Source organism: Silurus aristotelis (assembly GCF_946808225.1).
Source record: "Silurus aristotelis genome assembly, chromosome: 2".
Lineage (NCBI taxonomy): Eukaryota > Metazoa > Chordata > Actinopteri > Siluriformes > Siluridae > Silurus > Silurus aristotelis.
Window position 1 is genome coordinate 29,541,187 of NC_139575.1, and position 144,179 is coordinate 29,685,365.

The 144,179-nt window shown below is 38.4% G+C and overlaps 2 protein-coding genes, 2 long non-coding RNA genes and 2 pseudogenes across 9 annotated transcripts; 3 read left to right on the forward strand and 3 right to left on the reverse strand.

The window, feature by feature from the left end:
- The first annotated feature begins 6,556 nt into the window (after positions 1 to 6,556).
- Positions 6,557 to 7,741, forward strand: LOC310737400 (putative nuclease HARBI1; annotated as a pseudogene). The gene is made up of 2 exons: positions 6,557 to 6,576; positions 6,783 to 7,741. The product of its transcript is annotated as a putative nuclease HARBI1 (transcript).
- Positions 7,742 to 16,789: 9,048 nt separating this feature from the next.
- On the reverse strand, positions 16,790 to 17,813 carry LOC310737407 (putative nuclease HARBI1; annotated as a pseudogene). Its single transcript has one exon. The product of its transcript is annotated as a putative nuclease HARBI1 (transcript).
- Positions 17,814 to 19,076: 1,263 nt separating this feature from the next.
- On the forward strand, positions 19,077 to 25,692 carry LOC310722402. The gene is made up of 3 exons (XR_014532363.1): positions 19,077 to 20,129; positions 24,441 to 24,594; positions 25,653 to 25,692. It is a non-coding gene; the product is annotated as an uncharacterized lncRNA (long non-coding RNA).
- A 1,443-nt stretch (positions 25,693 to 27,135) lies between these two features.
- Positions 27,136 to 30,905, forward strand: dtd1 (D-aminoacyl-tRNA deacylase 1). Of its 3 annotated transcripts, none has more exons than XM_083562054.1 (6): positions 27,136 to 27,251; positions 27,396 to 27,512; positions 27,694 to 27,784; positions 27,907 to 28,142; positions 29,696 to 29,793; positions 29,951 to 30,905. In XM_083562054.1, exons 2-6 carry the CDS (start codon positions 27,470 to 27,472, stop codon positions 30,116 to 30,118), a joined length of 636 nt encoding a protein of 211 aa, XP_083418180.1. In that variant the 5' UTR covers positions 27,136 to 27,251; positions 27,396 to 27,469; the 3' UTR covers positions 30,119 to 30,905. The 3 variants fall into 3 exon arrangements, with proteins under 3 accessions (XP_083418180.1, XP_083418179.1, XP_083418178.1); XM_083562053.1 differs by having other exon boundaries at positions 27,138 to 27,251; positions 27,454 to 27,512; XM_083562052.1 differs by having other exon boundaries at positions 27,146 to 27,251; positions 27,399 to 27,512.
- Positions 30,906 to 66,602: 35,697 nt separating this feature from the next.
- LOC310718755 lies at positions 66,603 to 69,928 on the reverse strand. Of its 2 annotated transcripts, XR_014531262.1 has the most exons (4): positions 69,785 to 69,928; positions 68,818 to 68,842; positions 67,573 to 67,639; positions 66,603 to 66,755 (listed from the first exon to the last, which is right to left on the reverse strand). It is a non-coding gene; the product is annotated as an uncharacterized lncRNA (long non-coding RNA). The 2 variants fall into 2 exon arrangements; XR_014531261.1 differs by lacking the exon at positions 67,573 to 67,639.
- Positions 69,929 to 92,967: 23,039 nt separating this feature from the next.
- Positions 92,968 to 109,525, reverse strand: prelid3b (PRELI domain containing 3). Its single transcript, XM_083534610.1, has 6 exons — positions 109,394 to 109,525; positions 101,497 to 101,665; positions 100,977 to 101,066; positions 100,670 to 100,740; positions 94,140 to 94,242; positions 92,968 to 93,633 (listed from the first exon to the last, which is right to left on the reverse strand). Exons 1-6 carry the CDS (start codon positions 109,423 to 109,425, stop codon positions 93,517 to 93,519), a joined length of 582 nt encoding a protein of 193 aa, XP_083390736.1. The 5' UTR covers positions 109,426 to 109,525; the 3' UTR covers positions 92,968 to 93,516.
- Positions 109,526 to 144,179: the final 34,654 nt, after the last annotated feature.

The window sequence follows — 144,179 nt, forward strand, 5'->3', positions numbered from 1 at the left end:
AGCAATGGAGTCTTGCGTGGTAAGCGTGCATGGATGCCATGGCGGTTCAGTGCATTGCTTATAGTTTTCTTTGAAACAACAGTACCTGCTGATGCAAGGTCTTCCTGAAGTTCTGCCCGAGTGGTTCTTGGCTCATGGCGAACTCTCCTGATTATTGTTTGGACTCCTCGGACAGGGATCTTACGTGGAGCAACTGATCGTGGCCGGTTTATGGTGAACTGATGCTCTTTCCATTTCCGGATAATGGCCCCCACAGTGCTCACAGGAACATTCAGCATTCTGGAAATGCTACTATATCCATTCCCATCAAAATGCTTTACAACGATAAGATTACGAAGATCTTGAGCGAGTTCTTTGCTTTTACTCATCATGAAGTCTTTCCTGTGTGCCTCCTGGGTAATGAGAGCCTTTATAGGCCATCAATTAGGACTAAAGCAGATGATATCAATTAGTACTGATAGGGGGCATGGTTTCTCTCTCAATACTGACAGATTTCGGGTGATCTCCTGGCTTTCTATGCCACCTTGTTATCTTCATGGGCCAGTTGTTCAAAAAGTTTAATCTGGTTCAAAATGATCCGGATTTGGAAATCCCATTTTTTCCTATCCAGGATCAGGTAATCCGTCTTACTTTTATACCGGTTTTTCAAAGCAACATTGGACTGGATCACCCTGATCCAGATCCACAGTTTTCAAGATTACCAAATCCGGATTACCTGTGCTTTAAATGGGACAACATATCACAACGTGGGCTACCAGCTATGTAAAGAACAGGTAGAAGAGCCAACATATGGGGTCACTGTAAGAGTTTTATATTTTGAGACAAAACACAAAAATAACAAACATCCACTTTCATTCATAATTTATTTTATGGCCCCTCATCTGAGTCACAAAAAATAAAAAACAAATATACACTAACAAATACATTGTGGATATTTTGAAAACATCTTAAAAAAATAAAATGACTAAATGTCCAATAGTCAACAAAATAAAGAAGGTTCAGGGTTCTGTTTCATCTGAGGAGGAGAGACTAGCATTTCCAAGCTCTGCTTTTAGGAGGCGGATCTGAAGTTTTGCTTTGGTTTGCTGCAGTTTGGTCAGCTTGATTTGTTCCTCTGCCAGGAGTATCAGTGCTTCTGCTCTTTCAGTCTCTCGTTTTAAAAGTAATTCATAGGCATCATCATTATTATTCGGCAAAGGACGCTTCAAGCCTCTTTTCTGAGCTCCTGTGACTGCCGGCTCCACCATTGAGGATCCAGGTTGTATTTCAATAATAGGGCTGAGATCCAGAATGAATTTTTCCTCTGCATTAGGAGGAACTGGCTCACTTTCCTCCACAATCGTAGGCTCACCATCCCCTACAACACCTTGTATCCCATGCAGAGCTTTAGAGTTCTCACCTCCAATAATGTCCAGAACCACATCTGTGTATTCACCTCTCTTAAAGGGTGTGTTGCCTGTTTGGGTGTTTTTTGCTTCAGCAAGGTCCTTTGTTGCTCTGGCCCTCAGATGCTTCCATCTAAATTTCACTTGCTCCAAGATCCTCTTCTGGCCAGACCCCATTGCATTCACATTTTGGGTGATTTCTACCCAAATGTCTTTCTTCCTTTTGTTAGTCACCATTCCACCCATAACAGAGCTTCCTACTATTGAGGCATAATGGCACTCTCCAGCAGTGCTTGGGTTTCTGCAACAGTGAAATTAGGTCCTTTTGAGTCTATGGTTCCACCTCATCTGTTGCAGTGAACATAGTATTTAGAGGCCTTGGGCATGATTGATTTAATTGAACACAAGCCACAGCACGTCAGCCAACTGGTGTATGGGTATTTGACAGCCATCTTATATTCAGCATTTCTCAGAGAGTGAGGCACTGACATGGCAGGTATTGTCCATCGCTACCACCGTTTTGGTGGAAGAGGATACTGTAAGAAAAAATGATGAGTACAACAAAGATCGTAATGAAGAAGTTTATAACAGCGTAGCAGTGACAAAATACATGAAGCACTTTGGGTTCAACGGAGTCAGAAAGAACCAACGGAGTCAGAAAGCAAACTCTGCCCAGATATTTTATATTGTTCTTCCCCTTTGAAGTATAGACCACAGTATCCTTTAAATGTAAATTAGACATAGGACATGCATGAGGAAACAACTGGCTGGGTGATCGAGGCGGAGGTCTCTGCTGTTGACACCTTTGCTGGTGCCGGCCCCCCAGCAGGACAGGATAGGGTATTGTTTAAATGATAATCATGGTCTCAGACACCTTTTGGTTAGAAATGGTCCTTGAAGGCTTGCTGTCTCTTCCAGACAGATTCAATCAAGACTATGATTAGGATTGATACAACTGAAATTCTATGTCAAACTACATAAATACTTTTGTGAAATTTAAGCCGTTTTGCAAATGAGCTTGGAATCTGGGTTGAGGCATTCTGTAATTCTTACAGTCCCCCCTTTGATGCTTTTGGCCCTAAAGGATTTTTAGCCCTGCCTTAGGTTGTCCTCCTTCGGCCCTCAGAGAATCTTACCCGTCATTGGAACACTTACCTCATGCACACCGGTTATCGCTTTATCCCATTCGGCATGCTTACAAGGCAGGTTTCTCCTAAAATTTTTGTTATATGTAAAATCTTATCCATCATTGGGTCATCAACTTAGGCACACCTGTTTCATCCAATTGAGCAAACGTATTAGACATATCTCTATAAAATATTTGGCTATATGTAAAATTTTATCTGGGTTTGGAATAGAGGCCTTCAGGAACCATCATAACCAATAGAGGCATCCTACATTGAATATTGAATCATACGCAATCTGACATCTTAACATAAAACAAATACAATAGAATATAATACACTGTCAAAAATAGGAAAATTACATACACAAACAGTAAAGTCTTTCATAAACGATGGGAATGTCCTATAGTGATCTTGGAATTGTCTGAAATCTGACATCTTAACATGGAACACATACAACATAATATTTGGCCAATAATAAGGAATACAAAATACATACATACAGTGATCTTAAAAGTTACATCCAAAATTAAACCAGAATAGGAAAAATACAATTCTGGGATATTTTTTATCAAACTAATTGCTCTTCTGGTTCGAATGATGTCTGTTAATATGGTCTCGTCTTCACCGAACCAGCAGGAAGTGCTGGTGGTAGCTCTGCGTATTCTTGCATCATTCTCATCACTGAAAAGGACAATGCCACCATCCGTTCAGCCATTTTTGTTTGGTGATTCTGAAAAACTCAGGGAAACAGAAAGAATTGCCCGCCTCCCCTTTTCACACATAAAAGTTTCAGTGTATCTGGAGTTTCCTCTGAAAACACTGGGCACATTAACAATAAATAAACATTGAATGGGATGAAAGCCCATTACCAAAGCATCACTTAAGTTTAAGGTGTAACACCTCTAAATGCTGTGGGGAGAAGCATTACATGTTAAAATTCAGCAGTTAACTCAACTCTTTACTGTGGTATTGATGGTGTTACTTATGGTAGAAATAACTCATACAATTCCACCTTGAGAGATTGGTTCAACATAGTTAACACACACATTGAATAATCTAATGACTAAACAATTGTTTTATTAGCTCAGCGGTTTCTATAGACATACAAGCCTAGACCTTTCCTCTTACCTTAGCTTGTCAGCAGTCACTTTAAAACATGGCTAATAGGACAAAACTTAGCTAGATCATTATCAAATTGTAGTTTAAATCTCCAACATAAGATTACTGATTATGGGTAACATTTACAGCTCTGAAAGGCCTAAATGCTACAATTCAACCCCAAATCCAGTCTTATGCAACAATTTTTAACTACTTTGGTGTAAATGCATTACAGTGCATTAACAACTACAGCATAACAATTAATCTAAATGAATACACAACAGTAGAAACTTTAGCTACATTAGCCTTAATGCACTTGAGCACATTAACAACTGTTCAACACCAGCTAAATTCACATTAGTCTACATCTATGTTTGTTACATGTGTAACTTATAGCATATGTTTCCATAAGAACAACTGCAAGGACTGTAATTTTAACAATATAAGCTTAATTTCAAAGTTGCTTTAAACTCAATATCTTTGTCGGGAATCTTTGTCGGGACCGAAAGGCATAAAATGCAGTAAGTCGTTAACCAAGGCAACATTAGCAAACAGAGTTTTTACTCTTAGGGGACAGCTAACCATTTTACTACAGACCCCATAGCCTTATTGAATACTGCTGTGAGTTCACATAAAGTTTCTTTTAGATGCACAGTTACCTGATCTGGGTTATCAGAATGCATATTTCTTCGTCGAAGGAAATAGGGTGGACGTCCCTTTCCTATAGACCAGCATTTGTGGACTACATGGCCAATCTTGTGGCAAAAGGAACACAATTTACTTTGCTTATGATGCAGCTTCAATTGCTCACATTCTTCCATGGTCTTAAAATCTGGCTTCTCAACATCTAGTGCTGATACAGGATGAGACGTCTTTGAACTAGAATTACTACTGTAAAACTGTATCAACTTAGTAATAATCTCATTGTATTCAAATAAATGTGTCACATGCATTGCTATAGCAGAGTGGGTGAGGGGATCACATTTCTTAATCAAGGCAGATTTAAAGCTGACATCATTCTGAGTAATATCAGGATTGCCACTGAAAGTTTTAAAGGCATCAAATAATCGCTCAGAAAATGTCACTGGGTGCTCCCCTTTTTGTATGTGAATGTCAGCTATTTTATCCCAGTTAACTGACATCAGCCCCAACACTTCAAGCAGTGCCTGTTTCCTCTCAAACTTATTTGCATGTCTGTCCTTTACTTTCTCAGTTAAGGCTCCAGACAAGGTGTCAGGCAAACAAAGAGTTTTAACAAAATGCATGTGTCACTATCCGTACATTTGTAAATGTGGGCATATCGTTCCAGGTTATTCAGAAAATCTAAGGGATCCTGTTTTACAGGATCAAATTTCCCAATATTCTTTAATCACGGTTTCTAGTTCATTGGGGCTAAACCCTCTGACCAGAGTCGAGACCATTGGCTCCTCCCCTCCTTCATTAGCTCTCAAACTCGTAGTGACGTGAATTGGTGCTACTGGGAATCTAACTGTATAGTCAGAGCTTTCACTATTGACGTCTACCAACCTTTTACTGGAATGTTCCTCAATTCTGCCATTCTTTATCACAAACTGACAGGCAGCATTAGATTCCTCCAAATCATTAAACAAGGATTCAACAGATGATGTGAGCATACTGTTAGTTTTCAGAAATGCGATCTCTTTCTGCATTCTGTCCTTTTTTCTCTTTCCATTTGCATTTGCAATTTTTCCTTGTTTGCTCCTAGGCATCTTAGGATAAGTTTCAAACTTAGAAACAGCCCATTCATAAGGCTTATCACCAACCTTCTCTATTCCATCAAACATCCCTTGTGAGCCGTGTTTAGCGATGTACTTAATAATCAGCTCTTCCATTTCCAAAATACTCCAAAGTTACAACTACACGTTATGTAGAACTGTTTGTCTACTTATTCACCATAACAATAGTTGTAGTGCACAATGAATAAACGGTTATAAATGCAACACTGTCACAATACAAAACAAAACCACACTGTGTGTTTAAAACAGTGTCACAGTCCGTTGGACAACTGTTATTACCGCGTTTTTACCAACTACACGTTATCTAGTTGCCTAAAAATAGCCGTGAGTCTATGTACCGATTAAACTTCTGAAATAATTCAAACTAACTGTTAAAAATATTACGCTGTCACAATACAACGTTATATCCTAAACCAGTGCACTTAGCCACAGTACTTCGGGCTTAAAACAAGAGTTTAAAACAGTTTTACAGTGCGTTGGACACACCACAGTACTTCGGGTTACTGTTATAAACTTTACAGAGCCGCTGTGCGTCGCACTCTTTACACTATTACCAGTTTCACGTACGTCAGAAACTGTAATAGTACTCTCACAGAAAGTTTCAATTACTTTAGAAACTTATAAACTTAAGCACTTTGCTTCAGTTACTTTAGAAACAATACAAGAAATGTACAGAATAGGCTTAAGAACTCCTCCTGCTTATACTGAATAAACTAAATACTTTTCTTGCCCTTAAAATCTTATTTTCTAGATTTTTTTAAACGAGGGGTTTCCCTGAAATAAAATAAAAGCATAGAAGTAAGAAACTGTTTTCTTACCTTTCCCCACTTTTTTTTTTTTTTTTTTTTTTAAATCCTTCGCTGGGTGGATCGCCAATGTAAGAAAAAATGATGAGGACAACGAAGATCGTAATGAAGAAGTTTATAACAGCGTAGCAGTGACAAAATACATGAAGCACTTTGGGTTCAACGGAGTCAGAAAGAACCCAGAGCAAACTCTGCCCAGATATTTTATATTGTTCTTCCCCTTTGAAGTATAGACCAGAGTATCCTTTAAAAGTAAATTAGACATAGGACATGCATGAGGAAACAACTGGCTGGGTGATCGAGGCGGAGGTCTCTGTTGTTGACACTTTTGCTGGTGCCGGCCCCCCAGCAGGACAGGATAGGGTATTGTTTAAATGATAATCATGGTCTCAGACACCTTTTGGTTAGAAATGGTCCTTGAAGGCTTGCTGTCTCGTCCAGACAGATTCAATCAAGACTATGATTAGGATTGATACAACTGAAATTCTATGTCAAACTACATAAATACTTTTGTGAAATTAAAGCCGTTTTGCGGATGAGCTTAATTTGATATAGCGTGGGGGGGAATCTGGGTTGAGGCATTCTGTAATTCTTACAATATCGTCAAAGGGTGTATGTTGAGCGTGCACAACCACTGGAGCAATACACCACTGAAGAACTGTATGCTCGCTTTCGCTTTGGGAATGCTGATATTAAGTACATTGCAGACCTTGTCAGGCTTCAACGGAGAACCCGAAGGAGTCACAGTCTGTCTGTGGAGGAACAGGTCCTCATTGGTCTGCGCTTCTATGCATCTGGCACTTTCTACCAAGTAGTTGGTGACAATATAGGAGTGGACAAATCAACTGTGAGTAATAAAGTGAAAGCTGTGTCAATTGCATTGGCCAGCCTGGTCAATCAGTTTGTTTCACTTCCAAAGGATGTCCAGATTGCCCAGGCCAAGCACAAGTTTTTTCTTTTGGGGAACATGCCCAATACTATTGGGGTTATTGACAGCATTTATGTGCATATCCAAGCACCTCATGAGAGGGATTGGGAGTACATCAACCGAAAGGGGAGGCGCAGCATCAACATCCAACTTGTGGGCGATGCTGACCTCATTATTACAAACTGTGTCGTGAAGTGGCCTGGGTCTGTTCATGATGCACGTATCCTGAGAGAGAGTGCTTTATACAGAGAGTTCCAAACCAACCGACCGGATACAATAATATTAGGAGACAGTGCCTATCCACTCCTACCATGGCTGATGACTTCTTTTCTTGCAGCAACCACACCGGCGCAGGCACGATTTAACACTGCTAATTGCAAAACAAGATGTGCAATTGAGTGTTTGAATGGAGTTCTGAAGACGCTATGCATGCCTTAAGTACTTGCGAGTGGAACCACAGGGAGCACAAAAAATAATACTAGCGTGTATCGTCCTGCACAACATTGCTACCAGGCACAATGTCCCTCTCTGTGATGATGTTTATGATGCACCTGAGCCTGTTGAAGAACCAGACCAACCTCTGGCATTCTGTCAGAATGAGGGACTAACTGGACATATAGTAAGGGGTTGCAATTGTTAGACATTATTTTTGACAGGCTCATCTCTGATGATTGTTTCTTTGAAATTAATATACAATGATGAATGACAGAAAAATGGAATATATTATTTTTGTTTGTTATTGAAATCTGCTTGAGGGATTATTTCATATTTCTTTATTTTTACTTTACTGTACTGAATAGCTTAGGGTCCCTGGTGGTCTAGTGGTTAGGATGCGGCACTCTCACTGCTGCGGCCCGGGTTTGCTTAACTGGTAGCCTATGTCTACTATATCTACTTTATCACTGTTACAACGGTTACACAAGTCAAGTGCAAAATATAAATAAAAGTATATACACTAAATTATACAAATGTATCATTTGACCAATTTAAAAGTTTTACTACATTTTCCTCCTGGAATCCACCTTAAGATCCTCCTGTCAAATACTTATTTTCCCCGCTCTGTGTGTGTGTGTGTGTGTGTGTGTGTGTGTGTGTGTGTGTGTGTGTGTGTGTATATATATATATATATATATATATATATATATATATATATATATATATATATATATATATATATATATATATATACAGTGAGGAAAATAAGTATTTGAACACCCTGCTATTTTGCAAGTTCTTCCACTTAGAAATCATGGAGGGGTCTGAAATTGTCATCGTAGGTGCATGTCTACTGTGAGAGACATAATCTAAAAAAAGAAAATCCAGAAATCACAATGTATGATTTTTAAACTATTTATTTGTATGATACAGTTGCAAATAAGTATTTGAACACCTGTCTATCAGCTAGAATTCTGACCCTCAAAGACCTGTTAGTCTGCCTTTAAAATGTCCACCTCCACTACATTTATTATCCTAAATTAGATGCACCTGTTTGAGGTCGTTAGCTGCATAAAGACACCTGTCCACCCCATACAATCAGTAAGAATCCAACTACTAACATGGCCAAGACCAAAGAGCTGTCCAAAGACACTAGAGACAAAATTGTACACCTCCACAAGGCTGGAAAGGGCTAAGGGGAAATTGCCAAGCAGCTTGGTGAAAAAGGTCCACTGTTGGAGCAATCATTAGAAAATGGAAGAAGCTAAACATGACTGTCAATCTCCCTCGGACTGGGGATTCATGCAAGATCTCACTTTGTGGGGTCTCAATGATCCTAAGGAAGGTGAGAAATCAGCCCAGAACTACACAGGAGGAGCTGGTCAATGACCTGAAAAGAGCTGGGACCACCGTTTCCAAGGTTACTGTTGGTAATACACTAAGACGTCATGGTTTGAAATCATGCATGGCACGGAAGGTTCCCCTGCTTAAACCAGCACATGTCCAGGCACGTTTTAAGTTTGCCAATGACCATTTGGATGATCCAGAGGAGTCATGGGAAAAAGTCATGTGGTCAGATGAGACCAAAATAGAACTTTTGGGTCATAATTCCACTAAACGTGTTTGGAGGAAGAAGAATGGGTCGAGGCTGGGTCTTCCAACATGACAATGACCCGAAGCACACAGCCAGGATAACCAAGGAGTAGCTCTGTAAGAAGCATATCAAGGTTCTGGCATGGCCTAGCCAGTCTCCAGACCTAAACCCAATAGAGAATCTTTGGAGGGAGCGCAAACTCCGTGTTTCTCAGCGACAGGCCAGAAACCTGACTGATCTAGACATCTGTGTGGAGGAGTGGGCCAAAATCCCTCCTGCAGTGTGTGCAAACCTGGTTAAAAACTACAGGAAACGTTTGACCTCTGTAATTGCAAACAAAGGCTACTGTACCAAATATTAACATTGACTTTCTCAGGTGTTCAAATACTTATTTGCAGCTGTATCATACAAATAAATAGTTAAAAAATCATACATTGTGATTATTGGATTTTTTTTTTTTTTTAGATTATGTCTCTCACAGTGGACATGCACCTACGATGACAATTTCAGACCCCTCCATGATTTCTAAGTGGGAGAATTTGCAAAATAGCAGGGTGTTCAATACTTATTTTCCTCACTATATATATATATATATATATATATATATATATATATATATATATATATATATATATATATATATATATATATATATATATATATATATATATATATATATATATATACATACACACACAGTGGGTACGGAAAGTATTCAGACCCCCTTAAATTTTTCACAATTTTTTTGTTATATTGCAGCCATTTGCTAAAATCATTTAAGTTCATTCTTCTTCCTCATGAATGTACACACAGCTCCCCATATTGACAGAAAAGCACAGAATTGTTGACATTGTTGCAGATTTAATTAAAAAAGAAAAACTGAAATATCACATGGTCCTAAGTATTCAGACCCTTTGCTGTGACACTCATATATTTAACTCAGGTGCTTTCCATTTCTTCTGATCATCCTTGAGATGGTTCTACACCGTCATTTGAGTCCAGCTGTGTTTGAATGATACTGATTGGACTTGATTAGGAAAGCCACACACCTGTCTATATAAGACCTTCCAGATCACAATGCATGTCAGAGCAAATGAGAATCATGAGGTCAAAGGAACTGCCTGAAGAGCTCAGAGACAGAATTGTGGCAAGGCACAGATCTGGCCAAGGTTACAAAAAGATTTCTGCTGCACTTAAGGTTCCTAAGAGCACAGTGGCCTCCATAATCCTCAAATGGAAGACGTTTGGGACGACCAGAACCCTTCCTAGAGCTGGCCGTCCCGCCAAACTGAGCTATCGGGGGAGAAGAGCCTTGGTGAGAGAGGTAAAGAAGAACCCAAAGATCACTGTGGCTGAGCTCCAGAGATGCAGTCAGGAGATGGGAGAAAGTTGTAGAAGGTCAACCATCACTGCAGCCCTCCACCAGTCGGGGCTTTATGGCAGAGTGGCCCGACGGAAGCCTCTCCTCAGTGTAAGACACATGAAAGCCCGCATGGTGTTTGCTAAAAAACACCTGAAGGACTCCAAGATGGTGAGAAATAAGATTCTCTGGTCTGATGAGACCAAAATAGAACTTTTTGGCCTTAATTCTAAGCGGTATGTGTGGCGAAAACCAGGCACTGCTCATCACCTGTCCAATACAGTCCCAACAGTGAAGCATGGTGGTAGCAGCATCATGCTGTGGGGGTGTTTTTCAGCTGAAGGGACAGGACGACTGGTTGCAATCGAGGAAAAGATGAATGCGGCCAAGTACAGGGATATCCTGGACAAAAACCTTCTCCAGAGTGCTCTGGACCTCAGACTGGGCCGAAGGTTTACCTTCCAACAAGACAATAACCCTAAGCACACAGCTAAAATAACGAAGGAGTGGCTTCACAACAACTCCGTGACTGTTCTTGAATGGCCCAGCCAGAGCCCTGACTTAAACCCAATTGAGCATCTCTGGAGAGACCTAAAAATGGCTGTCCACCAAGGTTTACCATCCAACCTGACAGAACTGGAGAGGACCTGCAAGGAGGAATGGCAAAGGATCCCCAAATCCAGGTGTGAAAGACTTGTTGCATCTTTCCCAAAAAGACTCCTGGCTGTATTAGATCAAAAGGGGGCTTCTACTAAATACTGAGCAAAGGGTCTGAATACTTAGGACCATGTGATATTTCAGTTTTTCTTTTTTAATAAATCTGCAACAATGTCAACAATTCTGTGTTTTTCTGTCAGTATGGGGTGCTGTGTGTACATTCATGAGGAAGAAGAATGAACCTAAATGATTTTAGCAAATGGCTGCAATATAACAAAGAGTGAAAAATTTAAGGGGGTCTGAATACTTTCCGTACCCACTGTATATATATATATATATATATATATATATATATATATATATATATATATATATATATATATATATATATATCAAATCAAATCAAATCAAATCAAATTTTATTCATCACATACACATACATACAGGGTACGACATGTAGTGAAATGTTTTGTACGATGGTCCGGCATGAGGGAATAGGATGGGGGAAAAAAAAGAAGGCAGATAAATAAGGTATAAGAAAAACTATTAAAATAAAATAAATAAATAAAATAAAATAAAATAGTATAAGGTATAAAGATATATAGATATATAGATATATAAAAGGATAATGTATGAGCAAATATACATATAAACAGTAAACAATGTGTAGTGAAAAATGTAAACAAAATAAAAATTTAAACAATATGTAAACAATAGGCAATTTGTGGTGGGTTGTCCATAAAGTGTCCGTGTGCGGTATGGTATGGTGTAAAGGTCCGTAAAGTGTCCATGTGCAATATGGTGCAATATGGTCCATGTGGTATGAATAAAATAAAAAGCGCACTGTGCTGTGCAAGTCCAGAGTTTAAAGTGTCGTGGTGCGAACGGTGAGATATGTTTAAAGTGACGTGGTGCGAAGGTGAATATGTGTACAGAGAAGTGTGATGATGATGATGGAGAGAGTGGGCCAGTTCTAGATCCTGGGTGTTTCCTGGTTTAAACACCGGATGGCCTGCGGGAAGAAGCTCCTCCTCATTCTCTCTGTGTTCGGTTTTAGGGAGCGGAAGCGTTTTAGGGAGCGGAAGCGTTTTCATGAACGCAACAGAGAAAAGAGTCCATTGTTGGGATGGCTGAGGTCCTTCATAATCTTCCTGGCTCTGGTCCTGCACCACGTGCTATAGATGTCCTGCAGGTTAGGGAGCTCAGTGTGGATGGTACGTTCAGCTGAACGCACCACCCTCTGGAGGGCTCGTCTGTCCTGCATGGTGCTGTTCCCAAACCAGGAAGTGATGCTGCCCGTCAGGACGCTCTCAATGGTGCAAGTGTAGAAAGTCTAAAGCACCTGAGAGGGTAGTTTAAAGTCCCTTAAGCGTCTCAGATGGTACAGACGCTGCCGGGCCTTCTTCACCAGGGTGTTGGTGTGACAGGACCAAGACAGATCCTGTGTGATGTTAACACCAAGGTACCGGAAACTGTCCACTCTCTCCACTGGGGTCCCGCTGATGTTTATAGGTTGGTATGACCGCTCCCGCTTTGTGCTGAAGTCCACGATCAACTCCTTAGTCTTGCTGACGTTCAGGAGAAGGTTGTTCTCCTGGCACCATCTCTCCAGGTTTTTAACCTCCTGTAGGTAGGCCGTCTCGTCGTTGTTGGAGATCAGACCCACCACAACAGTGTCGTCAGCAAACTTGATGATGGTGGTGGAGTTGGATGTGGCCACACAGTCATGTGTGTACATTGAGTAAAGCAGGGGGCTCAGAACACAACCCTGGGGGGCGCCAGTGCTGAGGGTGAGGGTGGATGAGGTGTGTTTTCCCACCCATACGGCTTGTGGTCTGTCTGTCAGGAAGTTAGAGATCCATTGACACAGCGGCTGGCTGAGTCCCAGGACCTCCAACTTAGAGGTGAGTGTGGAGGGAATTATGGTGTTAAACGCTGAACTGTAGTCCACGAACAACATCTTTGCATAATTCCCATTTCTTTGGTCCAGGTGGCTCATCATGGTGTGGAGAAGATGAGCAATGGCGTCCTCAGTAGAGCGGTTCTGACGGTACGCAAACTGTAGTGGGTCCAGTGTGTCTGGTAGTGATGCAGTGATGAAGTCTCTGACCAGTCTCTCGAAGCACTTCATCACTACTGAGGTCAAGGCTACAGGGCGGTAGTCGTTAAGGCATATATATATATATATATATATATATATATATATATATATATATATATATATATATATATATATATATATATATATATATAGTACAGACCAAAAGTTTGGACACACCTTCTCATTCAAAGAGTTTTCTTTATTTTCATGACTATCAAAATTGTAGATTCACACTGAAGGCATCAAAACTATGAATTAACACATGTGTGTGTATATATATATATATATATATATATATATATATATATATATATATATATATATATATATATATATATATATATATATATATATATGGGCTAGGAATTTTCAGTATACCCCCTGGACCACATTTAACGGGTTTAACTTTTTATAAGTTTATTCAATGTCTGGTTTTTTAAATAAAACTTGTTTTTTTATTCATTTTGTTTTCCACTGTATGTGCACAGATTTACATTTGTTCTGAATAAAAAAAAAAACAAGGATCAAAAACAAAAAAATGAAAACACAGAAATATCACTCACAGTGTAATGATTTTGAGAAAACACTACACATTCAAATCTCGTAGTTCACGGTGGGGAATTTGCACAATAACCTGTGATCTTAATTTGTCAGTACACAAACTACAACCCAATTTGCACCAAAAAAGAAATAAAACAAAATATAAAGATTACTGGGCCAGAAAAGTGCACATATACTTCAGAACAATAACCCTTAATACCCAAAATACGGCAGTGGGAATAAGGATGATGAGCTTCCAGACAACCATCCACACTCACCTCACAAAAGTTGCAATTCCCATCATTATTTTGTACACTTAGGATTGTATTTTAAACATTGCAACTTTCCCTAGAGTGCATCTCTCTCACTCTGCTTGCTGAGCACGTGTCAAAAACGTTTTTTTTTTTTTTTTTACAAGAGCGCATGCGCACTTCCTCATCTGCACCACACACACACACACACACACACACACACACACACACACACACATATATATATATATATATATATATATATATATATATATATATATATATATATATATATATATATATACACACACACACACACACACACACACACACACACACACACACACACACCCCAATACTGCCCCCATCGCCAGCTTTAGGAATTACAGGTGTATACATGCAAAACAACTTAAATGCCATTTTCAGACACAAAAGGTAATCGCTAAAGAAGCTGCTGTTCACAGAGTGCTGTATCCAAGCACATTAATAGAAAGTTAAATGAAATTAAAAATGTGGTAGAAAAAGCTGAAACGAAACCCATTCAAGAATCTGGGGAGATTCACAAAGAGTGGACCTGCAGCTGGAGTCAGTGCTTCAAGAGCCACCACACACAGACGTATCAATGGGCTAGAACTGACTCATTCCTTGTGTCCAAGCCACTCCTGAGACAACGTCAGAGCTGTCTTACCTGTGCAAAGGACAAAAAAGGACTGGACTGTTGCTCAGTGGGCCAAAGTCGTCTTTTCAGATGAAAGGAAAGAAAATTCTGCATTTCATTTGGAGTCTGAAAGAAGAGGAGAGGCACAGAATCCAAGTTGCTTGAGGTCTAGTATAAAGTTTGCACAGTTAGTGGTGGTTTGGGGAGTCATGTCATCTGCTGGTGTTGGTCCACTGTGTTTTATCAAGTCAGCACAATTCAATTAATTTTTATTTGTATAGCCCTTTTAACAATGACCATTGTCTCAAAGCAGCTTTACACAGATAATGTAATGATAAAAAAAATTTATATGTTCTTTATAAGTAAGTTTATGCCTGATGAGCAAGCCGGTGGCGACTGTGGCAAGGTAAAACTCCCCGAGATGGCATAAGGAAGTAACCTTGAGAGGAACCAGAATCAAGAGGGAACCCATCCTCATCTGGGTTGCACCGAATGTCCATTTATTACAGATAAACAATGTTGCGGGGTGCAGTGATGGTGAGCAGAGCAAACTGTAGTCCTGAGTCAGAGTAACAGACTGTTGACATTAACTACAGTCCAAATTCATCCTCAAAGCTCCCGTTTTTACTCTGCACAGCCATCTACCAGGAAGGTTTAGAGCACTTCATACTTCTCTCTGCTGACCAGCTTTATGGAGATGCTGATTTCATTTTCAAGCAGGATTTGGCACCTGCCCACACTGCCAAAAGCACCAAAAGTTGGTTAAATGACCATGGTGTTGGTGTGCTTGACTGGCCAGCAAACTCACCAGACCTGAACCCCTTAGATTTTCTATTCCTATTGTCAAGAGGAAAATGAGAAACAAGAGACCAAAACATGCAAATGAGGTGAAGGCCACTGTTGAAGAAACCTGGGCTTCCATACCACCTCAACAGTGCCACAGACTGATCACCTCCATGCCACAACAAATTGAGGCAGAAATTAAAGCAAAAGGAGCCCCTACCAAGTATTTAGTACATATACAGTAAATGAACATACATTTCAGAAGGCCAACAATTGACTATAAATGTTTTGAAGTTTGAGGTAAGATTTTTGATTGGTGGGTTTTTGTTAAATGTGAGCCAAAATCATTAAAATTAAAAGAAATAAACACTTGAAATATATCAGTCTGTGTGTAATGGATCTATATAATATACAAGTTTCACAAGTACAAGTTTTGTATTAAAAAATTACAAATGGCAGCTGGGGTGAACTGCACAGTGAGGATTGCTTGAAACAAGCTCCAGGGCCCGGTTTTTCAAAAGTAATCCAAAGATTTTGGATAACGGATTGGATCAAATCTTGAAAATGGGTTTTTCAAAAAAATAAACGGATTACATAATCGGATTAAATCATGTAATCCAATCTTGGTTTTGACCCGGATCAAACCTTTAGTTTGGGTTTTTCAGAACTTTTTTGTAGGATTTGGATCACTTTGATCCAAAAAATCTGGAATAAACTGATCCCATCAGAAGGGTGGATTCCATGCCCAAAATGTAATGAAAACTTAAAAAATGTATCAAATAATACTATATTTGGATCATGCAGTATCTTACAAGATATCCTATTTATTCATTCATTCATTCATTCATTTTCTCCCGCTCATCCGTAATTCGGGTCGCGGGGGCAGCAGTCTAAGCAGGCCCCCGCCTTCGACTGCTGCCCAATCCTCACAGCACCGTCCCTTACAGTCCCTCCTGCAGGTGGTGAGCCCACGGGAAGCCTATTTATTCATAAGGTTTTAATTTTATTTGTTCATCCGTCAGGCTACAGTGATTAGGTAGGCTTGAACGTATTCAGCCTTTCAGTATAGGCCTACAGCAATGTAGAAAGAGTTTGGCCTCATACAATAATCCCCCAACCAGCTGTCAAAATTGACAAAAAAACAATACATTTTATTCTGTCACTAATTGATATATATATATATTCATCACAATCGAAAATATTTTTGTTTTTAGAATATTTGTTAGTGATGCATGCAATGATTACAGAATAACCCCAAAAATGCAAAGAATGGCAATCACTGATTTTTGAAATCCAAAACAATTCCAAATCAGAAATAGTGTCTAACTATTGCGTCCCTTGTTGCACGTCCTGTTTGCTCGTTCTGGCAAAATGCAGGCGGTTGGTTAGGGTCTCCAAGGGACTCAGGTGCATCATTGTCAGCACAGAGAGAGACATTGCGCTTAGTAGCGATGTTGTGCAGGACAATACAGGCAAGGGTTATGTTGCATGCTTTCTGTGGTTCCGCTCTCAGGTAGTTAAGGCATGCAAAGCGCCTCTTAAGAACTCCATTTAAACACTCAATTGCACATCTTGCTCTGCAATGAGCAGTGTTGAAGCGTGCCTGCGCCGGTGTATTTGCTGTTAGAAAGGAGTCATCAGCCATGGTAGGAGTGGGTAGGCACTCCTAATATTATGCCATCCGGTCGGTTGGTTTGGAGGTCTCTATATAGAGCGCTCTCCCTCAGGATGCGTGCATCATGGACAGACCCAGGCCACTTGACAACCCAGTTGGTGATGATGAGGTCAGCATCACACACAAGTTGGACATTGATGCTGTGCCTCCCCTTTCTGTTTATAAACTCATATTCATTCTCACGAGGTGCTTGTATATGCACATGTGTGCAGTCGATTGCTCCAATAGTATTGGGCATATTCCCCAAAAGAAAAAAGCTGCGCTTGGCCTGGGCAATCTGGTTGTCCTTTGGAAAAGAAACAAATTCATTGACCAGGCTGGCCAGTGCGATTGACACATTTCTCACCACATCACACACAGCTGATTTCACCACTCCCATATAGTCACCAACAACCTGATAGAAAGTCCCACATGCATAAAATCAGAGAGCAATGAGGATCTGGTCTTCCACAGACAGACCGTGACTCCTTTGGGTTCTGTGTTGAAGTTTTAGCCTGAGAAGGTTCACAAGGTACTCTATATCAGCCTTCCCAAAGCGAAACCGGATATACAGCTCCTCAGTGGTGTATTGCTCCAGTGGCTTGGTACGTTCAACATACACCCTTTGACGGTATGCTCTCCTTGCAAAGTGGTGGTGGCGGTGGACAACACCTGCCATTTCACTGTCTCTCTGTGAATCCTCTGAGAAAGGCTGATATATATGGCTGTGTAGTTGATCTTTTCAGACACACCTATTACAACTGATTAGTTTTGGCTTGTGTTCAATTGAGGCAATTGGACCCAAGGCCTATAATTGATTAACAATGTTTTAGTGACATTGTTTATAGGCATTTACATTTTCTGTGACAACAAAGGACCATGCTGAAGCCAAAAACCCACAAACAGGCAACAAGCCATTTAAGAGGGGAGATTACACAGATGTGGTCCTCGACATCATTGGAGGTGAGAAGTCGCAAGTTCTCCATGGTATTCAAGGTGTTGTAGGGGATGGCGAGCCTTGGATTGAGGAGGAGGAGGAGAATCTGCCAGTTCCTCCTGAGGCTGATCCAGAGAGCATATTTATATTGAATCTCAGCTCTGTTCCTGAGGAAGAAGCTGGATCCTCATTGGTTGAGCCAGTGGTATTTGCCACAGGATCTCAGAGCAAAGGCTTGAAGCGCCCTTCATCAAACAAAGATGATGATTACAAGGCACTTCTGAAAAAAGAGACTGAAAGGGCAGAAGCACAGCTTCATCTGGCAGAGGAACAACTGACTCTGACCAAACTGCAGCAAACCAAGGCCAGACTTGAGGTCCGCCTCCTAAAGGCTATGCTCAGACAAGCTGGTCTCTCCACATCAGATGAGGAAGTCTGAAATTATTGTGGCGTAATTGACATTAAGTCTTTTTTTTAATTCAATACATCTATATTTGAAAATAATAATAAACTTATATTGACCCTACACTGGCTATTCTACTTGTTGCTCTTTACATATCTATAGTTCTACATGGTGATTTCCTATCCTGTTTGAGCACTGGTTATCCAGATTTGGTGATCCTGAAAAGTTCCTATCCGGATCAGATTGATCCAATCCGATGTTGCTTTGAAAAACTGGCTCAAGAAGTAAACTGGATTACGTGATCACGGATCGCAAAAAAAAGGATTACTAAATCCGGATCAATTTTATCCGGATTAAACCTTTTGAAGAACCGGGCCCTGGGGCCAGTTGTTCAAAAAGTAAAATCTGGATCAATCTGATCCGGATTTGGAAATCCCATTTTTCCCTATTCAGGATCAGGTAATCCATCTTACCTTTATGCCAGTTTTTCAAAGCAACATTGGACTGGATCACCCTGATCCAGATACACAGTTTTCAAGATTTGATCCAATCAGATAACCAGAATCCGATCATCTTACCTTTGAACAACTGGCCCCTTACCTTTGAACAACTGGCCCCTGATGGTTAGAAGGAGACCTGGAGAGTTTGGAGACTGAAGAAGTTACTTGGATGAGTAGTGGAATATTTTCTTTCAACCAGTTAGAAGTAAAGTTTATTTATTTATTTAAAAAAAAGATTACATCAGAGAAGATATTAATATTTTACAATAATATGTATCTAACTTGCGTTCTAAACATTATATTGTGAGGGAAAAGAGGTTAGCTAATAATCTTTGTTAACACTGCTTTGCGGCTAACATATGATTCACTTTAAATAAATCAAAGTTAAGCAAAATGTACATCTGCTTTGATAAAATATTAAATTGAGTAATTTGATAATGATATTTGGTTCTTTGGACATGTGAAAATATTTGGTAATCAATATATTATATATATTCTGGTATATATTAACAGAGAAATGTTGCAATCCTGGCTGGGGACTAGGCCAAATTAGTAAAGTGTTGGAATAAAAAAACAAGACATTATTTTGTATACAATGTCATTTTCAAGGTAACCTATTGTATTACAAGAGTTATACTATTGTATAACTACGGTATTTTATTATTAAATTGTTTGTTTCTTAGTTAAATGTGTTTAGACCCAGCCAACATGTCCATGTGGGCCCCACATGAGTTTTATCTGAGTTATATGGGCATCATGTGGGCATGGGGTCAGAGTGGGCACTTTGATGGGCTGAATGTGGGCCCCAGTTAGGCTGCCCATTTTGTTTATTCGAGGTCCCTGTATGGGCCACATTTGGGCTATATTTATCTATATTTCTCAAAAGAAATCTATCATTCAATTATTCAATTGATAATAAATTCAATTGATATGTTTTTTGCATGTTTTATAACATCAACAGATTTTTAAAAAATTATATATTAACAATAACATGGTATGACCTTAAAAAATAATTAAAAAAAATATTCGGTTGTGCAGCTCACAGAGTCTCCCATTGGCTCCTGTGTTCCCGCCTTCTGATTCTGAAGAAACGGTCATCACAGACTACCACAGGAGCACCTGACCTGACCTGGATTACCTGACCTCTCTGTCACGGTAAGAAATTATCTTTTGTTTTAAATTAATAACATTTTACTGTTGTTTTTATTTAATGTATACTTCTGAAAGATTTGTGGTAATTAAAGTTACAGGCACGATATAAAGAAGGTCAGTGTGGAGAGTGAACTGGTTTACCTCAGAGATAAACATCTGTGGAGAAACTGAACATTCTTAACGATTAGCAGATAACTAGGAAATTGTCTACTAAAATGTGGAAATAACGACTTTTCAAACCATTTTCACCCGTGTTTTCTCTATATAGTGTCCTCATAATAACAGGAGGGTGAAACAGTAAAAGCACTGTGGAGTAATCTTTCTCTTTAATACCTTTTATAACGTGTATATACAATACACAGAGAAAAGCTCTGAGGAGACTGTGACAATCTTCTTCTTCTTCTTCTTCTTCTTTCGGCTGCTCCCATTAGGGGTCGCCACAGCGGATCATCCGTCTCCATACCACCCTGTCCTCTATATCTGCCTCTTTTACACCAACTACCTGCATGTTTTCCCTCACCACATCCATGAACCTCCTCCTTGGCCTTCCTCTTTTCCTCCTACCTGGTGGCTCCATCTTCAGCATTTTTCTACCAATATAATTCATGTCCCTTCTCTGCACATGTCCAAACCATCCCAATCTCGCCTCCCTCACCTTGTCACCAAAACATCCTACATGTGCTGTCCCTCTAATAAACTCATTTCTAATCTTGTCCATCCTCGTCACTCCCAACGAAAACCTCAACATCTTCAGCTCTGCTACCTCCAGCTCCACCTCCTGTTTTTTACTCAATGCCACTGTCTCTAATCCATACAACATCGCAGGTCTCACCACAGTCCTATAAACTTTCCCTTTCATTCTTGCAGATACTCTTCTATCACAAATCACTCCTGTCACTCTTCTCCACCCACTCCACCCTGCCTGCACTCTTTTCTTTACTTCCCTAACACACTCTCCATTACTTTGCACTGTTGACCCCAGGTTCCTGAACTCCTCCACCTTCTCCACCTCTTCTCCCTGCCCTCCCTCTCATTCACACACATGTACTCTGTCTTACTCCTACTGACTTTCATTCCCCTTCTCTCCAGCGCATATCTCCACCTCTCCAGGCTCTTCTCAACCTGCTCTCTACTCTCACCACAAATCACAATATCATCTGCAAACATCATAGTCCAGGGAGACTCCTGTCTGACCTCGTCCGTCAACCTGTCCATCACCACTGCAAACAGGAAAGGGCTCAGGGCCGATCCTTGATGCAGTCCAACCTTCACCCTGAACCAGTCTGTCGTACCTACTGCACACTTTACTGCCGTCACACTGTCCTCATACATGTCCTGCACCACCCTCACATACTTCTCTGACACACCTGACTTCCTCATACAATACCACAACTCCTCTCTCGGCACCCTGTCGTACACTTTCTCTAAATCCACAAATACACAATGCAGCTCCTTCTGTCCTTCTCTATAATTCTCCATCAACATCCTCAAAGCAAATAAGGCATCTGTGGTGCTCTTCCTCGGCATGAAACCATACTGTTGCTCACAGATGGTCACCTCTTCTCTCAGCCTGGCTTCCACTACTCTTTCCCATAACTTCATGGTGTGACTGATCAACTTAATTCCCCTGTAGTTACTGCAGGTCTGCACATCTCCCTTATGCTTAAAGATCGGTACCAGCACACTCCTTCTCCATTCCTCAGGCATCCTCTCCCCTTCCAGAATCTTGTTAAACAATCTGGTTAAAAACTCCACTGCCATCTCTCCTAAACATCTCCATGCTTCTACCGGTATGTCATCTGGTCCAACCGACTTTCCATTCTTCATCCTCTTAATCGCTGCTCTCACTTCCTCCTTACTAATTCTATCTACATCCTGCTTCACCAACTCCACATCCTCCAACCTTCTCTCTCTCTGATTTTCCTCATTCATCAGCTGCTCAAAATACTCCCTCCATCTTCTCAACACACTCTCCTCACTAGTCAACACATTTCCCTCTCCATCCTTTATTGCTCTAACTTGCAGTACATCCTTCCCAGCTCGGTCCCTCTGCTTGGCCAATCGGTATAAATCCTTTTCTCCTTCCTTAGTGTCCAACCTCTTATACAGTTCCTCATATGCCTTTTCCTTGGCTTTCGCCACATCCCTTTTAACCTGCTGCCGCATCTCCTTGTACTCCTGCCTACTCTTCTCATCACTCTGTCGATCCCACTTCTGTTTTGCCAATCTCTTACCCCTAATGCTCTCCTGCACTTCCTCATTCCACCACCACGTCTCCTTGTCTTGCTTTCTATTTCCAGATGTCACACCAAGTACTTTTATAGCTGCCTCCCTCATCACTCCTGCAGTAGTTGCCCAATCATCCGGCACCTCTTCACCACCACCAAGCCCCTGTCTGACCTCTTCCCTGAACCTCACACTACACTCTTCCTCCTTCAGTTTCCACCATCTTATTCTTCTTTCAAACCTTACTTTCCTCCTCTTCTTCTTCGCCTCCAAAACCATCCTACAGACCACCATCCGATGCTGTCTAGCTACACTGTCCCCCGCCAACACCTTACAGTCTCCAATCTCCTTCAGGTTGCATCTCCTACACAGAAGATAATCCACCTGTGTGCACCTTCCTCCACTCTTATACGTCACCCTATGATCCTCCTTCTTCTTAAAATACGTGTTCACCACTGCCATTTCCATCCTTTTAGCAAAATCTACCACCATCTGCCCTTCCACATTCCTCTCCTTAAAACCATACCTACCCATCACACCTCCTCATCACCTCTGTTCCCTTCACCTACATGCCCATTAAAGTCTGCCCCAATCACCAATCGTTCTTTCCTAGGTACACCATCTACCACTTCATCTAATTCACTCCAGAATCTTTCTTTCTCCTTCATCTCACAGCCAACTTGTGGAGCATAGGCACTGATGACATTTATTATCATCCCTTCAACTTCCACCTTCACGATCATCACCCTATCAGAAACTCTCTTCACCTCCACTACACTCTTACTGTACGCTTCCTTCAGAATCACCCCTACACCATTTCTCTTCCTATCCACACCATGATAAAACAGTTTAAACCCACCTTCAATGTTCCTGGCCTTACTCCCTTTCCACTTGGTCTCCTAAACACACAACACATCTACCTTTCTCCTCTCCATCATATCAGCTATCTCTCTCCCTTTACCCGTCATAGTACCAACATTTAAAGTACCAACCCGAACCTCTACTCTCCCACACTGCTCCTTTTCCTGCCGTCTCTGTAGACGCCTTCCTCCTCTCCTTCTCCTCCTTCGGCCAACAGTAGCCCAATTTCCACCGGTACCTTGTCGGCTAACGATAACTGTGGCGGTCGTTGTTAACCCGGGCCTCGACCGATCCGGTATGAAATTCTCATTTGTGATCCGCATATTTGATTTGGCACATGTTTTACGCTGGATGCCCTTCCTAACGCAACCCTCCCCATTTACCCGGGCTTGGGACCGGCACTAAGAGTACACTGGCTTGTGCCCCCCTAATTGCTGGGTTGAGGAGACTGTGACAATACTTAACTTTATTTTAATGTGATTTAGGTTAAATAGGTAGAGGTGATTAAAAAAACGTTAATTTTTGCATCATTTCTAAACATTAATAAAACTATGATACGTTATGATTACGGTAAAGATAAGGTAAATTTGCGCCATTCAGAAAGTCAGTCAGAATCCCCCCCCCCCCCGCTCTCGACGCCGAGGCTTCACGCATGCGCATAGACACCACGAACTGAGATGTGTTTGACTTGAAGCTGTGCAGTGCAGACCGACAAATTCGAGAGCAGACAACTCCGTATTCTTCATGATCACTTTCACGGTATATTTATGTCAAACACGCTTCGGTCTGTGCAGTCAAGTTGAACACTTGTTGTGTTAGCGCCACTAAGGCTTTTAAAGACAAAACATCATTATAAGTAACTTAAACAAATTTTACAGTGATCAGTTCAAATTCACGGTCCAAAGTGAACCAGTATGAATTTAATAATCAATCTGTGTTCAAGGCCCACACTAATTATTCTAAACATTAATCACAACAAAGCCTGAAATTCACCATATTGATGCATTTAACTTTTTGCATGGTATTGTCATTTTAACATAATTTACTCAGATCAGGTAACAGTTTGGGCAAATGGTGGATTAGAAGGTGTTTACAACCTTGTGATTTTTAGTCTTTTTTATTTTATTTTTTTAGTTCTGATAGTCTTATGCTCATGTAACTTGCATGCTTTATACATGGTTGATGAAGTAGCATGCTCTACTTTATATAAATCTTTTTGCTTTACAGGTAGCCTGAAGCAGAACCATTTGCTAAAAACTGTAAGTAAGAAAGAGCTGGAGACTGCGCTTGTTAAATGGTTCACAAATGCAAGAGACAGAGAAGGCAACCGTCCTTTGAGAGCCCAGCGGGATCATGATCGGAGGGCAGTACAGCCGGAAGTGTAAGTCATATAACCTATAGCTAGGGCTGCACAATTAATAATATTTTATCCCGATCACTGTTTTTTCCTCTGTTTAAATAAAGGAATACTCCACCCTGAAATTAAACAATATCTTATAAATTACTTATCTTAAGGCATCTATATGGTGGCTGAGAGAGCTCAACATGCTGCAACTGAAGAAAACACATGCAAATAGAAAAACCCACCAGCAAATAAAAATCAGTTTGACAACACATGTGCTGTAAACCCCCACAATGCAACCAAGTACAGAAACACGCTGCAAACCCCCACAATGCAACCAAACACAGAAACACGCTGCAGATCCTCACAACACAACCAAACACCGAAACACGCTGCAAATCCTCATAACACAACCAAACACAGAAACACGCTGCAAATCCTCACAAAACAACCAAATAGCACAGATCACAAAATAAATGTTTCAAGGGGACCACAACAAGTGACAAACCCGTCTGGGCCTGCTTATTGTTCAATGTCTATTCGTCAGTGGTGTTGATATGTGTCGATTACCTGATAGGTGAGTTGTTTGTTTATTTTAACATTGTTTGTTTATGATTCCTTGGCCTTTTGGATATTATTATCCTAAATTTGCAGGACGTTTCTGTATTTAGTTGCGTTGTGAGGATTTGCAGAACGTGTTGTTTAACTGATGAAGATGTTTTCTTAATTTGCTGGTGTTTTTTCTATTTGCATATGTTTTCTTCAGTTGCAGTGCGTTGAACTTTCTGGGCCACCGTGATCCTAGGTGTGACTTACAGTGAATCACTGGCTTTTGGCAATAGCCAAATATTTGTTTAAGAGTCAAGTTCAGACGCAAGGTTGATATTTGAATTGTTACATTCATGAGTTTTGGATTCCATGACTGGTCCCCCGGCATAAGTTATTACTGTGCGAGGCAGAGGTGGGAACAATTCACTGATAAGATTCTAGGATATGTCTTAATTGATGCATGTTTTTTTAGATGGTGCTGTGAATGGTAGTATTTTAAAATTTACTAAATTGCCTTTTCTGCCTTCTCTTTCTTTGCTCTTTTGCAGGTGTGCAGCCGAGGAATCTGCATAGACCCACCAGTAAACTGTAAAATGTTCATTGTTAAAAGCGCTATACAAATAAAAATGAATTGAATTGAATTGAATTGAATTAAACTATTCTACTTTAGTAATTCTGTTATTCTTGTTTCCTGTTTTTTTTTTTTTTTTTTTTTTTTTTTTTACTTGAATCAATTTAAATTAAGGGGGAGTGGTGGCTCCAGCGGGTTGCCGATCGGAAGGTCTGGGGTTCAAGCCCCGGTATCGCCAAGCTGCCACTCTTGGGCCCTTGAGCAAGGCCCTTAACCCTCTATGCTCCGGGGGTCCCTTACGAGGGAAATATCAAGGTCCGTGACGTCGACGTGACGTGGGGCCGCCTTCCCGTGGGCTCACCACCTGCAGGAGGGACCGTAAGGGACGGTGCTGTGAGAATTGGGCAGCAGTCGAAGGCGGGGGCCTGCTTAGACTGCTGCCCCCGCGACCCGAATTACGGATAAGCGGGAGAAAAATAATGAATGAATTTAAATTAAATGTGATTTACACATTCTGAGTTGTAGTCATTTATTTTTCACAGTTCAAATACTCAACCATGTTATTTTAAACATATAGCAGCACATAAAATCAACTCATATTAGTTCTTTGTTTGGTCAGGCACAGTTTTACGTAGTAACTGAGGTTTGAATGGTTTGACAGTGGATTTTTCATAGTAAAATTAAGTACACATTAAGTTCACCCACAGAAATCATTGATGAAATTAATAAATGGGACCCAATTCTCACCCACTGTGGTCCCACAAGGGGCCCACATGTAGCCCACATTGGCTTTATTTTTAACAACTATTTGGGACCCAAATGGGCCCATATAAAGAACAGCTATATGGGCCCCACTTAGAGCCCACCATGGACCCATCAGTCGCCCTTCTGGGCTAACACACATGGGGCCCATGTGGAGCCGATGGACAAATTTCTCTGGGCCCCAGTTGGATTGCCCATGCAGGGCCCAAGTGACAGCCCATCAAAAACCCACATGGGGCCCACATGACAATGTTGGCTGGGGAGGAATTTGTGGACCAGGGTCATACATGATCCTAATTTGTTTTCTTTCAAACACAGTGTTAAATAATACTCTAATAATTTTTTTTGCAGATTTTTTTTAAACTGTCTAACATTGTCATCTTTCTAACATGCTCTCACTTTTAAAATATATGTTTGTTTGTTTGTTTTAAAATGGCACAAAATGTACACTAATTTATAATGTACACAAATACCCTGCGGCTACTCGATACACACAAGAAACAGGATTAAATTGATTAAATTTAATAAATGGAAAGGTTTTATTAAATAGATTAGATTTGTAATACCCCATTTGGGATTCTAAACTCAAGGTTTCTAAAAATATATTCTACATAAAACGCAAAATAATCCTTTTCACTAGACTGTCCTTTTAACATTGAAGATGACAGGAAGTGACAGCAATTTCCCGCATGCGCAGAACAAGTCGTGTTTCCGGTACGGGTCGATCAGCTAAATGTCCCGTACAGATCCAGTAAGAAATTAGCCTTACAGATCGGGAATCACAAACACCACGAGCCACTGCACTATGGGAAAGGTATTTTGTTTGTTTCCTTGTAAAATAAAATTACACCAAAATGCAAATCTGTACTCTAACTTTTTTCCTATTTTAGTTTTCTTGTAACAATTCAATAAGATGCATGCGATGCTGAATTTATTTGTTTTGGTTTGACTTTTAAAGTAGAAACTACTTCCGCCTTAAGAAGCGTGTTGTCACTGATAAGCTGTTCATTCGACAGAAATTTGATCAAAACAATGAGAGCGGTCATTCAAAGAGTCACTAAAGCAAGCGTAATGGGTAAGAAAAAATACTCTTATAACGTGTGTGCAGTAATGATAGATATAAAAATGTATATTTCAATTGCTCTAAATAGAGTCACAATATAATAAGAAAATGATTACAACACACAGTCCGTGTGTAGTATTCTGAACTGCAGGTCATTGGTCATTTTTCTTTTTGAATTTTATATGTGAAACAGCTGGGGAGAAGGAAATCAGTTCTATCGGAAGAGGCATTTGTGTTTTGCTTGGGATTTCAAACGATGATAGAGAGAAGGATGTAGATTATGTGTAAGTGTTATTATATATTTAACTATTTTTGTCTTCCACTTGCAGCTAGTTGTAAATATTTTACAAGCTATTTTAAATATCACAGTAATTGATAAAGAAATGGTTTATCTATATATTTGTAGAGTTCATAAGATCCTGAATCTGCGTTTATTTGAGGATGACAATGGCCGAGCTTGGAATCACAGTGTAATGGAAAAGGGGTTGGAGGTGCTGTGTGTGAGTCAGTTCACACTGCAGTGTACACTCAAAGGAAACAAGCCGGACTTCCATTTAGCAATGAATGCTGATTTTGCTCAACCCTTCTACAACAGCGTTCTGGAACAGTTGAGGCTCAAATACAAACCAGAGCTTATCAAAGGTAACAAATAAATAAATCAACCCTTGCAATGGCTGTAAGTAAGTAAGCAAACAGACAAATAAGGGCTGCAACAACTAATCGACAATAATCGATTATGAAATTCGTTGTCGATTAGTTGGGCTGCTGGAGTTACGGGTGAGTGTGACGGCAAGATAACATAGCCGCTTGTGAAATGGCGGAGAGTACAGGTCAATTGGCAGCAGGAAAAAGTGTGCGTCCCAAGTCATCCAAGGCATGGGAGCATTTTACATTAAACTCGACAAACAACAATGTAACCTGCAAGTTATGCAAAGCTCAGCTTGTGTGGGATGGAAGTACCACAGTGATGCACGAGCAAATTAAAAGAAACACACCGTTGTCACATATGAAGGTGGAACATCAGCACAGTGAGCAAAAACTGTATAATCCTGTATAATAAATGTGAAAATGGTATAGTTTAATAAAGTGCTTTTGTGTAAAATGTTTGTTTACTAACTTCAGGAATGTCTCACTAGATCTGTTCTGACGTGACTTGTGAGCATCAGGTTGCACAAACACCTCGCTCGCAACATATTGATGGATTCAATTAAAACAGTGCGAACAGAGTCAAACACTAAATCTAAAAGAAACAAAAACAAGAAATAGTAAATTATTACATTTTAGTCACTGTTGTGTTTATCAGCAAATGCTTATGCATTTGTACACTAATGCATATATTTCCTTTATTTAAAATCAAGCCTTTTAGTTTGCTGCGTTTCTCCCTTCCACCTTTTTATAGCATTTGTCTACTACAAAAGTTAACTTATCTGTTTTTAAATGTGACTTACTGCGGCTTAACTAGGTTCAAATGCTTGTTTTGAGTGTTTGTATTTTGAAATTATGCATACATTCAATTATTATACAAAATTAGGTTGCACTCGATGCACATTATGTAGCTTTGTGTTGTGTTGTAGCTCTATGTTGTTTAGTGTACCACCAGGGTTTTGGAGGAACGTTGTCGTATTTTTACTGTGTACTGTGTACCATGTGTATAGTAGAAATGACAATAAAAGCCTATTGACTTAAAAATTAAATGAATTATATTCTAGATTATAGCTTATATCTTCACAACTGAACTGAACTTGTGTATTTAAATTTTTTTTATTTTTTTTTTTATTTTTTTTACAAAAATTGTCCAAACAATCTTGTATTATATTTTATGTAGATTTTTTAAGCATGGTTGTGAACTTGCGATCTGCAAATATCATTAAAAACAATACAAATGTTGATTTGATTGACGGATAAATATTCTGAATTAGGGTTTTATAGTTATAATAAGCAGAACATCTAATTACATTTTTAATTTTTTTTTTTTTATTCGAAGAATCTATTAATTGGTGTGTGTGTGTGTGTGTGTGTGTGTGTGTGTGTGTGTGTGTGTGTGTGTGTGTGTGTGTGTGTGTGTGTGTGAGCAATAAACCATGAGACATCCCCCTAATGTATTTTGCATGAAAAACTTTTTTGTTTAAACATTTTAATAATTAAAGTGGATGACAAAGCGGAAATTACCTATTCTCTTTTTGTTTTGTTTGTAGATGGCCAGTTTGGTGCTTACATGCAAGTACACATTCAAAATGATGGACCTGTCACTATTTGTTTGGAGTCTCCTGCTGCTCCTATAAATGCCAAACAGGTATTTTTCCTTATGTTAAGCAATATAACATACTAGGTAAAATTTACTCTAGATTATATAAATATTGCATATTTAACTGTAAGTGGACAAGGACTAATATTGAAAAGTGTTTTTTATATGCTCACATGTATTTATGTTTTCTTTAACATGTATTAAGTTGTCCAAACTAGAAAAGCAGCAGCAGCGTAAGGAAAAAACAAGAACAAAGATCAATTCTGGATTTGGCAAGGACAAAGGTGTCTTACATTCTAAAGTGGGCCCCAATGCCAGTAGCACCAGACAGGGAGAAAAAGGTGAGCCAGACACCTTCGAATGTGAAGGATGAATACTTGGACCCAAAGAGGAAATAAATCAACATGAAGTTTTTCAATTATTTTTTAATTATCCATTAAAAGTGTTAAATTCCATTGTTCATTTAGTTATTTGAGTTATTACATTTCATCTGCATGAATTAAACACATTAATAAGTTATAAACATATTAACTTAACAAATAGTTTTTTCTTTTAAGTGTACTTTTTTTTTGCTACTAACAGGCTAATGTAAGCAACTGGTAAGCAATTGGTCTCAGCCAAAATCCTTAACCATAAACACCTTAACTATAAACACAAGTTCCAGTCATCTTATACCACCCTGCTTTGCGAAAAAGTTACGATACTGCATAAACTGTAACAAAAACAAAATGCAATTATTTGGAAATCTTATAAACCATTTTTTCATAATAGAACATCAAAAGTGTATCAAATGTTTATACTGAGGAAATGTACAATTGTAAGAAAAAAATTTGGTAATTTTAAATTTGAACACCCAGACCTTCCTACTACTAAGCCATGCTGTAATAATGAATGCAGTATGCATTTTAGTATTGTTTCGCTGAAATATGCAAATTCCCTGAAAAAGACATAGGTTGCTTTAAAACCTGTATGTACCTTTTAAGATTGATAGTGCCCTTCCAGATGTTAAAGTTGCCCATTTCATAGGCACTAATTACACTTACCATCAAGGATACAAGCTTTTAAACTGAATGCTGATAAGAAGCACCGCTCTGCTATAGCCTGAAGGATGGCGATTCCATGGTTTCCAAAATAAATAAAAAATTGTTTGTTTGATCACATAACAGTTTTCCACTTTACTTCAATTTATTTTAAATGAGATTTGTCTCGGAGAAGATAATGGTGTTTCTCTATCATGTTCACATATGCTCGGTGCGGATAGTACGTTTAGCTGACCAAGACAGGTCCTGTGTAACGTTAACACCTAGGTACCGGAAACTGTCCACTACACTGTGGTCCCGGAGAGTTTTTGAGCATGAACTGCCTTTTTAAAGTCATTCCACAGCATCTCAATAGGATTCGGGACAGTACTTTGACTAGGCCACTCCAAAGTCTCCATTTGGTTTTTATTCCCCCATTCAGAGGTGGACTTGCTGGTGTGTTTTGAATCATTGTCCTGGTGCAGAACCTGAGTTTGCTTGAGCTTGAGGTCATGAACAGATGGCCAGACATTCTCCTTTAGGATTTTTTGGTAAACAGCAGAATTCATGGTTCCATTTATCATAGCAGCAAAAAAGCCCCAGACCATCACACTACCACCACCATATTTTACTGTTGGTATTATGTTCTTTTTCTGAAATGTGATGTTACTTTTACGCAAGACGTAATGGGACACACACCTTCCAAAAAGTTAAACTTTTGTCTCATCAGTCTATCAAATACTCCCAAAAAGTCTTGGGGATCATCAAGATATTTTCTGACAAAACTGAGACAAGCCTTTTTTTATTTTTGCTCAGCAGCGGTTTTCATTTTGGAACTCTTTTGCCCAGGCTCTTTCTTATGGTGGAGTCATGAACACTGACCTTAACTAAGGCAAGTGAGGCCTGCAGTTCTTTGGATAATGTTATGGTGTCTTTTGTAACCTCTCAAATAAGTTGTCGCTGTGTTGTTGTGGTAATTTTGGTCGGCCAGACACTACTGGGAAGGTTCTTAAATAATTGTAAAGAAATATATCTCAATTACTTTCTTTTCTATTTGTTTCTGAATTTCTTTGGATTTCGGCATGATGTCTAGCTTTTGAGGATCTTTTGGTCTACTTCACTGCGTGAGGCAGGTCCTATTTAAGAGACTTGAAGAGGTGTGGCAGTAATCTGGCCTGGGTGCGGCTAGAGAAATTAAACTCAGGTGTGATAAATAACAGTTTTAGGGGAGGGGGGGGGGATTTGTAAATTTAGATTTTGTTTTCCCTCAATAATAAAAAAAACTTCATTTAAAAACTGCATGTTGTGTTCACCTGTGTTATCTTTCACTAATATACTAATAAGTTTGATAATCTGAAACATAAAACTGACAAACATGCAAAAAACAAGAAATCAGGAAGGGTACTCTGCATCTCGAAGATACTCTCAAGATATTATTTTAGATCTCTTCTCTGCTACTTTTCCACATAAACAGGCTAAAATATAAAATTATATATATATATATATATATATATATATATATATATATATATATATATATATATATATATATATATATATATATAAAAAACACATGAAGCATCACATGTTGAGCAAATCCATGTATGAAGAACAAAGCACATTTTAAAATACTGGTTAATAAATTTTTTTTTTCAAAAAAGCTATTTAAAATGAACACATTTTACTGTTATGAAAAATTACATTTAAATAATTTTAATTAGGTCAAATAACTAAAAATAAAGGATGCAGCAACACATTAAGTAAGTGCATGTGAAGATCAAAAAACAAATTAAAAAGTAATTGCTTTTAAACTACTTACAGGCTTTAATCAAACCTTCATAAAATAAAACTTCATTACACATCCGTCCCAGAAAAAGCGCATTTCCCTATATTCAGGATACTCACAATTAGTGAGTTACAACTAGACTTCTGGCTTTGCATTGTCTTGCTAATAGCTTTGTAGTCTGGTTCATAAGTGGTCAGGTTCAATTTCATGCAAGCATTAATTTTCTCATCTGTCAGATTTTAAAATGTATTTTAATACGTTCTGTTTCTCTTCAGAAAGACGTAATTTTATTTTAACTGAATTGTAATTGTATTTTCTTTTGGGAAATGATTTCCAGTGTTTTTTTTTATGTGTGTGTGTGTGTGTGTATATATATATATATATATATATATATATACACACATACAGTGTTGTGCTCGTTACTAAAAAATAGTAACTAGTTACAGTTACTCGTTACTTCATTCAAAAAGTAACTCCGTTACTTTGTTGATTACTTACACCAAAAAGTATTGTTACTGTTAAAAGTAACTTTTTAAAAGAACCTTCTTTAATGTTCCTATTAATGCCCTTTTATGCGTTATGATCTATACAAACACAAAACTGACTTAAACACAAAGTAATTTTTAAACACTATTTTATTGAAGTCAGACCAGCACAAACTGACTATATCACAAGGATTTCTGAAATAAATAACAAAACAAGCTGAATAATATATTCACAATCAAAAACTAAGGTGGCTTCTGCTGTTGTGTTGAGCTCTTAAAAATGTTCCTTTCACAGCTTAAGTATGAAAACTATCCACAAAGTAGAACACCGGGTTAGCTTCTAGCTACTAGCTCCTCAGGCATGGACGGCATGGAGCAGCTTCAACAGATTTGCTGTTTATCGCAGTAGATACGAGCTTCGAACCAGAAAGACACATCTTACATTTGACTTAAAAGTTTTTGTCTTTTTACTCAACTAAAGTGAAATAATGAGCATATTTCCACTTTGAGAAACTCGTCTTGCTCTCGACTCGACTCGCCATTACTGCCGCACGGACCTGAATAAACGGAGACACGCCCACAGTACGTCTTCTTCGTGTTTACAGTGGTTCATCCACCAATCCTACAGTGCGTCTTCTTCGTGTTTTTCCAGCTTTTCCAGCCTTTTTGCACCTTCCCAACTTTTTTGCGATGTGTTGTGGCCATGAAATTTTTAATTATCTTTTTGTTTTTTCTTTAACAAAATTGTACATTTGCTCATTTTAAACATTTGCTATGGTTTCTATGTTCTATTGTAAATAAAATGTGTTTCATCTTTTACAGTTTGTTGCATTACACAGCGTCTTGACTTTTTTGGAACTGGGGTTGTACATGATATCATACTGATCATATCTGAATTTCAATCATATCTGATTTTGTAATATAGAAATGATACTTTATTAAGGCTGTACCAAACAATAATTTTTTGATAATAATTAATCAAACGATTCATTTATCGATTAATCGGATTAAAAAAAAAATATTTTTTCAAATGAGATGTTTTACTTATTATAACTCTATAAAACCCTAATTCGGAGTATTTATGTATAAAAGTGTATTAAAAATGCAAAAGCCACATAAGTTTAGCTCTCTTTACTTTTGACATTTTATAACACTTACAGTTTCTGCTTGTTGAGGAGTGCATGTGGGATTTCTAGCATCTAGAATCTATAAGCATCTAGAATATATAATTAATAACATAATTTGTATAATAATTAAAATATATGCATAAATTAAATATACAAATATTGAAAACAAGCATTTGAACGTATAGTAAAGCCGCAGAAAATCACATTTGAAAACAGATAAGTTAACTGTTGTAGTTGACAAATGCTAAAAAAAAAAGAAAAAAAAAAGAAAATGGAACAAAATGCAGCAAGATTGATTAAAAAAAAAAGAAAAAGATTATGCATTGGTGTACAAATGCATAACATTCACTGAAAGACAGTGACTAAAATGTAATCGTTTAGCCAGGTCATTGCGCAACCTGATGCTCACGAGTCACGACAGAACCGATCCAGTGCGTCTATCCCTGAAGTTAGTAAAGAAACATTCAAATAATAGCATTATATTAAACTATACCCTTTTCACATGATAAGGATTATACATGTTTTGCTTACCGTGCTGATGTTTTACCTGCATCTGTGACTTGGGACGCACACTTTTTCCTGCTGCCAGTTGACCTGTACTCTCAGGCATTTTGCAAGCGGCTGTGTTATCTTACTGTCATGGTAACCCATAACTTGAGCAGCCCGAATAATCGATAACAGTTTTCATTGACAGCGAATTTCATTTTTGCTTATTATCGATTTCATCAATTGTTGCAGCCCTATACTCTATAAACATTTACACATTTGTAAGTTTATATGGAAAGAACTTTATCATCCATTTAGCTTCCCAGTGCATTACTGCATTCAAAGAGAGATTAGAAATGCAGCTACCAAGAAGACACTATGTCAGTAAAGTACTAGGTTAAGTTAGAATTGTATCTTGATTTTATCCTGAGTAACAGAAATCATTGTCTTGAACAGGAACATTTATTTTAACTGCTTTTTTTATTTGCACAGAATTGATGTCAAATACAGTGTACATTTTATGTGCTATTACTTTACACTTGTTTTAATAGTACTTTTTACTTGTCAATTTCATTTTTGCTTTCATTGTTCTCTTATTAGGTAAATTGAAACTGATCTGTCCAGCTTCAGTTGATTGGCTGTGAATCTTCAGGGGCTGCAACTAGGGCAGTGCAAATAAACTAAACTACATGTACACCATAGGTACATATCCACATATTCAAACAATTTTACAGCAGTTTTACAATTTTATATATATATATAAATAAATTTATATATATATATATATATATATATATATATATATATATATATATATATATATATAAGTATATATATATATATAAGTATATATATATATATATAAGTATATATATATATTTAAGTATATAAATAAGGAAATAAATTACGCCATTAAGAAGTCTGATCGATCAGAGCCTGGCTAGAACCATAAACTCTGTAAAGAACAGTTCTTATTATTGTTTTTTTTTTTTTTTTTTTTTTTTGTGAATAATGAAACTGGACAAAAATTAAGAATCCTTGAACACCCCCTGTGATGTTTCAAGCTTTGGTTGAGTACATGCAACTAATATAACGGCACATGTGGAAGAGTAAATATTCTACTCAAGTAAAATTACTGTTACTTCAATGAAATTTCACACAGAAAAGAAAGTTTGTTTCAATGTCAAATCATTTATTGTTTGTTAATAATTGAATGAATGATGCTTTAACAATTAGAAATTTAGTATTTATGAATATATTGCAAATATACATTGAGTTTTAGAATAGAGAAGCAGGCTTGCACGCAAGCATATTTTATAAATGTGCATATGGTTGAGTGTTAACATGCATATAGATCAGCGTATCACTTCATGCACACCTGTTATCACTTCATCCAATTCAGCTATATGAAAATCTTTTCTGGGATTGGAATAGAGGCCTTCAAGAACCATCACAACCAATGGAGACGTCCAATATTGCTTATTAGGGACAAACTTACACTTATAAAAAACAATCTTATTAATTCTTTCTTGCCACATAGTCTGTGTAAAGCTGCTTTGAGACAATGTCCATTGTTAAAAGCGATATACAAATAAAAATAAATTGACTTCATTGAATTGTCTGCAATCTGACATCTTAACATGGAACACATACAATATAACACACTATACATACACAAACAGTAAGGCCTTCAAGAACCTTCACAACCAATGGGAACGTCCTATATTGATTATAGAATTATTGGAACATGGACCACATACAATATAACATTTGGCCGACATTGAGGAATATACAGATATAGACATAAACATGGATCTTATAAACTATTAACGAAAAAATAAACCTGAATAGTCAGTAGTTAACTCTACCGTGCATTTGTTTGGACAAAATCTTTTTCTCCTTTCAGACCTTTCCAAGCTCTAATGTGACAAAAAAGCTTCCTTTTGCATCAATTACATTTGCACATTGTCTTGTTTTGGTAACTCAAAAATCAAATTCTGTGATATTTTTCACAAACCCAGTTGCTCTTCTGCATTGAAAGACATTGCCTGCTGTTAAGAGATCTTTAAAAATGGATCAGTCAGGATTTTAGCTTCATCAAGGCACAGAGACAGCACTGGTTAAAGTGACTTGCTATTGGCCTCTGATTAGGGCTATGTCTCCTTGCTTGTGTTGCTTGACCTTAGTGCAGCTTTTAAAACCATTGATCATAATATCGTACTTGCTAGACTAGAAAATGTTGTTGGAATAAGGCTTAGGTCTTATTAGACTGATTGCTTTTAGTTGTAGATGTATCTGTTGAGTTCTCTACACTCCCAGAGGTAAAGTTTGGTGTTCTGCAAGGATATGTCTTAGTCCCACTGCTTTTTTCTTTACATATGCTGTCTCTGGTTGAAATTTACCATCAACATGGTATTAGTTTCAATTCCTATGCTGATGATACACGTTTCAGCAAAAACAGATGAGGGAGGTCAGCTTAACAATGTGAGGAGTGAGTAAATGACCTTAGACAGTGGATGCTTGGTAACTTCCTTATGCTTAACTTGGATAAGATGGATAAGACGGGGAGTTCTTCACTTTTAATCACCACATTATCTGTGTAAAGCTGCTTTGAGACAATGGTCATTGTTAAAAGCGCTATACAAATAAAAATGTTTTGAATTTAATTGAATTGAATTGATGGAAGTGTGTTTAATAGGTCCACATGCAGCTAGAAACATTTGAATTACATAGCGTCTCAGAAATTTTGTCTCAGTGTGTACAGCAGTCAAAGACCTTGTCGTTTTTATTGACGTTAGTCTGTCCTTTGAGGCTCATGTGAGTAATATTAACAGGATCGCCATCTTTCACCTTAGAAATATTGCTAAAATAAGAAATATGGTGTTACAGGATGCAGAAACCTGTTACATCCAGATTAGACTATTGTAATTGTAATGTAATGTTCTAGTAAGAACATGCATAATTAAGATTCAGCTAGTTCAGAATGCAGTCCTTACCAGAACCATAAAATATGACCACATCACCCTGTCTTACTCTTAGTCTGCACTGGCTCCAAATGAAATCTCAAATTTATTACAAAATACTACTTCTGACATATAAAGCACTTAATAGTCTCATGCTGCAGTATTTGACTGAACTTTTGATATATTATGATTCACCACGCCTACTTAGATCAAAAACCGAGGTTAAGCCAGCCGCAACTTGAAAATACACGTTCAAGCCAGCCAAACTTTCTTTTTGTGTTGCGCGTCTAATGGGTGGTGGGAGTGTTCAAAATAGATGTAAAGACGCTTCAGAACGGCGTTTTCATTATAAAAACACAAGAAGACCAAAAGATTAAAAACCTCAGTGCATTTTCAATCATGTTCCACAGTCAAACACTCATTAAACATTTTCCTTTATAGGCTTGCTCATTAAAAAAAAAAAAAAAAGTTATTAAGTGTGTCTCTGTCTATTACTCAATAAAATTTCAAGTCATTTTTCTTTGGAGGTTTTTTTTTTTTTTTAAGTAAAGGCAAATTCACTCCAAACATCAGTGCATTTTCAATTATGTTCCATATTTAAAAACATTTTTCTTTATAGTTTTGCTTAATCTTTCAACCAATTCTTATTTAGAGTCTCGATGTCTATTATTCTTTAATATTTTAAGTCATTTTACTGAACAGTTTTTAGAAAAGTAAAGGCAAAATCAATCTAAACCTCGGTGCATTTTCAATGTTCCACATACAAACACTCATAAAACATTTTTCATTATAGGTTTGCTCAATCTTTTAAATTAGTCTTATTTAGAGTGTCCCTTTCTATTATTTGATAAAATCTTAAGTCATTTTACTGTGAAGTTTAAAAAAAAAGTAAAGGCAAATTCACTCTAAACCTCAGTGCACTTTAATCATGTTCCACATTCAAACACTCATAAAACATTTTGCTTTATAGGTTTGCTCAATCTTTCAAATAATTCTTATTTAGAGTCTCCCTGTCAATTACAGTTATTTTACTGTGGAGTTTTTGCGAAAAGTAAATGCAAATATCACTTCAAATATCAGGGGATTTTTAACCATGTTCCATATTCAAATACTCATTACACATTTTGCTTTATAGGTTTGCTCAATCTTTTAAATAATTCTTATTTAGTGTCCACATTTAAACACCACACTGTTAAAAAAAAAGTTATTTTTACAGTTAAATGTCTGTATTTTATAGAAATTTACCTTTTTTTTCAATTTACAACAAAATGCCTGTTGTTTTACATATATTTTCTGTATTTTAACATTCCATCATTAAATTGATCAAAAATTCATTGTTTTTCGATATTATAGAAATCTTCTGTTTTTTTCAAAAGAAATTTGCTGTATTTTCACAGAGTAATTTGTATTTTTACATAGAATGATATCTAATATTTACAGATTATACTTGTAATCTTTAAGTCAGTGTTTTTGTTACCATTAAAGACAGTAAATCATATGAAGGTTAAAGCGAAGTTATTAATGTCAAATAATAGTATTTTTACATACAGTGAAATTATGAATTGTTTCTTTTACTACTCTTTTAAGCTTGTCTTGCAAATAAATGCTCCTATTAACAAGTATTTGGCATTATATTATTTTCCCATAGGTCCTAACTACATATATCATTCATAAAGACATGATATGTCTGTTTTTCACCCTAAATTATTATAAATTAAAATGTGGTATTTACCCATGTCCCCGTAAACAAAAAGTTAATAATTTAGGTTTTTGTGGTTTATATTTTTTTCAGTAACAATTCCTACAATATCTTTAGGTTACTTACGTAACCCCGGTTCTCTGATAACAGGAGTGAGGTATCTCACTATGGGAATCGCCTCGGGCGTGACCAATCCTGGAAGCATCAATCACACCACGTCTGTCGGCTGACAGACCAATCACGACAGTGATGCGGGAGTCCCGCCTCCCTATATACACCGCTGCCGGCGGTCCCTGCCTCATTCTCACATATCTCTTCTCCGTGCACTGCAAGGAAGGAAGTGTGGTGAGATACCTCACTCCTGTTATCAGAGAACCGGGGGTTACGTAAGTAACCTAAAGTTCTCTTTCAAACATTCGTTCGGTATCTCACTATGGGATATAGACAACTCCCGTATTGCAGATATGCTGTCCGAAGCAGGTGTCAACCAACTCAGTGATGTGATAAAAAGAGATAACCCCTCTCACTGAATCAAGTGGAAGTGAGAGAAATGACAAACAACCGATACACGATGTTACCATCATCCGTTGTCATAAAAGATATATATATATATATATATATATATATATATATATATATATATATATATATATATATATTCATTCATTTATTCATTCATTTATTCATTCATTCATTCATTTTCTCCCGCTTATCCGTAATTCAGGTTGCGGGGGCAGCAGTCTAAGCAGGCATACCCCGCCTTCGACTGCTGCCCAATCCTCACAGCACCGTCCCTTACGGTCCCTCCTGCAGGTGGTGAGCCCACAGGAAAGCGGCCCTACGTCACTTCGACGTCACAGACCTTGAAATTTCCCTCGTAAGGGACCCCCGAGCCATAGAGGGTTAAGGGCCTTGCTCAAGGGCCCAAGAGTGGCAGCCTGGCGATACCGGGGCTCGAACCCCAGACCTTCCGATTGGCAACCTTAACCGCTGGAGCCACCACTCCCCCTATAGCTAGTGAAGGCTCCGTGACATCCAGCCTATAAAAACGGACAAAAGTGTGCAGCGAGGCCCAGCATGCTGCCGCACAGATGTCCTGAATCGAAACACCCTTAAAAAGCGCCCACGAAGCAGCCAAGCCTCGGGTACTATGAGCCCTCAGTCCTTCCGGAGGGTTAAGACCCACGCTATTATAACTCATTATAATAGCCTCCACGAGCCAATGGGACAGGCGCTGCCGGGAAACGGGACTTCCCTCACGGGAACCAGCCCATGAAACAAACAGCTGAGTACTCTGTCTCAAACCCTTCGTCCTGTCAACATAGTGACGTAACGCACGGACAGGACACAGACAGTGAAGCCACTCCTCCTCCGCTGAGGAAAAAGGAGGCGGGTGAAAGGCCATTAAATCCATCTGTCTGCAGGCGAAAGCTGACTCGCTCACCTTAGGGACAAAAGCCGGATTAGTCTTGAGAGCCACTCGCGAGAAATCCAAAGCAAAACGCATACAGGAGTTATGAACAGACAAAGCATGAAGTTCACTAACCCGCTTTGCGGTAGAAAGAGCCAATAACAAAGCAACCTTAAGCGACAGGAGCTTTAAATCAATACTCCCTAACGGCTCAAAGGAAGACTGAGAGAGCGCGCTCAGGACCACGGACAGATCCCATGGCGGAACCAGCAGCTTTGAGAACGTGCTCAGGCGCCGCGCCCCCTTCATAAACCTGCACACGAGTGGGTGATGACCGATAGTATTACCGTCAATCCCTACGTGGCATGCAGAAACGGCGGCGAGATAAACCTTAACGGTTGAAAAAGCCCTGCCCTTATCCAAAAGTTCCTGCGAAAAACACAACACATCTGCCACAGAACAGTGAAAAGGGACGATACGTCTCTGAGCACACCATAGCTCAAACACATTCCATTTCCTATCATATGCAGAGCGCGTCGAAGCTGCTCTCGCATTCTGAATCGTCTCAATCACCCTTGGAGGCAAACCAGTGACACTAAGATTCATCCTCTCATGGGCCAGGCCCAGAGAGCCACTCTGTCCGGTGTCGGGTGAAAAATCTCCCCGCGTGCTTGTGAGAGAAGATCCCTGCGCAACGGGAGAGGCCAGGGTCGATCGTGCAGGAGTTGGAATATCTCCGTCAGCCACATTTTCCCTGGCCAGTTCGGAGCGATTAGTATGACAGAGTGACCGCCTTCTCTTACTCTTTGTAAAGTCGGCACGAACAGACTCAGTGGAGGAAATGCGTAAAGCAGAACGTTTGGCCACGGGTGGGCTAACGCATCCACACCCATAGGTGCACCGTTTCTCGCCAGAGAAAAGAACAGAGGGCAATGAGTGTTTTCGTGCGAGGCGAAGAGATCTACGGCGGCCCGGCCGAATCTCTCCCATAACAGGTTCACCACCTGAGGATTTTACAGGGGATTTCCCCTGGACAAGAGATCTGCCCCCGCATTCAGCACTCCCGGCACATGAGTCGCTCGCAGCGACAGGAAATGCTCCATGCCCCACACCATGAGATCTCGCACTAGACAGTGAAGTCGAGGAGAGCGTGTTCCGCCCTGGCGATTTATGTATGCCACCGCCGTCGTGTTGTCTGATCTGACCAATACGTGGTGACTCCGAAGAAACTGCACGAAATGTTTCAAAGCTAGAAACACCGTTAACAGCTCCAGAAAGTTTATGTGCGAAACGGGCCATTTCCCTTTCGCCATCCTGCCTTTGCACACCGCACCCCAACCTGCGAGTGACGCATCCGTCGTCACTACTTTTCTCAGGGAAACAGCCCCCAGCGGGGTTCCCGACTCGAGAAAATCGCGATTTCTCCAGTGATGGACAGCGCGTAAGCACAGTGACGTCACCATCACCTTGCGATTGAGGTGGCGCTTCGGACATAAGCGCTGCGCCGTAACCCAGCACTGACACTCTCTCATTCGCAACAGTCCCAGCGGTATGACAGACACTGACGAAGCCATCAGCCCCAGCAGGCGTAAAGAGAGTCTGAATGGAACTGTCCTTCCTCTCTGAAAAAGAGAGAGACAACTGCGAATCGACCTGATGCGCTCTTCTGATAAAAAAGCCTGATACAGGTCCGAGTTCAATCTGAGACCCAGGTATATTATTTCCTGTGCGGGCACCAAGCAGCTCTTTGTCTCGTTTATTCTGAATCCTAAGCCAGTCAGGTGAGACAGAAGCACACTCGTATCCACCTCCGCTTGCTGCCGTGACGGAGCGCAGAGGAGGAGATCGTCCAAATACGCTGACACTCTTAAACCCGTCGTTCTCAAAGGAGACAGTGCAGCTTCGACAGCTTCGATCTTGGTAAAGATCCGCGGAGCTAGAGCTAGGCTGTGCCCTGATAGGCAAAGCGTAGGAATCTCCTGTGTGCCGGATAAATGCTTATGTGGTAATACGCGTCCTTCAGATCCACTGATGTAAACCAGTCTATCGGACGAATAACACTGTACAAAGCTTTCAATGTGAGCATCTTGAACTTGTACTTTCTGAGGTGTTCGTTGAGGTTCCGTAAATCCAGAATGGGACGGAGACCCCCCCTTTCTTGGGAACGACAAAGTACCGGGAATAAAAGCTGAGCTGGCAGTCTTCTCGCGGCACCGATCGAATTACCCCTTTGCTCAGTAAGGAGGTTATTTCATCCTCCAAAACCTGAGCAGATTCGCCCTCTGCTGTCGACCAAATCACGCCGCTGAAAAGCAAAGGTCTCACGGCAAACTGCAGGCGATATCCCCGCTGTATTGTGGAATACACCCAATGATGAACTGCGCATGCGCGCCAACTCTCCGCGCGAGCAGAGAGCGGACCTCTGTGGCTCTCGCATACAGACGGCGCGGTGGCACCATCTGGCGGCGGAGCCGGGGGTTGCAACTCTGATTCGAGTTCTTTTATTGTGTGTGTGGATTTTTTCACTTTTCCCTTTTTTACACACATCTGTGCCCTCGGCTCACTGCCTGGATGCACAGAACAAATCTTTAATATTTTTTAACGAACATGGAACATTCTGCTCTCTCTCTTGCATAACCCCGCGGGTGGAGAGGGGAGAAGCAACTTTCCGGGCACTGGGGGAACTGGTGCCAACACTTCAACCGGAGAAAACTCGTTCGTCAAACACAGTCTTTGAAACGCTCCCCAACGCATTTTCGCTGGAGGGGGAGGACAAGACTCCTGAGATGAGTCGAGGGGTGCTACAGAAACTCCGAGAGTGCTGCCACCTCTCTTTTGACCCAAAATCAGACCACAGGTTAGGTCGCCTGCCTTTTCTTCCCTCCCTGAGGGTCCGCTGGGCGATGCCTAGCAGCTGCCGCTGCAAAAGAGGTCTTGTTCCTGGGCTGGGGCTGTTTCTGGCGAGCCTCCCCGCGCATTGACTGCTGGGGTGGGGGTTGCCTAGGGGCCCCGAAACCAGGCTGTCTCTCCCTGGGCGTAGGGGCGAAATATGAACGTGCGGGTTGGGGAGGGCGAGCAGGAGGCTTCCTTGGGAGGCATGCTTCAAACGCTTCACCGTCCTTCTTGCGAAGGTCGCATTGCTGGCACATATTCGCCACCGCAGCACCGAAAAGGGCTTTCGGCTCTATCGGGGCATCAAGGAACTCCACCTTCTCCCTCTCCGATAAGCCCGTCAACCCCAACCCCCTTTTTCGCCTACCACAGCGAGGCCCATGCTGCGGCCGCAGCTCTGGACCGCTCCTCTACAAGAATGTAGGTTGAGATCCGCAATGACGCAGATTTCTTCCCACAAGGCTGAATCTGGTGACCCAGCATCAATGTGCCTCCCCATTTCCTCCAGGAGCTCTAAGCCTTGAGCATTGAGGTGGCACTCAGAGCTCTAACCGCCAGGGCCGAGGAGCGGTAGATCTTCTGGAAAAGGGAGGCGGACAGCCTTTCTGTACGTCCTGGCAGAGAAGGGGAGGAGGAGGATAGAGCAGCTCGTCGATTTGGGTGGAGGTGGCTAGCCACCAACAGCTCCACGGGGGGGGGGGGTTGTACATCCCCAAAGCCTCCATATCGTGCACCTCCAGTCTAGAGAAACCCTTAACGGGCACTCTATGCGAGAAGGGCTTGTCCCAAAAACGACGCATTTCTGTGACACACGCCGGTACAGCAGGAATCAGCTGCTTAACTGGGGAAGTGCGCGATAGCAGCCTCTTCCCATCATATAAATTCCTCTCAGCGTCCTAATGCACCTGCTGAGATGGCCATTCGATGGAAAGTTTCTTGGCTGCTCTCCTACACACCTCCATGAGGTCCAGCTCACCTGGTATGGGGGAAGGGCCCGTAGCACTTCCAGGTCTGGAGAGAAGATCAGGAGGAAGGATAGCATCCTCCTCGTCGTCCTCCAAATCTTCCTCCAAAAAATGAGCGACCTCATCATCTTCCTCTCCCTCACCCTTGTTATCCAGTAGAGAGTTAGATTCGAAGAGTTAAGGAAGGACAGGAGAAACCTCATCCATCAACTCTCCCCAGCAGCACTGTGCTTGCGAAGCAGCTTCGTCCCTCTCTGCAGGCAGTGGAGAGAGACATGGATCCCCTTTATTCGCGGCCGCGACTCGCTGGCGGCGCTCCCGAACCCTTGACGGGAAAAGAGCGCAGTGCGGGCAGCACTCGGGGTTTGCGAGCACGGTTTGAGCGTGCCGAACTCCTAAGCACACAATGCACAGGGGATGAGAGTCTTTTGCCGAGATCATAGACCCGCATGCACACGGTCGGGATTGAACTTTCCCTGCCGTGCACCCGGATGAACTCGCAGTCGCCATAACGGAGGTGCAATCACCGGACAAAAAAGAAAAAAAAGGAAACAACGAGATCACCACGACGGATATATAAAATAAGGAAAGAAACAGCAGAAGGGAATATCCGCTTTGACAGTGGATAATCTCCTAAAGAAGCAGCCGCGCTCGGAGACGTACCTTAACAGCCAGTCTATGAACACTTAAGCGACCGCCCCCAGAGGATCTGCTGAGGATAGCTTCCTAAAAGGATCTTCACGGGGAAGAGAACGAGAATGAGGCAGGGACCGCCGGCAGCGGTGTATATAGGGAGGCGGGACTCCCGCATCACTGTCGTGATTGGTCTGTCAGCCGACAGACGTGGTGTGATTGATGCTTCCAGGATTGGTCACGCCCGAGGCGATTCCCATAGTGAGATACCGAACGAATGTTTGAAAGAGAACCAAAAATCTAATCAAATATAATACAATATAATGTTTAAAAAATTTTAAAACTTAAATCTGAAATACTACAAACTTATTTATTTTTAAATTAAAAATAAGGCATTGGTCCAGTATGGAAAGTTCCCTTTTTTTTTTTTTTTTTTTTAACATAAAAAACTTAAATGTTAACATTTTTCAACAGTAAAGAACAGTAAAAAACAAAAAAAAAAAATCGCTCCTTTTAAAAAAAGAATAAATCAATTAAAACAGCCTGCAACCTGCACTTAAAAACATCAATAGTGCCAACCAACAAAACACTTTTTGGATTGCTTGCACGGGTTCTCCTAGACCAACGCTGGCTCATATCATCCTCCTATTTGGTTCGCAACCCGCCATAAAAGAAAAATAAGAAGATTTAAGTTAGGCTCCGCGCGTGCGCATACTGACACAAATTCAAAATTGCCGCCGAATTAGCTCCGCCTACAACGGTCTGAATTCGTTTCAGACTGTTCCTCTGGGAAATGTTTAAGATAATAACGCGCTTTTTAACTAAACATCGCAAACTACAAGAATATGAGGAAACTACAGAAGACTACAGAAGCTGACTAAGGTACGTGTTTCAAACATGTGAAGCACATTTTATAGTGACTGCGCATTTAAGTTGTTAAATGTAGTATTGAAGTTAAAACGTGCAGTATTTTGTACAGTCACATAACGACAGCTGCAGGACAAAATTGGCTAGTTGGCTAAGTACATCTTGGCTGGATAAGTAAACTGTCATTACATATTGAATCGTTTGGATTGTGAAAATGTGCTACAAGCTTAGACAGTTCTAGACAGTAACAACCCTCTGTAATAAAATAAAGCAGCTAAGTCACAGTAAGTTATATAAATGTACGTTAATCTTTCCAGCTTAGCTATTGGATCATTGTCTCAGTGGAAAATATGTATGTAATGTGTGACTGCAATACAATGTCATAAATATTGTTCTTTGTTTTAGGTCGTGTGGAAAAACTGTGGAGCTCTACAGCAGAAAAGCATGCCAAAGGTGTGTAGCACAAATCAACTTTTTTGTTGTTATTATTTGTAGTAGTAGTTTAATCTTTATGAATGGGTCATGAGGGTGAGGGCTTAGAGTAGGGCTGTTCTTTAGAAAAAAAAATTCCACTTTTGCATATTTTAAACACTTTCCAGCAGTGACTGTATGATTTTAAGATACATTTTTTTCACACTAAGGACAATTAAGTGACTTAAACGCAACTGTTAAAAAGGTGCAAACATTCACTAATGCTACAAAAAGAAACATGATGAATTACAAGTGATGAAACACGATGTCAAGAGTTTTCTTGTTTTATATGTCTTCCATTTAGTACTTGTCAGGCGTGAACGAAGGCGGAAGCCAAAGTGAAAGCAAATCGCGTTTTATTAAACCAAAAAAGGCAGAGCCAACATAAAGCACCCGCAGAGCGGGATAAACCGGCAAACGGCAGTCCGTAAATAATATCCACGGTGCAGGAGGAAGGAAGCGCGGCGCGGAGGCAGCGACGGGGAAGCGTCGGTAGTCCGAGGTGCACTGGGGATGATGCACGCTACCGTGGAGAGAGCGCGGAGTCCGGGAAGAGACGGAGCGTAGCGGGAGAAGCATACGCGGAGAGAAGCATCACCGTGAACCTGCACAGACACACACGAACATGCACGCACGAACATACAATAACGGACCGCAAGCGTATGTGAGTGTGAGGCTTTTATAGGTGGTGTGATGGGTGCATGAAATTAGTCCCAGGTGATCGGGATGAGCCCGATTGCAATGAGCCTCATGCGGGCGGGGCACGCCCGAGAGCAAGAGCGAGGTGCGTCGGGGAATCCCGGGGTATGACAGCCTCCGAAGGGGGCGTGGCAGGGGGATTCCTGACACCACCCCCCTCCCGAAGGGGTGGCACCAGACACCCCCAACCCACAGAACGCCCGGAGGGCCGGGGCACTCGGAGGAGGGCCTTCCTGCTCGTCCAGGGCCGGAAGGGACCCGGCTGGAACCTCCCTGGAGCCGGGGAAAGCCGGGAAGGACCCGAAGCTGAGGGACCACCCCCGTGGACAGCCGGAAGTCGACCACGGACACCGCAGGACCCAGAACCGGAACACAGCCCGACGAGGCGGCCAGGAACGGAGCACAGCCCTTGGCGTCGACTGAAGACGGAGAGACGACTCCCACGGGGACCAGGAGCTGCACGATGCACTCAGGGGAGCCTGGAGGTGGAGCAACGCCCTCAGTGGAGACCGGAGGCAGAGAGACCTCCTCAACGGAGACCGGAGGCGGAGTGATGCCTTCAGCGGAGACCGGATGGGGGAGGACGTCCACCACGGAGGCCTGGGGCGGACCGACGACATCCAGGAAGGCCGGGAACGGAACCCTGTCCACCACGGAGACCTGGACGACGACCTCGGCGAGGACCGGAGCCTTCTCACCCACGGGGACCTGGAAGGGACAGACCGCCAGAGGCGGGGGTGAGCAGTCAGCGAGGCTTACCGGCTGGTGGACCCCCAGGATGGAGGCCGGAGACGGAGTGAAGTTCCCGGTGGTGTTCGGAGGCGGCACGACCTCCACGGCGGGGAACCGGAACTGGATGGTGCTCACGATCCCGACTGGAGGTTGGAGGATGTCCTCGGCGGAGTCAGGAGGCCGAGCGACGCCCTTGGAGGACCCCTGGAGTGCCATATCCTCCTCTGAGGAATCTGAAGGCCTAACCGGGAGGACCGACGTCGCCGTAGGAAGAGCTCGGGAGCGAGACGTCGCCGGGAGCGGAGCTCGGGGACGTGGTGTCGTCCGGAGAGGGACTTGGAGGAGTCACTTCGCCTTCTGCAGGACTGTGGGGCGAGCCGTCGCCTTCGGTCGAACCCGGGGGCAGCGGTTCGACGTCCCTTTCGCAGTCCTGGAGCCGGGGTGAGTGCACAGGGAAACCCCTGGGCGAAGGGGCGTTCCTGGGGACCCTTGGAAGCAAGTCAGAACCTGAGAGGAGCTCTCGGGAGGAGCCTGGAGCTGGGCCGAGCGCTCTTGAGGGACCTGGAGCTGGGCCGAGCGCTCTTGAGGGACCTGGAGCTGGGCCGAGCGTTCTTGAGGGACCTGGACCTGGAGCGGAACAGAGCCGTTTTGGATGGCCTGGAGCACGGCGGAGATCCCCTGGAGAACCTGAGGCGGAGCGGAGCTTTCCTGGAGGTCTCGAAGCAGGGCGGAGATCTCTATGAGACTCAGGTGCGGAACCGTGCTCTTGGAGGTGGAGGTGAGGAGATGGAGATCAGCCGTGACCATCCCGAGTTCCCTGGTGAGAAGCTGGAGGAACCGGGTGCACGAGCCGAACTCACCACCATTAGCATCCCACAGCTCTACAGCGATTGAGAGCGATTTCCCCGTTAGAAGAGACGTGACCCACGCGACCCTGGCTCTCTCCGTCGGGAAACGGGACGGATTCGTCTCCATATACTTTCTCACGCTCCGTACAAATTCGCCCCATTCATGTCTGTTGCCAGAGAAGCGCTTTGGGAATCCTGTGACGTCATCGTAGGGGTGTGGCGCCGCCGAACATGACCGCGAGCCGGCCGCGAGCTTCCGGGTTTTCCTGGAGGCGGGGCTTGGCTGCTTCGGCATCGCGGCCGAGCGAACCCGCCCACCGAGGTGCGATTCGCGCCGGGAACACGGCGTTAATCCGATCATGTCCTTTCTTTTTTCTCAGTCCTTTATTCCTTTTCAGGGGTCCGTTATTCTGTCAGGCGTGAACGAAGGCGGAAGCCAAAGTGAAAGCAAATCGCGTTTTATTAAACCAAAAAAGGCAGAGCCAACATAAAGCACCCGCAGCGCGGGATAAACCGGCAAACGGCAGTCCGTAAATAATATCCACGGTGCAGGAGGAAGGAAGCGCGGCGCAGAGGCAGCGACGGGGAAGCGTCGGTAGTCCGAGGTGCACTGGGGATGATGCACGCTACCGTGGAGAGAGCGCGGAGTCCGGGAAGAGACGGAGCGTAGCGGGAGAAGCATACGCGGAGAGAAGCATCACCGTGAACCGGCACAGACACACACGAACATGCACGCACGAACATACAATAACGGACCTCAAGCGTATGTGAGTGTGAGGCTTTTATAGGTGGTGTGATGGGTGCATGAAATTAGTCCCAGGTGATCGGGATGAGCCCGATTGCAATGAGCCTCGTGCGGGCGGGGCACGCCCGAGAGCAAGAGCGAGGTGCGTCGGGGAATCCCGGGGAATGACAGCCTCCGAAGGGGGCGTGGCAGGGGGATTCCTGACAGTACTGCCCTTCAAAACAGAAGATACTTGCATATTTCCCAGAAGGCAAATTAAGTACAATTTACCTCGATCTTCAAATTCAAAAAGTTTTCACCCCCAGCTCTTAATGCATTGTTTCCTTCTGGAGCATTAAATGTAAATGTTTGCAGCTTTTTAAAAAGTTGTGTTTGAGTTCCCCAGTTCTTCTCTGTGTGAAAAGATGGATCTCAAAATCAGTCACTGCTGGAAAGGGTTCAAATATTCAAAAGATGCTGGAAAACTGAAGACTGCGGTAGGCTACTTGTAGGATTTTTCTAAAAAAAGTGCTCAAGTTTAACTATTCAGAACAGAAAAGGTGAAAATCGTGACAATCGTCACAAAACAAAAGAACAATCGTAGATCATCTATATAACCATTTATAACCATTCAGACCTTTATAAACTCTTTAGGTTCATAAAGGTAGGTATTTTAAAAGTTTTAGACATGTTTTGACTTGTGGACCATATGGAAACATCGTTGATGTTGAATATCTTAGTCAGGACAATACTAAATATAAAATAACATGCATATTTTATGATCCCTCTTTTGTTAAAATTATTCACATATTTGCAGGTTCTGCTAGGGATTCCCAAACATTTGTGAGTCATGACAATGGGTCTGTCATTTAGAAACATGGCTTTTCATATTACCACTATTAAAATAACAACACTCTCTCTCTCTCTCTCTCTCTCTCTCTCTCTCTCTCTCTCTCTCTCTCTCTCTCTCTCTCTCTCTCTCTCAATTTAGCTGGATGTCCCGACAGTTGCTGCTTTAATTAATTTTGTGAATGTGCAGGTTTCTTTTATAAGTACAGAATATACTGTAGAGCTCATTGCTCTACTGTCTAAAAATGTTAAACTGTATTATGTCTGGAAAATGAACTATTAAGATGTATCTACAGACATTTGTCTGTGTATTATGAATTGAGTATATTTTTATACAACATTTCTTGATTATTGTTATTAATGATATCTGTATTTATACAGTAAATGCCTTTTGATTTAAGAGATTAAATATACAAACCTTTTTTAAATATGTGCTTTCTGGATTTATTTAATCGTTATTGTACATGAGGAAAACTATACTTTTACAGTAAATTAATGTAAATGAACAGATCAGTTTTATAAAATAACAAATTAAAACCTTAGATTTATGGTGATTAACCTGACAGTTGGTTGTTTTTCTATGTTATTTGACAGAATTTATCTGTTTTTCTATACTTTAAAAATTATTTATTAACAGTAATATTCTGTAATTTAAGTACTTCTGACCATAAAGTCTATTCTGTATTTTTACAGTTTGTTGCTAGTAATTTTGTAAAATGGTTATTTCTGTAATTTAACGGATTATCTCTGGAAGACCTGCTGCCAGTCTTTTTACCGTTTTTTTTTACAGTTTTTTTTTTTTGAGAAAGGAGAAGTGTAGGAGAGAGGAGGATAGGGTTGGTATTTAAAATGTTGGTACTATAAGTGGTGAAGGGAGACAGATAGCTAATATGATGGAGAGGAGAAAGGTAGATATGTTGTGTGTTCAGGAGACCAAGTGGAAAGGGAGAAAGGCCAAAACATTGAAGGGGGGTTTAAACTGTTCTTTCATAGAATACAGTGAAACCTCGGGTTACGAACGCCCCGGCATACTTATAATTTAGGTTACGAATCGCAGTTCGTCAAAATTTGTTCATATCGCCACCTACGCTCTCCCACGCAGCTTGTCGCATCAGTTAGCGTCCTGTGTACCTAGCGAGAGCATTGTCAATGACAATGATTCAGGTGACGAATCTAAAAAAAGAAAATCAAGTAATGACTGATTTGGGTGACAGTCTGCCCGATATCATAATGGAAGGAGATTCTCCTTCCAAACAATAACTCTTCCTCCTCCCCCTTCTACGAACCTCATCTCCATCATGCCAGCAGCGAGTCTTCTCAAAGGTAAAGTACCCAGTAAAGATAATGTTTTCCTCTCTTATATTTTTTTTTATATGTGGTATGATTTCAATATAACATGTTAAAAGTAAATAATATTAGTGAATATTTTTAAAGTAATATTTTTGGTTGTCCAGAACAAATTACCGAAGTTTCTGTTAATTCTTATGGGGAAATTTGTATCGGGTACGAACTTTTCAGGTTACGAGTAAAGTTCCGGAACGAATTAAATTCGTAACCCGAGGTTCCACTGTAGATGGAAAGAGAAATGGTGTAGGGGTGATTCTGAAGGAAGAGTACAGTAGGAGTGTAGTGGAGGTGAAGAGAGTTTCTGATAGGGTAATAAATTTGAAGCTGGAATTTGAAGGGGCAATGATAAATGTCATCAGTGCTTATGCTTCACAAGTGGGTTGTGTCCATTTTTGGCCAGCATCATCTTACCTCAGTGACCTCATCACATCTGTCTGTTGTATGTAGGAGATGCAACCTGAAGTAGATTGGAGAGATCGATCTTAAAGAAGAAGGGACATGTGCAGAACTGCAGTAACTACAGGGGAATTAAGTTGATCAGTCACACCATGATGTTATGGGAAAGATTAGTGTAAGCCAGGTTGAGAGAAGTGGTGACCGTCTGTGAGCAACAGTATGGTTTCATGCAGAGAAAGAGCACCACAGATGCATTTTTTGCTTTGAGAATGTTGATGGAGAAGTATAGAGAAGGTCAGGAGGAGTTGCACTGTGTGTTTGTGAATTTAGAGAAAGCATACGACAGGGTGCTGAGAGCGTAATTGTGGTACTGTATGAGGAAGTCAGGTGTGTCAGAGAAGTATGTGAAGGTGGTGCAGGACATGTATGAGGACAGTGACCGCAGTAAAGTGTGCAGTAGGAACTACAGACTGGTTCAAGGTGAAGGTTGGCCTGCATCATGGATTGGCTTTGAGCCCTTTCCTGTTTGCAGTGGTGATGGACAGGTTGACAGACGAGGTCAGACAGGAATCTCCATGGACTATGATGTTTGCCGATGATATTGTTATTTGTGGTCAGATGTGGGAAGTAACGGAGTACAAATACTTCGTTACTGTACTTAAGTAGATTTTTCTGGTATCAGGACTTTACTCCACTATTTATTTTTCAGACAACTTTTTACTTTTACTCATTACATTTTTACACAAATATCTGTACTTTTTACTTCTTACATTTTCAAAACCGGCTCGTTACTTTAGTTTTAATCCATTGATTTTGGTGAAATATATATATTTTTTTTTCACTGCGCGCCAATTTCAGCCAAACAACTGATTTTCTGTGACTGCGCGTCTTTTTCAATCCGCTGGTGTATAAAGTCCTGACTCTCACTCTTTACGAAGCTAAGAATCAGCAGGCAGAAGGCAGTAAGAAGTTTGGGGTTAATGTGGATGAGACAGAGGGAGTCAGTGATGTAAACATGACTGAGAACAGACACATTCATGATGATCATCATCTTTTCTCTGCTTGTGTTCTATATGTGGATGTTCAGCCTGGATACATTCATTAGGTAACAAAATTTATTTTGTATTAATATATTAATATAATGTGAGATCTACTAACCAGCGTGACAGTAAAACAGCTTTTAATTCGTTTTGTATTAATATATATATATATATATATATATATATATATATATATATATATATATATATATATATATATATATATATATATATATATTTGGCTGTCAAAATTAAAATTATTGTAAACGGCACTCGATATTATTAGCACGTTATCAGTTCAGCGCGCATTTCTGTTTTTACCATTTTTATAAAAAGTATAAAACCTGCAGCAAAACATACACTTATTCACAACGTCCCTTCTTTACTTAGATATACAATAAATAAATAAATAAACTCCACCGAAAAATTATTTGAATCAGTAAACTTTTGTTTTATTTTTGTACAAAGTCTCAAATCAAACACCAAATCCGCCATGTTTTACACAATTAACCCTCTGGGTGGCGTTTTGGTCTTTTTCCCTTATAATGGCGACACGAACATAAATTACTGTCTTTATTGATCGTACAGATAAAAACAATAAATCATTCAAATCTGTAAAATGTCTGATTAATTTTTATATATATATATATATATATATATATATATATATATATATATATATATATATATATATATATATATATATATATATATATACTTGAAGAGGTGCACTTTCTCTGGTATCACCTCATTAGCTGTCCGTGTGGAAACATAGCAAAGGCTCTTAATGATGTCCACACATCTCTGCACTGTTATAGCCTTTATATTTAATCACTGTTCATATGCTTACATATATATCACATGCTGTAAATATGCTACATATTTATTTGCACTATTTGCACGATTGCTATCTATCTATCTATCTATCTGTCTGTCTGTCTGTCTGTCTGTCTGTCTGTCTGTCTGTCTGTCTGTCTGTCTGTCTATCAAATATTAATATGATGTGAGGTCCACTTAACAATATTAATATGACGTGAGGTCCACTTAACAGGTAAAACGGGTAGAATGAATACCTAATTTTTACTTAAGTACATGTCAGAGCCAAGACTTATTTACTTTCACTTAAGTAAAAAGGTATAATCAGTACTTCAACTTTTACCCGAGTATTTTAAAACACGAGTATCTGTACGTCTACTTAAGTAATGGATGTGTGTACTTTTGCCACCTCTGTTTGTGGTGAGAGTAGGGAGCAGGTTGAGATGAGCCTGGAGAGGTGGAGGTACGCGCTGGAGAGAAGGAGAATGAAAGTCAGTAGGAGTAAGACAGAGTACATGTGTGTGAATAAGAGGGAGGGCAGCGGAGTGGTGCGGTGCGGTTGAAGGGAGAAGAGGTGGAGAAGGTGGAGGAGTTCAATTACCTGTGGTCCACAGTGCAAAGAAATAGAGAGTGTGTTAGAGAATTGAAGAAAAAAGTGCAGGCTGGGTGGAGTGGGTGGAGAATAGTGGCAGGAGTGATTTGTGATAGTAGGTTATCTGCAAGAGTGAAAGGGAAAGTTTATAGGACTGTGGTGAGACTTGCAATGTTGTTTGGTTTAGAGACAGTAGTATTACTCAAAGACAGGAGGTGGAGCTGGAGGTAGCAGAGCTGAAGATGTTTAGGTTTTCGTTGATAGTGACGACGATGGACAGGATTCGAAATTAGCTTATTAGAGGGACAGCGCATGTAGGACGTTTTGGAGACAAGGTGAGGGAGGTGAGATTGAGATTAAGATGGTTTAAACATGTGCAGAGGAGGGACATGGGGTATATAGGTAGGAGAATGATAAGGATGGAGCAACCAGAAAGGAGGAAAAGAGGAAGGCCAAGGAGGCAGTTTATGGATGTGGTGAGGGAAGACATGCATTGCTCTCGACTGAGACCAAAGGGACACAGCATTAAAATTCGCTGCCTGTCTATCAAATATTAAAATTCTCTCTGGCTTTTGGGTTTAGGATTCAATTTAGGTCAACTCATTTTTATTTGTATACCGCTTTTGTCTCAAAGCAGGTTTACACAGATAATGTGGTGATAAAGGATGAAAAAGATGTTATTTATATTTTCTTTAAGTTCGTCCCTGAGATGGCATAAGAAAAAAACCTTGAGAGGAACCAGACTCAAGAGGGAACCCATCCTCATCTGGGTAGCAACCAATGTACATTTATTAAAGATAAACAATGTGTGCAGTGATGGTGATCAGATGCAAACTGTAGTCCTGACTCCTGTAGTCCTGAGTGTAGCAGGCTGTTAATATAAACTACAGTCCAAATCCTCAGAGTTCATAATTTCATGTATCCCCAGATATGAAACCATCCCCTGCTACACAGATTGGCCTCCAATCAAAGAGAACACCATCCAGATGCATGTCAGGATGAAGTGGGCAGATCCAAGGAGAGGGGCTGGAACAGTGTTCACTGAAACCTTAAGAGCATGTTTAATTTGACCGAGCTAAAGAAAGAGAAGTGGGGTGACAGGAAGAGAAGGACATGGATTCTTAGTTATCCTTTTTGTTGTAGGAATAGTTAAGGACACTGTGTAGTTGGGGACTCCGGGAAAACTCGCTATGGCAGCATAAATAAAATGGAGACCCAGAAGGTAACACAGACATGAGGGATCTCTGGGATAAAAGACGACCCACCACAACACCGTCAACAAACCTGAGTAAACGTGTGAGCGTGAGGGGATGACAGCATACAAATATCCCAGTTCACCGAACACTTTATATCCATGATTCCTTCAGATCTGCTCCTTTACCTGAGAAAGATTTACTGATAAAAGACTTGACTCCATAAATATGTTTTCAGTCCCAAACACTGATTGGAAGGATGTTCCATAACTGTGGGGCTTTATAAGAAAAACATCTGCCCCCTGCTGTAGTCTTCATTATTTGAGGTACCAACACCTTTTGATCTAAGTAGGCATGGAGGATCATATTGGTACAGAAGTTTAATCAGATACTGCGGCTCAAAACCGTTAAGTGCTTTATACGTCAGTAGTAGTATTTTCTGATCAATACGAGATTTAATTGAGAGCCAGTTTAGACTGATTAAAACAGGGGTGATGTGGTCATATTTTCTAGATCTAGTAAGGAAACTTGCTGCTGCATTCTGGACTAACTGAAGCTTATACGTGTACTTAATCGAACACCCAGGCAGTAAAGCATTACAGTAGTCTAATCTAGATGTAACAAAAACTTATTTTTTCTGCATCCTGTTACGACATCATATTTCTAATTTTAGCAATATTTCTAAGGTGAAAGAATGCAATCCTGGTAATATTATACACGTGAGCCTCAATGGAAAGACTAGGGTCAATAATCACACCAAGGTTTTTGACTGCTGTACACACTGAGATAGAAACACCATCCAGAGATGCTAAGTAATCAGTAAGTTTACTTCTTGCCGCATGTGGTCCTAGTAAAAGTACTTCCATCTTATCTGAATTCAGCAGAAGAAAATTATCAAGCATCCACTGTCTAATGTCCTTTACACACTCCTCAACATTTTTAAGATGATCTCGCTCATCTGGCTTTGCTGAAAGCGAATACCATGTTTATGTATAATTTCACCCAGAGGCAGCATATATAAAGAGAAGAGCAGTGGGAATAAGACAGATTCTTGTGAAACTTTACCTCAAAGAGTGTGGAGGACTCACCATTTACATCAACAAACTGATAGCGATCAGTCAAATAAGACCTAAGCCAGGAGAGAGCTGTTCCCTTTTTTCCAACAACATTCTCAAGTCTAGCAAGCAGGATAGTATGATCAATCCTGACAACTGACAAGGACAGGATTCTTAATTAGGTTGATAACTGCCAGTTTGAAGGATTTAGGTACATAACCAGTGCTAATAGAAGAGTTGATAAATTTTTCAACCAGGTTCAATTACCTCTGGAATTATTTGTTTGAAGAAACTTGTAGGCAAGGGATTGAGAATGCTGGTTGATGACTTTGATGAGGAAATAAATGAAATTAAATCATTCTCTTGAATAGAGGTAAAACTTAGTAATTGATTGTCTGTTTTAATTACACTGCTGTTTACAGGGTTATTTATAAAATAGTTTGGATTTATATTAATCGTCTGGATTTTTTGCCTGATGTGTTCAACTTTATTTGAAAAAAAGTTCATTAAATCATTACTACCTATTGATAGTGTGCATGTTAGTGCAGTGCTTTTATTTTCTGTTAATATTGCTATCGTGCTGACTAAAAGTACTAAAACTATCTAGGATTATGCTTTTTATATTCTATGAGGGTGGAGAAATATGCTGATGTAGCAGCACTAAGAGATTTTCTATAACTCAGGAGGCTCTCCTTTCATGCTATTTGAAATACTGTCAATTTGGTTTGATGCCATTTACGTTCTAATTTCCAAGTGGTCTGTTTCAAGGTGCACGTATGATTATTATACCACTGTGCTAATTTTTGCAGCTATGCATCATATAAAAGTTATGGGTTGCTCTGTAAATCAAATTTGGTTCAACTACCCACATCACAGACACAGCTTACCCCCTCCACCACCCACCCTGTCTTCTATGGGGACACATAACCCCATGGAAACACAACTTTTCTTGTGTCATATTAATACTCATCATTTTTGGGGGTGTGGTGTGAACAGTATGAACAGAATTGTCTGAACATTGGTATCTATAAAGAAGGCTCATGTGTGTTGTCAGTTTCATTCTGCATCCTCAGTCTATTTCAAAATTAGCTGGAGTTTTTGGGCTGTCCTCTTCATCAAATGTGTCTCTTGTTCAGGATCAAACTCCACATCATCCTCATCCTCAGACACATCCTCCTTACTGTGTAAGCCATGTTTAAGCAAGTACTCTCTTGTCTCATAACAGCTCTTTTAACTGGGTTTGCTCTATACAGGTGCTGTCTAATAGGCGCATGCTCACCTATGTCAATGTCATGCTCAATAACGGTCAGACAAGAGGGATCATCAGAGAATAGACACAGGAACCTTTCAATCAGTGCCTTTATATCTTTCTGAAAAGCTGCAGGCAAACTTCCCAACTTTTTAGGCAATTGTCGTAACACATCTGAGTTAGACAAATGAACAGAAAGCACACAATCTTCCTGCCAAGATGAAGACCATCCAGCTCATGGTCACATCCAGCAGAATATTCAGAAGGTGTCTCATTGGCTGACTGCAACAACTAGGACCAAACACGAATCAGACTTCGACTTGGGGGATGCTATTCAAGCATGATATTTTTTCAGTAAGTGAATATGGCAGACACGGGTTTTATGTCTGCCGTCAGGAGTGCTCACTACATAGTCTGTGGGGTTTCTGTTTACCCTCATATGGCCCAATGAATTGAACCAGAGTGAGGATTCTGGCACTGGCAACAAAGCTAAAATGATCTCTAGCACAGAATGATTGGGAAACTGCCTTACAGGCTCCCAATCGCTCCTTCATATTGTTCTGAGAGAAAAGTAGGGCTTTAAGAGCAGTTTCCCTGGTCAGCTTTAAGTGATATCGAAGGGCATGAATATACTTTAGAAAAGTTTTATTTTCCGGGGTGGGTACAGTGGACAACCACTGTTTCTGTAAGACTTTCAATGGGTACGAGGTGACCAAACACTAGTTCAGAGGGAATAAAACCGAGTGACTCCTGCATGGCATCAAGCACAGCAAATAACAGCAGCGGGGGACTCCAGGTGATAGGCGCTGGAAATCTTATGCTTAATTTTCAACTCATTAACTACCTACAAAAATAACTGGGACATAAAGTTGGACCCACGATAAGTTTGTATACAGTTAGGCATACTAAACGTAGTACAGAATTTTACCAGTGCTTTGACGACACTCCTGGACTTGAGGGTGCGCATTGGAATAGCTTCTGGAAACCGGGTAGCAGCACATATTATGGTTAACAAATAATTGCCGGAAAGGGGTCTTAGGCAGAGGGCCAACACAATGAACAATAATATGCTCACAGCTCTTAAGGCTAACATAGAAGCTTTGATATCTCCCTGGAAGCACCAAAATACACGGTTTGTAGGTTTACCTAGGGACATTGAATGTTGTATGATTTGGAATGTTGTACCCGACCCGCCTCCGAGTGAGCTGTAATGGCGTGGAACAGATCTTCGACTCTCTTGAGGCAGCGAAGTCGTTTTACCAGCAGAACATTCCTAACTAACTTTGGGAATAATGGTGCTAAGGTGCATTTCCGTGCCGAGTAAGTGAATTCTGCAGGTTAAAGCTGCGGTAAATAACTTTAAGACAGTTTTAAGTTCCCATTCTATCTTAGTGTAACTGCACGCAAGGAAAATTTGTCTGTCACATCATCTCAGTATCTGTTTTGCACGTTAATGAAACTATTTAGTTAACTAACTAACTTTCTTTTGGCTTCTCCCACTAGGGGTCGCCACAGCGGATCATCCGCATGTTTGATTTGGCACGTTTTTACGCTGGATGCCCTTCCTAACGCAACCCTCCCCATTTATCCGGGCTTGGGACCGGCACTAAGGCTTGTGCAACCCTAATGGCTGGGGTCGGTTCCCAGGGATCGAACCCGGGCCGCATCGTTGAGAGCGCCGCATCCTAACCACTAGACCACCAGGGAACCTAATGAAACTATTTAGTTAATGGCCATAAATGATTTCACCACTGGCCCTTGATTTCACCACTGTCTTGGGAGGAACTTTTGTATAATGTGTTTAATCCAATATTACCTTTCTGTTTTTTTTTTTTTTTTTTTTTATGATTTATGATGTTTTTTGTTGTATGATATTGTTTATTTGAAGATAGTTTTAAGCTAGGTGTAGATTTTAGTTTTAGGAGTTGACGATTTTACGTGGTTAATCGGTGGTGTAAGCGAATATTCTGGCTTCTCGTCATAAATACATTTATTTATTTATTTATTTATTTATTTATTTATTTATTTATTTATTTATTTATTTATTTTTGGGTCTTCTTTTTGGTTTTACCCACATATCCTTTACATTTTTGTGTCTCAAGCTTTCCCCCTCTTTATTATCTTTGTATGTTGTTTTCATTCTTACAACAACATAAATGATTAGTCCCAAAGGCAATGCAATAGGCCTGGCTGGCAATGCAATAGGCCTCATACTGTTACATACTGTTAGTTCTGTAAGTTTTTTCAAATTTCAAGAACTTCTCCAAAGATATTGCTTTTTTACAGGAAACTCACCTCAGGATTTGTGATCAGATTAGTTTATGGTAACCCTGGATCGGTCAAGTCTTTCGTTCAAATTTTTAGAGTAAATCTAGAGGTTCTAGAGGTTGAACGGCTTTAGTTTACTGGAATGCACCGAAGACCTGGATTGGAGTCTCGGCATGGCACACAACTACACACCACATACAAATACAATACAACCCACAAAATACTGCGGGTTGTAACAACTGTCACTTTGCTCTCTGACTTTAATATTACTTTTATTTACCAAAGATATGGTCAATAACCTCACAGACAGCTCATAGATACTTTTTTTTGGAAATCCCTTGCTGGGTGAAGATAATGATTATCATAATGAAGAAGAAGTTAATAGTGTAGCAGTCTCAAAACATAATAAGTACTTTGGGTTTATCAGAGTCAAAAAGAACCCAGGACAATTCCTGCTCAGATATTCTATACTGTTCTTCCTTTTGAAATGTAAATAGGATTTAGCTTTTAAATGTAAATTAAGTGTAGGAAATAACATTATCTAGCCAGAGGTCAGCAGCTGGTAATCACTGTTATTCACACATTTGCACCAGACCCCCAGCAAGCCAGGTTAATGTATTGTTTAAATGATAATCATGGTAACTACTCATGGTACTCAACTACTCAATGATAATCATGGTAACTACTAATCATAACTAGTTTTTTGCTATTTAATCCCTTTTTGTGGATTAGCTCGTTCTGATATATCTTGTGGTGGAATCTGGGTTGAGGCAATCTGTAAATTTTTACAGTTAATGCTGTTAATGCTCGACAGGTGAGGGCTGTTTAAGCAGCAAAAGGGGGACCAACATAATATTAAGGTCATGATGTTATGCCCTGATAGGTGACCATAATGTATGATCAGTCCAGCCAACTATGTGCCCTCTAAATAATGCTTACAGAGCTTGGGCTTATTCTTTGGGTTGTTGTCTTGTTGTATGGTGAAGTTGGTTCCAATTACCCATAGTCCAGCCACAACTGAATGGCATTGAAGTACAGAAAGGTGACTATGCTGGTTCAGTATTCCTTTCACCCAGAATAAGTCTCCAACTATTTCTTCTTCAAAACAATCCCAAACCATTAAGCTTCCACTTCTATATTTAACTGTGGTTGTGAGGCAGTCCTGATGACATAATCTCAAATCTCAATTTACATACATCTCATATAAGTTTCTTTTTGTTAGAGCAAAACCTTTTTTTTTATTTGGACTCATCTAAACATCAAACATATACTCAGAATCCCATCGGTTTTGAAAGGCTCTGTTTTCAGAATCAACTTTTCTCTACGAAATTGTGAGGGGCTTCACAATAACTTTACTAGGGGTTATATACATCAACAGAAGCTTGACTTGATTGACGATGAAATGTTCCCAGGTAGCCTAGTGTTCGGTAAGGCAGCTGAAGCGCTGCATTATTGGATCTGTAGTTTGTGTTATCAGCGCTTCATATCGCCGGGCCTTTAATAACAATAAAAATAGATCTATATAAAATCATCTCGCGGGCCAGATATAATTGTATGTCGGGCCGGATTTGACACTGAGTTTAACACCCCTGATCTATGTGAAGACACTGATCATGTTAATGATTTCTCACAATAATTATCAACAATGATTTAAGGTAGGAAACAGCTATTTTTAGAAAAGGCTCGCGGGCGACTCATGTGGTATACAGTATACAGTATATATATACTGTATGCAGTAAAGCAATTGACACCATTGTATGGTCTCTCACACACACAAACTCAATTCTTAGAAACAGTGTGATAATAGGTTTTACACAATAGCAGCATCCAGAAAGAAATGCAAACATTAGCGTGACATTAGCATAACCTGCAAAATCAAATCAGTTCTATTTGTGAATCAATTAGACTGTTCCCTTTCAGGAAATCGAGTTGCGTCGGAATGCTTTGGGAAAGAGGGTGTGTTGTCCATGCTCTGAAATAATGTGTGCAACAGTCAAAATTATAGGTAGGCTGTCACCGTTGGGGTGATGTCATGACCAGGAGGTATAAAACGCACATGGAGTGAAGCTGATGCCAGCTTCTGTTTGTTCACGAAGCGATCTGTGTAAATGTATTGTTTTGTCTGTCTGTCAAAAAAGAATGAAAAGAAAACCAAGCACACTTTTCAGCCATGTCTCTTCCTAACCATGATATATATTACGGGGGGGGGGAGAGCACAACGAAGCCGTTCGGTTCTCGAACGAAGCCGACTGCCAGCACTGTGCTCACATGCCCATGTGATCGCTCTGCTCTTTGCGACCCCGATACAGGGAGCTCCTGGAGGTTGTGACGCATGCTGTTCAGAAGCTGTACAAAGCCAGCGGATAAGCATAAAGCCCCTCCGTCCAGTAAGCTCGACGAGCGTTTTTTTGCTCCTGGCATCACAGCCTCCATGTCGGGGTCTGCCATTCTTCCCTGACCTGCATACCGAGGTGTCCAGGTCCTGGGTGACCTGGATTACATCTATGGAGTCATGCCACAGGTTGACACTAGCAGGTTATCTCTCCCTTCTCGACCAGGCAGAGACTGCTTGGGTTAATGGCAGCAGCATCCAATGTCATTCCACTTAGCCTTTTGTACATGCGACCCCTTCAGTGGTGGTTCAGGGCCTATGGGTTCTCATGGATGAGCAATCCCCTCCGTATGATCAAGGTCAGGCGGAGATGCCTACGTGCCTTAGATGTTTGGAGAGATCTCGGTTTCCTATCTCAAGGCCCTGTGCAGGAAGTCCCCAGTCATCACATAGTGCTAACAATGGATGTGTCCCTCAAGGGGGGTGGGGTCATGAGTGGCCACTCCACGCAAGGTCTATGGGAGAGTCCCCACTTACTATGGTACATTATTTGCCTAGAGATGCTGGCTGTACTTCTGGCTCTAAGGCGTTTCTTCGCAGACCTCAGAGGCCATCATGTGTTGATCCACTCGGACAACACCGAGGTGGTCTCGTATATCAACCACCAGGGGGGTCTGCGCTTGTGCCCCCTGTACAGGCTGGCATGCCTCCTCTCCCTGAGAGCAGCTTACATCCCAGGCCGGTTGAACAAGGCAGTGGACACCCTGTCGAAGCAGGGGTGTGTCCAGACCCCTGGTGCCTCCCCTTTTATGTGGTGAAGCAGATCTGGGAGAGGTTTGGCAAAGTCTAAGTAGCCCCCTTCGAGCCGTTGGCTGAGATTTCATGGAGGCACTTGTCTTTTAAGACTGCGTTTTTGCTGGCTATCTGCTCTCTGAGGAGAGTAGGTGATCTACAGGCCCTCTCTGTTGCCACTGCTTTCTGGAGTTTTCTCCAGGCATGGCCAGTGCCTTTCTGCACCCTAGCTCAGGTAAGGTCCCCAAGGTGCCCTCGGTCGTCCCACGATCTGTTAGGCTCCAGGCATTCAATCCTCCAGAAATTTAACCTGCTGTGCCCAGTCCAAGCACTGGACTGCTATGTCTACAGGACAAGTCCATGGATGAATTCAGAACAATTGTTCATTTGCTATGGCCCTCCAAGGAGAGGCCTTCCTGCTCATAAGCAGACCCTTTAAAAGATGGATTATTGGCGCTATTGCGTCCTCCTATGAGCACTCTGGTCTCACCGCACCAATCGAGGTCAGAACTAGGGTTACATACGTAACCTATTGATGGTTTTATCAGTAAGTTTCTCCAATTCACAGAAATTAACCGACGCACACAATTATTACAACAATATAATTATTACTACTACAATACTTGTTTTATAAATCGCAGCATAAACTTTTATTGATTCCATACAGGAAGCTGTTCCAAGGCTTTCCATTCATTCCATACATCAGAGTTTTAAAGGGTGCCCACCCAATGGCCCAACGACGGAATCCACTGGTGTTCCACAATCCACACATATGCGTGTTAGTCCTTCTCGTGCGGCTGGCAATAGATTACTCAAATGGAGTGCACTTTGTTACATTAATCCAATTTTAACCTCTAATCTGACTCCAATTTTTAATAAAGATTTAACTTGAATATCTTTAATTCAAGCTGATGACCTAATTGGTTGTACTTCTTCTTTAATTTTAATAGATTATTCTAAGCATTCCGTCTTTTCAATTAATCATTCATTATGGTTCTGGAGTCACTTAGAGCCTTGTGCTTGGCTAACGATACCTGCTCACGGAGGCACATTGGCCAGTCCGAATCTTAGTCAGAGGATATAATGGTAAACTAATATTCTTTAAGTAGGCCACTCAATGCTTGCTCATTCATAAAGAACTATTGATTTAGTTACTTAGTCATAACTTGCTAAGTTAGTGATAGCCACTACACATGCTCACAAGCACAAACTCGCCAGACTGTACCTTACTCAAAGGATATAATGCTAAACTAATAATCTTTAAGTAGGCTGCTCAATGCTTGCTCATGCATAAAGAATAATGTATTTAGCCACTTAGTTATAACTTGCTAAGTCAGTGATAGTCAGAAATCAGAAGGTCCCAGACATTGTGCTTTATGCTCCATCCGTTCATGAGCCTTCAGTTTGTACTATCCTGGTCATAGATTTGTGGTAACACCAGACTACATAATCAACTAGATATAAATGATTTCAGGAAATTTCAGAGTTAATAAAAAATGTTACATTTATTTCCGAGGCAATAATCAATAAACAAATGTCACATCTAAAACAAGTAATAAAAAGAAAGTTATATAACATAAACAGTATAAAATCTAATAATTTAGCAGAGGGGGGAAGTAACGAAGTACAAATAATTCGTTACTGTACTTAAGTATTTTTTTTTTTTGTATCAGTACTTTACTCCACTATTTATTTTTCAGACAACTTTTTACTTTTACTCATTGCATTTTTACACAAATATCTGTACTTTTTACTTCTTACATTTTCGAAACAGGCTTGTTACTTTAGTTTTAATTCATTGATTTGGTGAAATATAACATTTTTCTTTTGACTGCGCGCCGATTTTAGCCGACCAACCGATTTCCTGCTACTGCGCGTCTTTTTCACTCCGCTGGTGTATAAAGTCTTGACTCTCACTCTTTACGAAGATAAGAATCAGCAGGCAGAAGGCAGTGAGAAGTTTGGGGTTAATGTGGATGAGACAGAGGGAGTCAGTGATGTAAACATGACTGAGAACAGACACATTCCTGATCATCTTCATCTTTTCTTGTCATCTGCTTGTGTTCCATATATGTGGAGCTTCAGTCTGGATACATTCATTCGGTAACATTTTTAATTAGTTTTGTATATATACACTAAATTATTTGACTGTAAATTCACAGTAAATTACTGGCAACTAGTTGCATTACTTTCACAGTTAGGTACTGTATGTAACTTTACAGTAAATTACTGTCATGTTGTTACTGTACTTTCACAGTATGTTACAGTGTCATTTTTACAGTAAAGACTTGTGAAATGACAGCTGCTTACTGTAACCTCACAGTAGTTAGGCCTTCGTATTACTGTGATTTAGCAGTATGCTCCTTTAGTAATATATTATTTTACTGTGAAATTACAAGTAATGTCTTTTAGATTACTGTGATATAGCAGCATTATTCCATATAATAATTGCATTTAGCTGTTAAGTTACAGTTAATGTAATGCAATTTAGCATTAGTCTGCTGTAGATTTACAGTGTACACTGTAATAGTACTGGCTATACCAATAACTTAACATTAAAACAATGTTAAATTCAAATAAACACAAAAACAAAAATTTAATACATTTATTTCATACATTTATTACATACATACATTTATTTATTATTAAATGACTATCTCGAAAAAGATTTTCCAGAACTGCTTATACTTTACACTGTAAAAACCTAAACTTACATTTTTTAATTTAATTAACTTGAATTTACTATTAAACTTCACCTTCTTGACCAATGAGGAGTTGCTATAAATTTTAAAAATGAATTTTAATTAGCTTAAGTTATTTTATGTTTATTTTTATAATTATTAGCAACTCCTCACCTGTCAAGAAAGTTTAAATGAATTGTAATTTCAAGTTGATTCAACTTCATTAAAATGTAATTGCAACAAGGCTTTTTACAGCGTTGACTGACATTAACTCATTCGTTGTGTTTCTTTATTAAACAAAGAGACAATATAGAACATAGTAAGTTTATAAAGTGCATAACTGCCTCTAGCTAAACAAAGAACATAGTAAGTTTCAAAGTGCATAACTGCCTCTAGCTAAACACAGAACATAGTAAGTGTCAAAGTGGATAACTGCCTCTAGCTAAACAAAGAAAAAATATTTTGGATCACACTAGACTGACGTCCATTCAAAATCAATAAGTTTTCTTATGAGTGTACAGACTTGCTGGTTGATGAGTCCTTTCTGCTTCTTTGACTTTGTGCCTGTCTCCAGATTAATGCCCAAAAAGCACCTATAAACAGAAAGGCAGAGAGAAAAACTGTTAGTTTATTCCAAGTACGATGAAAAAGTAGCCTTTAGTTGGTCAATGCTTTTGCAGTACAGAGCAAAACTAAAGTTAGCTCAGTTCGAACAAGGTGACATTACTTTGGTCCAGTTAAACCCCAAACATTTAAATAAACAATTTTGGTATGGATTTTCTCTTTAATAAAATGAAAATTTTATCAATTTGCTTGAATTTGCTCCACCCAACAAGAAGAATGTGCCAGTGACATGGATCACAGAGTGCCTCCTAATGTATGCTTAAGTTTAATCATTTTCACATTCTGACTTTCATAATTTGCAAAGTGTCAAGTTGCATTCAAATTGTCAAGACCATTTACATCCTTATATGCTAACAGTTTTTAATAGTAACTATAAAATACTATACTATAAAACTATACTATAGTTTTTTTTTAACCAAATTACATCTACAAGTTTTCCAACATTTCCACAACAATAATCACTAAATATACTCATCCTTTGCATTATACGCTTACTCGATTTAACTATTTACAACTATACAGAAAAACACATCAAGTCAGATAAAAACATGTCTCAAGCAATCAACAAAAGAAGGGTGACTTTTAAACTAATGTCTTAAACAAGCTAAGATTATGCACAATTTAATGATCACATTTTTTTTTAGCATCACTGTGATGAAAACACAACAGAACAGAATCATGTACAACAAAACAAAACAACAAAACAGGACCTGTGTCACTGTTTAAAAACATGTTATTATAAAGTACACCCAATAAATTTGCAATATCTTGTGTATGCATTTTTACCAAAGCAGCTTGCTCCACTCGTCCTGCCTTTTTCCGCTACCTCTGTCACATTTAGCTTAAACTGCCTCTGGAAAAGAATGGTGGAGAGCAATAAGTGATACATCACACATTTTGTATGATGGAAGAGGATAGTGGTCCAGCAAATTTGATGCAAAACATAATCCTCTTGGGCTACTCCTAATTTGCAATAGACACCAATGTCACTTAGCTTCACCACAGTATATTTTTGAGTCACAAACTACACAGACTTATTAAAAACAATGATAAAATAAATCTTTCCAGTACTACATCATTTCTCTCAAGCAAAACATACATCCCCTTTCGGTATACTGTGCCTTTCACTGTCACTTCATTGCAAGCTACTGCAGATTGTGACTCCGAATTTTGACCAGCAACTGATGCCCTGATCCTGTCATTATAATCACTTACATAAAACTCTGTACCCTTTTCAACATGCACAACCAAAGGGAACAGACTGCCTGAACTTAAGAAACTGATCTTGTTAATTAGGATATAGATAGCAGATTGCCCTAATAACTCAAAGTGAATATATTTGGTTCACACACAAGAAAGTTACTAAACACTACTGAACAACCTAAAAGTTAAAAAACATCTTAAACACATTAAAGTATAAAACTAAGGGACAAGACAACTAGTGTGTCAACCCTAAAATGAACGATGTGTGTAACTTAGTTAGAAAGCTCACCACCCCCACTACTGCTCATAAATACAAACAAGATGATTAAAAACCAATAATTATAAACTCATAAATTACGTTCAGCTAAAAATCACAGTAGGCTAAAGTGTGTGTACTTGCAAACACAAGGGTTTAGCTTAGTCTAACAGTAAGAACACTGCCGCGCAGGCGCACATTTATCAGTGGTATAAAAAAACATTTGGCAGTGGAATTTTTCTGAGACAAGACAATAGAATTATTATTCTTTCTTTCTTTCTTTTTTTTTTAAATGTTCGAACATTGACATGAGCACTTCATTTTTCATTTGACGAGACAGATCGCGGCTGCTCTGTACCTCTCTCACACACAGCTAAAGGCACAAGTTTGAAATGAATTAACTTTTGTCCTAATCCACGACACTACAACCTGGTTTTACTGAAACCGGGCATATAACGTTCATTTTTCTAGCTGATAATAACAGCCATAATGTCTCATTTATATACATTCAGGCCACAGAATAACGTTATACCAGAATAACGTTTTACTTTATTCCCCAGTGGTTAACTTACCGCAAAAAGATGCTGTGGGAAGAACCTACAGTAAAGAAAGAGAGAACGTTTAAGCACCAAGAAAAACTTCAGTTAACAGATAATGTTATTTAAAAAAAAAAATAAGGCTTAAAATATGGTCTCACAGTAGTACATTTAACACAGTACACTTAACACAGTACATTTAACCCTTAACGCAGTACACTTAACACAGTACATTTAACCCTTAACACGGTACACTTAACACTGTACATTTAACCCTTAACACGGTACACTTAACACTGTACATTTAACCCTTAACACGGTACACTTAACACAGTACATTTAACCCTTAACACGGTACACTTAACACAGTACATTTAACCCTTAACACGGTACACTTAACACAGTACATTTAACCCTTAACACTGTACACTTAACACAGTACATTTAACCCTTAACACAGTACACTTAACACAGTACATTTAACCCTTAACACAGTACACTTAACACAGTACATTTAACCCTTAACACAGTACACTTAACACAGTACATTTAACCCTTAACACAGTACACTTAACACAGTACATTTAACCCTTAACACAGTACACTTAACACAGTACATTTAACCCTTAACACAGTACACTTAACACAGTACATTTAACCCTTAACGCAGTACACTTAACACAGTACATTTAACCCTTAACACGGTACACTTAACACTGTACATTTAACCCTTAACACAGTACACTTAACACAGTACATTTAACCCTTAACACAGTACATTTAACCCTTAACACAGTACACTTAACACAGTACATAGTACAATTAACATTCCAACGTCTGTTCATTTCTTTCTTTTTTAAATTCCGCGGTCCAACCTACAGCGCGACAACAGCGCGACAACAAAACCTACAACTAACGAAATTTGGCTGATACTTCATGCACTATCACATATAAAAAAAAAATCTGTCATTTAATTGACAAATTTGCACATTTTAAAACTTACCACTGAATCCGCAGAGATGAAAGAACTCAAAGATAGCGCGAGCGCGGGAGGAAAGTCACAGCCGCTTCCCGTGATTTCGCTGATGGCATTATTTTCACAATAAAAGTCTCAACACTGTACTATATTGTGAAATGTCACAGTTAATGCCTGTGAAATTTTTTTATAAAAAAAAAATGTAATACATAAATAAATAACTAAATATAAAAGAGGCAAAATTAATACATCCAGCAAAACGTACACTTATTCACGACATCCTTTCTTTACTTAGATATAAAATAAAAAAATAAACTCCACCGAAAAATATTTTTAATCAGTAAACTTTTGTTTTATTTCTGCGCCAAGTCTCAAATCAAACACCAAATCCGCCATGTTTCACACAATTAACCCTCTGGGTGGCGTTTTGTGGGTTTTTCCCTCATAATGGCGAAACAAACTTAAAATATTGTCTTTATTGATCGTACAGATAGAAACAATACATCATTCAAATCTGTAAAATGTCTATGATTATATATAAAAGCTTCTTGTCTTGACTCGAAGAGGTGCACTTTTTCCGTTATCACCACATTATCTGTCCATGTGTTAACATAGCAAAGGCTCTTAATGATGTCCACACATCTCTGCACTGTTATAGCTTTTATATTTAATCACTGTACATATGCTTACATATTTATCTGCACTTTTTGCACTTCTGGTAGATGCCAAACTGCATTTCGTTGCTGTGTACCTGTACTATGCAATTACAATAAAGTTTTATCTATCTATCTATCTATCTATCTATCTATCTATCTATCTATCTATCTATCTATCTATCTATCTATCTATCTATCTATCTATCTATCTATCTAACATTAATATGATGTGAGGTCCAGTTAACAGCTAAAACAGGTAGAAGTAATAACTACTTTTTGCTTAAGTACATGTCTGAGCCAAGACTTCTTTACTTTCACTTAAGTAAAAAGGTATAATCAGTACTTCAACTTTTACCCGAGTATTTTAAAACATGAGTATCTGTACTTCTACTTAAGTAATGGATGTGTGAACTTTTGCCAACTCTGTATTTTAGCAATGCAGTTTACAAAAGTATTGTTAAAGAGTTTCTTTAACTGGCAATAGAGACACACAGAGACTGTGTAGGAAGTTCTGACTACAGAATGCTTCCCTGAGTGTTTCGCCAAATTTCCTTAAATACCCAAACCATCGTAAACACTTGTAAATTCAAAGTGATAAAAGCTTTGCAAACCCTTTCTTGGGACAGGATGTGACCTAAAAACTGAATGTCAACTAGACCACCTGGTAAGGATCTTCTCCGGGGAAACCCTTATGTCAGTAGGACAGTTTTTCCCCAAACCTGAGGTCTGTTTTACTGATATGAGACTGAGATCATATTTCCAATCACACTGAGACCTTTAAAATGATACCAAACATGTGAAGGTAAAATGTATACATTCCTGAAATGTAATTATTACATTATGCAAATAAAGTAGCTTGAATTCCGGGACCTTCTAAGTCACCTTTCCATGAGACACGGCCATCTCCCCAGGAGCCAGGAGGGAGATAATAAAAATAATAAAAATCTTTGTCAAAATTCAGTGGGTGCAGCTTACAATTGGGGGCGCTTAATAGTCCGGAAATTACGGTATATATATATATATATATATATATATATATATATATATATATATATATATATATATATATATATATATATATATATATATATACACTGGCTATCAAAATTAGAGAACAATTTATAAACAATTGAACAATTCTGAAATAATGTCATCTTTACTGCTCAACAGTTGAAGGAGTTTTTGTCCTGTCTATACCATGCTACCAGAACAACTTTTCCACAAAATAACTAAGGCATTTAAAAAAAAAAAAAACATTATTTTGCAGAAAACACACTGATCAAAATTAGAGAACACTTTCAGATACCCCCCAGTTATTGGTGTTAATCTGGCACCTGGTGCTAATTTCCTTGATTATCTGTCAACCCCTATTTAACTGGCAGCCTAACTCCAGTTTCACTGACTCTGCAAGATGGTGGGCCGTTCTAAAGTGACTGAAAGAAGCCAGCAGCAGGTTGTCCAGATGAAGGCCAAAGGGATGACCCCATCAGCCATAGCAAGACAAGTTGGTCGTTCCAAATCTGTGATTTCAAGAATATTGAATCTTTACAACATCACAAACTCATTCAAGTCTGCCAAGAAGGCTGGTCGTCCACAGAAGACAAATACAAGAGAGGACAGGATACTGCGGAGGATCTCAATGGGCAATCGTTTCCACACTGCGGCTGGAATTGCTCACCAGTTCAGCACTGAACAGGTTAAGGATCTGTCTCGTCATACAGTTTCTCGACATTTAAGAGCATTTGGACTGAAAGCCCACTCTGCAGTGACCAAACCTCTCATTAGCAGAAAGAATTAAAAGGCTAGACTAAGCTTTGCTGAGGACCATGTTGTGTGGACAGAGGAGAACTGGTCCAAAGTTCACTTCAGTGATGAAAGCAAGTTTAATTTATTTGGGTCCGATGGGAAACATTATGTTCGGTGACAAACTGGAGAAAGACTGAACCCAAAGTGTGTAAAGAAGTCAGAGAAAAGTGGAGGAGGAAGTGCCATGGTTTGGGGCATGTTTTCTGCAGCAGGAGTTGGGCCTCTTATACAGCTACATGGCAGAGTGAATGCAAATTTTTATCAGAACCTTCTTCAACAACATATGGTTCCTTCCCTGCGTTCATCACCCAATCAGCCCGTAGTGTTCATGCAGGACAACGCTCCATGTCACACAGCAAAACGGGTAAAGCAGTTCCTTGAAACTGAAAACATTGAAATAATGACATGGCCTGCCCAGATTCCTGATCTCAACCCAATAGAGAACCTCTGGAAAATCCTTGGCGACAATGTTATGCCAAGAAACCCACTACAGTAACCAAACTGTGGAGGAGACTGGAAGAAGAGTGGACCAAAATCACACCAGAGCAGTGTGAGAGACTAGTGCTGTCCTGTGGCCGCAGATGTGCTGAAGTCATTCAGAGCAGAGGCCTGTACACCTTCTACTAATTGCTGACTGTTGTAACCTTCAGAAACTTTTGTTGTAATCTTTTTCCATGCTACAGTCATTATTGTTCTCTAATTTTGATCAGTGTGTTTTCTGCAATATAATGTTTTTTTTTTTTAATGCCTTAGTTAATTTGTGGAAAAAGTGTTCTGGTAGCATGGTATAGACAGGACAAAAACTCCTTCAACTGTTGAGCAGTGAAGATTACATTATTTCAGAATTGTTCAATTGTTTATGAATTGTCCTCTAATTTTGATCGCCAGTGTGTATGTGTGTGTGTATGTGTATATATGTATATATGTGTATATATATATATATATATATATATATATATATATATATATATATATAAAAAAAAAAAATCAGGGACAAACTTATACTTATAAAGAACATCTTATTCATTTTTATCACCACATTATCTGTGTAAAGCTGCGTTGAGACAATGATCTTTGTTAAAAGCGCTATACAAATAAAAATGAAGTAAAATGAAGTAAAAATTAGTTATTACTACTACCTGTTTTAGTGTCACGTTGGTAACTGGACCTCACATCATATTAATATTAGGGCTGTCAATCGATTAAAATATTTGATCGCAACTTAATCTCTAATTTATATCTGTTCTATATGTCCCATATATTAATTTTTTTCTGCTTTTGGCTTCTCCCATTATGGATCGCCACAGCTGATCATCCATTTCCATACCCCCCTGTCCTCTAAATCTGCCTTTTTCAGCCCAACTACCTGCATGTCTTCCCTCACCACATCCATAAACCGCTTTCCTATTTTCCTCCTTTCTGGTGGCTCCATCCTCAGCATTCTCCTCCAATATACCCCAAGGGGTCTCCTCTGCATATGTCCAAACCATCTCAATCTCGCCTCCCTCACATCATCTCCAAAACATCCTACATGCGCTGTCCTTCTAATAAACTAATTTCTAATTCTGTCCATCCTCGTCACTCCTAACGAAAACCTCAACATCTTCAGCTCTGCTACCTCCAGCTCCACCTCCTGTCTTTTACTCAATGCCACTGTCTCTAAACCATACAACATCGCAGGTCTTACCACAGTCCTATAAGCTTTCCCTTTCACTCTTGCAGATACCCTTCTATCACAAATTACTCCTGTCACTCTTTTCCACCCACTCCACCCTGCCTGCACACTTTTCATCACTTCTCTAACACACTCTCTATTACTTTGCACTGTTGACCCAAGGAATCTGAACTCCTCCACCTTCTTCACCTCTTCTCCCTGCGATCGCACCACTCCACTGTCCTCCCTCTAATTCACAGGTAAGTACTCTGTCTTACACCTACTGACTTTCATTCCTCTTCTCTCCAGCACGTACCTCCACCTCTCCAGGCTCTCCTCAACCTGCTCCCTACTCTTACCACAAATTACAATATCATCTGCAAACATCATAGTCCATGGAGACTCCGGTCTGACCTCGTCCGTCAACCTGTCCATCACCATTGCAAACAGGAAAGGGCTCAAAGCCGATCCTTGATGCAGTCCAACCTCCAACTTGAAACAGTGTCGTTCCTACTGCACACTTTACTGCTGTTACACTGTCCTCATACATGTCCTGCACCACCCTCACATACTTCTCTTACAAACCTGACTTCCTCATACAGTACCACAACTCCTCTCTCGGCACTCTTTCGTACGGTTTCTCTAAATTCAGAAATACACAATGCAACTCCTTCTGACCTCTATATGTCCAAATCAACATTCTTAAAGCAAATAATGTGTCTGTAGTGCTCTTTCTTGGCATGAAACCATACTGTTGCTCACAGATGGTCAGCCTTGCTTTCACTATTTTTTCCCATAACTTCATGGTGTGACTGATCAGCTTAATTCCCCTGTAGTTACTGTAGGTGTGCACATCTCCCTTATTCTTAAAGATCGGTAACAGCACACTCCTTCTCTATTTCTCAGGCATCCTCTCACCTTCCAGAATCCTGTTAAACAATCTGGTTTAAAAACTCCACTGCCATCTCTCCTAAACATCTCCATGCTTTCACCGGTATGTCATCTGGTCCAACCTTACCACTCTTCATTCTCTTAATTGCTGCTCTCACTTCCTCCTTACTAATCCACTTTCTGCTTCACAATCTCCACACCATCCAACCGTCTTTCCCTCTCTTATTTTCCTCGTTCATCAGCTGCTCAAAATACTCCCTCTATCTTCTCAACACACTCTCCTCACTAGTCAACACATTTCCATCTCCATCCTTTATTGCTCTTATACTTGCAACACGTCCTTCCCAGCTCAGTCCCTCTGCCTGACCAATTGGTACAAATCCTTTACTCCTTCCTTAGTGTCCAACGTCTCATACAGCTACTCATATGCATTTTCCTTGGCTTTCGCCACATCCCTCTTTACCTGCTGCCGCATCTCCTTGTCCTTGTTTCTCCTTATGCTTTCCTGCACTTCCTCATTCCACCACCATGTCTCTTTGTCTTCCTTTCTATTTCCAGATGTCACACCAAGTACCTTTCTAGCTGTCTCCCTTAACAATTCTGCAGTAGTTGCCAAATCATCCAGCACCTCTTCACCACCACCGAGCCCCTGTCTGACCTCTTCCCTGAATCTCACACTACAGTCTTCCTCCTTCAGTTTCCACCATCTTATTCTTTTTTCAGCCTCCTCTTCTTCTTCACCTCCAAAACCATCCTACAGACCACCATCCAATGCTGTCTAGCTACACTGTCCCCTGCCAACACCTTACAGTCTCCAATCTCCTTCAGGTTGCATCTCCTACATAGAACATAGTCCACCTGTGTGCACCTTCCTCCACTCTTTTACGTCACCCTATGCTCCTCCTTCTTCCATTTTCATCCTTTTAGTAAAATCTACCACCCTCTGCCCTTCCACATTCCTCTCCTTAAAGCCATACCTTCCCATCACCTCTGTTCCCTTTATTTGACCTGTATTGTTCTTATCTGTACGATCAAAAAATACAGTAATTAATTCAAAATTCAGTAAATCAATGACAGAAAATCGGTTGGTGGGCTGAAATCGGCACGCACCAAATCAATGGATTAAACCTAAAGTGTTTATGTATTTTTTAAGCTATTGTCTTTCGTTGAAATCATTGTACAGTGAAACTCAGAAGTAAACATTCTTCAGGAATCTGTGCTTCTATAAACTTTCCACTTTTATTGATTACCAAATTTACATCACTCCCTATCTGATCTACCCTATAGACATTTATTTTTGGCTCAGTAATCTTCATTTGATTTCTTCTACCTTTTATATATATTTGTAACCCTAATCTACACAATGCATCTCTTCCTAATAAATCAACAGGCGTCTGATTTGAGACTAGAACAGGTATAGTCACACTTTTGTTATTACTTTGTAGACAAACTGGAGCAGTCATAGGAATTAGCTGCTTCTGTCCAGAGAATCCTACCGTCTTTGCAAATTTCTCATACATGGAAATCCCCCAGGGGTTTACTGGGCCTTGAGCTTCACCCTGACCCTGAAGGGGCTGCTGCCATCCCCCTCCTATCTCACCCCTAGAAGCCTGTGGCTATAAACAAGTCACTGCAGCGGGTGATGTCATCGCTGTAAGAGGAGCTTGCTGGATTGTGGGAGGAGCATTGCCTGTGGCTCTCACTGTTGTCTGCTCCACAGCTCTTCAAGCTGTAACTGAGACGGTTTTCTCTGTAGCTCTTTCTCTTGAGTTCTTAATTTCAATTCAATTCAATGAATTTTTATTTGTTTAGTGCTTTTAACAACGAACATTGTCTTAAAGCAGCTTTACACAGAAAATGTGATGATTAAAAGTGAATGTTTTTTATAAGTAAGTTTGTCTCTGATGAGCAAGCCAGTGGCGACTGTGGCGAGGCAAAACTCCCCGAGATGGCATAAGGAAGAAACCTTGAGAGGAACCAGACTCAAGAGGGAACCCATCCTCATCTGGGTTGCACCGAATGTCCATTTATAGCAGATATACGATGTTGCGGGGTACAGTGAAGATGATCAGAAGCGAAAAGAAGTCCTGAGTCAATGTAGCAGACTGTTGACATTAACTACAGTCTAATCCCTCCTCAAAACGCCCGTTCTTACTCCGGAATTTCATGGAACCACCCAAGGCATTGATGAGAAACCGTCCCAAGCTGCACAGAGTGGCCTCCAGTCGAAGAGAACACTATCCAGAGGCAGGCCTGGACGAAGTTGAATCCACGAAGGGGGGAGGGGCAGGAACAGTGGTTACTGGAACCTAAGGAGCATGTTTAACGAGAGAGAGAGAGAGAGAGAGAGAGAGAGAGAGAGAGAGAGAGAGAGAGAGAGAGAGAGAGAGAGAGAGAGGGGTGACAGGAGGAGAAGGATATGGATTATTAAGTATTATGATTATTATGTGTATTATTATGTCTAATTTCTGCATATTCTTTGTGTACTGGTCAACAGCGTGTAAAACGTGGTCACAAAACTCCTTGTGTGCCTTCGAGTTCAAACCGACCACATCTTCCAGCTTGCTCTTTACAGGCTGTGGCATAGCATTTCTCCACCACCTGTCTAAATAGTGTAGCCAACAGAGGATCTCCCTCAGGATCGCCTTCTGTCTCATGCTTTTTTTCGTTCATTTGTCTTTCCACATATAAAAACTTTCTTTTCGGCTTCTCCCGTTAGGGGTCGCCACAGCGGATCCTCCGCACGTTTGATTTGGCACATGTTTTACGCTGGATGCCCTTCCTAACGCAACCCTCCCCAATTTATCCGGGCTTGGGACCGGCACTAAGAGTGGCTGGGGATGGTTCCCTGACCGGGAATCGAACCCGGGTCGCAGCGGTGGGAGCGCTGCATCTTAACCACTAGACCACCAGGGGACCTTATTTGTCTTTCCACATATAAGGTCAGATTTTCTGCTTCCCCCAACTGATCGCCCTTTAATGCCTTGGGGACAACTCTAGTTGGCACATATTCAGCACGCAGAGCTTGCCACACTGCAGGATAGTAAGCATCAAAAACAGTCCCATTCATGTGATGTGTATCTACTGCCTCGATCATATCAGAGGCTTGGAGAATTTCTTGCATCTTCGCTTCACTCAAGATCTTTGCCAGGAAAGCTTTTATATCCCCCACAGAGACCAGCCGTCTCATCCTCTAACACCTTTATCCACTTTCCAGCTCCTTCATGGATGTTGTGTGGAAATTGTGGAACTATGGACCTATGTCTTCGTTTGTCTTCCCTGTTTCCAACTACCTGCATTAAATGATACCTCCTCCTCACCTTCTCTCTCTCTTCTGCATAAAAATCCACTCCCAGTGTTCCACGTGTTATCTGTCACACTTCTTTTTTTGTTCTGGTGTTGTAATGGTCCTGTCTATCCTCTCTGTTTTTTTTCTTTCTACCACCAGTTTGTCCAATTTACCTTCCTTTCCATATTGCTTTCTAATCTTTTGTAAATTTGCCTTTACCTCATTATAACAATCCAAAGGCGAGCTTTCCTCTTTACCAGTTTTTCTATCCCCTACATCTAAATCAACATTACCTTTCATCCTCATTTCTTCTAAACCTCCACCGTTTCTTTGAGTAATAGGAATTGTCTCTCAGGAGGCACATATGGGGGAGGAGTGCCTCGCAATCTGCCTTTTTTCCTTTTCTCCTCTCTAACTTTTTCATTTTTACTAACTCTTCTCTTTCCTTCTTAAACAAGGCCAATAACTTTTTTTCTGGTCTTTTTATTTCTCTCCGCACACTCTATTTGTTTATCGATGCAGTCTTGTAATTCTTTATCAAAGTTTCTATTTCGCCACGCAATGCTACATCAAACGTCCCTTTCTTTGGCTATTTCGTCACCATACTCTTAGTTCTCTTTTGCTATTTATTTGAGATCTTATTTTTAAGGTTTTTACACGATAGATGTTTTAACACTAAGGTTTCCACAGGAGAGGCTGCCATTGTCCTGTAGACTCTAACACCACAACTCTAACCTTACTGTTCTAATCACACGTATGAAGCTGTTTTGTTATCATTAAACTTATTACAGTGGTATATAATCTTATACACAGTAAAAACAGAAGTGTTAATTTAACTCCTAAAGAGTTTAATTTGACTCTGTTTCGGATAAAATTTGGTCCCATTCGAAATGAGTTTAAAATGTACTCTTTGGTCAGTGTCAAGTTTTTAGAGTTAATTCTACTCAATATTGTGTAAAAAATAACAATGAAATGTGTAAAAGTATTAAACACTGTAGGTTAATCACACTGTTAAGAGTAATATAATTACACAGTATAGAGTAAATTTATCTACAATTTTACTTAAAAAAAAATATGACACTAAGAGTAATATTTACTTTTCATTTCTCTTCAGTGTTTTAAAAAATATATAAAACACAAGATGCAGTGTTACTGAATTATAGAACTATCAACTACTATCCAAATAAAAACAAGCACAATAACACTAGATCACAGAACTCACAATTTATTGTAAAAAATAAAGCATTTCAATGTCAATTGTATTTACATTGCAAACACATTGCCTTGTCTCTGACCGAAACATGTATACTATCATAAAAAATGTTTACCAGAAAAAGCAATATGGCACAACAAGGAGAGTTGTGTCATTCCCTCCATATGACATTTGTATGTCAAAAGGCCTATGGGGTAATGCAGGTTGTCGACATGGAAAAAAAACAAAATACTGCTTTGCTCTGATCACCTCATATGCATGGAAATGTTCTTGAAAAGTTACTGTACTTAAAGGCACTGTGAGTAGCAACAGTTTTTCACACATTATTAGAACTGACTCAATCTGATAAAACACAGGCACTTCAGATTCAACTGATGGATATCTTGAACAATCTCTTCCATGGAAATCACCACAGAATTCAGTGTACTTTGACCAACACCTGCTGCCTTTAGATCAGAAATTACAGCTGAACAACTATTTACAATGTATGGCGAAGATAACTGTGACTCAGCCTCTAAATATTCAGTCGACTCTTCAACATGAGAAACATGTTTTGTATTGACCGTACTTTATGGATATGAAAGATCATATTCTACAGAATTAACTGAACTGCTTCCATGGCACTTATCAAGATGCTTCCTTAAACCAGAAAAACTGGCAAAAGAATGTGAGCATCCTTCTTGACCACACTTCAGAAAAAGAGTCCTGCCTGTACATAGCCCATGAATTACCTTAAAATGCTTAACAAGGTTGTTTGAACTTCATGGTCACTTTTGCAAATAAAACACTTAATAGATTTATCTCAACTAATGCACCATTCTTGCCCGCAACTCTGCAACTCTAGGAGTCTCCTTTGTTTCCCCTATGTCGATGTTATAGATGGTTGTTTGGACAAAAGTGAAAAAGCTGATCAGGGAAGAACTGTATGACGTACCAAAGACGTAATGGGCTCAATGTAGCTTCAAAGACTTGATAATTCCTGCAGAGAAATAAGGGTCTTATCTAGAGAAACGATCGGCTGTTTTCAAAATAAAAATAATATACTTTTTAACCACAATTGGATCTTTCTGACATCATGAAGTAATGCGTGGCGCATCTTGAGATTCTGCAACACTTTTTATTTTGAAAACGACTGATCGTTTTGCTAGATAAGAACCTTATTTCTCTGCTAGGATCATATTGAGACTTTGAAGCTACATTGAGACAGACTTTGAACCCTCATTTGAACCCTAAAACCGTTGGTAAAAAAAAAAAGAAAAGAAAAATCCTGGAATGTTTTCCTCAAAAACCTTAATTTATTTCTGACTGAAGAAAGAAAGACATGGACCTCTTGGAGGACATGGGGGTTAGTAAATAATCAGCAAAAAAATTTTTATAAGTGAACTAACCCTTTAAGCATACCTTTTGAAATCTGATGAGCTGATCTACAGCTTAATACGCAGAAAGCTTTCCCGGCCTCTTTCTACCTTGTGCAGATGGTGGTAGCAGATGTAGCTGCAGCAAGATGGCAGACATGTCACTGTCCCAGCCTACAAATATGTAAATAAAAACCTGGTTAACACTATGCCATAGCATTTAAAATGACAACTTGCACCATTACGAAAATGTACACTACACACCTACATAACCCACAATAACAAGTAAAACAGTTCCATTCATACCATTCTCAACTTCAGCAGCTGACTCAGCATTGCGCATTAAATCCAAGAGTTCTGTGGTGGGTACAAGTCCATGGCTTTCCTTTATTACTTTTGCTTTAAAAGTGGTTGGCCACTTCTCCAAGAATTTGTTGGCTTTGGCCTCACCAAACAGAAATGTGAAATCTTGTTCTATCTGCAATTTAACACACAGAAGTGATGAGTGATACATATTGCTAAATTGGATTGGTGATTGGTGATGCTGTGAATTAAGATGTCATACCAGTCCTGGTGTGTCCAGAAATCGTGGGAAGACCAAGAAGACATCTGATGATTTGGCTTCATCATTGACCATTGCTTGAAGGTCATTTTCATCTTGCCATGGACAGGCTTTTCATCAGCAGAGTGTCTCAAAACAGCAATAGCTGCTTCCACATCCTCATCAGATAGCTCTCTGTCAAAGGTGGTGGGCTGACAAACACGACCTGGCCCACCAACGTAAGACAAAATAAAATGTTAAAAACTTTCTGTACAATTCACAGGTCACCAATATAATCACGTCACTGATCAGGAAACATACCTTTCGGAGATTAGCTGACTGAGGAACCTCTTTCCTCTGCTGTTTTTCTTTGTATGGTGAATATGTGAATAATCGCCATGCAAGGTATCCTGAACCACTCTCTGAAACGTAATTGTTTATGGAGTACTATTAACATTTCAAAGAGTGAATATGTGAATAATGTTGCAGTAACGCATTTACTTACATATCCATTTTGTGAGTATGGGTCTTCTAGATACGGAAACAAAGCTACTATCCTAGCACAGGGGTGGCCAACCCGCGGCTCGCGAGCCGCATGCGGCTCTTACGTTCATATCGAAGTTTGTGTTTGTTTGTTTTTTTAATGTGCGTGTTCGCTTTGCTTGAGTTCAATTATTTCAAGTATTTTAAGACTTAAATGAGTTTGCCCTTACTGGGAAACTTTGCGGTATGTCAGACGAAACACAATTGTAATGACGCAATAAAAAAGCGCAGCCAGCACACGGTTATCTGGATAAGAGCAACATGTCTGCGGTGTGCGGAGAGCGATTTGCAAAACATGCAATGCTGAAATTTCAAGAGGGGGTGTATCTGCAAAGTTTCTCCACGTCTGGTTTAATTTATCACCTGAAATCCAAACATCCCGATTGCAATTCTAAATATGAGAAGAACGCGGCGCAGAAAAGTAGTCAATCCGAGCATGCGCACTCCGTCTGTAGCGGACGTTTTTGAAAAGGCAGGAAAGTTTTCCATTGATGATGCCAAGGCAAAAGGCATAACAAACAAAATTATGGATTTCATGGCCTTTTGAATTAAATTTTCATTTCGGTGCATCCCTAAAACATTATCGTTGGTGTGGCCCTCCAACACAATTCAGGTTTCTCATTGTAAAAATGAATTGCCCACCCCTGCGGTATATTCATCTCACGCACATGCGCATTTGACGAAAATACCGTATTGAACTCAAGCGAAGTGAACACGCACATAAAAAAACCCCCACAAAGTCTGTCTTTTCTACCCTGAAACATGTGAAATCAAAGCATTGATCTGTTCTGACTGACACCCATGTGAAAGAATTGCTTCGAGAAGCAACAACGGAATACGAGGCAGATTTGAAGGGAATTGTTCAAGGCAAGGAATGCCAAAAGTCCCACTAAGTAACATGCATACTAAAAGAAAAACGCTATTGTAAATTATTATATATATTTTTTGTGGACTTGGTTAAACAGAGTTTGTGTGTGAGAGACAGTGCACACAATGTTCATTGTTAAAAATGACTGTCCTGTCGTCTTAGAACTGTCAGAGTCAATTTCTGTCATTATGTTGGTGTGTGACATTTACAATAAATCTGGCTGAGCAGAGGTGTGTGTGTGTGTGTGTGTGTGTGTGTGTGTGTGTGTGTAAGAGGAAGAGATGGGTGATGTTCATGTGTGCCCATGTGTATGATGTGGCTCTTTGCGGAAACACAGTAAAAAATGTGGCTCTCGGTCTCTGACTGGTTGGCCACCCCTGTCCTAGCATATGAATTCAAAGTTAACATCACACTCAAATGACATTGCGCAACACAATTTACATAATTGATATTTGTAAAATAATAACAATGTTTATTTACAGTCCAGCTATATGCGTAATGCTTACCCATGTGCTTCTGTTATCTCAGCAGCAAGTATGTTAATCATCTGTCTTCTGGTGGCATCTGTCAGGGATTTGGTTTTTCCATACTCTTGTATAATTTGTCTATATCAGGGGTGTCAAACTCAATTGCACAGGGGGCCAAAACTCAAAGCACACTTTAGGTTGCGCGCCGAACAGGATAAAACTAAATGGTTTTTTTTTACATAAATATGAATAAAAACAGACAGGAATATTATTCCAGAATAAATCAACTTAAACTTTAAATAAATAGCTCTCCATAAAAATATATCCTGTTAAAATTATACAAGTTAGAAATATGAACATGCTGCAAAAAAACCCTCCTGAACAAATGAATAGAAATTTTGCTTTAAGTAAACGTTAAAATAACAACAAATCAAAACAATCAGATTTCTTTGCTCTTATGCCATTTTATAATAAATAATCTTAAATTTTAAATAACTTAAAATATTTTGCTCTTCATAAAAATATCTCCTGTCAAACACCAGACGTCTCACAGCTTCATCATGCAGCTCTTCAGAAACTCTCCCTCAGTAAATAATCGGTGTTGTGCCTAATTCAGACCCCCGGTCTGAAATTAACCCCCCTTCGCGTGCACGCGGACAGTACCGTCGTATTTTCTGTAGATGGCACTAAAAACATGGAAGATTGGTTCAAATGTTTTCCTGGTCCTAACGCCAAAAGATCAATTTGAAGAAAACGTATACAGCTTCATGTAGATGGCAGAATAAACTCAGGAATGTAATCATTTGCTTTTAAAACCACCTGCGTGAATTCTAACCGCGTATTTATTTTGCGTTAATACCTAGACTCACTTAAATTACTCGGATACACAAGTAAAAAAAAATATTTAAATAGTTAATTTCATTTTATTAACATGGACATAACCAATTATTAAATTGTGATAGATAGTGAATAATCTTGCTCATAGAAAACAGTAAATACCCAGTTGTTATCACCACTTTTCTCCCCACAGACATGGCACAGTTGGCTCAGGTCATCTAAAATAGCCAATTCAAGTGAGAAGATTATTTGATTTGCATTTAATGTACAGTTAGTGTATGTACATTCTAAATGTACATTGCAAAAGAAAATATATCCTATTTCAACCAAACGTACAGGTAAATTTCTGCTAAACAAGCAGGTAGTCAAATGAGTTGGTGAGGATGATGGCAGATAGGTGTGGTGATTATGAAGAATGTGCAGTTAATGACTAGAAAGAAAATGTAGATAAGATATATATATATATATATATATATATATATATATATATATATATATATATATATATATATATATATATATATATATATATATATATATATATATAATCAGCACAACTGTTTAAAGAATTCTAAAGGCTTGTGTGAAATAGAAGGGGGGGGATGGGGTAGAATTAATGCAGGGGCTTTACATTCGGTTTGCCTAAATAATACCCCCCTAAATAATACAGCTGTCCATGTTGTTAGATTAAATGTAGTATTTTACACATACATTATTACTTGTGTAGGTGTATCACAGCAAGGTGGGGGGAGGGGTGTCAGGTTATGTCCATGTTAATAAAATAAAATAAATTATTTAAATATATATATTTTTTTACTTGTGTATCCGAGTAATTTTTTATTCTGAGTTTTTTCTGCCATTTACAGAAAGCTGTATACGTTTTCTTCAAATTGATCTTTTGGCGTCAGGACCAGGAAAACATTTGACCCAAACGTGTTTTTAGTGCCATCTACAGGAAATACGACGGTACTGTCCGCGTGCACGCGACGGGGGGTTGATTTCAGACCGGGGGTCTGAATTAGGCACAACACCTGTTAACACGTGTGTCTTATTAGTGGTGCGAATGTGGATGTAATTAAGGAATTGAATCTAAGACGGAACTACGAGACAAAATATCAGGAGAACCTGAAAAACCTGAATGCAGAGCAGAAGATACAGAAAGTAGAAGAGTTAAAGAAGAATCTGACATTTCAGCAGACGTTTTTCACCAGAGCAAAATCACAAAGTGAAGCTGGTGTGAAAGCAGAGGAGAAATCAGTCACATCAGCCGGTTATTTACTGAGAAAGAGTTTCTGAAGAGCTGCATGATAAAGCTGTGAGACGGCTGGTGTTTGACAGGAGATATATAGATAAAATATTTTAAGTTATATAAAGTTTAAGATTATTTTTTTATAAAATGGCATAAGAGCAAAGAAATTGTTTTGATTTGTTGTTATTTTAACGTTTACTTAAAGCAAAATTTTTTTTGTAGTATGTTCATATTTCTAACTTGTATAATTTTAACAGGATATATTTTTATGGAGAGCTATTTATTTAAAGTTTAAGTCGATTTATTCTGGAATAATAATCCTGTCTGTTTTTATTCATATTTATGTTAAAAAAAACTCATTTTGTTTTAGTGTGTTCAATAAATGTTTATCCTGTTCGGCGTGCAACCTAAAGTGTGCTTTGAGTTTTGGCCCCCTGTGCAATTGAGTTTGACACCCCCGATATAGATGAATATCATTATTTATTAAGAATAACATATAATTAAAGGTAAATTGAGCAAATTTGTTATTTCAGAAGTGTGTATCAAACTGGTAGCCCTTCACATTAGTCGGTACTCAAGAAGTAGCTCTCGGTGTCAAAAAGGTTGGTGACCCCTGGTATAGACCATAACGCATAAATGCGCATTAATGGGAACATTTAAAGAACGTTCTTTAAAAAAAGAAACTAAAAAGTAACGCATTACTTTTTTGGTGTAAGTACTCAACAAAGCAATTGAGTTACTTTTTGAATGAAGTAACTAGTAACTAGCACAACACTGCTTATGACAGTGAACTGTAAAACAGTAAACATTAGTAAACATCAGTAGCGCTACGCAAAACTTTATCATCTTCTGAGATCACATTGCCGAGATATGAGACCTTTCGCTTCACCCACTGTAGTTTCTGGTGTGAAGCTTTAAATCCATCCTGAGCCAGGACGTTGCAGACAACCACTGACACTTTTTGGCAGTTCATTTCATTTCAATTCAATTCATTTTTATTTGTATAGCGCTTTTAACAATGAACATTGTCTCAAAGCAGCTTTACACAGATAATGTGGTGATAAAGAGTGAATATGTTATTTATGAGTAAGTTTGTCCCTGATGAGCAAGCCGGTGGCGACTGTGGCAAGGAAAAACTCCCCGAGATGGCATAAGGAAGAAACCTTGAGAGGAACCAGACTCCTCCTCATCTGGGTTGCACCGAATGTCCATTTGTAGCAGATATACAATGTTGCGGGGTGCAGTGATGATGATCAGAAGCGAACTGTATTCCTGAGTCAGTGAAGGAGACTGTTGACATTAACTACGGTCCAATCCATCCTCAAAGCGCCCGTTCTTACTCCGGAATTTCATGGAATATATATATAAAACGGGTAGAAGTAATAACTACTTTTTACTTAAGTACATGTCAGAGCCAAGACTTCTTTACTTTCACTTAAGTAAAAAGGTATAATCAGTACTTCAACTTTTACCCGAGTATTTTAAAACATGAATATCTGTACTTCTACTTAAGTAATGGATGTGTGTACTTTTGCCACCTCTGACTACAGCAGAGAATATGGCTGGCGAGTCAACAAAGCCCTGAGGACGAAGGGTCCAGGTGAATTGATGTCTCCTGTAGGTAAATGTGAAAAGTGTCTGTGACTCAGCGGCCAAAGGGACACTGAGAAAGGCATAACAACGATCAATCACAGTAAAAAATCTCTGAGTTGCTGGTATAGAGTTAACAATAGTAGCTTTATATCAGGCACCAAAGGAGCTAATGAAATATTTTTTTTCATTGATCTCTCGTAAATTTTTTATCTGCCTTCATGACAGGATTATTCGGCGTGTTATAAGGTGAAAGTATCTCAATCAAAACAACTTGTGACAATTAATTGTCAATAACTGAAGCAATGCGGTGTGGTTTCATGAGTGCATGATACGGTTTTACCTGGATTAAACCTGCTCGTCTTTGTGAGAGGCTCATAATTTAGGGTTAATTTAACCTAAATTTGGTTCATCAAGCAGGACTTCTGTACTATCATGGAAGAAATCTTCCAGATGTGGCTGTGGCTTAGTCGGGAGCATAAGGACAGAAGGAAAAGACAGTGAAACATTGGTTTCAACAAATCTCTATTCCCATTTTATACATCCTAAAAGGTTCAAAGGTGAGTTTGAAATTATTGTAAAGCTATGATAAAATTTGTACCAGTCGGTGTCAAAACAGACAAAGGGTGAGTTACAGGACATAAAATTGGAACTCTATACCGAATAGATTAACTTCCCCTTTCTCCTAGGACCTCCTCCTTGAGTTTTGTACTGTGGCTGGAATGCACCACTTCCTGTTCCAGCAAAGAGCATAACTAAATAACTAAAACTGCAGCAGAGTAAAAACCTCTAGCAGCATCTAAATATCTAGGAAAAAGTATCTAGATGTGACACAATTTTACTCCATCATGCCAAATGATTTGAATAAAGATTAGTCCAATAACCAGCACTATTCCTATACATTCAATCTTTGGGATTTTCTTCCGGCAATAAGCAAAAGATTCAATTCAATTCAATTCATTTTTATTTGTATAGCGCTTTTAACAATGAACATTGTCTCAACGCAGCTTTACACAGATAATGTGGTGATAAAAAATTAATATGTTTTTTATAAGTGTAAATTTAAGAGGAACCAGACTCAGGAGGGAACCCATCCTCGTCTGGATTGCACCGAATGTCAATTTATTGCAGATATACGATGTTAAGGGTACAGTGATCAGAAGCAAACTGTAGTCCTAAATCAATATAGCAGACTGTTGACATTAACTACAGTCCAAATCCACCCTCAAAAATCCCGTTCCTACTCCGGAATTTCATGGAACCACCCAAGGCGTTGATGAGAAACCATCCCCATCTGCACAGAGTGGCCTCCAAACGAAGAGAACACTGTAAGGCCCATCTTAACACCTTTTGTCTATGTATTATTTTAAGTTTTGAAACTTATTGGTAATTAATTAGTGAATAACTAAAACTGATTTGTGTATTGAGCCATTTAAATGATATGTCTGCTTGAAAATGGGACATGATCTCTGACATCCCCTAATGTTAGCCTAGTAAATTTATGCATTTGCACCCGCCTCCTGCACTTTAATGGATTTATTAATTTGCTATGTAACAGAACAGTCCAAAAATATCTGTCTCACAGATACTGAAATGTAACAGAATTACATGAGGGTAGTTCCTTAACTTTGAATAAATAACTATAAAACCTATTTGTGATGTAAATCATCTTGTGCATGACACTTGATCATGCCTAGAAAAAAGTTTTTGCCAAACAGGTTTATTAGTATCTTTTTGCAGTTAAGAGCTTGAGGATCTGGCATTCTGTGGTTCTTGTTTTAGGGGCATTTGAGTACAATAGCTTTAATTAAACAAACAAACAAAAACACACACTGTTACCCAGAATCAAACAGAATAATGCATTGGTGACAAATTTATTTTAACAGTCGTACCAAAAGTATTTATTTAAATAATCTGTAGTAAAGGATCATAAAAGGAATGCTGACAAATTCAGTTCATAATGACAACTAAAGGTTCCACCAGTTCTGAGTATTTAAGTAGTTTCACTGTTAGCTACCCTTTGTAAGTAGTGTGTAGTATAGCAATAATATAAATTTTTAAAAAATTTATATTTAGCTTAACTACTTCAAATTATGAGTATCTTGGTAAGTTTCAAAGTAGGTTCTCCAATCATGACTGCATTTGACCTATGCCCATATAGTAACTCTTAGATGTGCTTTGAAGTCGTCAGCAATAAATACATCCTGATTCAGTTTCACAAGGATGAGTTATTACTATTGTCCCCTCCCACCCAAAAAAAGAAGAAAATAGTATATGCACATTTTTAATAACTTTGTACAAACTATGTTTATTTTCCTTGATTTCATAAGGGCTCTACTATAGTATTTTTCATTTTTCTTTTAAAATTCATTTGAAGTATGCCATTTAATTATGTGGCATCAACTTTGGAGTTTTTTTTCCTAAAACGTTGAAACTTGTATAATAAACTTTTTTTGAGAGAGATTTAAACACAAAACAGAAAATTACGCAAATGTTTGTCATGTCCCAACAGGAACAAAAAAATGTACACTGTATAAATAAACAAATGTTTGACATAAAAAAATAGAGATAAAAAGTTTTTTTTACATCGACCACTGCATCTTGACTAGACAAAGAGCAAACTTTTTAGAAGCACAAGCTCATCATTTGGCCACAAAGAGAAAAATACATACAGTGCTGTGAAAAAAATATGCTAAATAAAAAACAATGTTTTTTGGTAACAAATATATTTCACAGCATTACAGTACTCATGCACTAAAAGCAGATGAGAAGGCCTAAGGCACAGTCACTACTCCAGTTCATGCCAGTGGCACTTGGCTGACCACTTAATTTCTACAAACCTTAGCAAACCATGTCTTCATGGACCTCCCTTTGTGCACAGGGAGTGATGCTAGAACAGGTTTAGGCTTAATCTCTCAGTTCCTGTAAAGGTACAGTTCATCAGGAGAGAATTCACAGCACTTCATATTGTCCACATTGTTTCTACAGCCTTATTCCAAAACGGATTAAATCAATTATTTTCCTCAAAATTCTACAAACAATGCCCCGTAATGACAAAGTTAAATTACATTTGAAAATCAAATATATTTAAAAAAATAAAATAAAAAAAACATAAAAAAACACCTGTACAAGAATTCACAGCCTATGTTGAAGCACCTTTGGCAACATTACAGCATTACACTCCACTGTAGTGTTGGTATGTTCTAGTTGATAAGTGGTGCCTGGTTTCCTCCAGACATGATGCTTGGCATTCAGCCCTAAGAGTTCAATCTTTGTTTCTCATGGTCTGAAAGAACCCTCTGGAAGGTTTTCCAATCTCCTCAGCGAAATGCTGGAGAGACTGACTCTTTGAGCTGACTAGAGCCCTTCTCCCCCGATCGCTCAGTTTAGCCAGGTGGCCCTCTCTAGAAAGAGTCCTGGTGGTTCAAAACTTCTTCCATTTACTGATGATGAAGGCCAGTGTGCTCACTGTGACCTTCAATTCTGCAGGAATTATTTCGGTACCCTTCGCTAGATCTGTGCCTTTGTACAATTCTGCATCAGTGGCATACAGGCACTTCATGGCATGGTTTGTGCGCTGACATGCTGTATAGTATATTGACAAGTGTGTTTCTTTCCAAATCATGTCTAATCATCTAAATTTACCATTGATGGACTCCAATCAAGTTGTAGAAACACCTCAAGGATGATCAGTATAAGTGTAACAGTGTAAATACTTATGCGTTTTTTTAATTTTTAATTTTTAATACATTTGCAAAGATTTCAAACAAACAACTTTCACGTTGTCATTATTGGGTATTGTTTGTAGAATTTTGAGGAAATTAATGAATTGAATCTATTTTGAAACACGGCTGTAACTTAATGTGGAAAAGGTGAAGCACTGTGAATACTTTCTGGATGCGCTGTAACTTTAAATGCTAGAGAATTTTAGCATTTAAATATATGCTATATTACAGCATTTTTTCCCTTGACCACATATATCTGTATTAACCAATTACAGTGATCTCAATTTACAAAAAAGAGAAAGGAAAAGAGCAATAAGCATAAAACTAAATAAAAAAAAAAAACAACCCCAATGAACTTGTTCCCGTATATGCAATAAAACAAAGTATTATTAATGTGGGTAAGATGCTGATGCAAAGTAGCATAGACCACTGTGGCAGGAACATGGTGGACAAACTTGTGAATTAAGAGTGTAGTCAGAAGAGGAAGAATTATAAACATTGACCTTATTTACTTAACAAGTGCTTCATTTGTCACTGAGTGGTGTCAAGAATTTACAGATAGGAGACAGGGTTGGTGCTGATAAGAGAAACAATGAACGCTTAGCTGTGTATTTGTGTATAACAAAATAAACCATAAAATTGATGTTACAGTAAAAAAATAAAATAAAAAGACGAGCAGCTTAATCCAATTCTTACATTCCCTATATTTCCCTTCTGTATTTAAAATGTACAGGTGCATCTCAATAAATTAGTACATCATTAAAAAGTTGATTTTAGTAATTCAATACAAAAAGTGAAACTCGTATCTCAAAAAATGTGAATACTTCATAAGACTAGTCAAAAAAAAAAAAAAAATTTAGTGAATTGTGGGCCTTCTAGAAAGTATGTTGATTTACTGTATATGCAGTCTAATACTTGGTAGGGGCTCCTTTTGCCTTAATTATTGCCATAATTCGGCGTGGCATGGTGGTGGTCAGTCTGTAGCACTGTTGAGGTGGTATCGAAGTCCAGGTTTCTTTGACAGTGGCCTTCAGCTCATATGCATTTTTCGGTCTCTTGTTTCTCATTGTCCCCTTGACAATACACCATAGATTCTCTATGGGGGTTCCGGTCTGCTGAGTTTGCTGGTCAGTCAAGCACACCACCACCATGGTCATTTAACCAACTCTTGGTGCTTTTGGCAGTGTGGGCAGGTGCCAGATCCTGCTGGAAAATGAAATCAACATCTCCATAAAGCTGGTCAGCAGAGAGAAGCATGAAGTGCACTAAAATTTCCTGACAGATGCCTGTGCTGACCTTAGACTTGATAAAACACAGTGGACAAACACCAGCAGATGACATGACTCCCCAAACCACCACTGACTGTGCAAACTTTACACTGGATCTCAAGCAACTTGGATTCTGTTCCTCTCCTCTCTTCTTTCAGAAGAAATTCTTGAATGGGCTTCGTTTCACCTTTTTCTACCACATTTTTCTTTCCATTTAACTTTCCATTAATGTGCTTGGATACAGCACTCTGTGAACAGTCAGCTTCTTTAGCAATGACCTTTTGTGTCTTACCCTCCATGTGCAGGGTGTCAATGATAGTTTTCTGGACAACTGTCATCAGCAGTCTTCCCCCATGATTGTGTAGCCTGAACCAGACTGAGACACCATTTAAAGACTCAGGAAACATTGTCAGGTGTTTGGATTTCATTAGCTGATTAGAGTGTGACACCATGAGTCTCCAATATAAAAAATTTTCACAATACAGTAAAACCCTGTTGGAAGAGCATAATTCGTTCTTGAAAATTGCTCGTAGGTCCATTTGCTCGTACATTAGAACTAATTTTCCCCATAAGAAAGAATGTAAAAGCGATTTAATCCATTCCGAGACCTCATTCGATCGCTTATTTCTGTACTTAAAAAGTATTTGTAGCCTATTTTAACAAATACACCGCAAATTACTATACGGCAAACATAATTTAACACTTACCCATGTGGTAGTGGTTGATTGCGAGTGTGAGACGCACACCACGCTTGTACTTTTCGACTTTTTCCTTCTTGGTTTTACTGGTAATTCTCTTTACTTTCTTTTTCCCAGCACCATCACTGATTTACTTGGAAGACATTTTTCAAGATATCTAGTGAAATAACAATATAACACTAAATAATGTTAGGTTTTTGCTGCACTAAACAACGAGAGCGACCGAGCGACACGTCATCAACTAAGCGACTGATGCTACCCTCGGCCGAAAGCGGGGAACCGGTGGCGTGAGTTTGCTCGTGCCTTCTCAATATGCTCGCAAAATAGGGTCAAATTTTGCGAGCAAGGTCGTTCGCATCGTCGTTTGCTTGAACTATAGGGTTCTACTATATTCTAATTTTCTGACATACTGAATTTTGGGTTTTTATTAGCTGTAAACCATAATCATAATAACCATAAAATTAAAAGAAATAAACACCGGAAATATATCAGTCTGTGTGTGATGAATCTATAATATACGTTTCACTTTTTGTATTGAATTACTATAAAATAAATCAAACTTAATTATAATCTAATTTATTAAGATGCAAATGTAAATTTGCCAGACTTTTGAGACTGATGTTTAATACAATAAATAAAATGAATCCAAGTACAATAAAAAAGCAATGCAGTTTTTTTTTTTTTTTTTTTACCCTAACAATTATTACCTTAAAAGAATGGCATGGCAACTTTATTATTTCCATCCATGTATTGGCCTACCCCACCACACACAAACAGCATTAAGCAGTAACTGGTTGCTCTAAATAAACTGTAGAGTTCAGATAAAAAGAAAGGTGTGTTGTGTTAAAGGTGTGTTCCAGTGCTAACAGACTGTTTTCGATATAAACAAACCAGTGATTACCTTTCCTTTAAGCCTCTAATATAGAATATAACAGTTGCACAAGGAAAAGGGGGAGAACTCCACTAATGGGGAAAAAAAAATAAAAAATAGAGAAATTAATGATAACAAAATAAACAACTAAAGATTGAGATAAGATATGCATCTTTTCTTATTTCCTCTGTGAGGTGGTCCACAAGAAAAAAAATGTTAGATGCAGAGACATGCAAATTCATTTTTCTATTACTGCTGCAGCCATGGATTTCCTCATTGTGCCTCTTGCTGTAAGAGTTAGCTCCTCAAACTCTGCGTTCAGACGCCTGATAACCCACTCCATTGCTTCACGGCCCTTCAGCAAGAAAAAACACCACAATAAAACCACAGGTCATGGAAGAGATAAAGATAACCATAATACTTTTTGTGAACATTGATCATTAATGACTGCAAAATTTATTTCTTGGATTGCCCTCTGTAAGGTTTGGATTGCTCCTTAGCAGATTGTTAGTCTGCATATTTAGCCAGGCCAACAAAAACTTGGTCAGTGACAGTTTTCATAATGTAAGCCCATTAACACCACCATAATTGATTAAAAATTGAGCATAGTAGAAATAATAGCTTAGAGCAAGAACTAAAAAAAAAAAAAAAAGAATTGTAGGAAAACAGAAAAGGTTAAGTCTATTTGTTTAAAACTAACCAGTGCAATTACCTGAATTTGTCAAATTATATTGCCGATAATCTTTCTATTTAAAAAAAACTAAGTCTTAATTTGCAAAATTATCCACATAAAACATCCAACCAACCTCAATTTTAAATCACAACATTAACAATAGCAAAACAACAGCCAATCATCCCAACCTTTCCGGCATTAGTTGAGATAGTGTTCGCCATAAGCCCCTCTAGGTAACTGCTCAAACTGACTCCTTTTACAGAGATGATGGCCTCCTGGGTTAGCACAGTCCTGAAAAATTTATTAAAACACTATTAGTATCAGTAAAATTACCAAATTTCAAGACAATATGTTAAGGACCAGGCTTTGCTCAGTAGTTCAGGCTCATGGCAAGGTTAACAACTAACATACTTGTTTGTCAAGGACCTCTCCAGATTTCAAACTCTTAAAAGAAAATCCAAGAAAGAATGTAAAAAGTTATATTTTATTTTCCATAATGCTCACATTGCATTCAAGGGTGCTTTTGTGAGACTATTTTGTATTTTTTCTTGACCTTTCTATTTCTGAACTGTTGAATCTATGTCAAGTTGAAGGGTCTTATTGTAAGGGTTTTACTGAGCCCTGTTTAAATTTACTTTAGTTTGTTTCTTAGTTGAAAAAATAATTTTCCTTGCCTTGGGTCTGACATCCTCAGCAAAACTTAACAAAAAGACATCATATGATCCTCTGAGAATAGGGTGCGCTTAGGTTCCGAGTAGATAAGTGAGCCCAGTTATGCTGCAAGACAATCCTTGTTTTGCTTTCTGACATTTTTGTCACACATCTACTTTATTTTGCGCAGACCAAAAGTCATTGTCGGTGCCTATATCAAAAGATAAGATGTGGGTAGAGAGCAATATAAAGAACCCATTTAAAATGTAACCCACATAACAGCTATATTTCAAAGGAAATTGTTTTAACAGGAATCCATTAAACCCCCCCAATCGCTATATGCCCACCAAATCAAACGTTACATGTATGTACACAATATGAAGAAAGGTGTATGGACACATGGGAATCACCGCCATCAAACTATTGATACTAATTTTAAAGCTAGAGATGGAGATAAAGAGAGATAGACCCAAACATGTTCAAGCATGCCCAAGCTCACGTGAACAAAGTGATTATATATACACACACACACACACACACACACACACACACTCAGGTATATCTATATATCTAAATCTATCTACATCTACAAACCTAATTCCAAAACAGTTGGGACACTGTACAAATTGTGAATAAAAAAAAGGAATGCAATAATTTACATCTCAAACATATTTTATTCACAACAGAATATAGATAACATATCAAATGTTGAAAGTGTGACATTTTTGAAATGTCATGCCAAATATTGGCTCATTTTGGATGTCATTAAAGCTACACATTCCTAAAAAGTTGGGACGAATAGCAATAAGTGGTCAGAAAAGTTAAATGTACATATAAGGAACAGCCTCTGAGAGTGGAGAGGATCACCAATTCCCCCAATGCTGTGGCAAAAAAATAGTGGCGCAATATCAGAAGTTTCTCAGAGAAAAATTGCAAAGAGTTTGAAGTTATCATCTACAGTGCATAATATCCAAAGATTTAGAGAATCTGGAACAATCTCTGTGCGTAAGGGTCAAGGCCGGAAAACCATACTGGATGCCTGTGATCTATGCCTGTGATTCGAGCCCTTAGACGGCACTGCATCACATACAGGAATGCTACTGTAATGGAACTCACAACATGGGCTCAGGAATACTTCCAGAAAACATAGATCAACTAAAACTATATAGGTCAAAAAAGAAGCGCGGGCGTTTTCTATGGGCCAATGCTCATTTAAAATGGACTGTGGCAAAGTGGAAAACTGTTCTGTGGTCAGAAGAATCAAAATGTAAAAGTTTTTTTTTGGAAAACTGGGACACCATGTCATCTGGACTAAAGAGGATAAGGACAACCCAAGTTATTATCAGTGCTTAGTTCAGAAGCCTGCATCTCTGATGGTATGGGGTTGCATGAGTGTGTGTGGCATGGGCAGCTTACACATCTGGAACTGAATCATGGCTGAAAGGTATATCCAAGTTCTAGAACAACATATGATAACATATGACATAGAACAACAACCAGATCATATACTGCATCAATTACAACATCATGGCTGCGTAGAAGAAGGATCTGGGTACAGAAATTGCCAGTCTGTATTCCAGATCTTTTACCCATAGAAAACATTTGGCGCATCATAAAGAGGAAGATGCGACAAAGAAGACCTGAGACAGTTGGGCAACTAGAAGCCTGTATTAGACAAGAATGGGACAACATTCCTATTTCTAAACTTGAGCAACTTGTCTCCTCAGTCCCCAGGCATTTGCAGACTGTTATAAAAAGAAGAGGGATGCCACACAGTGGTAAACATGGCCTTGTCCCAACTTTTTTGATATGTGTTGATGCCATGAAATTTAAAAGCAACTTATTTATCCCTTAAAATTCTATATTTTCTTAGTTTAAACATTTGATGTCATCCATGTAGTATTTTATGAATAAAATACTAAAATTCGAAACTTCATCATTGCATTCTGTTTTTATTCACAATTTGTACAGTGTCCCAACTTTTTTGGAATCAGGTTTGTATATATATCCATATCCAGTGGTGGGCGGTCAGGGCCAGCAAAGCCTTCTCTGCTGGCCTACATTCAAAACCTAAATTATAATATTTGTTCCAATAAAATGTAATAATTTATTCCCAACAGTTTATTCTCTTCATTTCAGTGTTTCTCTTGACTGCACTGCTTCCTATGTGTATGTTAGAGGCTGAAATCTGATTCGACAAAAAAAAAAAAAAATCTATGTGCATGTCAATCTAATCTGCCCAGGGCCTTCATAGTCTGTTGTACTGGCCTTTATTTTTTTTTTTTTAACCATAGTGTCCTTAATAAATATCTCTGTTTCTTTAACCAATCAGATTTTATATTCGCCTCACAGGGCCAGCTAGTGCAACAAAGAATCCACCCCAGATGTGTCTGCTCAGAGACGGGTTCTGAGTTCCAACACTAGCTGGCCCAGAGTAGAGTCAGCATTTTTCCCCATCCTCTGATTGGTTGGTCAGAGGGAAACTGTTATAGCCAAGTTTGAATAGCAAAAGCTAGCGCACTGCACACATTAATACATCAGAGACTTTTCAGAGTCAGAGAGGAAGAGAAATTGATTTGGTCACAGACAGACTTAAAAATACATTTTCAAGAAAAGGTCGGCCAACCCCGAAGCTAATCCCAGCCTGGGAAAGGGTTTAAATATATTATATATATAAAAAAAATAAATAAATAAATAAAAAAAATTAAATGAGAAGAACTTGAGTGACCTGCACAAAGTTCTGATCATAACTCTACTTAACACCTTCAGGATGTATGCCAACTTTATTCCAGGCCCAACAAACACAATCAGTGTTTGTCTTTACTAATGTTCTTGTGGCTAAATAGGCAAATCCTCACAGATGTTTGCTAAAATCTACAGTGCATCCATGCAGTAAAGTATTCACAGCGTATCACGTTTTCCACATTTTGTTGTTACAGCCTTATTCCAAAATGAAATAATTTCCTCAAAATTCTACAAACAATACCCCATAATGACATTGTGTAATAAGTTTGTTTGAATTTTTTTGAATATTTATTAAAGTAAAAAAAAACAAAAAAAAAAAAACATGTACATTAAGTATTCAAAGCCTTCGCGCAATACTTTGTTGAAACACCAAAAAAACAATTACAGCCTCAAAGCTGTTTGAGTATAATGCTACAAGTTTGGCATGCCTATTTTTGGGAAGTTATCACATTCTTCTTTGCAGAACCTCTCAAGCTCCAACAGGTTGGTTGGAGAGTGTCAGTGCACAGCCATTTTCAGATCTCTCCAGAGATGTTCAATCGGGTTAAAATTTGGGCTCTGGCTGGGTTGGTTGTCCTGCAGCCACTCCTTTGTTATCTTAGCTGTGTGCTTGGGGGTCAATGTCCTTTTGGAAGATAAACTGTTGCCCCAGTCCGAGGTCCAGAATGCTCTGGAGCAATTTTCTTTTAATCAAGGATGCCTTTGCCAGAGGTGGAAAAAAGTACACACATCCTTCACTTAAGTAAAAGTACAGATACTAATGTTTTAAAATACTTGGGGGAGTGGTAGCTCAGTCATTAAGGCGCTGGGTTACTGATCGGAAGGTCGGGGGCTCAAGCCCCGGTATCGCCAAACTGCCACTCTTAGGCCCTTGAGCAAGGTGCTTAACCCTCTGTGCTGCAGGGGCGCCGTAGTAAAAGTAAAGACATTTGGGTTCTGACATGTACTTAAGTAAAAAGTAGTTATTACAACTAACTGTTTTAGTGTCATGCTGGTAACAGGACCTCAAGTCATTAATATTAGGGCTGTCAATTGATTAAAATATTTAATTGCAACCCCCAAGCTAGCAAAATGAATAAAAAACAAAAAAAACAGTGGATTCACCTTTATAATTATATTTAAAAAATAAATTACAAATTTTTATGCAGGTCGTATCAATTTATTTTGTTGTATTTATCAGTCACACCTTAAAGGCTGGTCCGTGAAAATATTGTTTGACATTAAAGTGGTCCGTAAAAACGTTGGGAAATTTTGAAGTTTTATGCAAACGTATGTTACAAAACGCCACTCGGAGGGTTAATTCTGTGAATCATGGCGGATTTGGCGCTTGATTTGAGACTTGCAATATAAATACAAAAAATGTTTACTGATTACAAATATTTTTTTGGTAGAGTTTATTTATTTAATTTTATATCTAAGTAAAGAAAGGACATTGTGAAGATCGTGCATGTTGTGCTGAAGGTTTTAAATTTGCCTCTTTTATATTTAGTTATTTATTTATTATTATTTTTTTTTCTATAAAAATGGTAAAACAAATGTGCACTGAACTGATAGCATGTTAATAAAATTTAGTATTTAATTAAAAGTTTGAATTTTATAAGCCTAATCTATATAATACAAAACTAATTAAAAATTGTTACCTAATGAATGTGTCCAGGCTAAACATCCACAGATAGAACACAAGCAGAGAAAAGATGATGAACAGGTGATCAGGAATGTCTCTGTTCTCGGTCATGTTTACATCACTGACTCCCTCTGTCTCATCCACTTTAGCGTTACTTCTTGTTGCTTTCTGCCCTGCTCATTCTTAGCTTTGTAAACTAGTCTACATCTGTGGTAAGTGAGAACCACAGATGTAGACTAGTTTACATCTGTGGTAAGTGAGAACCAGGACATTATACACCAGTGGATTGAAAAAAAGACGCGCAATGACAGGAAATCGGGTTGATGGGCTAAAATCGGTGCACAGTGGGAAAAAAAAACATTTATATTGACATTTTACCAATTCAATGGATTAAAGCTAAAGTAACGAGCCTGTTTTGAAAATGTAAGAAGTAGAAAGTACAGATGTGTAAAAATTTAATAAGTAAAAGTAAAAAGTTGTCTGAAAAATAAAGTGAAGTAAAGTACTGATACCAAAAAACCTACTTAAGTACAATAATGAAGTATTTATACTTTGTTACTTCCCACCTCTGGTCTCTGTACATTACTCTGCATTCAGCTTTCCATCGATCCTGACTAATCTCCCCACAGCATGATGCAGCCACCACCATGCTTTACTGTAGAGATGGTAATGGCCAGATGATGAGTGGTGCCCGGTTTCCTTCAGACATGAAGGTTATCATTCTGGACAAAGACTTCATTCTTGGTCTCTCGTGGTCTAAGAGTCCTTTAGGTGCCTTTTGGCAAACTCCAGGCGGGAGTGTAATATGCCTTTAACTGAGGAGTGACTTCCATTTGGCCACTCTACTATACAGGCCTGACTTGTGGAGATAATAGTAGTCGTACAGAGATAGTTGTTTTTCTGAAAGGTTCTCTCCACAGAAATGCTTAAGCACTTTCAGAGGGACAATTGGGCTTTTGGTCACCTCCCTGACTAAGGCCTGTCTCCCTGATCGCTCAGAATGGTCAGGAGGCCTGCTCTAGGAAGAGTCCTGCTGGCTTCAAAATTCTTATAATTACAGATGATTAAGGCCACTGTGCTCATTTGAACCTTCAATGCTGCAGAACTTTTTTCTGTACAATTCCCTAGATCTGTGCCTCCATACAATCCTGTCTCTGAGGTCTACAGAAATCCCTTTGGACTTCATGGCTTGGTTTGTGCTCTGACATAATAACTGTGGGACCTTATATAGACAGGTGTGTGCATTTACAAATCAGGTACAAACTGAATTTACCACAGGTAGACTCCAATCAAGTTAAAAACATAAAGGATGATCAGTGGAGCTCAATTTCAAGTCTCATCACAAAGGCTGTGAATAATCATGTACGTGATTCATTTTTGTTTTTTTATTTAAAATAAATTCGGAAGATTTCAAATAAACTTTCATTGTGTCATTATGTTTGTAGAATTTTAAGGAAAATAATGAATTTAATCCATTTTGGAATAAGGCAAATAAAAAAAATAGGGAAAAAGTGAAGCACTGTGAATACTTTCTAGATGCACTGTAGTGGAAAGCTTTCCCAAAAGTGTGCAAGATATTATAACAGCAGAAAACTAAACAAAAAACAGATTTATTATACCAAGTACACATAGTAGGTGGGAAGAAATGCTGTAACATAAAAATGCTTAACAAAAAAATTCATTAAATATTAGTCTTACTTTAGTGGGTCATTTGGATGTGGTTTGTAGACAAGCCTTTCATCTACAGACACCATGTTGGTAAATGTAATCTGGGAAACATACATAAAAAGCATAGATTTAATATTTGCATGTCTCCTTAAACAAGAAGAATATTAGTTTTAAATTTGAAATTTAAGTAGAACATTAGGATATTGACAATTTGCAGTATTGTAGAATTATATATAAAAAAATAAAAATAAAAAGAAGAATTAACTTGTTTTAATAAAAGATTTGTTTTTCTCCATGTTTTACACCTTTTGATAGGAATAAAATATTGTGTTCATACATTTGAAGACTTAAGCTCCAAAGTCTTTTCTTTGGGGTCCACAAGAGAATGCTCTTCAACATATGTACATGCACGTGCATTACCAATGATCTGTAGAAAGAAGGAATAATAAAGTCATTATGATAACAGGTACCAAGAAAAGTGATAATAGATAGTAAAGTGTAACTGAATAGCTATTTGTCAGTAGAAAGATAGGATTGTCATTACTGTTCTTCCACCCATTGGGTCATTTTCACTAACCAGGGAACACATCTTGATTCAATAAAAAAAAATAAAAAAAATAAAAGTTATAATTTGTACACTAATTTAAATAATTTTTTTTTTTTTTTTTTTTTTTACAGAAAGAAATATAAATATAGGAAAATAACAGATGCAATTAAACTGCATCCTTAGTATATTCATTGATGTTCCAAACATGCAATGTGTAAACAAACAAAATGCACAATAAAACTGCTATTGAAAAAGAAACAAATGACAATATTGACAAACATTAATACAAAAATTGAGAGCATGCTCTTACTGAATTGACTATAGATGGAAGGCCCCATTCTGTGCTGAGCAAGCGTTTGCTGTGAAGCCGGCCTTGTTGGTCCACTCTTCGGTCCAACACATCTACACCAAATACACTAGGGTTCATGGGGTTGGGGTACTTCTGCATAGCTGCTTTGGTAACTGTCTCCCATGGGTGGCTGTAAAAAAAAAAAAATTAAAAACTGTTTTGTTCTGTTTGCAAACCAAGTAATTGGGGTTGCACAAGCCAATACACTCTTAGTGATGGTCCCAAACCCAAATAAATGGGGAGGGTTCTGTTAGGAAGAGCATCCAGTGTTAAACGTAGCAATATGCGGATCACAAACCAGAATTTCATACCAGATTGGTCGAGACCCGGGTAAGCAAGGACTGCCACAGGTATTGTTAGCCAACAGGGTACCGGTGGAAATTGAGCTACTGTTGGCCGAAGGAGGAGAAGGAAAGGAGGAAGACATCTACAGAGACAGCAGAAAATGGAGAAGTGTAGGAGAGTGGAGGTTAGTGTGGGTACTTTAAATGTTTGTACTATGACTGGTAAAGGGAGAGAGTTAGCCGATATGATGGAGCGGGAAAAGGTTGACGTTTGTTCAGGAGAGAAAGTGGAAAGGGAGTAAGGCCAGGAACATTGGAGGTGGGTTTAAACTGTTCCATCATGGTGTGGATGGAAAGAGTATTGGTGTAGGTGTGATCCTGAAAGAAGAGTACAGTGATAGGGCAATAAACATGAAGCTGGAATTGGTGAAGATAAATGTCATCAGTGCTTATGCTCCATAAGTGGGTTGTGAGATGGAGGAGAAGGAAAAATTCTGGAGTGAGTTAGATTAAGTGGTGGAGAGTGTACTTAAGAAAGAAGGATTGGTGATTATGGCAGACTTTAATGGGCAAGTTGGTGAAGGGAACAGAGGTGATGATGTGATGGGTAGGTAGGATGGTGGTAGATTTTGCTAAAAGGCTTGAAATAGTAGTGGTAAATACTGATTTAAAGAAGGAGGATCATAGGGTGACCGATAAGAGTGGAGGAAGGTGCACACAGGTGGACAATGTTGTATGCAGGAGACGCAACCTGAAGGAGATTGGAAACTGTAAGGTGTTGGCAGGGAAGATTGGCATTAAGATTTGCCAAGTCAGCCAAATATCTTTAAGTTTGTCCACTCCAAATTTAGCACTTTATTTCTTCATGGCCTTACTGTAGTGTTGTACAGGGCCACTGCTACCCTTAAAAATGTTGAAAACATGAACTAATTAGTTAGTTCCAGTGAAGGACAACAGTACTGCTACAGTATACAAAGACAAGATTTGTCACTGTTAAAGTACACAGACCAAAAAATTGCATTATCTGTGACAACAACTTAGGAAAAGCTTACATGTGTAGGCTTTGTGTGATAGTCATGTGATGGTCAGGTTAACAAACCTTTTGTCATATAGTGGAAGTATTTGGAGACAATAGGTTGAGCCAATAATTGATATGACAATTATTGTATTTAAAAATTAAATATCCATTTATGTTAAAGAAATTAAATTTAGTGATTTCACCATTGAAACAAAAAATAATAATGTGTGCTTCATTTATATAATGTGTCCACTGACTGGCAGAAAATGTCTCGGGTAACATTAGAAAAATGGGGATAAGTACCAGATAAAACAACAGTCATAACCTCTAGATTCTAACTCAAATATATTAAATTGTTATTTATAGTTAAGACCTTGTCAGCACTAAATGGCCAATTACATCACAAATATGCCAGCTTTGCAGTCATATTACTAAGGAAGAAGCAGCCAGGCTATTCGCTTACATTGGAAGGGCTGGAAACTAACATTGGAAACTCTGACCTTCACTTATAGACAATCATAGCCTACTTTATTAGAACACCTGTCATACACTGAGGGGTTCTACGGACACCTTTTTTGCAAGTGGCAACCTGTTATTTCTTATTTTAGGAGACTATGGGTGTTAACTGATTAAAGTTCAAAATTGGACTCTATGCTTAACCTTTCTTTTGTTTCTTCAGTTGTTTTAAGAGGGGGATGTGGGGTGTGTGCGTGCGCATGTGTGTGTGTCTTTGTCTGGGGGTTTGTTTGTGTTTTGGGTGGCGGGGTGGGGGTGTTTTTGTTGTTTAAAAATTACAAAAATGGAGAATTTCTGTTTACATTTTTGATTTTTCAATAAAAAGAATTGATGGGGGGAAAAAAAACAAAACCAACACCACCAGTGCACTCTCATTCATGCACTTTTGTGATGAACCAATCAGATGTGTCCAGTTATGACATGCCTAACCATAGCGTTGCTGCTTATAGAATTTCAAGAACTGCTAATTTTATGAGAATTTATCAACAATCTCCAGCGTTTACACCAAATGAGGCACAAAAAAAGATCAGCAGAATCAGAAAGATTAGAGTACAGCAACAAGACTGGTTGGAGATTACAGGAAGACTTAAATAAACACCCTTTACAACTGTGCTGAGCAGAAAAGCATTACAGATTGCACATCAATAATCAGTTTGTGCACCAACTTAGTACTCTTATTACACTTTTTCCAGCAAAAAATACAATAGAATTTTTCGCCTGTTTCCGTTTAGGAAAGTCTGTCCACAAAAATACAGAGAACTTTAGGTTACTTACGTAACTCGTTTCTCTGATAACAGGAGTGAGGTATCTCACTATGGGAATCGCCTCGGGCGTGACCAATCCTGGAAGCATCAATCACACCATCAAACACGACAGTGATGCGGGAAGTCCCGCCTCCCTATATACACCGCTGCTGATGGTCCCTGCCTCATTCTCACATATCTCTTCTCCGTGCACTGCAATGAGGGAAGTGCGGCGAGATACCTCACTCCTGTTATCAAAGAACCGGGGTTATGTAAATAACCTAAAGTTCTCTTTCAAACAGTCATTCGGTATCTTACTATTGGATATAGACAACTCCCAAATTGCAGATATGCTGTCCGAAGCAGGTGTCAACCAATTTCAGTGATGTAAGAAAATTAGATAATCCCTCTCACCGAAGAGAGCAGAACGTGAGAGAAATGACAAACCTCCGATCCACGATGTTTCAATCATCCGTTGTCATTCCCTTTCATATACACGCATACATACACAAATATACATATACACACAAATATACACACATACATACACACATACTCAGGACGGAATGAGCCAGCGAAGGCTCCGTGACGTCCAGCCTATAAAAACAGACAAAAGTGTGCGGCGAGGCCCAGCATGCTGCCGCACAAATGTCCTGAATCGAAACGCCCTTAAAAAACACCCACGAAGTGGCCAAGCCTCAGGTACTATGAGCCCTCAGTCCTTCTGGAGGGCTAAGACCCACGCTATTATAACTCAATATAATAGCCTCCACGAGCCAATGGAACAGGCACTGCCGGGAAACAGGCTTTCCTTTACGAGAATCAGCCCATGAAACAAACAGCTGATCACTCCGTCTCAACCCTTTCGTCCTGTCAACATAGTGACGCAACGCACGGACAGGACACAGACAGTGAAACCGCTCCTCCTCCGCTGCCCTGCCCTTATCCAAAAGTTCTTGCAAAAAGCACAACACTTCTGCCACAGAACAGTGAAAAGGGATAATCTGTCTCTGAGCGCACCATAGTTCGAACACACTCCATTTCTTATCATATGCAGAGCATGTCAAAGCTGCTCTCGCATTCTAAATAATCTCAATCACCCTCGGAGGCAAACCAGTGACACCGAGATTCATCCTCTCACGGGCCAGGCCCAGAGAGCTACACTGTCCGGTGGCAGGTGAAAAATCTCTCCGCGCGCTTGGGAGAGGAGATCTCAGGAGAGGCCAGGGTCGATCGTGCAGGAGTTGGAATATCTCCGTCAGCCACAATTTCCCTGGCCAGTTTGGAGCGATTAGTATTACAGAGTGACCGCCTTCTCTTACTCTTTTTAGAGGGTGGAGAGACCACTCCCCGTACAGGGGATTTCCCCTGGACAAGAGATCCGCCCCCGCATTCATCACTCCCGGCTCCATGCTCTATGCCCCACACCATGAGATCTCGCGCTAGACTGTGAAGTCGAGGAGAGCGCGTATCTACACTAATGTACTTTACACAGGCTTTAACGAAAGACACGTTACACACAGTGTAACGGGTGAAATATGTTGCGCTTCCTTTAGGAGCATAGCGGTATTTTGGGAATAGAATCCCACTGCATTCTTCCGGTATTACTGCGTGTGTGTAAGACTGAGGATTATGTCCTTATTATTTTCTGATGCTGATTTCTAAGTTTCTTTGACCAACTCATAACGCTGTTGCCAAGAAAAATAACAAAGCACGAGTTTTGGAAACCTGTCTGTGCTTATATGATTTCTGTTGCTGGAGTTAGCGAGCTCTCACATGACCCAGACTCAACACGTTACAACGGCTTGTATCTAAACAGTAGCCTACCAAGAAAGTCATTGTTCACTGTCTTCCTCCTTCCTTTCACAACAATTTCTCTCGGGAGTTTTTCTTTTGGCATCGGCGTGCGTTTAAAAAAAAAAAATTTCTCCCGATGCCGTGCAGCTCAGAACTCAAGCCTGAATAAATTAAGAGGGTTGCGTTAAATATTTGATTGCATATGTGGATCAGGAATCAGAATTTCATACCAGATTGGTCGAGCCCCGGGTTAGCAACGACCGCCACAGGTATTGTTAGCCAACAGGGTACCGGTGGAAATTTGGCTACTGTTGGCCAAAGGAGGAGAAGGAGAGGAGGAAGATGTATACAGAGACAGCAGAAAATTGAGAAGTGTAGGAGAGTGGAGGTTAGAGTTAGTACATTAAATGTTTGTACTATGACTGGTAACGGGAGAGAGGTAGCTGATATGATGGAGAGGAGAAAGGTAGATATGTTGTTTGTTCAGGAGACAAGTGAAAAGGGAGTAAGGCCAGGAACATTGGAGTGGGGGGTTTAAACTGTTTTATCATAGTGTGGATGGAAAGAGAAATGGTGTAGGGGTGATTAAGGGAGGGGACAGTAAGAGTGTAGTGGAAATAAAGCGAGTTTCTGATAGGGTGATTAATGTGAAGCTGGAATTTGAAGGGTTGATGATAAATGTCATCAGTGCTTATGCTCCACAAGTGGGTTGTGAGATGGAGGAGAAGGAAAAATTCTGGCGTGAGTTAGATGGAGTGGTAGAAGGTGTACCTAGGAATGAACGTTTGTTGATCGGCGCAGACTTTAATGGGCATGTAAATGAAGGGAACGGAGGTGATGGGTAGGTATGGCCTTAAGGAAAGGAAAGTGGAAGGGCAGATAGTAGTAGATGTAAAGGTAGATCTAAAAAGATGGAAATGGCAGTGGTGAACACTTATTTTAAGAAGAAGGAGGAGCATAGGTTGACGTAAAAAAGTGGAAGAAGGTGCACACAGATGGACTATGTTCTATGTAGGAGATGCAACCTGAACGAGCTTGGAGACTAAGGTGTTGGCAGGGGACAGTGTAGCTAGACAGCATTGGATGGTGGTCTGTAGGATGGTTTTGGAGCTGAAGAAAAGGAGGAAAGTCAGGCCTCAAAGAAGAATAAGATGGTGGAAACTAAAGGTACTTTAGGAGTGACATCTGAAAATAGAAGGGAAGACAAAGAGTCATGGTGGTAGGATGAGGAAGTGCAGGAGAGCATAAGGAGAGAGGTTGCCAAAACAGAATTGGGATCGACAGAGTGAAAAGAAAGTAGGCAGGAGTACAAGGAGATGCGGCAGCAGGTAAAAAGGGATGTGGCGAAAGCCTAGGAAAAGGCATACAAAGAGCTGTATGAGAAGTTGGACACTAAGAAAGAAGAAAAGGATTTGTACCGATTGGCCAGGCAGAGGGACCAAGCTGGGAAGAATGTGCTGCAAGTAAGAGCAATAAAGGATGGAAAAGGAAATGTGTTTACTAGTGAGGAGAGTGTGTTGAGAAGATGGAGGGAGTATTTTAAACAGCTGATGAACGAGGAAAATGAGAAAAAGAGAAGGTTGGATAGTGTGGAGATTGTGAAGCAGGAAGTGGATAGGATTAGTAAGGAGGAAGTGAGAGCAGCGATTAAGAGGATGAAGAGTGGAAAGTGGGCAGGACCTGATGACATACCGGTAGAAGCAAGGAGATGTTTAGGAGAGATTGGCAGTGGAGTTTTTAACAAGATGGTTTAACAGGATTTTAGAGTGTGCTGGTACCAATCTTTAAGAATAAGGGAGATTTTAAGAGAGCGTGATGAACAGGTTGACGGACGAGGTCAAACAGGAGTCCGTGGACCATGATGTTTGCGAATAATATTGTGATTTGTGGTGAGAGTAGGGAGCAGGTTGAGAAGACAAGGTGAGGGAGGCAGAATTTGAGACGGTTTGGACATGTGCAGAGGAGGGACATGGCGTATATAAGGAGTGCTTAGGATGGAGCCACCAGGAGGGAGGAAAAGAGGAAGGCCAAAGAGGAGGTTTATGGATGTGGTGGGGAAAGACATGCATGTAGTTGGTTTGAAAGAGGCAGAGGTATAAGACGCTGGGGTATGGAGACGGATGATCCACTATGGCGACCCCTAATGGGAGAAGCCGAAAGAAGATGATGTGTTAGACCCCATTTGGGTAATACAGATGTGTATAAGTAAGTATGTTAAACAATCAATCTTTAATTTCTAAACGGTATGCTCGACTTATTTTAGCATAATTAAATGTCTGCATTTGAGAAACATGCAATTTTTCTTATTTATTCATTCCATTTAAATAAATAGAGTGAGAAAAAAACTGAGGGAAGGAGTGAATTAATAAATATCATTAATCACCAGGAATAAATTCATTTCATAAATCTGTGTTTCTTAAATGCAGACATTTGCTAAAATATGCTGAAATAAGTACAACATATCTTTAGTAAACTAAATATTAAAACACACGTATATACACACACACACACACACACACACACACACACACATCTGTATTACCCGAATGGAGTCTACCAAATGTAATTAAATAAAAATGTTCTATTTATTTCTATTTGATTAATCAATCACTTAATTTAATCAATATACTTTTTATTTATATATTTTGCACAAAAAAAAAAGTGTATTACAAAATCAAGAGAAATCACCAGTCAATAACTATTCCCGGTAAGGATCGGGTAGTGTCAACAGTATTATAAATACCCGAAACTGCCATATTATTTCGACATACTTTAGACAGGATGTAGACGAAATTTTGCACATGCGCAGTACAAAACGTGTTTCCGGTGCGGATCGAGTAGTCACTCGGCGCGTCAACACATCCCTGCGTTCCCACTTTACGCATGCTCCAACTCATGACGCAAATACGCCGATGCGCTTTAACGTAAAAGTATAAAAGCCAATTTGTTGGTTTTGCGTTATCGTGACGTGACGAAATAAAAAGGACAATCGGGGCATTTTATCAGGGGTTTGATATTATTGATTACGTTACTTAAACAGAATAGCAAGGCACAACGAATTATACGTAAGGAAAAACGCCTACGACGCAATGTGGCTGCAAGAGACTGAATGTACCCTATGCACTCTCTGGTGAAAGGTGACCCTCTCAGTTCTTGCCCACTGCATAGTGTTCCACTTTAATCTGTACAGTTTTAGCACAATTGTGAAATACCCATTTAAAGTGTGATTAAAGCAACGGTGAAACACATCACTTCTACACAGCGTACCCATCCGTTGTCATCACTGAACCTATTCTAATAAACAATTTAAAACTACTGTTAGATTGGGTTATTAACAACCGAGATAGAAAAACTAATCAAATAGGAAAGCGGAAGTTTTAAAACAAACCACATATATATAAATCTACCTAATAAAAAATAATACATATTCAGCATATTGCCACTAGCTAGCACACTGTTTGTTTAGTTGTGTGATTAGTTGGCTACCATACATTACTAACCTGAAAACGTGTTCTGACGTCCAGATCTTCATCGTGGCTTGTGGTCGCTTCTAAGGACTTGACCGGCAAATACGTTTCTTCTCTTCTTCGTTTTAATTCAGTTATCAGCAAGCTGTTTCGCCACCTACTGGACTGGGGAGTTATTCGACTCGAGTTATAGTAAATTGTAATTCCAGACCTCCAACCATTATACACCTGCAACACCTGAAATTTCTACTTGTAAAGTCATCACAGATGTTTCGTTTTAAAAGAGTTGGAATTACATGCTCAAATTATATTTGTTATACGAAAACAAAGTGTGTTAATGCAAGACAATTCAAACCAACCAAATGTACATATGAGATAAGATTTACCTTTATTCGTCCTACAGTGGGGAAATTTCTCTGTTACAGCAGCAAAGAAAAGGAAATGCAAATATCTAAAAGAATAAGACTAGGTAGTATACAGTATATACACAACACAATGTATAAGGACAAATAAGAAAAAAGAGACCACGAGTAAGTAGTTATGCTAACAGACATATTGCACACAGGTAATATTGCACAGTTTTAAAATTTGTTATTGCACATGTGTTGTTTAAAATACTTTGTTATTATGATTATTGCAGTTAAACAGTAATATAAGTGTGTATTATGGTGACTGGTTTTACTGGGAGCAGCTTTGATTGTTAAGTTTAATAGCAGCAGCGAAAAAAAATTGTCTGTATCGCTCCTTCAGACACTTAACAGTCTGTCACTGAAGGAGCTGCTCAGAGATGAAACAGGGGGTGAAAGATGTTCTCCAGCAATGATGATAGTTTTACTCCAGTGTTCCAGACAACCATGTCAGACTCACAGTCACGAGTCCTCACATACTTTGGTCGGTCTGTGAGGTAGTCCAATATTCAGGCAGACAGATGATGGTCCACTCCCATGTACACCATCTTATCCCTAAGAAGCATAGGTTGGATGGTTTAAAAGCACTAGAGAAGTAAAAAAACATGACTCTCACTGTGCTCCCAGCCTTATCCAGGTGCAAAATAGCCCGATTTAGGAAGATGGCAGGGTCTTCCACTCCAATGCCAGACTGGTAGGCAAACTAAAGTGGATCCATTGATGTGCTCACCAGAGATGGTTGGTGTGTGTGTGTGTGTGTGTGTGTGTGTGTGTGTGTGTGTGTGTGTGTGTGTGTGTGTGTGTGTGTGTGTGTGTGTGTGTGTGTGTGTGTGTGTGTGTGTTGGTTTGGGGGGGGGAATTCGGATCATTTACCCACTTCTGGTCACCCTCAGTCTTATGACCAGTGATGGTGTTGAGCCCCTCTTACACACACCACTGAAATTGTTTAGCTGCAGCTGATCCTCCATCTTCCTCCTGTAGCATGCTTTTCCTTCCCTGATCTTCTTTCTTACTTCTCTCTGGACAGTTTTCAGCTCTTCCTTGTTTCCCGATTTTATAAAAATATTTGTTTAATTTTGGTTAGCTTCTTTATCATGCAAAAAAACAATTTTCACCCCAAAACCAAACAACCCTAATAACTGAATGAAGAAAATTAATAACTTGGCCATCCAAGAAGTAAAGAAGAATCTAATGTTCTTAAAACAGACATATTATGAAGATAGACCTAATTTAATGAGGAAATTTTGAGAAAGAAATTTGCAGAAAATACAATTAATAGAATTAGGGACCCAAAAACAAAAATTATAAAAAAAAAAAAAAAAAAAAAAAGCGGAGCCGGTAATATCATCTATGCCTAAAGGGGGCAAGGATAAAATGAAATGTGGATCCTTTAGACCAGGTGTGTCAAACTCAAATTCACAATGGGCCAAAATTTAAAACTGTGACGAAGTCGCGGGCCAAACTCAAAAATAAATAAATAAACAAATAAATTGACTGCAATTGTGCATGTTTTCCCTTCTCTCCAGATATGTAATGTTGAAACTTTTTATATGGAAACAAACTTTAGTTTTGCATAAACATTGAATCTGGGACAACCAAAGTTTAATATTATAAACACATGAGAAATTAAATTTGAAATAAAACACACATCAATGGTATTCGTTTCTTATTATGTCTCTCTCTCTCTCTCTCTCTCTCTCTCTCTCTCTCTCTCTCTCTATCTATAGCCTTTTAAATTCCTTTTTTATAAATCTTTTTTTTACAGGCCAACAACAAAACAACCAAAAATATTAATAATTTCCTTCAATTAAAAAAATCAACTGTTAACAGTCCATGCCTTAGAATAGAAATAGTGCATAAAGACAACATTCATTCAAGCTCAGTTTTTACACTCTGATTTACTCTGATGCACATTGGTTCAAACCAGATATCTGGCATCTCTTCCTAGATGCAAGTGTCTTCTTAAATGTCTGGGTTTAGGCTCTGAGCTGAAGAAATCCTCAGGATTGAGTGAAGGTGTTTATCAGTGAGACTACTGAGTGGGGTTTTGTTCATCTTCATCAAAGAGAACAGTTGTTCACGTAGATATGTGCTGCCGAACATAGGGAGCGTTTGAGCAGCTTGGGCACGGAGTTGTGCAGTGTGTCGGGGAGGAAACATGGAAACTATGCGGCACACAGAGTCGTACTTTGATTTGAGCGTGTCACTACACTGGAGTTCAATCAGCTCCACAAACGGATTACTGAGCAGTTCAAATCTGCATTTCTGGGCTTCAAAGTCGGTAAGACGCCGGGTAAATTCAGCGCTGAGTACGCGGAATTTTTCAGCGGTCTCGACTGACGCGCCCGCGCACTAACAAGGCCTTCTGGGATTTGTAGTATTAGCGGTGTATGCGCTATTTACTGGCGTGCCAGGTCTAATACACATTTGATATGATCTGAGTTTGACACCCCTGCTTTCCCAGCCAACATGTCCATGTGGGCCCCACATGGGTTTTATCTGGGTTATATGGGCATCACGTGGGCATGGGGTCAGAGTGGGCACTTTGATGGGCTGAATGTGGGCCCCAGTTAAGTTGCCCATTTTGTTTATTTGAGGGCCCTGTATGGGCCACATTTGGGCTATATTTAGCTATATTTGTCAAAAGAAATCTATCATTCAATTATTTAATTGATGATAAATTCAATTAATATGTTTTTTGCGTGTTTTATAAGATCAATAGATTAACAAGAATTTCATATATTAACAATAACATAAAAAAAAAAAAAAAAAAGAATCGGTTGTGCAGCTCACAGCGCCTCCCATTGGCTCCTGTGTCTCCCGCCTCCTCATTCTGCAGAAACGGTCATCAGTCACTACACTGGAGCACCTGACCTGACCTGGATAACCTGACATCTCTGTCACGGTAGGAAATTAGGTTTCAAATTAATCACATTTTACTGTTGCTTTTATTTAATGTATACTTCTGAAAGATTTGTGGTAATTAAAGTTACAGGCACGATATAACGAGGGTAATTATGGAGATTGAACTGGTTTACCTCAGAGATAAACACCTGTGGAGAACTGAACATTCTTAATGATTAGCAGATAACTATGAAATTGTCTACTAAAATATGGAAATAACGACCTTTTAAACTATTTTCACCCGTGTTTTCTCCATATAGTGTCCTCATGATAACAGGAGGGTGAAACAGTAAAAGCACTGTGGAGTAATCTTTCTCTTTACTACCTTTATAACATGTGTATATACAATACACAGAGAAAAGCTCTGACGAGATTGACAATACTTAACTTTATTTTAATATGATTTAGGTAAAAAAGGTAGAGGTGATAAAAAAAACGTTCATATTTATATCATTTCTAAACATTAATAAAAAAAATATGATACGTTATGATTACGTTAAAGATAATAAACGTAATTTTGCGCCGTTCAGAAAGTCAGTCAGACTACTCAAGTGGAACACTTGCTGCTTTAGCTCCACTAAGGCTTTTTAAAGACAAAACATCGTTATAAGTAAGTGCACCAGTACGAATTTAATAATCGATCTGTGTTCAAGGCCCACACTAATTATTCTAAACATTAATCACAACAAAGCCTGAAATTCACCATATTGATGCATTTAACCTTTTGCAAAGTATTGTGTAATTTTAACATCCTTTACTCAGATGAGTTAACAGTTTGGGCAAATGGTGGATTAGAAGGTGCTTACAACCTTGTGATTTTTTGTCTTTTTATCTTTTAGTTCTGATAGTCTTATGCTCATGTAACTTGCATGCTTTATACATACAAATAATGGATTGTCCCCTGTGTATCATCTCTGCCTATATTAAAATAACAACACACACCTGTGTATTTTCCAAGCACCTTTTACTTCTATTATTTTCTCCGAAAATAACAACTTATTCTCCTCTGATCCAGCACCCTCTAACGACGGACACTGGTAACAACCACAGCAATCCTAATACATAACATCTCCCCTTTTCTTAGTAACAAAATCACATCAACCACCTGAACAATTTCTTTTTTCTTTTTAAACCACAAAATAACCTGGTGAACATAGTTCGAAATTCTCTCAATTGGTATTAACATTGTTCTCATTCCTTTTTTTTCTTCTTGTTTGTTTTTAATACATATATACAACATCAATTCTTTAAAAATTTTTTTTTCTTAATTCACTGAGAACATTAACAAAGTTAAATCTGTTCCTTCACATTTTACCAAATTATGTGAACATACAGGCCTAAACCCTTACAGTTATTAAACCTCTGTATTTTTCTACCTTTCTTCATTCTTTTTTTTTTTTTGGTTACCAAAAACAGTTTACCAAACCACATTTTAATCATTTGAACCTGTCAGTTCACGATATAATCAGACAGTTTCACAGGTAATCGTCTAGTACGTTGAGGTCTATCCTGTGTAGATATGTTTAAACAATCCACTTTGGAATTCAGATCCTGAAAATCAGGACCACAGCTCCTTGTCTCCAGATCTGTTTGCTCATGTTCAGTAGCCATATCCACTGTTTGTTGGTGTTGAATCTTTTGACATGAGTAGTATTTCGTGTGTACCTCACTCCAGTGGGTGACTCCACAATCACTTGATTTCCGGTTTTGCTCGTGACCCGACGTGGGATTGGGTTGAATGGAGTTGTGAATTTATCCACCTTCTCTTGTCGCACAAGCACTGTATCACCCACATTTACCTTTGAGTATTGTGCACCCTGACGATTATCTGCATATCTCTTTGCTTTCGCTTTCTGCTCTGCATTTCTGTCTCATACTTGCTGATCTTTGCATGCTTCCGCAAGATTGGGCAACTTTCCTTGAATCTTCCTATTAAAAAGCAGTTCAGCAGGGCTCTTTCCGGTCGTGGTATGTCCGATGCTTCGATACGCAGTGACATATTATCCATACATATCCTTAGCTCGTTTTTCCAGCCAAGGAAAAATTTGTGCAATTTGAATTCTTTTCATTAATGATGAGTTTTGGCGTTCCACTTCACCTGAGCCCTACATGTGATGGGCAGGCCATGCCTACTTAATATAGATTCCAGACTGTCTATGATTTTGTCAGATATTGTAGACGTCAGTATCTCATATTCATAGTAGCGACTATAATAGTCAACCACAACAAGTATTGAGTGACCAGTCAGGAGTGGGCCTAATAAGTCTATGGCCACGTCTTGCCAGGGTCCATCTGGTAGTGGTGTGGGTTTTAGTGGTTCAGGTGCATCGGGTCTGGACACCACCTGGCACCCATGACATGACTTACAGTACTTTTCTGCTGCTTTATCCATACCCGGCCACCATACTTCGGACCGGAGATGTTGTTTAGTGCCCACAATTCCTAAATGTCCTTTGTGTGCCAGTGCCAATGCTCTGGGTTGTAACATTTTTGGTAACACTATGTGTGTTCCACGGAGAACCAAATAACCAATACAGCACAGCTCGTTGGCTATTGGGGCATACGCTTTGCAGTTCTCAAAATGTCCGTTGGTAATTGCAAGACGTACTTTTTTCAATTCCGAATCACTTTTAGATGCCTCCTCCACCTCTCTGGTGGTCAAAGCATTAGGCGTCGCAAAAAACCTGACGTATTCTTCTGACTTATGTACATGTCTCCCAGTCTTTGATGTTTTCCCCAACAATCTTGACAGGGGGTCTGCAATGTTCTGCTTGCCAGGCAAGTATGCAATTCTGAAATTGTAGGGCTGTAATCGAAGAACCCACCGTTCTATGCGAGCACAGGGCTTTAAATGGGGACTGTATATGGCTTCTAATAATTTGTGGACAGTGACCAGCTCAAATTCTCGGCCATAAATGTACGTATGTAACCTCTCACATGCCCATACAAGCGACAGGGCCTCTTTTTCTGTCTGGGAATATCTACGTTCACAGTCTGTTAGGCAGCGACTCACATAGCATTTTGGCACTGTCTCTCCTTTTTGGATCTGAACTAAGACCGCTCCCAAGCCCCACTGGGCTTGCATCCACTATCACCCTGGTTGGTGCATCTTTATCAAAATATGCTAATGTGACTGCTTTGGCCAACTCTTCTTTCAGCGCACTAAACGCTTGGTCTTGTTCTGGTCCAAACTCAAATTAATTCTTCTTTTTAGTCAAACGCCGCAGTGGTTCCGACAGCGTTGCGAACTGCAGAATGAATCTGCTGCTGTAGCCTACTAGACCTAAGAAGCTTCTGACCTCCGATACTGTCTTTGGCTCTCTTGCTTCCCTTACAGCTCGCACTCTCTCTTCTGTTGGACCGAGTCCCTTCTCAGACAAAAGGTTTATCATGAATATTAGTTTGCTCATGTTGAACTGGCACTTTTCAGGATTTAAAGTCAATCCACGTTCGCTCAGCCTTTCCATAACCATATGTAAACCTTGGTCATGAGTTTCTTGATCACCAGCATGAACAATGACATCATCTGAAATATTTTCTACCCCATCGATTTCTGCAAGTGCATTGGCAAACTCGTGCTGGTTTTTTTCGCTTGCATAAGAGACACAGAAAATCAGTCTTTTATAACGATACACGCCATTGTGCACTGCAAATGTAGTAATCTCTTGATTCAGGGCTTAGCTCCAGCTGGTGGTAGCCCCATTTTAAGTCTAACTTACTGAATATGATTGATCCATTGACGCCTTGGAGAATCTCATCCACGGTAGGGATAGGGTAGCGCTCCCTACTATGGCACGGTTGGCTTGTCTCATATCCAGACACAATCTTATCTCTGAGTTGGCTTTAGGCACAATGACTACAGGATTCACCCATGGCGTGGGACCTTTGACGGGTTCTATGATGTCCATGTCCACTAGCTCCTTTATTTTCCGCTATACCGCTCCCCTGAGATAAAACGGAATGCGCCTGAGTGGTTGCACCACTGGTTTTACACTTGGATCTATGTGTACGGTAATTTGATGGGTGTTTAACTTGCCAACCCCACTGAACACTTTTGGATACTTTTGGTGCATGCTTGCTTTGTTTCAATCACGGCAGAAATGTCAGCACCAATTTTTAACACTCCCAGCTTAATAGCCGTTTCTAGTCCTAAGAGGGGTTCTCCTTTCCCTCTTATCACAATAAATTCAGCCGGTTCTGTTCTATTGGATATGTTCACTTCACATTAAAATGCTCCCTTGACTGATAACAGTTGTTTCGACGAGTACGAGTAGAGCTTTCTCTCCGCTTCGGGAATGTATGATTTGCATTTGATTTTGTTCAATTTGAGGTCCTCCCAAGTGTCTTCATCAATCACATTATTTGACCTAATGACCTAATGTCACGCCACCAACAAGGAAATTCAGCCTCTCTGCAATCGCATTCTCCTGGACAACAAAGGCATAATCAGTTTCCTCCACATTGATTACGTGATTCTTTTTTGGAGTTTTTGTGCGACACACCTGGGAAAAATGGTCTTTTACTTTACACTTATGACAAACTTGACCTCGTGCAGGGCACCTTCGGTCTCTGCCTAAATGACCTCTGTGTGCACATCTGTAACATTTTTTATCCACTTTTTCGTCTTTATTCTCTGCAGGCCTGTTCTTAGCATATCCTTTATATCCTCTCTCGTTTTTGTCTCTCTTTGGCGCAACTCGATTAACTGGTTTCAGCGACAGGACTGACTTCTGCTCTTCGATTTTTTCACACTGTGATGCTAGTTCCACTGACCGAGCAAGTGTTAGACTTTGACCTTCCTCTAATAATTTCCAACAAACGTACTCAGACAAAGAGACTAACATTTGCTAAGAATAGCATCTCTTATCTGGTTGTCGGTGTCTGCTTGAAAACCACAGTCTTTTGCAGCTTGCCGTAACCGAGTAGCAAAATGCTGTATAGTCTCACCTGTTTTCTGAGTCAACATGTGAAACGCTTGTCGGGCGAAAACTACATTGACCTGCGGCAGGAGTTTAAAGCCATCACCGCAGAGTTATAGTCAGAAACCTCTCCTGTGTTTTCCAGGGTTAAAAAAATATCTTGAACGTCAGGTCCTGCAAAGTGTAGCAATAAAGCTCTCCTCCTCTGTTTAGTCACGTCCGTCACGTCTTCTGTAATGATGAGTCCTTTCCCATCCGCATACAATTCCAAAGATTTTAGCCATCGCGACCATCTTGGCCCTAGCATGGCTGGATCCGAAAAACATATAAAGTTCTGGATCCCAGTTTTCTCCATAATTATTCTCATCCGCGAAGTCAAACACACTTAATCTATAAATTATCCTCGTCGCCAATGTAACATCTCTGCCTATATTAAAATAACAACACACACCTGTGTATTTTCCAAGCACCTTTTTACTTCCATTATTTTCTAAAAACATAACAACTTATTCTCCTCTGATCCAGCACCCTCTAACGACGGACACTGGTAACAACCACAGCAATCCTAATACATGACACCCTGGTTGATGCCGTAGCATGCTCTAGTTTATATAAATGTTTTTGCTTTACAGGTAGCCTGAAGCAGAACCCTTTGCTGAAAACGCTGCACAATTAATAATATTTTATCCCAATCACTTTTTTTGCCTCTGTTTAATTAAAGGAATACTCCACCCTGAAATTAAAGAAATATCTTATAAATTACTTATCCTCAAGGCATCCTATACGGTGGCTGAGAGAGCTCAACATGCTGCAACTGAAGAAAACACATGCAAATCGAAAAAAACACCAGCAAATTAAAAAAAAGCAACGTTATCAGTTTGACAACACACGTGCTGCAAATCCTTACAATACAACCGAGTACAAAAACATGCTGCAAATCCTCACAACACAACCAAATAGCACAGATCACAAAATAAATGTTTCAAGGGGACCACAACAAGTGACAAACCCGTCTGGGACTGCTTATTGTTCAATGTCTATTCGTCAGTGGTGTTGTCGATGACCTGAAAGGTGAGTTGTTTGTTTATTTTATCATTGTTTGTTTATGATTCCTTGGAGTTTTGGATATTATTATCCTAAATAATCTGATGAAATACACAATTAGCTGTAAAAAGTTATTATGTTAACTAGCAAAGCCAAGTAATCATGATGAGGATGTTAAAATAAACAAAAAACACCTTTCAGACCATCAACAACACCACTAAATAATAGACACTGAACAAGCAGTCCCGGGTTAATCACTTGTTGGGGTCCCTATGAAACATTTATTTTGTGGTCTGTGCTATCTGCAGTGCAAATTATTTGGTTGTGTTGTGAGGATTTGCAGGACGTTTTTGTATTTAGTTGCGTTGTGAGGATTTGCAGCATGTGTTGTTTAACTGATGAAGAGTTTTCTTAATTTGCTGGTGTCTTTTTTTTATTTGTATATGTTTTATCAGTTTCAGTGCGTTGAACTTTCTGTGCCACTGTGATCCTAGGTGTGACCTCTGGCAATGGCCAAATATTCATTTAAGAGGCAAGTTCAATTGTTACATTCATAAGTTTTGGATTCCATGACTGGTCCCCCGGCATAAGTTATTGCTGTGCGAGGCAGAGGTGGGAACAATTCACTGATGAGATTCTAGCATATGTCTTAATTATATCGATGCCTGTTTTTTTTTAGATGCAGCTGTAAATGGTAGTATTTTAAAATGTACTAAATTGCCTTTTCTGTCTTCTCTTTCTTTACTGTTTTGTAGGTGTGCAGCCGAGTGAATGTGAAACGCTTGAACGTGGGTCACTGGTGGGTCTGCATAGACCCACCAGTGAACTATTTTACTCAGTAATTCTGTTATTTCTGTTTTTTGTTTACTTCAATTAAATTGAATTGAATGTGTAAATCACATTTAATTCAGATTAATTTAAGTAAACAAAAAAGTTAAAATGGTTTGACAGTGGATTTTCCATAGTAGCACATTAAGTTCACCCACAGAAATCAATGATTAAATTAATAAATGGGACCCAAATCTCACCCACTGTGGTCCCACAACAACCCCATAAAGGGGCCATTTGTGGACTGACCCATGATTGAGTCATGTGGGCCCCATAAGGGTCCTTTATGTAGCCCACTTTGGCTCCATTTGTAACACCTATTTGGGACCCAAATGGGCCCATATAAAGAACAACTATACAGGTCCCACTTAGAGCCCATCAAAAACCCGCATGGGGCCCACATGAAAATGTTGGCTGGGTTTAGACCAATATCCATTCTTAACATGGACTTCTATCATGTCTAAGCGATTGAAAAAAAATCTGCCAAAGCTAATACATAATGATAAGACAGGTTTTATACGACAACATCAAACAAAGGGTTCAAGAGTGCATTTTAACTTTTTGCATTATATTTAGAACCATTAGCAAGAGATGGCAAAAGTACACACATCCTTGACTCAAGCAGAAGTACAGATACTCATGTTTTAAAAAAGTCTGGTAAAAGTTTAATTACTGACTACACTTTTTTACAAAGTTAAAGTAAAGAATTATGGGCTCTGAAATGTTTTAGTGTTATGCTGATAACTGGACCTCACATAATATTAACATATTAATTCAAAACAAATAAAAAATTGTATTACTTAATAAATTTATCCAGGCCAAACATTCACCATATAGAACACAAGCAGAGAAAAAATTATTATGATCAGTTTTTTGTTTAAAGAATGCGATCCCCCTGGTGTCTAGCGCAGCTGTATTGTCTGAGTGTTAATTGTTGTGTGTCTGTTCTTTGTTCTCTGTAAAGAAGTTGGGTCATGACATCTCTCGCCCATTGCCCGAAGAAAATCCCAAAGATTGGCTATATAGGAAAAGTGCAGGTTATTGGACTAATTCTTATTTAGATAATTTGGCCTGATGTAGTAAAATTGTGTCACATCTAGATACTGTTTCCTAGAGATTTAGATGCTGCTTTTTTTCTGCTCCAGGTTTGGTTAACCCGTTATGCTCTTTGCTGCAACAGGAAGTGGTTCATTCTAGCTTCAGCACAAAACTCAAAGAGGAGGTCCTATGAGAAAGGGGAAGTTCATCTATTAGGGAATGGATAGAGTTCCAATTTTATGTCCCGTAACTCACCCTTTGCCTTGTTGTGATACCGACTGGTACAAGTTTTTATCATAGCTTTACAATAATTTCAAACTCGCCTTTAAACCTTTTAGGAAGAGATATTAGGCATAAAATGGAAACGGAGATTCTGTTTTTTGAAAACAATGTTTCACTGTCTTTTTCTTCTGTCTTCATGTCCTCAACTGAGATACAGCCACATCTGGAAGACGTCTTATTACAGAAGTCCTGATGAACCAAATTTAGGTAAAGTTGACCATAAATGATGGGCCTCTCACAAAGATGAGGCATGTTTAATCCAGGTAAAACATGGATATCATGCGCTCATGAAAACAGATTATCTGATTTTTATAAGGCAATATCCGTTGTCAAAAGAGAAGAATACTCCAGCAATACTCCAGTTATTGACAATTTATTGTCAAAAATTGTTTTGATCGACACACATTCAATTCAATTCAATTCATTTTTATTTGTATAGTGCTTTTAACAATGAACATTGTCTCAAAGCAGATTTACACAGATAATGTGGCAATTAAAAGTGAATATGTTCTTTATAAGTAAGTTTGTCCATGTTGAGCAAGCCGGTGGCGACTGTGGCAAGAAAAAACTCCCCGAGATGGCATAAGGAAGAAACCTTGAGAGGAACCAGACACAAGAGGGAACCCATCCTCATCTGGGTTGCACCGAATGTCCATTTGTAGCAGATATACGATGTTGCGGGGTACAGTGATGATGATCAGAAACGAAATGTAGTCCTGAGTCAGTGTAGGAGACTGTTGACATTAACTACAGTCCAATCCATCCTCAAAGCTCCTGTTCTTACTCCGGAATTTCATGGAACCTCCCAAGCTGCACAAAGTGGCCTCCAGTCGAAGAGAACACTATCCAGAGGCAGGCCTGGACGAAGTGGGAAGATCCACAGAGGGGAGAGGGGCAGGAACAGTGGTCACTGGAGCCTCAGGAGCATGTTTAACTCGACCGAGAGAGAGAGAGAGAGAGAGAGAGAGAGAGAGAGAGAGAGAGAGAGAGAGAGAGAGAGAGAGAGAGAGAGAGAGAGAGAGAGAGAGAGAGAAGATGGGTGACAAGAAGAGAAGAATATGGATTATTAAGTGTCCTTATTGTTGTATGAAAGTTATTGTCACTGTGCAGTGTGGACTCCGGCAAGACTCGCTATGGCAGCATAACTAAAAGGGAGAACCAGAAGGTAACACCAACATGAGGGATCTCTGGGATAAAAGACGACCCACCACACCACCGTCAACAAACCTGAGTGAACTTGTGAGAGTGAGGGGACGACAGCATACAAATATCCCAGTTCACCAAACACTCTATATCCATGTTCCCTCCAGATCTGCACCTTTACCTAAGAAAAAATATACTGAACAAAGACTTGACTAAATAAATATGTTTTCATCCTCGACTTGAACACTGAGACTGTGTCTGAGTCCCGAACACTGGTTGGAAGGCTGTTTCATAACTGTGGGGCTTTATAAGAGAAAGATCTGGCCCCTGCTGTAGTCTTCATTATTTGAGGAACCAACCATTTGATCTAAGTAGGCGTAGTATAAGTAAGTAGTAACTTATTTATGCACTTACTCGCACACCCAGACAGTAAAGCGTTACAGTAGTCTAATCTAGATGTAACAAAAGCATGAACTAATTTTTCTGCATCCTGTAACGACATCATATTTCTAATTTTTAGCAATTTTCACATGAGCCTCAAAGGAAACACTAGGGTCAATAATCACAACAAGATCTTTGACTGCTGTACACGCTGAAACAGAAACACCATCCAGAGATGCTACGTAATCGGAAAGTTTGCTTCTAGCTGCATGTGGTCCTAGTAAAAGTACTTCCATCTTATCTGAATTAAGCAGCAGAAAGTTATCAATCATCCACTGTCTAATGTCCTTTAAACACTCCTCAACATTGTTAAGCTGATCTCTCTCATCTGGCTTAAGTCTAATATTAGGGCTGTTAATCGATTTAATTATTTAATCGCAACTTAATCGCACATTTCTATCTGTTCTAAATGTACCATATATTAATTCTTAATGTTTTTAATACTCTAAGCAACATGGACATAAAGAAATATGGATTCTTTATGCAAATGTATGTTTATTATTACTGAAACAAAACTCAACATAGAGCATGAACAACAAATTCTTGTTAATGTTTTAAAGTAATAATGGTGGTTTAAATTAGGGAAATCAATTAGGGAAATCATCAGTACACCAAACAGAACCTTTTGCTATGTTTCCAAACGAACAGTTAATGATACCAGAGGTGATACCGGAAAACCTCTGATGCTTTGTGCTGTTGGCTGGGGATGACCCGTGGTGGTAGGGACACATAAGAAAGACCCCTCTAACTTAGAGAACATTGTGAGGGTTTTGCATCCAGAGTTAATGAATGCATGCACTGAACTACTGTACTGTTAAGTGAGTTGTGAGGTATATAAAAGTTGAAGTAGCTGGTAATAAGCATTGCATTAGTCTAGGTTTGCTGCTAATAGGGCTGCAGGAAGTGTGACCATAGACTAGTATGGGAATGCGCATAGGTTATGCATAGTATGTGTTAATGGAAAGCAGAGTAATAGGCATACATGGGGAATAATTATAAGTACCGTTAGTCAAGAGGGCTCCCAGTGGTGGTAAAAAAAAAAAAAAAAAATAATAATAATAATAATAATAAAAAATATATATATACGCACACACACACACACACACACCCAGTGGTGTATAGATACCCTTTTTATGAGGAACCTACTTTGTATGTCTAAGCATTGTGTTATTTTATGAGTAATTTGGATGTCTTTTTCTTTTACTTTTTAGGGATATAGATACCTGTATATGAGGAACATACTGTTTGTATGTCAAAGAAAATACTGTGATTTAGATACCCTTTTTATGAGGAACATAGCACAATAACACAAATCATTGTGTTAAATAAATGCTGTTTTACTGTGTCAGATTGTACTGGTAAAATAAGCTGATAAATTGGTTCTGAAAATAGAGTAGGATAAGTGAAAAAAGTGATAATAAGTGCTCTATGTCTGTCTGAAATCTGTGTGTATGAGCACTGTACATAAAGGGAGAGAGTGTAGTGGTGTATCTTAAATACATAATTTTGATTAAACCCTGTGCTGATATTAAAATAGAAATTGGGTTAATGTATGTTTAAGAAAGTATTATCTAAATGATTCGACTGACTGGCAAATATTAATGGAGAACTTGGCTATTATTGTTTGGCATTGTAGGTGGAGTTTTATGATTGTACACAGTAAAAAATAGGGTATTAATATTTCAGAGTAAAGTTATTTTAACCCAGATAAAAAAAGATAAAGTTGCTCTATCAGTAGAGTTAAAAGTGAGTGTAAAAATCTGCAGAAACGCAGTGACAATTTTAACTCTACAACAGTGATGAATACCCGCCACCCTGCTGTGCTTGTCAAATGTTTGGCACGAATTTCGGTGGAGGAAGATTGCGAAGGAGCAACACAAGGTGACTGATATTGCTAGGTAAGTAATATCCTTTGTTGTCCACACCAGTGCCAAACATAATATTACACACAATATTACAATATTTGCAATATTTTCACGAATAAAGTTGGTCAGAATGATTTATGCTTAAAATAACGTTAACTATAACAACAAAAGATTTAATACAGTTAATAGCTATTCTTAGCTAATGTATTTTTTAGCTTCCCAGGCAACGTTTATCCAGGTTTTTTTAAATATATATACTGGTAATGTTAGCATGCATCTGATAGTTAATGTTGGTCTTATAAAACGATAACTTAGATCACTGATTGCATGACGTGTTTGTTTAACATGGCTTAACAATTTTAATGGGTTACTGTTCGAACTAAAATAGCTAATGAGCTAGCTAACTTTGGCACAGTTATTTGGTAGCTAATTGGAGACCGTGCCTCTTAACTTTAACTTGCTTTAATTTGCTGCAGAAAATATTCATTATATGGTTGAATATACGTTTACGTTATATTCAACCAGCACAACTTTGTCTTCTTCAGCCGCCATTTGTAATTGCAGTGTAACATCTAAGTCAGGGGTCACCAACGTGGTGCCCGCAGGCACCGGGTCGCCCGCAAGGACTACAAGTCGCCCGTGGGCCTTTTCTAAAAATATCTGTTTACTACCTTGTTAAATCTTTGTTGATAATTATTGTGAGAAATCATTAACATGATCAGTGTCTTCACATAGATCAGGGGTGTCAAACTCAGTGTCAAATCCGGCCCGACGTACAATTATATCCGGCCCGCAAAATGATTTTATAAAGATCTATTATTATTGTTATTAATGAACAGGTGTTGTGCCTAATTCAGACCCCCGGTCTGAAATCAACCCCCCTTCGCGTGCACGCGGACAGTACCGTCGTATTTCCTGTAGCTGGCACTAAAAACATGGAAGGTTGGGTCAAATGTTTTCCTAGTCCTCACGCCAAAAGATCAATTTGAAGAAAACGAATACAGCTCTCTGTAAATGGCAGAATAAACTCAGGAATGTAATCATTTGCTTTTAAAACCACCTGCGTGAATTCTAACCGCGTATTTATTTTGCATTAATACATAGACTCACTAAAATTACTCGGATACACAAGTAAAAAAATATATATTTAAATAGTTAATATTATTTTATTAACATGGACATAACCTGACACCCCCCCCCCCACCTTGCTGATACACACCTACACAAGTAATAATTTATGTGTAAAATACTACATTTAATCTAATAACATGGACAGCTGTATTATTTAGGGGGGTATTATTTAGGCAACTGAATGTAACCCCCCTGCCTGAGATCTACCACCTCCCTATTCCTTTTTCCTCCACATTTTGAGTTGCCAAACTTGCTGTAATACACTTACACAAGTAATAATGTATGTGTAAAATACTACAGGGGGGTATTATTTAGGCAAGCCGAAAGTAAACCCCCTGCATGAATTCTTAAATTCTTTTTTTTTTTTTACATTCTTAAATGAATCCTGAAAAAATCATAGCAGCCTCTAAAAAAAAGGAGCACAACTGTTCATGATCACCATTCAGCAGTAAGAATGCCTGCCTCTTTTTCTCCCTAATCATTAACTGCACATTCTTCATAATCACCACACCTATCTGCACTGTAAAAAATAAAAGGTTGAGTTAACTTAAAAAATTTAGTAAATTTGCTGCAAAGCAATTTTGAGTTTACTCAACTTCCGTGGTTAAAGTTATGCCAAATCATTGTAGACAGTGGATTGAAACTGCTATCTTAAGTTAGGTATACCTTCCTCAGTAAGTTCATCTAACCTTCCTCAGTAGGTACATCTAACTAGTCATCATGAGTTTGTTTAAATTTGAAAAGGGGGTTGAGTGAACTTTAAAAAACGAGTAGGGAGAACTACAGACCTGAAGTTCAGTAAACTCAAAAAAGCTTTGCAGCAAATTTACTAAATTTTTTAAGTAGGTTCAACTTAATTTTCTTCTTTTAATTTACAGCTTTAAATGTTTCATTCAAACTTCTTTCACAAATTCCTGTTTGGCACAGGAATTTCACATTAAAAATGAAACACAGATATTGCAAACCATACTGTAAACACAATGAAAATTTTTTAGAGAAAAATTTTTATTTTACAATTTTGCCAAGCGACACATTTCCTGTCAACATGAACTGCAAAAATTGGATTCAGATAGTTTTTTCTCTAGTCATCAAAATATAATAAATAATTGAAAATAAAAAATATATATAAAATTGAAATAAAATAAAAGGCAAAAAAGGCAATCTTGTAATGCCTTTAAAGTGCTGGAGTAAAATAAACTGTTCTTAAAGTGCCAGAATAATCTTAAAATGCTCCAAAAATAAACAAGCAGAGTTTCAACACATTCGTTAGAGCAACGAAGTATTACAGCTGTTATAAACAAAACTTGAAAGTCATTAAACCTTACATTAAAACTCAACTGACTTTGGCCTATGTTGCACTGTTATACAGCTACTAAACAAACAGAAACAAATCAGTACTTGCACTTTTGATTAGCCATATGAACTGCAGCTACTTTAATAGTTTGTTTTTGAAGGACTGGACTCTTGCAGAGCACTGGGGGTCAAGGCCAATAAACACTTTCTAAATAGTTTCAAAAGTTTCTTTTAGTTCTTCAGGATAGCTAATGATTTTGATGGCATAAATCAAGTCAAATAGGAGAGCAACAGCTGTAGGGACGTCTTGCACATTATCCAGCACAACTTGCTCCTCTAAAACTACAGACAGGCACCTTACATTTGGGTTTGAATGGATGGTGGCAACGTCATCTTCAACGACAGTTAAGTGTCTTCTGGGTCTGTGTCCTGCAGTAAAAATCAGCATAAACACAGAATAAAAACCCATTTTTAATTGATAGAGTTCTGCTGGACCACAAAGAGATTTTTATATTGTTTGAGATAGGTCACTCAAAATCACACATGCTGCAATTTTCCATTGTGTTTGCTTGGATATACACCATGTTGCCAAAAGTATTGGGACACCCCTTCTAATGAACAGGTTTCACTACTTTAGTAATTTCCATGAGTACAAATCTTAATGTTTAAGTATATGATGAGATTCGATGGAATTGTGTGCATCTAATTTTATAGCAACAGTTTGGACAGGACCCTTTTCTATTCTTAAATAGTAATGCTGCTGTGTATGGAAAGGTTCAAAAAAGAAATTACTGATTCAGTCAGTGTGGAAGAACTTGAATAGTCTGCAGAAAGCAAAGGCTTAATCCCAGATGAACATCTCAGGTGGGATTATATGCAGACATTGAGCCAAAAACTAATCACCAAACACTAATGACTTGTACTTACACTATATGGACAAAAGTATTGGGACACACCCTTCATTAGAACAGAAAAAAAGGCACTTACAAAACTGTGGCAACAAAGATAAAAACAATTTATGTATTTACAAATTGTATTTCCATCTCTGGTTTAATCTCTGTTAGATTAAATGTAATATTTTACACATACATTATTACTTGTGTAGGTGTATCACAGCAAGTTTGGTAACTCCGAGTATGGAGGAAAAAGAAATAGGGGGGGGGGGGTAGAACTCAGGCAGGGGGTTTTAAAAGCGAATGATTACATTACTGAGTTTATTCTGCCACTTACAGGAAGCTGTATACGTTTTCTTCAAGTTGATCTTTTGGCGTTAGGACCAGGAAAACATTTGACCCAACCTTCGTGTTTTTAGTGCCATCTAAAGGAAATACGACGGTACTGTCCGCGAGCATGTGAAGGGGGGTTGATTTCAGACCGGGGGTCTGAATTAGGCACAACACAAGCAGTGTCAGTAAACATCTACTCAGAATCCCATCGGTTTTGAAAGGCTTTGTTTTTAGAATCAACTTTTCTCCACTATTGTGTGGGGCCTCACAATAGCTTTACAATAGAGTTAAATACATCAACAGAAGCTCGACTTGATTGACGCTGAAATGTTTTCAGGTAGTCTAGCGTTTGGTAAGGCAGCTGAAGCGTTACTACAGCTGAATGCGGATGAGAAGAAGGCTTAATAGTTACGTTTTCTGTTGCCAAGAGCGGGATTTCATAACCAGATCTATGTCGTGCTGTCATATCTTGTGTGTAGAGGTTATGTAAAATAGCTGTTACCTGATGTGAGGTGTACAGTATCAAAGGATGTGACAGCACTGTTTTCTCAGCATCCCGGACCATCAGCAGCCACTGCAGGCAACCCTTGTGCTATGTTGTCTAAAGATTTGGAAAGAAATCTGGGCGAAATCTGTCACCATGTTCCTGGGCTAGAATCCCTGCAGCCGTAACACCACATTCATGCAAATACAGGTGAAAATTATGAGTATTAAATGTAATATTTTAATAAAAACAATAAAAAAACGTTTTTATAAAAGAAAGTCAGATTTTTTTCAAACCATTGTTTGTCATCACATTTTGCAATGAATATTTGCACTTTCAATGGTTTTTAGTTAACAATCAATATGAAAAGTCATAATTTGACAATAACTTGTAAAAACTTGAAATGATTCCAATGAATATAAAAATTCATATTTTACCTATTAATTTCATATTTTTATTAAAAATATATATTTTTCACTTAAACCATGGTTTTTCATGTAAGTTTTTCGCTTACATATTGCACTTTTTAATGGTTTTTATGAAATTATGCTAATGAGTAAGAAAATTTATATATTCACAATATTATTTCATATTTTCATGAAAAAGTTAATGTTTTTTTATGTAAGTATGGTAATTAATATGAAATACTATTTTAATAAAAACAAAGTATTTTATAAAAGAAAGTCAGATTTTCAAATTTAACTTTTAAATACTTTATTTGTCATTCGACAGTTTTTCAATGAATTTTTGCACTTTTCAACATTTTATCATGAAATTATTCTGGTGAATATGAAAATTTATAATTTTTATATTTGTATTTATATAAGGGTATATTTTTCTAAGACCATGTTTTTTTTGTTTGCCTATTGCACTTTTTAACGTTTTCACATTAAATGATATTGTGAAAATATGAATTTTTATATTTATAAGCATCAAATTTTCAGTCAAAATGTCATATTTTTGTCAAACATGATGGTCACTTTTTTGTTTCTTAATAGCACTTTTTTAAAGGTTTTCCGTGAACATATGCTTCTGAATAATAAAATTCATATTTTTATAATGACTATCATATTTTGTTATGCAAAATGTCTTCTATCAAACCATGGTTTCTCATGTAAATGTTTTTCATTCACGGATTGCACTTTTTTTTTTTTTTTTTTTTTTTACCTTTTTTCAATAAATTAAGCTTATGAATAAGAATATTCATATTTTTACAAAAGCAATTTTTATGAAAAACGTCATATTTTGTCATTTCACTTTTTTTTGCACTTATGGCACTTTTTTAATAGTTTTTCATGAAATTATGTTAATGTATCTAAAAATTTATATTTTCACAATATAAGTTTTAATGATATAGGTTAACTTTTTTTTAATGAAATTTTATTTATGAACATGAAATGTTATATTTAAATAAAAACAATCAATTTTGTATTTAAACAATAAGGTTTTTTTCAAGCATTTTCATTACATTTTGCATAGATTTTTTTAACTTAACAGTTTTTAGTTGAATGATGCTTATGAATATGAAAATTCATATATTCACAATTACTCATATTTTATGAAAAAGTTCATGATTTCTTTAATGAAATTATGTTAAAGAATATAAATTGTAATATTTTAAATAAAAAAAGTTTTTTTATAAAAGAAAGTCAGATTTTGTTCAAACTATTGCCATCACGTTTTGCATTGAATCTTTGCACTTTTAACGGTTTTTAGTTAAATGATGCTTATAAATATGATATTATAATTTCACGATAACTTGTAGAAACTTGAATTGTTATATCACGTTTTTCATTGAATTGTTTTGCACTTTTTTTGCATATTTCCATTAAAATATTCCTTTGAATATGAAAATTCATATAATTTATTAAAAGTTCTATTTATGTCAAAACATAGTTTATAATGAAAACTTTTTAGTTCACTTATTGCACTTTTAACGATTTTTTGTGAAATGATTTTTATGAATATAACTTGTAAATACTTGGTCATTTCACGTTTTCATAAAATTTTGCACGTTTTAACAGTTTTTCATTAATTATTATGCTGATGAATAGGAGAATTTATATTTTACCAATTAATTATATTTTTATTTTAAAAAGGTATTTTTCGCTCAAATCATTATCATGTAGGTTTTTCGCTTACATTAACGTTTTTTTCATTAAAAGCTGCATATGAATATAAAAATTCACATTAATAACTATTACATTTTTAATGAAAAAGTCATATCTTTGTGGTCACTTTTTTGTTTTTTATTCACTTAGAGCACTTTTTTAAAAGTTTTCGATGATTTACAGTTACAAAATTACTCATTATTATGGTAAAGGTTAAAGTATTTTTTTTATTATGATTATGAATAGGAAATGTTATATTTTCATAAAAAAATACGAATAAAAAAAAAATATATATATTTTCCAACTATTGTTTGTCATATCACGTTTTGCGTTGAATTTTTTCACTTTCAACGGTTTCGTAGTTAAATGATGCTTATAAATGTGAAATCATATTTTTCACAATAAATTTTAAAAACGTAATATATCATTTCATGTAAGTTTTTCATATTTTAAGTCACTTATATATTGCACTTTTTACGTTTTTTTATTTAATCATGCTTATAAATATGAAAATGTATATTTTCACAATAACCATCAGGTATTCAATGAAAAAGCCATATTTTTGTCAAAACATGATTTGGTTAAAAAAAACCAAATGATGATTTGTTTTGACAAAAATATTTGTAATTTTTTTGGTTCATGTGTAATTAGAAAAATGTATTTGCTAATGAATACATATTTTTGTCTAAGCATAATGTGTCATGTCTGTTTATATTTGGTATGGCATATATCATCAGAATCTTTTTGCAATATCTAATGCAAAAGCTACTTTTTGCAATACTAAAATATTTATATAAACAAAGTTATATTTTAGTCAGAAAATGATTTGCAACATCATATCTCATGTAATTTTTTCATGGTCTAGTTTATGCTATAAGTGCAAATTCGCTTGGTTCGAAAAACCGCTCTCTCTTCGTTCTAGAAGCCTGAGACTTGCGGAATCGCATTTTCAGCGGCTAAGAAACTCATTCTTGACAGCACGGCTTTGTCAAATATGTGCTGTTTCGTTTTTGATGAATTATGACTTTATAACCCATTTTCATTCACTTTTTGCAGTTTTCTACAGTTTTTATGAAATTATTAATATAAATATGAAAATTTATATATTTTAAATAACTATAATATTTAAGTGAAAAATATCATATTGTGGTCAGAAAATGTTTTGTTATATTATATCTCATCATAAACATGTAAAATTATCATGGGCAAGTGCATGATGTTTGTGCAAATTCGCTTGGTTCGAAAAAATGCTTTCTCTTCGTCCTAGAAGCCTGAGACTTGCGGAATCGCGTTTTCAGCGGTTAATATACTTATTATTAAGCACGTAGAAGGCTTTGCCAAATATGTGCTGTTGTTTCGATTTTAATGAATTATGACTTTCTACGCCATTTTCACTCACTTTTTGCAGTTTTCAACAGTTTTTATGAAATTATGATTATGAATCTAAAAATGCATATTTTTGAAATAACTAATATTTATATGAAAAATATATTCTGGTCAGGAAATGTTTTGTTATATTATATCTCATCATAAACATGTAAAATTATCATAAGCAAGTGCATGCTGCTTGTGCAAAACCGATTGGTTAGAAAAACTGCTTTCTCTTCGTCCTAGAAGCCTGAGACTTGCGGAATCGCATTTTCAGCGGTTAATAAACTTATTATTAAGAACGTAGAAGGCTTTGCCAAATATGTGCTGTTTAGATTTAGATGAATTATGACTTTCTGAGCCATTTTCATTTACTTTTTGCATTTTTTTCTTTACAGTTTTTATGAAATTATGATTATGTATATGAAAATTCATATTTTCGAAATAACTAATATTTATGTGAAAAAATCATATTTTGGTCAGAAAATGTTTTATCATATCTCATCATAAACATGTAAAATTATCATGGGCATGCTTGTTTGTGCAACAACGTTTGGTTTGAAAAACTGCTTTCTCTTCGTCAGAGAAGCCTGAGACTTGGGGTGTCAGGCCGATGACGCGGAAGTGGAAATAACTTAATCATTGTCTTTATTGAAACAGTTCAAACCCAAAACACTCACTTAAGCCGAGGAGAAAAACAAGTAAAGATATCTGCTCGAGACGAGTAATCCACAATGAAAGTTAATGACCAACGGAAAGCAAAACGAAAGTAAACCTTTAACGGCAAAGTGTAGTCCTGAAATGAGAGGGGCGTGGCGGGGTGAATCCCTGACAGCTACCGAGAGGGGCGTGTCAAGGTGAATCCCTTGACATGCGGAATCGCATTTTCAGCACTTTAGGAGCTCATTCTTGACAGCACGTAGACGGCTTTGTTGGTGTTATTGCAATTTTGAGCGTTTGTTTTATATTAAAAAAATCTACCTAAAAAAATCAACATGTTTATGAATATGATAAAAAACTGTCAACTTAGTTTTATGTATGAAAAAAATATGTCCAAAAATAATTTTCCGTCAGTTTATTGTTCACTTTTTCCAATATTTAATGATTTTCCATTAAATGATTTTTTTAAATATCAAAATTCATGTTTTAAAAATAATGGTATGAATAATAATCTTTTTTATGAAAAATTGTCTTTCTTTTGTCAAAACATGTTAGGTTTATCTTTTTTTCTTTACTTTTAAAACGTAATTAAAAACAATTTATTACGTTTATTCTTAAAATGCTGATGATTTATTTTATTTATTTTTTATGAAAAGAGGCATATTTTTGTCCAACAATAATTTGTCATGACACCTTTTTCGTTTGCTTATCGCAGATTTGAACGGTTTTTAATGAAAATTTGCTTATGAATGTGAAAATTCCTATTTTCCCAATAATAATCATATTTTTATAAAAAAAAATATATATATTGTTTTCAAACCACCGTTTGTCATGTAAATTTTTTCGTTTAAGTCTTGCACTTTTTAGCGTTTTTTACATTAAATAATGCTTATAAATCAGAAAATTCATATTTTCACAACAAATTTTTTTATGATAAAGGTTAAAGTTGTTTTTTTTTCCTCAATTATATTTTTATTTATTTCTCACTAAAACAAAACAACAACAGAGCCGATCAGTCAACACACACAGCATACACTCAAGCATATTAATCACAACAATATAATGCTAATATAAGAAAGTGACCATGGAAAGGCAAAGGGTGAACAAAAGAGTAAACAAAACAAAACACAAAAAAGAAAAACAAAAAACAGGGCTAGGGTCTTGCCTGTAGAGTATGTAAATCCTACAAAGGGGCCCATATCCACCAGAATACATCGGATTTATTCTGCAAGTCATATGTAAGTTTTTCCAAAGGGAGAAGCCATGTGTGCTAATCACATCTTTACAGTTGGTACCTGTGGTGGTGACCATAGAATAAGTATGCATTTCTTTGCCAAATAAGTAATGATATTCAATAAAGACTGTGAGTCAGTAGAGAAATCCAATGATGTTTTGCAGTTTAGTAAATAAATAGTTGGAGACAAAGTACATTTTCTATCCAGCGTATTCTGAACCACATCATGTACCTCATGCCAAAAAGGTTTGATGTACTTACAGTCCCAAAATAAATGCATCAACATTCCTATTTCAGATTTGCATTTAAAACACATCTGAGATACATTTGGGTACATTTTGTGGAGGCGTACTGGGGTAAGATATATCCTGTATATAAATTTGAAGTTTTGCTCATGCACAGAGCATGAGATTGATTTGCGAAAAACCTCCTCACGTATCGAGAGCCATTCATTATCAGTAAATGAGTGGCCCATATCCCTTTCCCAAACCTTTCTCAAAGGATCCAAAGGAGAAAAGGTTCCTGATAACAGAGAATACAGATAAGAAATCTGCCCCTTTAGTGCCCCCGGAAGAAGAAGACTATTTTCAACATCAGAAAGTTTCCAGCGAATTTTCCCCTGCCTCATTTCAAACTAAATAAAATTACGTAATTGGAGAAATGTAAAAAAATTTGTTTTGGGAATTTGGTAATCTATCCAAAAGATTTAAAGACCTTTCCTGTAAATAAATCCGCCAAATTAGATATACCCTTTTCAGCCCAGGCCAGAAGGCCAATACCGGCTAATGTGTCAGGGAAGTCAAGGTTTAAAGCAATTGATGATTGCATAGACAAAGTCTTGGGGACATTGAGATACTTCCTGACATCGTCCCATGCCAAAAGAGTGTTTAAAAGCAAAAAGTTCCCACCCCGGGCAGACCTCCTTAAAGTTATGAATAAACAGAAGGGATGTTAGCAGTCTTGGCGCACATGCAAAATATTCCATACTGACCCACAAGGAGTCTGAATCATTTAAAAACCACCTAAGCATTTGTTTAATCTGAGCAGCCCAATAAAATAGCTGCATATTGGGCAAAGAGCCACCCCCACACTCCCTCGGCTTCAAAAGAGAAGCAAGTTTAATCCTAGGCTTTTTATTGTTTCATACAAACCTACCAATAGCTGCATTCAGATCTTTAAAAAAGTTCTGATCCAAGTAACAGGGTATACACTGAAATAAATAGAGTAAAAGGGGGAGCACATTCATTTTGATCGTGTTAATCAAAATTTAAAAAAGAAATTGTTAAAGGGGCCCATCTATTCATATCTTGCTTAAGTCTTGCCATTAAGGGTGAGTAGTTCTTAGAGAATAAATCCTTTAGGTCAGAGGATATGTGTTTGCCCAAATAAGGAAACCCAGAGTCAGTAATGTGAAAGGGACAATGTAAATTAACCGGTTGTGGGGTATTTAAAAACATGGCCTGGGATTTTCCAAAATTTATTTTATATCCAGTAAACTGACCAAATTGATTAATTGTCTCCAACAGACTGGGAATGGATAACTCTGGCTGTTTTAGGTAAAGAAGAACATCATCCACATATAATGATAGACGGTGTTCCACCCCACCCGCCATCACCCCCCGGATGCCCTTATGCATGCGAATACTTTCTGCCAAAGGTTCGATATATAAAGCAAACAAGAGTGGCGACAGGGGACAGCCCTGACGACAATCTCTTTGGATCGAAAGTCTACTTGATAGTAAACCGTTAGTATTAACCACAGCTGACGGGCTAGAGTAAAGAAGTCTCACTAGTTTGATAAAGTTAGAGCCCAAATTGAACTTGTCCAACACTTGAAATACAAACCTCCACTCAACTCTGTCAAAAGCTTTCTCTGCAGCCAGTGATATTATAGCAGCCGGGTCACCATCTACAGTCAGATGTTGTATTATGTTCAACAGACAACGAACGTTGTCTGAACCATAACGGGATTTAATAAAACCAGTTTGGTCTGGTTTAATAACCTTAGGTAGAATCTTCTCCAGGCGACGAGCTAAAGCTTTTTTGAAGTCTACATTAAGTAAACTGATTGGGCGATACGAGGCACAGTCTAATGGGATCTTTTCTTTTTTGAGAAATAGGCTAATCGAAGCAGTCCCCTAGGAATCTGGAGTAGGACTGTCTTCCAAAAGGTTATCAACTACTAGCAGGAAAATAGGGGACAGCACATGCCATTTTTTTTTTTTTTTTATTCCGGAGGGAAGCCATCCAACCCTGGTGCCCTCCCACTAGGCATAGACTTCACCTTTTGTCAGAGGGGCATTGAGAAAGGCCTGGTCCTCGTCTGAGATTGAGGGTAGGGGTATCCTATACAAAAAAGTGGCAGGGTCTTGGGGTGCGCAAGAGGAGGTGTACAGATTCTCATAAAAATCTTTAAAACCGGAATTTATTATAGCAGGATCATGTGAAACTACTCCCTCAGCGGTTTCAATGGCCCTAATGGACCTTACAGCCTGTTCACATTTGAGTTGATATGCCAAGAGATGACTGGGTTTATTCCCATACTGATAAAACCTTTGCCTGCTGAACATCATTAACTTTTTCACATGTTTCTGTAACGGGAACAATTATTCTCGTATAGTAAGGGAATGGATTAGTGCTGCCCTGGAAGACTGAGTAACAAAAGGATCTTTGTCCCCGCCCCCAGTGCTTTTAGTCTCTGTACACAATATATTATGTATGTTGTTTCCTACCTTATGGGTATATGGCCCTACAGACTGACAAGGGTAGGCTTCAGTTAGTTTAACGTCACGAGAAAGCCTTCTGAAGTAAAAAAAATATATGTGAGACAGAATTATATATAAAAAGTTCACATACTCCTCCCTCCTCAGTCTATTAAGGTAGGTGAGACACCCTTACTCCCTGACAGACTTCACTTAAATATCACACTTCAGGTAAGTATAAAGAGATATAAACCTTGTTTATTTCCTATATATAATTTCCTAAACAAGAATTAGTTTCAATTACTCAGAAGGCTGAAAACAACAAAGAAAAATAAATAAAAAAAGTTACATAAACAAATATACAAGTATTATAATAAACAAGTATTAGTTTTTTTTTTTGTACTGTCACCCAAACACAATCAATTTCAATATATTCAGTATAGAGTCAAACACGTTAGTAAAGAAAAAGGTTTTTTTTTTGTTCTTCAAGAAAAAAAACTTATTTTCCTTCAAATTCTGAATTCACTTAGAACTTCACTTAGAATTAAATTTATCCACACTTAAATTAACCTTTTGGAACACAATCACATTCAAAACAGCAAAAAACAGTGAGAAAATAACATTTTTCTGTGCTAACTCACAATTTCACACACAAAACACTGGTGACATGTTCAACCACAGTTCACTTTACGTTCTATAACTCAACTGTACCGTCCATCAAACCACGATATCCCAAAAGAACAAATAGGAAATACCAGTTTGTCGAATGATGAGTGCAAATACGTTGTCTTGATGTAGCGTGCGTTGCAATTAACTAGAGGGATGTAATTTAATTGCCTCTTTCAGTTGCAGTATCACGATGAATCAATCAAATGAATCACATAGGAGTGAATAACAAACGAATCACTTTTGAGACGAATCAGCTGAGATGTCGTTTGGATGGCAGGGTAAACTCAAAATCAAATCAAATCCTCTCAAAACAGTGCTTCACATCCCGAATATATACAGCAGCCGATATTGAGAACTCACGAGTGTGCTTGCAGCTAGCATAAAGTTACTGCTTCACTCCAGCAACGGCTGAGCTTCTCAGAAACCGATTGACACAAAACGCAGTCTTCAACTGTGAAACACTTACAGTCCACAAAACAGTGCTGTCCTTTATCTGACTAAAGCTCCGATCAAAGTTAGTTCTCTTAAAGGAACTTTATAGAACAGCTTCTCAGAGGTGACACGACACTCACTTCTGCTAACTTTTTCACCTCTTTCTCTCCTGCGCGCGCTCTTCATGCACTCTCGCCACTCGCGGGAAAATCGGTCTGCTCGTCAAAATAAAAATCTCTCAAAAATAATTACTATAAAAATAGATACCGTTACATTCTGAATAGTTTAAGTTTAGTTTAGACCTGGCACCAATTATAAGATTCCAGTTGTTTTGTGTGGGTGAAGTTTATGAATCAGTTCCAATCTTTTAACCTCCTCCTCTGTTTTCCTGTTCTCTGCCTTTTGTTTTTTACGCCACATGGTAAAAGAGATAACGTGGCCCCTTAAGGTGGCCTCAGCCGCATCCCATTTGGTGGTGCTGTTCACTGGACAGAATTTGTTATCCTGCCAGTACTGGGATATTTTTTCTTCAAGAAACTGGCAGAAAACATTGTCATTAAGGAGAGAACTATTAAATTTCCAGTAAGAAGATTTTGGGGTTAAAAATCCTGTTAGATCTAAATACACTGGACTATGGTCCAAAAGAACCACTGGACCGATTTCACAGAATCTCACACAATTAACAAATCTGGAAGGCAAGAATAGATAGTCTAATCTGGAATAAGAATTATGGGGAGAAGAATAAAATGTAAAATCCTTGACCCCTGGGTGCAGCTCCCTCCATATGTCCACTAAGCCGAGTTCATGAAGAACGGGCAGATGATCTTGTAAAAGATAATCTGTCTAACCTACCATCCATGACACAATTAAAGTCCCCAGCCATAATCCCCAGGCCATTACACCTGTAAATAAACAATAGGACCATCTTTGATATAAAGTCCTCAATTGTCCTCATTTGTCCTCATTTGGGGCATACACATTCAAAACAGCAAGAGGTTTTCCCAAGATGTGACCAGTAATCAGAATAAATCTGCCTTCAGGATCTTTTTCAACCTGTTCTAAAATGAAAGGGTATCATTTTTATTTTTTTTATCATCATACATTTTTATGTATCAAAATAGCCACTCCCTTTATATTTCATGAGAAAGAACTAAAATATACTTCTCCAACCCAGTCCGTTTAAAGCTTTAAGTGTTCTGCATCTGACAAATGTGTCTCCTGTCGGAGTGCAATAGTTACCCTTTCCTTCTTCAAGAATGTTAGAACTTTCTTTTTTTTGACTACCAATGCCCTTCACGTTCCATGTGACCACCCTAGTCAGATCAGTCATACATCAGTGCTGTTCAAAGTATTTAAATGCTGTGGACTGACAGAAGTAAGATTAAGACAACATGACACTGTAATATAACCGGCTCTCCTAAACATAAACAATAACCCCCACCAACCCTACCCCCTCTGCCCTATCCCCAAACGATAGGGCTCACATAACAACTCGTCACACACACCACCCACCAACACCACCATTGACCACCCAGAAACACGACAGACAGAAAACCCCACTAAAAACTCCTAGAAATAAACAAATAAAGTCCACCCTAAATATGCTTAATAAGAAAAAAATATTAATTAAATACAGCCAATAAAGAAAGAGATGAAAAAAAATTGTGGACATGTAATTAAATGGCTTTTTAAACAAACAAACAAAAAAGTCTTAAATATAGAACCAAAGTTCGTCCCAAAAAACAAAATTCCACCGAGTGGTGCTGCAACAAATTGAAGCCATATAATTTTTCAGTAAGGAGAAACATGAAACGCCCTTGGAGTGATTGAAGGAGTGGGAAAAATGGTAATAATCCTATTGTCTACAGAAAAGCAAGAGATCACTTGGCTGTGTCCAGAAAGTTAGTAGCTGCCAGCACAGTGTCAAACAAAATAATCTTTCCATTGTGTAAACAGCGGAATCTAGCTGGATAAACAAAGCGACGGTATACCCCTCGATCCACCATTCTTTTACACACGCCTCCAAACGCCCGCCGCTTCTGCACAACCTCCGCCGATAAATCTGGAAAAAAACTTAAGGTGGCACCATTATGGTTTACCGGTGTTTTCCTGGCAGCTCTCAAAACCGCCTCTCTTACTGGGAAGCGGAGGAACCGCACAATGACACTTCTCGGCGGTGCGTTCAGTGTTAATTGAGATGGAAGGGGGGCTCTGTGCGCTCTCTCGATCTTGATAGAAGGGAAACCTGCGGGAAGCTGAAGTAAAACTGGACATAGACTGTAAAAAAGTAGTCAGAGATTCACTGCCTTCCGCTTTCTCAGGAAGACCAACAATCCTCATGTTTTTACGGCGACCCCGGTTTTCCAGATCATCCACTTTAGCTTGCAGTTGCGCCACGGTAGCACGCAAATTAGCCATCTGATTGCTATGTGCACTCTCCGTGTCTTCCACTGCAGAGATTCGTTGCTCGGCCGTAGTTATACGGTTCTCGGTGTCAGTGACTCGTATAGTGAGAGCAGCGAACGCGTTCTGGAGAACTGCAAAAGAGGAAGCAATTTTTCCTAACTGTCCCTCAATACCCTCAATGTCGCGTGCCCACAGCCCTAATTTCGGCTGCGTTTTTCTTTTTCTCTTTACTTTTCTGTGACCTTGTTGATGAAAAAATTGAAAAATCCTTATCCCCACCACTTTCCATCTCCTTCCACACTATTGAAACAGCACAAATTATACAGAAAATAGGGCTGAATAAAAAAGATACAGAGTTCTGAGGCGGAGCAAAACTCTTAAGCTGCCATCTTGCTCAGAGTCACGTAAACACCCCCGGTTAACGTATTTTTTAATGAAATTAATTATGAAATGTAATATTTAAAAAAATTATTGTTAGAAAATTTTTTTTTTGCCATTTTGCGTTGGATTTTTGCACTTTTAACGTTTTTAGTTGATGATGCTTATGAATATGAAAAGTCAAATTTTTCACAATAATTTGTAAAAACTTGATTTGTCATATAATGTCATTCATTTTTGCACTTTTTTTTTTTAGTTTTCATGAATTTATTCTAATGAATATAAAAATTCACATTTTACCTATTAATTTCATATTTATAAAAAAAAAATCATTTTTATGTCAAAACATGATGTATCATGAAACCTTTTTCGTTCATTATTTGACCTTTTTTGGTTATTAGTGTAAAATGTAATATTTTAATAAAAACAATAATTTTTTTATAAAAGAAAGTCAGATTTCTTTAAAACCATTGTTTTTGCTTTTGCACTTTTAATGGTTTTTAGTTAATTGATGCCAATGAATATAAAAAGTCATATTTTTCACTATAAATTTTAATAACCTGATTTGTCATATCACGTTTTTTTATTGAATTATTTTATTAACATTTTTTTTTACAGTTTCTCGTTAAATTATTCCTTGTATATAAATTCTTATTTTACAAATTTATTTCATATTCATATAAAAAAAAAACATTTTTGCCAAACATTTTTTCACAATATATTTTTTAAACTTGATTTGTTATGTCATTTTTTTTATTGAATTATTTCACCTTTTTTTTTTATTTTTTTTTTTATTTTTTTTACAGCTTTTCATAAAATTTTTCCTTTGGATATACAAATTCCCATTTTACCAATTTATTTTATATTTATATGAAAAAATTCTTATTTTTGCCAAACATGATTACCATGAAACCTTTTTCATTCACTTATTGCACTTTTTTCAACAAAAAAAAATAAAAAATGTGCTTCTGTATATGAAAATGTATATTTTACAAATGTATGTATTATTTATGTAAAACGTCATAATTTTGTCAAACCATGGTTTGTGATGTGAAAGTTTTTCGTTTACGTATTGCACTTTTTAATGGTTTTTAATTATGCTTATTTAATTAAGCTTATGAATATAAAAATTCATAATTTCACAAAAACTGAAAATGTTTTGTAGATTTGTTTCAAACCATTGTTTGTCATAACAGTTTTTGCAATGAACATTTGCACTTTTTAATGTTTTTTTGTTAAATATTGCTTATGAATATGAAAAGTCATAATTTCACAATATTACATTTTCAATGAAAATGTCATATTTTTGTCAAACATGATTTGTATGGTCACTTTTTTGTTTCTTAATGGCAATTTATGAAAGGTTTTCCGTGAACATATGCGTCTGAATATGAAAAAATCATATTTTGTTATGCAAAATGTCATATTTTTATTTATATGTTTTTATATTTTTATTTATATTTTTATTTATATTTATATGTTTCTCATGTAAATGTTTTTCGTTCATGGATTGCACTTTTTAACCTTTTTCATATAATTAAGCTTATCAATATGAATATTCACATTGAATCAATATCAATATCAATATGAATATATTTAATAGCAATTTTTTTATGAAAAACATCTTGTCATGTCAGCGTTTTGTGCACTTATTGCACTTTTTTAATAGTTTTTAATGAAATTATGTTAATTTATCAAAATTTTTTCAAGCATTTTCATTACATTTTGCATAGATTTTTTGCACTTTTAACAGTTTTTAGTTAAATGATGCTTATAAAAATTCATATATTAACAATTACTCATATTTTTATGAAAAAGTTCATGATTTCTTTAATGAAATTATGTTTATGAATATGAAATGTAATATTTTAACAAAAACGTTTTCTTTTATAAAAGAAATAAACAATTTTTTTTTCATTTTTCCATTAAATTATTTCTTTGAATATGAAAATTTATATAATTTATGTGAGAAAAGTCATAATTATGTTAAAACATAGTTTATAATGAAAACTTTTTAGTTCACTTATTGCACTTTTAACTTTTTTATTAAATAATGATTCTAAATATGAAAATTTATAACCATCACGTATTTCATTAAAAAGCCATATTTTTGTCAAAACATGATTTGTTTTGACAAAAAAACAAATGATGATTTGTTTTGACAAAAATTTGTAATTTTTCTGATTAATGTGTAATCAGAAAAATGTATTTGCTAATGAATACAAAAAATATAATTTTTAAAATTTAAAACATCATATTTTTGTCTAAGCATAATGTGTCATGTCTGTTTATATTTGGTATGGCATATATCATCAGAATCTTTTTGCAATATCTAATGCAAAAACTAAACTAAAATATTTATGTAAACAAAGTTATATTTTAGTCAGAAAATGATTTGTAACATCATATCTCATGTAAATTCGCTTGGTTTGAAAAAACGCTTTCTCTTCGTCCTAGAAGCCTAAGACTTGCAGGATCGCATGTTCAGCGGCTAAGAAACTAATTCTTGACAGCAAGTAGAAGGACTTGTCAAATATGTGCTGTTGTTTCGATTTTGATTAAGTATGACTTTTTAACCCATTTTCATTCACTTTTTGCAGTTCGACAGTTTTTATGAAATTATGATTATGAATATGAAAATTAAAATTTTTGAAATAACTAATATTTACGTGAAAAATATCATATTTTGGTGAGGAAATGTTTTGTTATATCATATCTCATCATAAACATGTAAAATTATCATGGGAAAGTGCATTCTGTTTGTGCAAAAGCGCTTGGTTCGAAAAAAATTACTTTCTCTTCATCCTAGAAGCCTGAGACTTGCGGAATTGCGTTTTCAGCGGTTAAGAAACTCATTCTTGACAGCACGTAGAAGGATTTGCCAAATATGTGCTGTTGTTTCTATTTTAATTATTTATGACTTTATAACCCATTTTCATTCACTTTTTGCAGATTTCTACAGTTTTTATGAAATTATGATTATCATATTTTTAAATAATTATAATATTTATATGAAAAATGTCATATTTTGGTCAGAAAATGTTTTGTTATATCATATCTCATCATAAACATGTAAAATTATCATGGGCAAGTGTATGCTTGTTTGTGCAAAAACGCTTGGTTCGAAAAAACGCTTTCTCATTGTCCTAGAAGCCTGGGACTTGCGGAATCGCATTTTCAGCTGTTAAGAAACTCATTCTTGACAGCATGTAGAAGGCATTGCCAAATATGTCCTGTTGTTTAGTTTTTAATGAATTATGAATTAATAACCTATTTTCATTCACTTTTTGCAGTTTTCAACAGTTTTTATGAAATTATGATAATGAATATGAAAATTCATATTTTTTAAATAATTATAATATTTATGTGAAAAATATCATATTTTGGTCAGAAAATGTTTTATAATATCTCAACTTCTTCTTCTGCTTCTTTCGGCTGCTCCCATTAGGGGGTCGCCACAGCGGATCATCCGTCTCCATACCACCCTCTCCTCTACATCTGCCTCTTTCACACCAACTACCTGCATTATCTTCCCTCACCATATCCATGAACCTCCTCCTTGGCCTTCCTCTTTTCCTCCTACCCGGTGGTTCCATCCATAAGCATTCTTCTACCAATATAACTCATGTCCCTTCTCTGCACATGTCCAAACCATCTCAATCTCGCCTTCCTCACCTTGTCTCCAAAACATCCTACATGGGCTGTCCCTCTAATAAACTCATTTCGAATCCTGTCCATCCTCGTCACTCCCAAGAAAACCTCAGCATCTTCAGCTCTGCTACCTCCAGCTACGCCTCCTGTCTTTTACTCACTGCCACTGTCTCTAATCCATACAACATCGCAGGTCTCACCAC

What these genes read in the sequence shown, in the direction of transcription:
- dtd1 (XM_083562054.1), top strand. Translation starts at nt 27,470, where the DNA reads ATGAGAGCGGTCATTCAAAGAGTCACTAAAGCAAGCGTAATGG. An exon ending in CACTAAAGCAAGCGTAATGG is followed by an intron (nt 27,513 to 27,693) that starts GTAAGAAAAAAT and finishes TATGTGAAACAG; the next exon opens with CTGGGGAGAAGGAAATCAGT. An exon ending in GAGAAGGATGTAGATTATGT is followed by an intron (nt 27,785 to 27,906) that starts GTAAGTGTTATT and finishes ATATATTTGTAG; the next exon opens with AGTTCATAAGATCCTGAATC.
- prelid3b (XM_083534610.1), bottom strand. Translation starts at nt 109,425, where the DNA reads ATGAAGATCTGGACGTCAGAACACGTTTTCAG. An exon ending in TGGAGCTTAAGTCTTCAAAT is followed by an intron (nt 100,741 to 100,976) that starts GTATGAACACAA and finishes TATGTTTCCCAG; the next exon opens with ATTACATTTACCAACATGGT. An exon ending in CATCCAAATGACCCACTAAA is followed by an intron (nt 94,243 to 100,669) that starts GTAAGACTAATA and finishes TAAATTTTTCAG; the next exon opens with GACTGTGCTAACCCAGGAGG.